The sequence below is a fragment of the Protomyctophum bolini genome, assembly GCF_963924005.1.
Source record: "Protomyctophum bolini genome assembly, chromosome: 5".
Lineage (NCBI taxonomy): Eukaryota > Metazoa > Chordata > Actinopteri > Myctophiformes > Myctophidae > Protomyctophum > Protomyctophum bolini.
Genome location: NC_137866.1, coordinates 10728340 through 10872518, shown reverse-complemented (window position 1 = coordinate 10872518; position 144179 = coordinate 10728340). Strand labels below are relative to the sequence as shown.

The following is a 144179-nucleotide window of genomic DNA, read 5'->3' as shown; positions in this document are numbered from 1 at the left end:
ATGCCGTACGATATGGGCTATAGCCCACGGTCCAAAATGATGAGAAACGAGGCTAACTGTTTTTTTTCAAAATTTCAAAAAACATGGGCTATAACCCACCGTTTTTTTCATTTTTAATTTTTTTTCAAATCCTCAAAAATGATGAAAAACGGCGTGCCATAGTATGCCGTACGATATGGGCTATAGCCCACGGTCCAAAATGATGAGAAACGAGGCTAACTTTTTTTTTTCAAAATTTCAAAAAACATGGGCTATAACCCACCGTTTTTTTCATTTTTCATTTCTTTCAAATCCTCAAAAATGATGAAAAACGGCGTGCCATAGTATGCCGTACGATATGGGCTATAGCCCACGGTCCAAAATGATGAGAAACGAGGCTAACTTTTTTTTTCAAAATTTCAAAAAACATGGGCTATAACCCACCGTTTTTTTCATTTTTCATTTTTTTCAAATCCTCAAAAATGATGAAAAACGGCGTGCCATAGTATGCCATACGATATGGGCTATAGCCCACGGTCCAAAATGATGAGAAACGAGGCTAACTTTTTTTTCCAAAATTTCAAAAAACATGGGCTATAACCCACCGTTTTTTTAATTTTTCATTTTTTTCAATCCTCAAAAATGATGAAAACGGCGTGCCATAGTATGCCGTACGATATGGGCTATAGCCCACGGTCCAATATGATGAGAAACGAGGCTAACTTTTTTTTCCAAAATTTCAAAAAACATGGGCTATAACCCACCGTTTTTTTCATTTTTCATTTTTTTCAAATCCTCAAAATGATGAAAAACGGCGTGCCATAGTATGCGGTACGATATGGGCTATAGCCCACGGTCCAAAATGATGAGAAACGAGGCTAACTTTTTTTTTCAAAATTTCAAAAACATGGGCTATAACCCACCGTTTTTTTCATTTTTCATTTTTTTTCAAATCCTCAAAAATGATGAAAAACGGCGTGCCATAGTATGCCGTACGATATGGGCTATAGCCCACGGTCCAAAATGATGAGAAACGAGGCTAACTTTTTTTTCCAAAATTTCAAAAAACATGGGCTATAACCCACCGTTTTTTTCATTTTTCATTTTTTTCAAATCCTCAAAAATGATGAAAAACGGCGTGCCATAGTATGCCGTACGATATGGGCTATAGCCCACGGTCCAAAATGATGAGAAACGAGGCTAACTTTTTTTTTCAAAATTTCAAAAAACATGGGCTATAACCCACCGTTTTTTTCATTTTTCATTTTTTTCAAATCCTCAAAAATGATGAAAAACGGCGTGCCATAGTATGCCGTACGATATGGGCTATAGCCCACGGTCCAAAATGTTGAGAAACGAGGCTAACTTTTTTTTTCAAATTTTCAAAAAACATGGGCTATAACCCACCGTTTTTTTCATTTTTCATTTTTTTCAAATCCTCAAAAATGATGAAAAACGGCGTGCCATAGTATGCCGTACGATATGGGCTATAGCCCACGGTCCAAAATGATGAGAAACGAGGCTAACTTTTTTTTTCAAAATTTCAAAAAACATGGGCTATAACCCACCGTTTTTTTCATTTTTCATTTTTTTCAAATCCTCAAAAATGATGAAAAACGGCGTGCCATCGTATGCCGTACGATATGGGCTATAGCCCACGGTCCAAAAGATGAGAAACGAGGCTAACTTTTTTTTCAAAATTTCAAAAAACATGGGCTATAACCCACCGTTTTTTTCATTTTTCTTTTTTTCAAATCCTCAAAAATGATGAAAAACGGCGTGCCATAGTATGCCGTACGATATGGGCTATAGCCCACGGTCCAAAATGATGAGAAACGAGGCTAACTTTTTTTTTTCAAAATTTCAAAAAACATGGGCTATAACCCACCGTTTTTTTCATTTTTCATTTCTTTCAAATCCTCAAAAATGATGAAAAACGGCGTGCCAAAATGATGAGAAATGATGAAAACGGCGTGCAAAATGATGAGAAATGATGAAAAACGGCGTGCCAAAATGATGAGAAACGAGGCTAACTTTTTTTTTCAAAATTTCAAAAAACATGGGCTATAACCCACCGTTTTTTTCATTTTTCTTTTTTTCAAATCCTCAAAAATGATGAAAAACGGCGTGCCATAGTATGCCGTACGATATGGGCTATAGCCCACGGTCCAAAATGATGAGAAACGAGGCTAACTTTTTTTTTCAAATTTCAAAAAACATGGGCTATAACCCACCGTTTTTTTCATTTTTCTTTTTTTTCAAATCCTCAAAAATGATGAAAAACGGCGTGCCATAGTATGCCGTACGATATGGGCTATAGCCCAAGGTCCAAAATGATGAGAAACGAGGCTAACTTTTTTTTTTCAAAATTTCAAAAAACATGGGCTATAACCCACCGTTTTTTTCATTTTTCATTTCTTTCAAATCCTCAAAAATGATGAAAAACGGCGTGCCAAATGATGAGAAATGATGAAAAACGGCGTGCCAAAATGATGAGAAATGATGAAAAACGGCGTGCCAAAATGATGAGAAACGAGGCTAACTTTTTTTTCAAAATTTCAAAAAACATGGGCTATAACCCACAGTTTTTTTCATTTTTCATTTTTTTCAAATCCTCAAAAATGATGAAAAACGGCGTGCCATAGTATGCCGTACGATATGGGCTATAGCCCACGGTCCAAAATGATGAGAAACAAGGCTAACTTTTTTTTTTCAAAATTTCAAAAAACATGGGCTATAACCCACCGTTTTTTTCATTTTTCATTTCTTTCAAATCCTCAAAAATGATGAAAAACGGCGTGCCATAGTATGCCGTACGATATGGGCTATAGCCCACGGTCCAAAATGATGAGAAACGAGGCTAACTTTTTTTTTCAAAATTTCAAAAAACATGGGCTATAACCCACCGTTTTTTTCATTTTTCATTTTTTTCAAATCCTCAAAAATGATGAAAAACGGCGTGCCATAGTATGCCATACGATATGGGCTATAGCCCACGGTCCAAAATGATGAGAAACGAGGCTAACTTTTTTTTCCAAAATTTCAAAAAACATGGCTATAACCCACCGTTTTTTTCATTTTTCATTTTTTTCAAATCCTCAAAAATGATGAAAAACGGCGTGCCATAGTATGCCGTACGATATGGGCTATAGCCCACGGTCCAAAATGATGAGAAACGAGGCTAACTTTTTTTTAAAAATTTCAAAAAACATGGGCTATAACCCACCGTTTTTTTCATTTTTCATTTTTTTCAAATCCTCAAAAATGATGAAAAACGGCGTGCCATAGTATGCCGTACGATATGGGCTAGAGCCCACGGTCCAAAATGATGAGAAACGAGGCTAACTTTTTTTTTCAAAATTTCAAAAAACATGGGCTATAACCCACCGTTTTTTTCATTTTTCATTTTTTTCAAATCCTCAAAAATGATGAAAAACGGCGTGCCATAGTATGCCATACGATATGGGCTATAGCCCACGGTCCAAAATGATGAGAAACGAGGCTAACTTTTTTTTCAAAATTTCAAAAAACATGGGCTATAACCCACCGTTTTTTTCATTTTCATTTTTTTCAAATCCTCAAAAATGATGAAAAACGGCGTGCCATAGTATGCGGTACGATATGGGCTATAGCCCACGGTCCAAAATGATGAGAAACGAGGCTAACTTTTTTTTTCAAAATTTCAAAAAACATGGGCTATAACCCACCGTTTTTTTCATTTTTCATTTTTTTTCAAATCCTCAAAAATGATGAAAAACGGCGTGCCATAGTATGCCGTACGATATGGGGCTATAGCCCACGGTCCAAAATGATGAGAAACGAGGCTAACTTTTTTTTTCCAAAATTTCAAAAAACATGGGCTATAACCCACCGTTTTTTTCATTTTCATTTTTTTCAAATCCTCAAAAATGATGAAAAACGGCGTGCCATAGTATGCCGTACGATATGGGCTATAGCCCACGGTCCAAAATGATGAGAAACGAGGCTAACTTTTTTTTTCAAATTTCAAAAAACATGGGCTATAACCCACCGTTTTTTTTATTTTTCATTTTTTTCAAATCCTCAAAAATGACTGAAAAACGGCGTGCCATAGTATGCCGTACGATATGGGCTATAGCCCACGGTCCAAAATGATGAGAAACGAGGCTAACTTTTTTTTCAAAATTTCAAAAAACATGGGCTATAACCCACCGTTTTTTTCATTTTTCATTTTTTTTCAAATCCTCAAAAATGATGAAAAACGGCGTGCCATAGTATGCCGTACGATATGGGCTATAGCCCACGGTCCAAAATGTTGAGAAACGAGGCTAACTTTTTTTTTCAAAATTTCAAAAAACATGGGCTATAACCCACCGTTTTTTTTCATTTTTCATTTCTTTCAAATCCTCAAAAATGATGAAAAACGGCGTGCCATAGTATGCCGTACGATATGGGCTATAGCCCACGGTCCAAAATGATGAGAAACGAGGCTAACTTTTTTTTTCAAATTTCAAAAAACATGGGCTATAACCCACCGTTTTTTTCATTTTTCATTTTTTTCAAATCCTCAAAATGATGAAAAACGGCGTGCCATAGTATGCCGTACGATATGGGCTATAGCCCACGGTCCAAAATGATGAGAAACGAGGCTAACTTTTTTTTCCAATATTTCAAAAAACATGGGCTATAACCCACCGTTTTTTTAATTTTTCATTTTTTTCAAATCCTCAAAAATGATGAAAAACGGCGTGCCATAGTATGCCGTACGATATGGGCTATAGCCCACGGTCCAAAATGATGAGAAACGAGGCTAACTTTTTTTTCAAAATTTCAAAAAACATGGGCTATAACCCACCGTTTTTTCATTTTTCATTTTTTTCAAATCCTCAAAAATGATGAAAAACGGCGTGCCATAGTATGCCGTACGATATGGGCTATAGCCCACGGTCCAAAATGATGAGAAACGAGGCTAACTTTTTTTTTTCAAAATTTCAAAAAACATGGGCTATAACCCACCGTTTTTTTCATTTTTCATTTCTTTCAAATCCTCAAAAATGATGAAAAACGGCGTGCCATAGTATGCCGTACGATATGGGCTATAGCCCACGGTCCAAAATGATGAGAAACGAGGCTAACTTTTTTTTTCAAAATTTCAAAAAACATGGGCTATAACCCACCGTTTTTTTCATTTTTCATTTTTTTCAAATCCTCAAAAATGATGAAAAACGGCGTGCCATAGTATGCCGTACGATATGGGCTATAGCCCACGGTCCAATATGATGAGAAACGAGGCTAACTTTTTTTTCCAAAATTTCAAAAAACATGGGCTATAACCCACCGTTTTTTTCATTTTTCATTTTTTTCAAATCCTCAAAAATGATGAAAAACGGCGTGCCATAGTATGCCGTACGATATGGGCTATAGCCCACGGTCCAAAATGATGAGAAACGAGGCTAACTTTTTTTTTCAAAATTTCAAAAAACATGGGCTATAACCCACAGTTTTTTTCATTTTTCATTTTTTTTCAAATCCTCAAAAATGATGAAAAACGGCGTGCCATAGCATGCCGTACGATATGGGCTATAGCCCACGGTCCAAAATGATGAGAAACAAGGCTAACTTTTTTTTTTCAAAATTTCAAAAAACATGGGCTATAACCCACCGTTTTTTTCATTTTTCATTTCTTTCAAATCCTCAAAAATGATGAAAAACGGCGTGCCATAGTATGCCGTACGATATGGGCTATAGCCCACGGTCCAAAATGATGAGAAACGAGGCTAACTTTTTTTTTCAAAATTTCAAAAAACATGGGCTATAACCCACCGTTTTTTTCATTTTTCATTTTTTTCAAATCCTCAAAAATGATGAAAAACGGCGTGCCATAGTATGCCATACGATATGGGCTATAGCCCACGGTCCAAAATGATGAGAAACGAGGCTAACTTTTTTTTCCAAAATTTCAAAAAACATGGGCTATAACCCACCGTTTTTTTTATTTTTCATTTTTTTCAAATCCTCAAAAATGATGAAAAACGGCGTGCCATAGTATGCCGTACGATATGGGCTATAGCCCACGGTCCAATATGATGAGAAACGAGGCTAACTTTTTTTTCCAAAATTTCAAAAAACATGGGCTATAACCCACCGTTTTTTTCATTTTTCATTTCTTTCAAATCCTCATAAATGATGAAAAACGGCGTGCCATAGTATGCCGTACGATATGGGCTATAGCCCACGGTCCAAAATGATGAGAAACGAGGCTAACTTTTTTTTTCAAAATTTCAAAAAACATGGGCTATAACCCACCGTTTTTTTCATTTTTCATTTTTTTCAAATCCTCAAAAATGATGAAAAACGGCGTGCCATAGTATGCCATACGATATGGGCTATAGCCCACGGTCCAAAATGATGAGAAACGAGGCTAACTTTTTTTTCCAAAATTTCAAAAAACATGGGCTATAACCCACCGTTTTTTTCATTTTTTTTCAAATCCTCAAAAATGATGAAAAACGGCGTGCCATAGTATGCCGTACGATATGGGCTATAGCCCACGGTCCAAAATGATGAGAAACGAGGCTAACTTTTTATTTCAAAATTTCAAAAAACATGGGCTATAACCCACCTTTTTTTTCATTTTTCATTTTTTTCAAATCCTCAAAAATGATGAAAAACGGCGTGCCATAGTATGCCGTACGATATGGGCTATAGCCCACGGTCCAAAATGATGAGAAACGAGGCTAACTTTTTTTTTCAAAATTTCAAAAAACATGGGCTATAACCCACCGTTTTTTTCATTTTTCATTTTTTTCAAATCCTCAAAAATGATGAAAAACGGCGTGCCATAGTATGCCGTACGATATGGGCTATAGCCCACGGTCCAAAATGATGAGAAACGAGGCTAACTTTTTTTTCCAAAATTTCAAAAAACATGGGCTATAACCCACCGTTTTTTTCATTTTTCATTTTTTTCAAATCCTCAAAAATGATGAAAAACGGCGTGCCATAGTATGCCGTACGATATGGGCTATAGCCCACGGTCCAAAATGATGAGAAACGAGGCTAACTTTTTTTTTCAAAATTTCAAAAAACATGGGCTATAACCCACCGTTTTTTTCATTTTTCATTTTTTTCAAATCCTCAAAAATGATGAAAAACGGCGTGCCATAGTATGCCGTACGATATGGGCTATAGCCCACGGTCCAAAATGATGAGAACGAGGCTAACTTTTTTTTCCAAAATTTCAAAAAACATGGGCTATAACCCACCGTTTTTTTTCATTTTTCATTTTTTTCAAATCCTCAAAAATGATGAAAAACGGCGTGCCATAGTATGCCGTACGATATGGGCTATAGCCCACGGTCCAAAATGATGAGAAACGAGGCTAACTTTTTTTTTCAAAATTTCAAAAAACATGGGCTATAACCCACCGTTTTTTTCATTTTTCATTTTTTTCAAATCCTCAAAAATGATGAAAAACGGCGTGCCATAGTATGCCGTACGATATGGGCTATAGCCCACGGTCCAAAATGATGAGAAACGAGGCTAACTTTTTTTTCCAAAATTTCAAAAAACATGGGCTATAACCCACCGTTTTTTTCATTTTTCATTTTTTTCAAATCCTCAAAAATGATGAAAAACGGCGTGCCATAGTATGCCGTACGATATGGGCTATAGCCCACGGTCCAAAATGATGAGAAACGAGGCTAACTTTTTTTTTCAAAATTTCAAAAAACATGGGCTATAACCCACCTTTTTTTTCATTTTTCATTTTTTTCAAATCCTCAAAAATGATGAAAAACGGCGTGCCATAGTATGCCGTACGATATGGGCTATAGCCCACGGTCCAAAATGATGAGAAACGAGGCTAACTTTTTTTTTCAAAATTTTAAAAAACATGGGCTATAACCCACCTTTTTTTTCATTTTTCATTTTTTTCAAATCCTCAAAAATGATGAAAAACGGCGTGCCATAGTATGCCGTACGATATGGGCTATAGCCCACGGTCCAAAATGATGAGAAACGAGGCTAACTTTTTTTTTCAAAATTTCAAAAAACATGGGCTATAACCCACCGTTTTTTTCATTTTTCATTTTTTTCAAATCCTCAAAAATGATGAAAAACGGCGTGCCATAGTATGCCGTACGATATGGGCTATAGCCCACGGTCCAAAATGATGAGAAACGAGGCTAACTTTTTTTTCCAAAATTTCAAAAAACATGGGCTATAACCCACCGTTTTTTTCATTTTTCATTTTTTTCAAATCCTCAAAAATGATGAAAAACGGCGTGCCATAGTATGCCGTACGATATGGGCTATAGCCCACGGTCCAAAATGATGAGAAACGAGGCTAACTTTTTTTTTCAAAATTTCAAAAAACATGGGCTATAACCCACCGTTTTTTTCATTTTTCATTTTTTTCAAATCCTCAAAAATGATGAAAAACGGCGTGCCATAGTATGCCATACGATATGGGCTATAGCCCACGGTCCAAAATGATGAGAAACGAGGCTAACTTTTTTTTCCAAAATTTCAAAAAACATGGGCTATAACCCACCGTTTTTTTTATTTTTCATTTTTTTCAAATCCTCAAAAATGATGAAAAACGGCGTGCCATAGTATGCCGTACGATATGGGCTATAGCCCACGGTCCAATATGATGAGAAACGAGGCTAACTTTTTTTTCCAAAATTTCAAAAAACATGGGCTATAACCCACCGTTTTTTTCATTTTTCATTTCTTTCAAATCCTCATAAATGATGAAAAACGGCGTGCCATAGTATGCCGTACGATATGGGCTATAGCCCACGGTCCAAAATGATGAGAAACGAGGCTAACTTTTTTTTTCAAAATTTCAAAAAACATGGGCTATAACCCACCGTTTTTTTCATTTTTCATTTTTTTCAAATCCTCAAAAATGATGAAAAACGGCGTGCCATAGTATGCCATACGATATGGGCTATAGCCCACGGTCCAAAATGATGAGAAACGAGGCTAACTTTTTTTTCCAAAATTTCAAAAAACATGGGCTATAACCCACCGTTTTTTTCATTTTTTTCAAATCCTCAAAAATGATGAAAAACGGCGTGCCATAGTATGCCGTACGATATGGGCTATAGCCCACGGTCCAAAATGATGAGAAACGAGGCTAACTTTTTTTTTCAAAATTTCAAAAAACATGGGCTATAACCCACCGTTTTTTTCATTTTTCATTTTTTTTCAAATCCTCAAAAATGATGAAAAACGGCGTGCCATAGTATGCCGTACGATATGGGCTATAGCCCACGGTCCAAAATGATGAGAAACGAGGCTAACTTTTTATTTCAAAATTTCAAAAAACATGGGCTATAACCCACCTTTTTTTTCATTTTTCATTTTTTTCAAATCCTCAAAAATGATGAAAAACGGCGTGCCATAGTATGCCGTACGATATGGGCTATAGCCCACGGTCCAAAATGATGAGAAACGAGGCTAACTTTTTTTTTCAAAATTTCAAAAAACATGGGCTATAACCCACCGTTTTTTTCATTTTTCATTTTTTTCAAATCCTCAAAAATGATGAAAAACGGCGTGCCATAGTATGCCGTACGATATGGGCTATAGCCCACGGTCCAAAATGATGAGAAACGAGGCTAACTTTTTTTTCCAAAATTTCAAAAAACATGGGCTATAACCCACCGTTTTTTTCATTTTTCATTTTTTTCAAATCCTCAAAAATGATGAAAAACGGCGTGCCATAGTATGCCGTACGATATGGGCTATAGCCCACGGTCCAAAATGATGAGAAACGAGGCTAACTTTTTTTTTCAAAATTTCAAAAAACATGGGCTATAACCCACCGTTTTTTTCATTTTTCATTTTTTTCAAATCCTCAAAAATGATGAAAAACGGCGTGCCATAGTATGCCGTACGATATGGGCTATAGCCCACGGTCCAAAATGATGAGAACGAGGCTAACTTTTTTTTCCAAAATTTCAAAAAACATGGGCTATAACCCACCGTTTTTTTTCATTTTTCATTTTTTTCAAATCCTCAAAAATGATGAAAAACGGCGTGCCATAGTATGCCGTACGATATGGGCTATAGCCCACGGTCCAAAATGATGAGAAACGAGGCTAACTTTTTTTTTCAAAATTTCAAAAAACATGGGCTATAACCCACCGTTTTTTTCATTTTTCATTTTTTTCAAATCCTCAAAAATGATGAAAAACGGCGTGCCATAGTATGCCGTACGATATGGGCTATAGCCCACGGTCCAAAATGATGAGAAACGAGGCTAACTTTTTTTTCCAAAATTTCAAAAAACATGGGCTATAACCCACCGTTTTTTTCATTTTTCATTTTTTTCAAATCCTCAAAAATGATGAAAAACGGCGTGCCATAGTATGCCGTACGATATGGGCTATAGCCCACGGTCCAAAATGATGAGAAACGAGGCTAACTTTTTTTTTCAAAATTTCAAAAAACATGGGCTATAACCCACCTTTTTTTTCATTTTTCATTTTTTTCAAATCCTCAAAAATGATGAAAAACGGCGTGCCATAGTATGCCGTACGATATGGGCTATAGCCCACGGTCCAAAATGATGAGAAACGAGGCTAACTTTTTTTTTCAAAATTTTAAAAAACATGGGCTATAACCCACCTTTTTTTTCATTTTTCATTTTTTTCAAATCCTCAAAAATGATGAAAAACGGCGTGCCATAGTATGCCGTACGATATGGGCTATAGCCCACGGTCCAAAATGATGAGAAACGAGGCTAACTTTTTTTTTCAAAATTTCAAAAAACATGGGCTATAACCCACCGTTTTTTTCATTTTTCATTTTTTTCAAATCCTCAAAAATGATGAAAAACGGCGTGCCATAGTATGCCGTACGATATGGGCTATAGCCCACGGTCCAAAATGATGAGAAACGAGGCTAACTTTTTTTTCCAAAATTTCAAAAAACATGGGCTATAACCCACCGTTTTTTTCATTTTTAATTTTTTTCAAATCCTCAAAAATGATGAAAAACGGCGTGCCATAGTATGCCGTACGATATGGGCTATAGCCCACGGTCCAAAATGATGAGAAACGAGGCTAACTTTTTTTTTCAAAATTTCAAAAAACATGGGCTATAACCCACCGTTTTTTTCATTTTTCATTTTTTTCAAATCCTCAAAAATGATGAAAAACGGCGTGCCATAGTATGCCGTACAATATGGGCTATAGCCCACGGTCCAAAATGATGAGAACGAGGCTAACTTTTTTTTCCAAAATTTCAAAAAACATGGGCTATAACCCACCGTTTTTTTCATTTTTCATTTTTTTCAAATCCTCAAAAATGATGAAAAACGGCGTGCCATAGTATGCCGTACGATATGGGCTATAGCCCACGGTCCAAAATGATGAGAAACGAGGCTAACTTTTTTTTTCAAAATTTCAAAAAACATGGGCTATAACCCACCGTTTTTTTCATTTTTCATTTTTTTCAAATCCTCAAAAATGATGAAAAACGGCGTGCCATAGTATGCCGTACGATATGGGCTATAGCCCACGGTCCAAAATGATGAGAAACGAGGCTAACTTTTTTTTCCAAAATTTCAAAAAACATGGGCTATAACCCACCGTTTTTTTCATTTTTCATTTTTTTCAAATCCTCAAAAATGATGAAAAACTGCGTGCCATAGTATGCCGTACGATATGGGCTATAGCCCACGGTCCAAAATGATGAGAAACGAGGCTAACTTTTTTTTTCAAAATTTCAAAAAACATGGGCTATAACCCACCTTTTTTTTCATTTTTCATTTTTTTCAAATCCTCAAAAATGATGAAAAACGGCGTGCCATAGTATGCCGTACGATATGGGCTATAGCCCACGGTCCAAAATGATGAGAAACGAGGCTAACTTTTTTTTTCAAAATTTCAAAAAACATGGGCTATAACCCACCTTTTTTTTCATTTTTCATTTTTTTCAAATCCTCAAAAATGATGAAAAACGGCGTGCCATAGTATGCCGTACGATATGGGCTATAGCCCACAGTCCAAAATGATGAGAAACGAGGCTAACTTTTTTTTTTTAAATTTCAAAAAACATGGGCTATAACCCACCGTTTTTTTCATTTTTCATTTTTTTCAAATCCTCAAAAATGATGAAAAACGGCGTGCCATAGTATGCCGTACGATATGGGCTATAGCCCACGGTCCAAAATGATGAGAAACGAGGCTAACTTTTTTTTCCAAAATTTCAAAAAACATGGGCTATAACCCACCGTTTTTTTTTCATTTTTCAGTTTTTTCAAATCCTCAAAAATGATGAAAAACGGCGTGCCATAGTATGCCGTACGATATGGGCTATAGCCCACGGTCCAAAATGATGAGAAACGAGGCTAACTTTTTTTTTCAAAATTTCAAAAAACATGGGCTATAACCCACCGTTTTTTTCATTTTTCATTTTTTTCAAATCCTCAAAAATGATGAAAAACGGCGTGCCATAGTATGCCGTACGATATGGGCTATAGCCCACGGTCCAAAATGATGAGAAACGAGGCTAACTTTTTTTTTCAAATTTTCAAAAAACATGGGCTATAACCCATGGTTTTTATCAAATTGCGGAATTGCGGAAATTGAAAATTGCGGAAATTGCAAATTGCGGAAATTGCAAATTGTGGAATTTTTAAAAATCCTCAAAAATGATGTGGAACGGCGTGTTATAGCATGCCGTGTCGTGTTTTAAATCCTCAACAATGATGAAGACTATAGCGATGACCTCTGAGACCATGGACCAATGAACCATGTAAATACAACAAATTGAGCAGGGCACTGCAGGGAGTTGCACCCCGTTCCGGTAAACCAGAAGTACGACACCAGTGCCTTAGTTTTTGTGTTGTCATTTACAGGTCCTTTCGTTGAAATGTAAATTTTACATTTCAACAGTAAAGTAATATATAAAGAAGAGAAACACAAAAGTACAAAAATAACATTTTCGAATTACCTGTATTTGCTTTGATTTTTTAAACTTTCTCTAACCATTATTTGACACTTTTGGTTGTTGAAAAACAGCTTCTAACCATTATTTGACACTTTTGGTTGTTTCAAAATTTCAAAAAACATGGGCTATAACCCATCGTTTTTTTCATTTTTTTCAAATCCTCAAAAATGATGAAAAACGGCGTGCTATAGTATGCCGTACGATATGGGCTATAGCACTGGCTGGGAACAGAAAGCATTCATTAAACAGCATTTGGATGCAAAGTCTGTGCCTGTGGGTGTCCACAGTACAGTGACCAAACACAATGCCATTTATGATTTATATGTTCTGTGCTGATAACACACTACATCACAAACCTTTTTTCTGAGTGATTCACTTTGACAAAACCATCCATAATAGTATACAAACACCACCAGTTGTTCAAACTTCTATGGTGGGTTTTGGTAGCAACCCATAACAAAACTAAACAACCACCTCATTAATATGAACTTATTTAACAATTCTGAACGGTATTACTAAATTAGTTGGTAGACCGAGAACATGAAAGGCAATATATACAAACTTGTAAATCTAGGCCTACAACTGTCACTCTCAGTCAGAAAGGTTTTTCCGTCCAAACAGGTTCAGCTCCTGAAATAGACACAAAAGACAAATTTCATCTTCTTCCTTAATTCTTATCTTGTATTTCTTGTGCTCTCTAGACTCTGACTCAGACAATGTGAGAAATTTAATTAAAAAGTACGGTAGTCAGTCTTTAAAATAAAGAAATAAATCTGGTATTTTCAAAGCAATCTGGTTATTCAGGCATAAAAGAGTCAGAATGAAACAAGAGTGCACTGAGGTTCTTTTAACACCCAGCAAACCAATAGTAAGATTATTTATGTACAGTAAGATTGTCATTAGTTATACCATGCAGCTTCTTCCATTAATCATAAAAGTCAATAAAATGTCATTCAATATAGAAGAAAATTTAAATAATGTTGAATCAGGAAACTGAGATATAATCTGTGTAATTCATGCGTTCAATGTATACATTCTCCATTGAAGTCTTTTTTTATAGAGCACAAACACTAATAAATCATCTAAAATGGAAATTTAATTGTTTGCATAACTAAGAAATACTACTTTATTTTTATCTAAATTTTTATCCCACAATTTTGTAACCCAATATCTCACCCAGTGTTAATTATCTAATGTAATCCTCGGCTCTACACTCCCTCTGCCAACCTGGGGAGAGCAACGGACTGACCTCATTCAATGCATGAGGAGTCCAAGCCGTTTCTTTTCACCTGACAGGAGGGAGTTTCCTCGGTTCCTTTCCCATTCAATACTATTACTATAATTATTTTGGTTATAGTAATTTCATAAAATCTGTATGACCTGCATTGTTGGTTAGGAGTAGTCCCATGGGTATCATACTGGGTACTCTAACAGTATTTAGAGTACCCATACAGCAGGTAGGTACAATGGGTATTGCATAACCGGGTGATTGCATTTCCAACTTGCACTGTTCCTGACTTGCGTGCTTCCAGAGAAGGCCACCAATCGAATTACCTTAAATACAACTTTGGAACTTTTGAGGGAGCCCCCTTTCCTGAACTGGTCGAAACTGTCTGTTCTATCTAATCCGTGCCTAACCGCATATATACCTCAACCTAAGTGCAATCAATTCCTGCAGCTCCATGTCCCAGTAAAGCCAGGCTTATATTTAGTTGTATGACGGTGTTGCACATTGAAACATACATACAGGTATAGCTGATATGCAAGCTCCCAACGTGTCGCTGATGGGACTGGCTTGTATATTAGCTGTTTTCAGTGCGCAATATTCATCACAAAGAACAACAACAGTTTATTCATGAGGGACTTTCATCAAATTGTTTTCTCAAAGCTAACCATGAATATCATTACACTCATCCTCTTCATACCCAGTATGACCCTTTGTGTATGATTTGGAAGGAAATTAATACAGAGAACAGAAAACATTTCCACACAAAAAAGGCCACAGCAGTGAGTTGCTGGCTCAGCTGTACAGTACAGTACCACACAGGATTGCGGGTTCAAAACTTAAAATCCGGACTACTATGTGTAGTCTCTTTCTAACCCCTCTCTCTGAAGTAATACAACTTAAATTTAAATGATCAAGAACAGAAAACCTCACAGCATAAGCACAATACATCACTGTAAAGTAGTGTTCATTTAACAAATTTAAATGAGCAAAAGTAACCAAATGGGTCCCATGGTCAATTTGATTAGATTTGGACACTCTGAGTTAAAGGAACACTAGGGGACTTTACTGTGCAGTGACTAGGAACAGCGGGATTCTGCCTAAATTCTTCTGATAAGGTTGAGTTGTAGCGAAACACCCCTGAGCTACAGAGGAGAAATACCATTAATGCCTGCATTGCCAGAAAGTATCAAACACCATGCTGCTGCAAAGTAGGAAAGCACAGCTCCCTGCAGCCAGGCTAGATGGGTACGCCACTTGGGGTTCTTCTGGGCCATATTGTCGCTGTCTGGTGGAAGCCTTGTATGTCCAAAACTGTTACTTAAATGAGAAATAAGAACTGTTTTGTTCCAATGGTTCCAAAGTAATTTGTCGGAAGCTCTTGTGAATACCTTTTATTGGTTCAATATTTATAATTAAAAAAAAACGCAGACGGACTAGAACACTTTCGCTCTTCTTGCCATTAAGCAAGATTGCAGAAATTTGCAGTCGCAATTTGACATTGACAGCCCATACATCCAAACATTGGTTACAAACATTTGCATACAGTGGGTTTTTATGAACAAACACTTTGCAGATAGAAAGAGGATAATTCAAGCTTCCAGGCTGCTGCCAACCATGCATCTCTGGAGATGTCCTCCGAAGTGGAATTGAGCATATCTTGTGCTGCCTTGTTGTATGTAGCCTAGGGGTAGCAGGACTTGAGTCTGCTTGGAGGCGCTGGAGCTGTTGTGGTGTTGTGCAGGATGTGTCAGTCGTGCTTTTGTGACGAGGGTGACAGCCATTAACTTAATGGTAAGACGGCTGCGGTCTACATACTGTAAGGTCAGTTGCAGATATAAACTGCGAGCTTGTAGATCGGCTGTTATTGCTTCTTTTGTTACATGGAGATACAAGGTTTCTCGCAAATTGCAACAATATGAGCCCTACCCGTGCCAGTCTATACGAAAACCTCCTCATGTGACACAATGTGAATTCTTATCTCCGGAGTGGGCCTATATACGGTATATGAAATATGATGTGACAGAATGATTAATGCGAGTCCAAACACACTAAGCTACTACTCAAACCTCATGGCGCTCATATTGAGATAATGAGAGGGCCTATCCACCAGCTGAACACAGCCAGAAGATGCTCCAAGCGGTCTTCACCATTATGGTTTTCCTCATTACGGTACCAGCGTGAACAGTTGATGGGTGTCCTCCTTGCACAGGGCCCTGGGGTGGGTTGTCATCACCAGACGAAACACCATCAGTTCCCAAAGCTCTGTTGAGGTGTCATTAACCACGTGAACCCCCTAGCGTCCCTCTTCTGGGGGCGAACATTCAACAAATAGTCGATCTACAAGCTCACAGTGAGCTATTTTCTGTAAAGATATTTGGTGAAGAGGGAAATACTTGCGGATGTAGGACAGAACCCTGTGGGATCCCAGTCAACTAAATACATATGGTTTAAGTGGGTTAATAGCAGTCCATTGCTCTTTTCTAACCTGACCCACCCTTTCCATCCCTTCCTACACATGCCTCTCAAATGCAACCAGACTTACAGTAACACAATTCAGATTGCACAGTAATATAAACCATCCCCTCACTTTACAGTGTGTGTATACTCTGCAATCTAATCAGTGAAGAGGGGAGCAGGTTGAAGGGTTGCGTGTGTAGGGGGAGGTGCGGCTAAGGAACATCACGCCTGTGAACTCTGCCATCTTTAATTCATTAGGACCAAAATATCCAGCCTTCCCTCTACAATACAGTAGATTTCACTTTGTCAGATATAGAGCGTCGCAGTCCCTCCCCCTTTCAGAACAACGAGTGGCCCAGGAAATGAATCCCAATGCATTTTTTCCATAGGCATTTCAAAACGTATTTATTTAAAGACCTTTTAAGCGTCGTACGAAGCCAACTCTTGTCGTGACAAATCATGACGAGGCCACTCGTCGTTCTGAAAGGGGGAGGGACTGCGACGCTCTATAGAGATCTGTAATAAGACCTTACACTACACGCTTACAATCAGAGCCCATCAGAGATAACATAAAGTTGGATAATGCAACAACCTAAATCTGCCCCAAACACAGCAAAACAGAGTGTAGCCTGAACACTTTCTGAACTAGACAAACATTTGAGACTCATTACAACGTGTGAAGAAGACAGAGGAGCACCACAATAAAGGCTTGAATTGGGTAGTCCAGAAACCAATAACGTTGTGTAATCACACTTCATCCTTATCAATACCTCACTGTGCAGCCACTGCTGGGCATGATGGAGTGTTTCTCCCACAGCCGGTGTGGATAAAACACCAGCTAATAGCTAATACAAAAACACTTTCTCTCTCTGGGCGATTTTTCTTCTTGCACCAACTTAATATTATAAACTCACTAGGCTGGTGTGTGAACTGTGAAGCATAAATCCCAGGCAAAGCAGCCTCCGTTACGGAGAAAATAATGTTAAATAATGTTAAAACTATACAATCCTATTAATTCATTAACAGTAAGACGCCTGAGGGCGAGAAGCGACCGAGGTCCAGTGCACACATCCGCCTGGGTGACAGCAGACTGCTGGGCGAGTGCTGGTGCTTTGGCTTGGGGGTAAGATCTTAATTTTCGGGCCTGTTAAGAAAAGTTTTCGCCGGCTGCCGGGCGCGCCAGGCCCATCTAGAGTTTAAATTGTTAAATTGACAGGTATCAGTCAAAGGGGAAGGATGGATGGGGAAGGATCAACATATGCTGAGCAACAACCACTCACATTATGGAATGTAAGAACAGCTCAGCTCCTTATGGAGATCTAAGGGTTTGAGGTCAGATGTAGAGTTGCTGGTAAATATTGATGACATCAGGGATCTCCATCCCTGATGATGTCACGTGATATATGGGCTTAATATTGCCTGCCAATATCAATGACATCAGAGATCTCCATCCCTGATGTCACGTGATGTCACGTGCTCATCCCTGATGAGTGCTGATGTCACGTGATGTGATGTCACATGCTCCATCCCTGATGATATCACGTGATGTCACATGCCCGACCAACACACTGACGGGAAATGCACGATTCCATAGTTAACTGTGACCTTCGGTCGCAATTAATAGCACATCCTCACAGGTTGGAGGTGGTCTCTCTACTCTTCCATTGAGACAGTCACATTTTGACTCTGGTAGGACTCTGGTTGACCCTGTCAAAGTTATTGGAATAAGCTATCGGATTGCACACTATAGGGGCTCTATCGTATGCCATGCCTTACCCGCCAGCACTAAGCACAATTAGTGAATTACGCATTCAGGAGCTTTCACTATCCGTAAACGGTATCTTGCGGCCACGCAACGCATTATACATTTTGCCGACTCCTACATTTGCGGGTGGGGGTGGGGGTGTGGCCGTAGGCGTGTTGATGTGCTTTCCTTGAAATTGCTATCTTTCCCACGCAGGTTTAGGACGGCGGAAAGTGCCTCCTCAAACCACCCGCAATGCGAATTCTGTTTGATAGAAGAAGGCGCTCCTGAGTTGGAGCTGCCTCGACGCACAATGTTGCAGAACATTCACAGCTCAGAGGTCTCGTTCTGTCTTAATTCTCCACACATCTCTGCGATTGTAATTTTACTATAATCACAATTCCTTGTGTCCATTGTGTTTATATAATTGTCTAGTCAAAGAAGTTATATTTGATTTGTGCGATTCCATTCGCTCGTTCAGTTTAATCACTTCATTGCGCAGCAAATATTTAATGGATTACAATCATATAAAATTCCAAATAATCAGTAACACGTAGATTATACTTAGATTATACAAATGTGGTTTTATTAAAAGGCAATTAAAGGCTAGATTGTAAGGAAGCAACGGGTGTCATGTCATTTCCAATATAATTTTGCCTTTATTCCGAACTTTGCTTTTCGCTTGATACAGTTTCATAGAGAGACAATACAATCATGATCAATATACCAAATGAAACGGGAACTTCATAGATTACATAGAACTTTATTTTTCTTTAAATGCTTCAGATTTGAGCGAGTTATGACTTAATGAACCCAAACCACACCTACAGTATGCATAATGTAACGGGTAGCGGAGGTGTTTTAGGGAGGCAAGGAAGTACAAGATAGCAATTTGTATGGGGGAACGCCTCTTACGAAATGCTAAATGCCCAAATTACGGATTTAGTGCCTCTGACGCAAGATAGGGCCCTAGATGCTCTGCCATTTTTATTGGAGTTCGGACATTGTCGCAATTACGTCTCTGTCGGGAGAAACAGAACTTACGGATTGGAGCTTTTTTACATGAAGCAGAGCTGCAGAGGTAAACTCTACTCAGTGTATGCTGCAAGCATTCTTCACGATGCAATTAACAGCAACATTTCACAGTGCTTCTGCGAATTCAACACTTCAATTCTCACTGTCAGTGGAACAACCTACCTGCGTCCTATTATTCTATGAGGTTATGTAACTGTCAGAGCATAACACACACAACACACTCTCTCTCTCTCTCTCTCTCTCTCTCTCTCTCTCTCTACAATGAGAAGTTCACCACATTACCTACACAAAAACCCCAATACAGTATGCATGCACACATGAACACACACACACACACACACACACACACACACACACACACACACACACACACACACAGCCATATTGATGATGATCGGATGGCATTTCAAAAGGGCACCAAACAATGACTGAAAGTTTCATTTTAACCACCTGACGTTCTCAAATAGCATACAGAGGAAAATACTCAATACACAGCGAACAATGAGGTTTACACACGCTTGGCATGCAAGCTCCAAATGAGTCCTAAGACCACTGCAATACCAATGTTCTTTACAGCCTCATGGTTAAATAAACAGGACGGGGATTTGACTGCATGTGTAAATGGCTATATAATTTAAACTAGCAGAACTGGAGCGTCTCAAGAACTGAGGTGGTTCCAGCACAGTTTAAGCACTTATGCCTTATTAGGCCTACTCACAACGCTCCACTACGCAATGCTTTGTGAGCTTGTAAATCGTCTATTTTTGCTATCTAACTATAAATGCACCATGTCCCTTTTTGTACATTTGTAATCCACGTAACTCATGAACCTTTCGCCCCGTCGACTTCAAATTAGACACGCGTTCCACACCACCGCAGGGAGTGCCCGGTGTCGAGTCGGTCAGACCCACGGTTGTCCAGAAACGCCACAAAAGGCCTCTGCCCGGGCTCTGGACAGGGCGCCTGCCCAGGCTCAATATATGGAGCTGGCCTGTTCTGACAAAACTCCATATTTGGGCATGCCTGACACAAAACTCCATACTGTATATAGGAATAAAGGGACACAGAGAGACAGATACAGAAATCTCCATATATGGGCATAAAAGGGACACAGACAGATGGGTGTAACGGGTACTCTGACATGGGTACAATGGGTATCGCATAGCCGGGTGAGGCATGAATCTCCAACTTCCATTGTTACCGACTTGGTGCTCTACAGCCGGGTCTAGTCTATAAAAGAATAATCAGGAAAATTCAGAAAATGTTCGCTTATAATGACATGACCAAATAGGGACGCCATGTTGAAAGAGGTTAATTTCCTATTATTTCAGAAGTTAAGAATGTATATTCAGATAATAGGTTTCAGTCTCCCCACCTACTGTAGAGACAGTGGTAGAATTGTGTACTAAATCTAATCCAACAACAAACTCCCACTTCCTGGCACAAAATATTTTCTTGACATGAAAATGTTTGAAAGCCGAAGTACAACAATGTGCAAACACAGCAGCAATATTTGTGAGTTGCTGTGATAGGAGAAGGATATCAAATGGAACACAACCACCCTAAAGACTAATCATTGTGTATATTCCTGCACTATACCTGCATCGAGTGACCTTGGTACATATAATTTGATCTATTGAAGATTCTGACCTTCAAATGTACATCATTTTTGTTTTGATTGTATTGCTGTATTGTTGTATTGTTCTTTCTGCTTTGGCAATGTAAACTTATGTTTTCTCATGCCAATAAAGCCCTTTGCCATCAGGGAAAGTCACTTTAAGACAGGACAGAATAATGATGCAAATGTTTATGACAAATGATAAATATCACTCCTTCTGTACACCTTGTAGACCTGCTATTTTCGGCATGCGACAGCGACGAGCGTCAAGTGTTGGAGTAGTATAATAAATAAATGAAGCATGCGTGCGATGATACTGGTGCACTCTGTGCAATGAATAGCGGGTCTATAGGGATGGAGGAGGATGTTGGTTGTGTTTTAGATGATGGAAGGATTCAGTCTGTCTGGAAGACTGAATGATGAACACATCTATAACGCGCACACACACGCACACACGCACACGCACACGCACACACACACACACACAAACACACACACACACACTGTCTGCCCGCGCAAGCAAGCACACACGCAAGCGTGCTCGTGCGCGCACACACACACACACATGCACACGCGCGCACACACACACACACACACACACACGCACACACACACACACACACACGTGTATGTAGGCCTACTTGTATTTATACTCTGTATCTATACACATGACAAATAAACCTGAACCTGAACCTGAACCTGAACTAAGCTACTGTATTCCCGCCTGGACACAGGACACAGCTCCGAGTTAGGAAGAAAGGCAGTGTCAGCGCTGTCAGGGTTAAACTTGAGTCCTGGATATGAGAAAAGACTGTTTATCCATTCACACACTTCAGGGGATTCAGCAGCTACTTCTCTACAAAGCACCATCAGAACACTAACACCCCAGTGTCTCCATGAACATCAAAGGCATTTTGCAGCATATACGCCAGTGAAAATGAATACATAAAAACATTAAAAGGGCTCTCTCTCTCAGAGCACAATCAATCTCTAAAGATAGCTGCTTATATATTTGTTTGTTCGGTGTTAGTGATCATGGGGAACATATAGGTTTATGAATAGCACCAGTATGTCTGCCTGTTTGAGCGAGTGAGTTACAGTATGAGAGGGATAAACTCTAAATTCAAACATGTACTCTATAACTAATAGATTGGCTGCTGACTTGTCTTCCTCAGATCATAATGACGCACTGCCCCCTCTTGGACAATCATGGCCAATAAAAGAAGGCATCATTGTTACAATGTGACTGCCACAGTTGCAGAGCCAAAAATGACCCAGTTGCATTTTTATGCTGTCGGGCAGAAACCTTGTATCTCCATATTTAAAATGTTCACGTTTTCTCGTAAATGAATATCCTAGGCCTACTACTTCATTGTCACACAAAAGTAGCGAAAATAGCCAACCTATACAAGATCACAATGCATCTTGACATGATGCGTTCTGAACTTGTAGATATATCTATTTTCACAACTTTTGAATTTTTTTTAAGGTGTGGTTAGATCTGTGCGGGTGTTTAATACATACTAAATAGTTATCCAATTAAAAGTATTAACAAGGGCTTGTGACTACATCATAACTACATGGAAATTCTTATAACACAGGTTGTTTTTTACATTCCCTGAAAAGTAACGGTTTTGGACATAATGGTTTCCTTCTGACAGCAACGATTTGCATTCACCCTCGTATTTATGCTGCTCTGCACAAAAGCAGACTGTCCGTCTTCTGTTAGAAGCCTGTTAATGTGACACCAAACCTCATCCTGAGATGACCACCCCCTCCCTATAGTTTCCCCACATACCCTGGTTCTGGACTGCCACATTGCGCTCCTTTTCTGCGTCTGAGATAACGAGACGCGTCTGGCTGACGTCTGGGTCGGCCCACAATCTCTCTGCTGGCAAGCCATGCTGGGTCTGACAAGCAATAGGATGAAAGGAAATTGGTCTCAGGGTGGGCTGGATGGCAACTTTGAAGCCGTCATAATAATGAAACAGAGGCAACATTGGTGTTGGGTCAGGCACCGGGGATGAGATGACGGAGTTGGAGAGGTATAGCCTGGTGAGGTGGAGGAGGGCTATTAGTTCCAGCTCCCTGCCTCCTCCCCCCTCTCTGCTGCAATGCCCATTAGAAAACCATTACCAACACAGAGCTTAAATAGCATCTCTTCAGGAGACACAAACATTGCTATGAAAACGAAGGGGACAAAATTAATTTAGCTAATTTCACAGCAGCCTCCCTTGAGGTTACATGGTGGAAAATGATGCGCTGCATCATACAGATTGATATGGTTAACAGAATGTAATGTTGAGAACTATGTTATTATGCTGCATCACATTCCTCTGGGCCATTTACAATGGAAATCAGTGAGTGGAACCGCTCGGAGACAACAGTCAACCCCACAGAGGTCCTGTGAGCTCACCACTGGTACTGCTGCAGCAGGGCGTGTGAACAGCAGCTGGGGCCTTTTTGTGCCATACAGATTGCCTGTAGTTCGGCCAATAGAAGCGGCCTAAAGCAGTCATAGGGTCTTTGTGAGGCCAAAGGCTAAAGAGGCTCGCCCCCACCAAGCTGTATCTTGTTCACCTTGTCCTCTTTGGCCGTCTGCCACCTCTGATAACAATACATTGATTACTAGTAAACATGAAGCAGAATTCTGTTTTTATCCACCACATATCTGGAATAAACTCCCAGAAAACTGCAGGTCTGCTACAACAACCAGTTTCTATTTTGTGCTGACCTCCTGTTGTTTAATGGTAGCGAAGTGGGAGGGCACCTGTCAGAGCAGAGCAATAACATATGTGCCCCAGTGTGCCCTGGCCTGCCACTCAGATATATGCCTCTGGATTTGATATTGGATTAGCAGCATTGGATTAGTCTGTGAAGCTTGGTGGCATTAGCTCCTGCATGCGGTCTACTTTTTTCCTCTCTGTTTGTTCCCTGGCTTCATACTTAAAGGACCACTTCACCACTTTTCAACCTATCTTCATATAATCTGTCCTCATTAATGTGTCTGTGTCTCATAGGAAGGCTGTGGGCAGTTCAGAAACCCGTCCACCAGTGACATCATCGATAGGGAATCCAAGCTAATAGAAACGGCAGGTTCTTTTAAGTTGTGTTCGCGAAATATTTCGCTCTATGGGAGGTTTTCCTTTCCAAAACCGAGGTGCATGCTTTCTATTCCTGAAAAGTTGCAATGTGAAAATGGAAGCCATCGTTCTCACGATAATAAAAAATTAAATATATATATATATGTGTAACCAGGCAAAATGAGATAAGCACCGGACACAAACTAAAATAATGTTTTTTTTTATTCTGGGCAATAACTGCTTCTGTGTTGGTCTGTTTGTGGCTCAATGAGCAAGACTACTGTTTTACAGTGCAGAGGAACAATTGGATATGGTTACTTTTATAGTGCAAAAATAACTGCAGTGTAAACACACCAACTGGAAATCCTCACTGACAAATGAACACACACAAAAGAAAAGGAAATACAATCACATATTGCATTTACAAAGTGCTATCAAACACATCTTCAGAAAAATAAACAAAAACACAACATATTCAAACATAACACATGTGGTTAATAAACCTACATTCAGTCCAGAATCTTAGCTCTCAGACTCCAAAGGATCAGTTCACAGCTTAATCACAGCTTCTCAATAATAATCTGTATATATCCAATGAAAACCAACATATTACAATGTAAAACTGAACAGTGTATCTCCATACATCAGCATCTGACTTTACTTCCTACTTCCTGCTTCTGCATTCTACCTTCCTGCATTGCACTAACCAGAGAACTAGCACCATCTATTGGCAGTATTTCAGTATGCTTCAGACCTGTCTACATGTATTATGAGGCTATATGTGAACAGTATTTCACCTGGCTACATATATATATATATATATATATATATATATATATATATATATATTTTTTTTTTTTTTTAAATCTTGTTAAAAAGAATAATCTGCCTAAAGATGATGGTGGATGGGTTTCTGAACTGCCATATCGCTGCTCCAGGCTTCATCCTCAAACGTAGGCACTACCTTTGGGTCGCATGCCTTTGCGACCAAACAACAGGGAGTGATCGCTGATGGGGACCCCACCACCAATGGTACCTCATCTGCGTCTGAGCTGTGAGGCCCCAGGAAGACCAATAACAGCCTAATTAAAGGTGGAGGAATACCCTTTTAGTCATTCCCTGGCAACAACGGATGTGGACCATGGTGTGATTCTCAGCATGGTGGAACTGCTTGTAGGCTGCTCTTGCCATCACTCATGTGTTGCACTTGCACCTGCTGGCCTGCAGTAGAAGAGGCTATTCTCTTCAGATGTTTAATCCAGTATGACCCAGGAGCCAGTGTCTGCTTGCTGGCCGCCTGTCTAAGCCAGGCCAGGAACATCTGTGGGATCCTCGATGTAGTGCATGGTGAAGCCTGGATGGTTCTGCTGCCTTCCACTGGTCCCTCCATCTCGCCTTCACCCAGGATGCCTTGGAGGTGTCAGCTGGTGTTCCTGGTCCTGTGTGGCAAAAGGGCGAGGGGACTTGAGGCGCGTACGCTGTGGTGACTCCGTGACGACCTGTGGAGGAGGTGGGATTCGCTCAACTGTGCCTTCCGAGCGAGGGCTAATGTGGCTGCCTCTCGCCTGACCTCTGCAGGGGCAATTCCAGCAAGGACTGGCAGTTGGTTGGTTGGAGTGGCTCGTAGGCATCCGGAGACAGTCCATAGGGTGCTGTTGAGGGCAGTGTCCGGCTTTTGGACATGGTGGCTACGGCTCCAGACTGGGGCACATTACTCAGCGGCAGGGAAAACCATGGCCTCGGTGGCCCTGGTTGACAGGGTTGATTTACTTGATCAACAATGTCCCACTTCTGTCTTTAAAAAGTGACCAAATTGCATGTCTTTGCATTCAGGTGGTCATCAAGGTCAGAGCTTCCCAACCACAATTTACAATTTAGACATTTAGCAGATCATGCTCTTAATCCAGAGCGATTTACAGTAAGCAAGAACAACACATAGTAATACATCAAATACATAAAAAATAGTCATCAAGAATCCTAAGTAAGCTAAGAACCTAATAATCATCTAACAGTGGAATATCTATATAATGAAACTACGCATATACACTATAGAGTGCCATGTCTACATAAAATGCTATCTAAATTACATAAATTGAGCCTTTGCATGCACCTGTAAGGTCGTCGAGGCTAGGGCAAGTGCTACGGCAAGTGCTACGGGCCAAGATGGAGTCTGAAGAGGTGGGTTTTCAGACTATGGCGGAAGTTTGGGAGTGAGTCTGCAGCTCTGAATGCAATGGGAAGTGCATTCCACCGGTGCCGGTCCACAGGACTTGTAACACCGGTCCGTGAGAAGGCAGCTGGGAATTCCAAATTTATGGATTGTACAAAAACTACAAATATGAGCAGGCAACGTTGAGTCTGTAACCTAGCTTCACCTGAATGTTACACACAGTGGAGAAAAGTTGAGTCGGTCACATGACGGTGACATCACTGACAAATCCTTCGTATCTTTATAACCAGCTTCGAGCATAATGGCGTAAGTCCATGCTACTTCAGTATTCCATATAGTATTTAATCTAACCTGAAATAGCATCTGATAGCATTTTAGGTAAGATATGGGCCATGTATTTGCTCAATATCTAGGCCTATTCATTTCATATCGACAAACTAGTTTCAGGACATACAGTAGGCTATAGTGTAAACAAAACGCCTGTGCATGTGTCATTACTTATGAATCCTCTATAGCTGGCAATATACTTGTAGTACATATAATGAAATAAACAATGCATTTAGCCATTATAATCTTCAAACATTTATGTTTTATACATTTTACTGAATACTCATTCTGAATTATGAAATATCAATATGAAATGTTATCTCTGTGGTTTGGCTTCCACAGTCTCCGTCTCCGAGCGTAGCTAAATGTGACTATACAATAATAAAATACATTCATTGAATTCAATGAGAGCCAGGTGGAAGCGTTTGCATAAACCAAACATTATATTGAAATGATTGCAAACTTTGTCAAATAATCGTTTATGGGAAATAAACAAAGACAAAGTGCACATTGAAGAGCACAGACCACTATTTTTGCCTGTCATCGCAATTCGCAAGACTATAGCTTCGTCTCACACACGCCTTAATCTTATCAAGAAGTAAGTATGGCTTGCTTGATCAAAGTAGGCTATAAATGTAATAAAGCTGCCAAGGTTATTAGAAGTGGGGGAGGCCAATTCACAACGGCCTGCACACCTCATATTGGATTATAGAGTGAAATATGATGAACCGAGAACCGAGGTAGTGGGTCTTTTACAATGGATCAGTGCCAGAGAACGTTTAATACATTTTGATTGAGTTCTTTAATGAATTAAATTGCATACCAGACCGATATGCTAGCCTGAGCCTCTGCTTTATGAATACTTATGGACGGATGTGTCCGTATACCTATAGTATAGCAAGCCCTGCAAACATCAGATACATCAGAACTGCTAGCCTTGCTTACATCACATACTGATAGCACTATATCGACAAAAAGACACCTGTATATGTACATTTTGGTTCATAATAAGGGTTTTATGTTACTTTACTTTCTAACCACCAATTTGCTATGCAATTTGGAGGGCCTGACTGACTTTAATTTTCTATTGCTGGCATGTGTGGACAGCCAGGTGACTGGAAAATAAGATTACTTTTCTTTAGCCTCTTTGAAAAGCAAAGGACAAGATAGAGAGCTGAGTCAACAACATAATCCACCACACATAGTATTGCTACTGTATATCTAATTTAACATGCAGCAACTAAAGGGGTTAGAGAGACAAACATAATTATTCAGGATTTAGTCTGTGCATTCACTCTCTTTCAGAATAACAGTTTGCCAGCATCAGATACATGAATCTGACACAGTCTGCCTTGTTAACATGGCAAGCTGTGCTTGGCGTGCGTGTACATACTGTAGGTGAATTTCAATTCTTGTGCACCTGTACTCATGCTCTTCTTGTCATTTTATTTTCAAAGGTTGTGACCTTTAGCCCATTGTTTATCTTCCCAACTTCTTCACACCAAGTCGCATGTCACATGTCTCCTCTTGAGCTGTCAGACCCGGCAGTAGGCTGCTATTCTGCAGGGAACCTTACAGCATTAGAGGGTTTAGAGAGCCCCTATCGACAGGTCGAGACAAGTCATCCCAGTCATTCACAAGCTGAACAACCCAGCGAATAGGCTGTCAGTCTCCATGAGCCCTCATTACAACAAAATCTAAGAGCAGCTCCCACCACACCACGCTATGATTGGTATGTCAGCATGGCTGGCCCCTGCTGTCGAATCCTCCTTCCCACTTCCACTGAAATCCTGAGTGTTCATTTAACCCTGAGTTTACAAATGGAATCAATTTGGTTCCATTTGCACACTCCCAGACTGAGTTATAATGAATTAACGAAATAACAAAACCTCCATACCTGTGACAAATGAGCGATATCCAGGTAGAAAAATAACCATGCTAGATGTACACAAATTCTCCAGCATCTTGAGACAGAGCAAGCTACACAGCTGTGATTAATTCGATCACATTGATGATTAGTCTAGCAGTATGGAGTATCATGATCTGCCATACACACAATAACGTTTTTTAGAAGGCTTCTAAGACCAGCAGCACAGTTATGTCTCAACCATCCCCGCCTCCACATCTTTGTTCTGTGGGCTCAAGCAGGCTCAACAGCACTTCTCAGCAATCTCCTCAGTCCTCACCTATATACGCTTCATCTCCTCAGTCCTCACCTACGCTTCATCTCCTCAGTCCTCACGCTTCATCTCCTCAGTCCTCACCTACGCTTCATTTCCTCAGTCCTCACCTACGCTTCATCTCCTCAGTCCTCACCTACGCTTCATCTCCTCAGTCCTCACCTACGCTTCATCTCCTCAGTCCTCACCTACGCTTCATCTCCTCAGTCCTCACCTACGCTTCATCTCCTCAGTCCTCACCTACGCTTCATCTCCTCAGTCCTCACCTATGCTTCATCTCCTCAGTCCTCACCTACGCTTCATCTCCTCAGTCCTCAGTCCTCACCTACGCTTCATCTCCTCAGTCCTCACCTATACGCTTCATCTCCTCAGTCCTCACCTATACGCTTCATCTCCTCAGTCCACACCTACGCTTCATCTCCACTCACCTCCAAACTCTATGTCTACAAGAGCCAAGGCTACGTGCCACTCGGTGCCAGAGCTTAACCATGCATTATTAGCCTGCCAACACTTAGCTTTAGTCAAAGTATAGCCTGCCAACACTTAGCTTTCCAGTGTTTGAAGAGCTATAGCCTGCTTATCTTTTCACAGTTGTAGCACGCTTGTTTTTTTTTCTTTTTGATTTTATCATTGACCCAGCTTCTCCTCTCCTCTCCAGAACCCCTAACCTTCCCTTGTTAATAAACTTATGCAAAGTTTATGTCATGAAAGTCTAGATAGTCTAGATTTACTACAGCTCTTTTAGTTTGTAATATGAATTCAAATGAGCATGAATTGATAAAAACGTTTTTCTGCAGAGGCTCTCTACATACCTGTAAACCAATTATTTTGCAATTACATCCCTGTATAATGGGGTTTATGCCAGACTCAATATATTTGTTTTATCACTGATTCCTCAACAGATGTTGAATGAATATCAGTTTAAATTTGTATGCGGTGAAACATAAGGGAAATTAATTATATTTGAACGTGTGTGTGTGTGTGTGTGTGTGTGTGTGTGTGTGTGTGTGTGTGTGTGTGTGTGTGTGCACGCGCGATTGCAATTGGCTGTGAAAGGATTATCATTGTAGTCACGGGTTTCACCTTACAACCTCATCTTCTTTCGCTGAATAATTCATCATATAACACCTTTCTTGGCATGCATTTTATCTAACACGCTGTCAAACATAGCTCCAATCCCTTCCCCTCGAGTCATAAAAGTAGGGTAAACTATTACCAATCCGTCTTTGACTCTTTGTTATTTCCTTCGTTTCCCTCAAAATACAGATCATTTTGTGGTAGCCTGCCTAAGCCTGCCCTGCCTACCAGTAACTACAAAGTCATTCGCACTGACTGGATGAGCACCTGCAGACTGTAGTCCACAACCTCTGAATCAGCTCTACGTCATCTGAAGGGGAGAGGTTGCTGTCCAGCGTGCTGAAACTTCACTAACTGAAGCATAAAGCTGCCAGGGGTCGCGTCGCGTCGGGGTCAGGGCTTAAATAAGGAATTTTAAAACGTGCATGGTGTGTCGACGATCATTCAGCAGGTTCACATTTTAACATTATTGTAAGAAAAGCTTTGTTGGCGGGGCTACTCAAGAATCACCAAAGATGGTTAACTTGATAACAGCCTTAGAAGCTGCTAAAATCTATCACACCAATTATGTGAGGAATTCTCGCGCCATTGGTGTGATGTGGGCCGTTTTCACAATCGTCTTTGCCATCATCAGCGTGGTGGTGTTCATTCAGCCGTTCTGGATAGGGGACAGCGTGAACACCCCGCAGGCAGGCTACTTCGGCCTCTTTCACTACTGCATCGGCAATGCCCTGACGTCGGAACTAACCTGTAAGGGCAGTGTTCTGGACTTCAACAGCATTCCTTCGGGAGCTTTCCGGACGGCCATGTTCATGGTGGGCTGCTCCATGCTGCTGATCGTGGGCTCCATGTGCTGCTTCAGTTTGTTTTTCTTCTGCAGCGCAGGGCAGGTCTACAAGATATGTTCTTGGATGCAACTAGCTGCGGGTAAGAGTAAGAGAGAACATATATGTAGCTAATTCCGAATGAGTATAGAATGATAGTATATAGATGTAGCATATACGTGGAAACAAATAAGCTAAGATCAAGATTTATTTTGTCTTCCTTTTCTCTTTCTTTCTCTTTCAAATTACATTTATTCAAGTAGCATACATACAGTACAATGCTGAGGTTTATATATATATATATATATATATATATATATATATATATATATAGGCCCACTCAAGTAAATTTCGAATAGGTATAGTTGTACTTGTAACAGACTATTTCTATAGGTTATTGAGTAAAATACATATTTATTGCAGTACAAAATATGTGTGAGTATCCACCACTGAGGTTAACAAGTAGAAATGGAACCAAATGGGACCCAGACCCTTGTATGGGTTGCTTTGTACAAATTGCAAAACAATTAATATATTTAAATCTTAAAAGATGTGAATTTTCAGAGGGGGTGCACACACACACACACACACACACACACACACACACACACACACACACACACACACACACACACACACACACACACACACACACCATTTGAATGGGCACTACAGTGACCCACACACCTCTTTAGTTTCAGGAGTGTCCAGAGGGTGTGTGGTTCTTGGTGTCAACAACACTGTAGAAGCCAAGAGATCCTGTTTCAATTCTGAACACCTCCAATGACAGATTGGTTACATGATGTAACATGATTCACTAGGTGATGTGGTGCTTGATAGACAGACAGACAGACAGACAGACAGACAGACGGGTGAGCACCTGAGAACACTGCAGGCACAATTTAAAAAAAATGTTATATTTATTTTATAAATGGGAGGTCAAATATATATTTTTTCTTATGACATTATAAGGCCTAATATTTCTGCAATTGCTAGGACAAAGCCTGAGGATAGCTATTAGTCATTTGGGACATAAACAAGAAGTTGAAAGGTAATTTGGGTCTGATAATGATGTACCCTATAGTGTTCAAATCATGTCGTCTACCTTATACATTACTATAGTGGTGTGGCCTATTTGGAATGATGCAAGTTGTAAATGAATTCCCCACCCAGTTATTATGTCTGTGTCCCTTTTATATGAAGTTCTTTGTCAGGCATGCCCAAATATGGAGTCTATGCAGATGTCAGAACATCACCATGTCAGAACAGGTCAGCTCCATATATGGAGATCTAGGGGTGATCAGGTGTGACCAATTGGCTAATTTGGGCCCTGTCCAGTAGCCTGGGCTACTTGTGTAATAAAACAAGCCTGTAGTTAGATGTATGGTGCATGCAACTACTGTATATAAATCAGTGTTTAACTTCCCCTATACAGCCGTGTTGATGGTGGTTGGCTGCATGATCTACCCAGACGGCTGGGATGCCGAACCGGTGAGGAGAATGTGTGGCACGCAAACCGACAAGTACACTCTGGGGAACTGTACGGTGCGCTGGGCCTACATCCTGGGCATCATCAGCATCTTGGATTCACTCCTCCTGTCTTTTCTTGCCTTCACCCTGGGCAACCGGCAGGACAAGCTGCTACCAGATGACTTCGAAGTAGCGGGAGCAGTAGGTAAGAGCATGTAACTTAAAACCCTTGGACTACTAAACCCGGAATAAACGGAATTAATCGAAAAATATAAACATGCCACATACGGAATAAACGGAATGTATTGACTGTCAGTTATTGGGGCTTCAACGGAGAAAAAAATTAGCATTTTTTCGCTAATATCGCTAATGTTGGATGTAATCTACCAAAAAACGGAAACGAAAACGAAATCCGCGTGATCGTGCGCCATCGCACACGCGCGCCGTCTCTATGTGCGTCGCTGTGAAAAATGTGATATTTTGCGATGTTTTGGGGTTGATTTGAGGTTAATATGACTTAGTTATAAAAAATATGGCATGCTAGGCTAGGCATCGGGTCAAACTACTGCCGGATGTTGATGATCATTTGAACCGGAAGTGACTCCCCTAGATTCCTCTATTTTTGTCAAAATCAGCATAATGGTGCATTCTCGCCATCTGGTGGCAATTCCGGAGAAGACACTAGGGTCGTCAGTCTCATCAAAACGATCTATTCAAACCATCAGATCTTTCTATTAATGTTAAAATGATGAATTAAAAATAAGCCAATTTGTTACCCAAACAAAGAAATTGGGGGTGGCTGTCCAAGGGTTGGGTAAATTGTCTTTATAAGCGTGATAGGATTCCCAGTGGTCAACGGTTCTACTTGTTGGCATGGCAAGGCACTGAAGAATGCTTGCTCACTTACTCATTGTAGTTTAAAACAGGTGTTGTATTCGTTTTACTGAGATTAAGGTTAGAAATAAGTTTAGGACTAGCCATAGTTTTACGGAGGTTAAGTTTAGGAAATAAGGTTATTGCATAGCTTTACTGACGTTACGTTTTGGAATAAAGTTAGGTTTTGGCAAAGCTTTGCTAAGGTTACGTTTTGGGATAAAGTTAGGTTTAGGCCAGCTCTGGTGCATAGTGTGAAGGTCCTTAACGCTATGGACCAAAGCAAGGTTTATGCATAGTTTTACTAAGGTTATGGGGAAAGCATTCTTGTATTTGTTTAGAAGACTCACTTGATGCCTTGAGCATGATAATTACATTTGTAGGAGCTTACGGGGGCTGTCAAATGTGGCATTAAGGAGGTCTGGGTGGTCTGAGACTAAGAATTTGGGGGCTTAAAAGTGAGCACTTTTAATACATTGAGAGCTAATGTGAGCAAAGAACTAATGCCCTTTGAATTTAACCATCAATTAATGCAGTTTTTCTCCCATTACAGAAGAACCGAAGTAATATGGGATTCAAGCTCAGAAATCTGGCCATTAATATCAACACAAGCATCCTTTATGTTTATGGTGTTTTCCACAGAGCTGAAATGCAAGCAGTATTTTTACATGATTCTCTGAATATGCAATTGTATGCATTATTGGCATTGAATAAACACAAGTTTTATACGATACATTTGACATGTACGTCCTATTGCACAGCACTGAACTATGCATTGCTCTGTGACAACTGGAGGACAAAAATAAATAAGATGGACTAATACGTACATTCCATATAGTATGATCGTCTGTTTTATTGTATAGTGTGTGTGGTACATTCCATAGTACTGTATGAACATAGATTGGTTTTATTGTATGGTGTGATACAGTCCTGTAAATTAACACATCTCTAGTCTAAATGTTCTTAACCTTTGACATTAATGCAAATAGCATACATGAACACCCTGGCCTATACACATAATTGGACATGATAAATTTAGGACACCATTATTTAACATCAGAGGTCACTATTGCTATGGAAAGAATATGGTTAAAGTATTGAACAGTTGGCCAAACATACAAATGAGCTTGCACACTTCCTCCAAATGCTTTATTAAAACATCACTACCCAGCTAAATAACCTTAGCTAAGACATTTGTAAGATTTGTTAAAAACTGTACACAGCGGTAATATACATAACAAGGCAAACTCTTTGGTACAGGTATATACAGACAGTTTTATTTTCACTTTTTTCCCTTTAAAGTGGGCTTAACATGACAACTTGTTGAAACCTTCCCAAACATATTCCTGAAACGCAGCGAGTGTATGAGAATACCAGCCTCCCATGACAATTTCTTACAACCGATTGATAGTACTAAATATCAGGTGACTTCCACTATGTCTACAATGACTGAACACGTCAGAGAGCTCTGGATGTCGCGATAGTACAACACTACATCATGTGATTCTGGCTGTGAAAATGTGCATTCTGCTACACCCAGTCCAAATCTGCTCAACTTCCTAATACTACCCTAATACAAAAATTATGCCTGGGGAGATGTAACGTAACCTAAAACAATTTCTAAACAAAGAGAACACAGCACTAATCGAGTCTATAAGAGGAAGAAAGTGGATTGCAAGACTTTTTAATGGAGACAAAACTCAGCAATAGATGCTACATATCCTTGATTTGTTTGGGGTTTAGTGCAGGAGTGAAACCAAACAAGGACGAGTCGCTAGCATTACAAAAGATGGGGGTGAGGGGGGGGGGTGCATGAACAGGTGAGTGAAGGGAGCACAGCAGTTTGAGCCAGTATAACGAAATACAACCCCACTGGACTCTTTAACGACATCAGCACAAAAAAGGGACAGAAAGAGAGAGAGTAGCCAACAAATACAAAGCGAACATACATAGAAGTAATTACCTCAATGATAAGAACATTGTAAGAAAAGAAAAAAAAGCAATGAAACAAAAACAAAGAAAAAGAGAAATAAATATTCATCAGATATGCCCAAACTGGAAAGTGACCTGTTGCAGTCTCTGGAGAAAAAGAAAGAGAGGGAGAGAGAGAGAAAGGGAGGGAGGGAAGGAAGAAAAGGAAGTGCAGTGGTCAGAAGGTAGCACTAGAAGGTGAGCCAGGGGTGACGTAGGCACTCTGCTGCCGTGGCTCTCTTCTCAGGGATGAGGTCCAGCATGGGAAGCAGGAAATCCGCAAAGCAATCCGCTTCTTCGCGTGGCCACTCGTACTTGTCGACCAGCACCTCCAGCAGCCCCCAGGGCTTCAGCTTGGTGATGTGTTTGAGATCCCCTGCACGGACAACAGCAGTCAGTCCCATTGCTCAGCATCACTACAGCAGGTTCATGCCAAAAACAAGGGCAACGTGGTACGTTTGCATGAAAGCAATACTCCAAGTTAAGGAAACGGTTTGATCATTTAACTATTTGCTTGATGGTCAGAAGTTTGTTCTCACAACCTGGGTTTACTGGGGATATTTTATAATTTGGATAATTACACAGAGACGTGACAATCTGTCTCGAGATAAGACAAATTAAACGGAAGGTTATACAATAATGTGTTTTTTTCGACTACATACTAGTATGGATATTTTCTATTCTGGAAGCAGCTTTGTGATTCACTGCCACCACTAGGTAGGTTGACTCCTGACCTTTTCTGGGAAGGGGGGGTGGTTAGGAAATTATAGTGCTTCAAAAAATAAACCAAATGAATGAAGAGCAATCAATGTTGTTTTATCAGTTAATGGCGATTATGACCTTACTTTGATTAAGATAATCAGGCTAAGATGTTTACACGACAATAGCTACAAGATTGCTAGATCAGTTGTGCCCTGTGTGTTGTACACATTGATAATCAACAAACATTCAGCGACAAGGGCATTCTGTCAAGTCATTTAATTACTTCCATGTAATCATATTATGTAAACCATACTCTGTTAGATTTATACCACAGCCACAGAAACTACTCGTTTTATTGTAAAGCAGGCGTACAGACACGGGCGCCTTAATGCACGGGCTTACCAAGGCTAAGCCCTGGGCATCCGAGGATCATAAGACCCGAGCTTAACATAGATTTATATATAATTTATATTATAAATTAAATTGTATTATATTGCCCCTGCTGTGGAGGACGAGGGGCGACGACATCTGGAGAAGCGCCGGTGAAAGACATGTCAGATCCCTACAGTTCTGACCAATAGCTTAGAGTAGACCACTGGTTCCCAAACACTGGGTCGGGACCCATTTGTGAGTCACAGACACGTTTTTATGGGTCACGATTACATTTGAAAACATTTAAAAAAATACACCCTTAAATGGTTAGGGCTCTTGATTAGACTGCATGTAACCATAATAACAGTAATAAACACTAAAAGTGGTGACAGATCGTTTGCAGTTTCTGATGTTAAGTGGCCATGGTATAAAGATGATAATGCACTCACACAAGTCTTTTTGATTTTGGAAAATAACATACTTGGCAGGAGTTCTTTACCTCCACCTCTTTCATTATTATCAATGTAAATCATTATGCATTATCGCTTACATGTTATTCCAGAAATGTGCACATACTTATCAAGCCGTCGACATTGCATGGGTTCGAGCGATAAGATATTTATAATTAATATAGATTATATCTCAGCAGCAACTAATGACGTATGAAACTTCAAAAACCCCTTTTACCTTTCTTGGTGAAAAAGTCCTTGGAATATTTGCCCGTCATAATGAGCTTGCGAGGGACACTCCCCAGAAGCTCAATGATCAACGCTATGTGGTCTACGCGGTCAGAACCCGCCCGGCATACGGCAAACAAAAGGCAAGAGAGACAAACGAAACAAACAAGATTCATCAGACAGCGCATCAACCACGGACCCGCTCTGGGTGTGTAGGACGACGGCCAAGGAGGAGAGGGTTTCCAGCTGACAGCACTCACATGGGGAAACTTTAGCGTGGAAGAATCAGGCCACCAGACAATGCAGTGGATGCAGTGGTCTTCCCTGTGCAACTCAAAGTAAACTAGGTGGGGATGCATAATTTAAGTTCTGCCGTGGGCGCCATCGTTATCAAAAACACTAGTTTTCATATCCTGCAGAGAGCAACAACAATAGTATTGCAACACATTTCAGGTCCCAGCCCCGGAGCTTAAGATGTCCTGAGCTAAATGGTTGCTGCTTGCTTCCACCACAATAATCCTCTGGGAGGGAGATAACACAGGAAAAATTATTCACAAAATAAATGGACTGGAATATGGTCCCAGCTCCTCCAAATTCCAATCTTGTGAGGCAGAAAGCAAGAGGTGGTTGAATCATACGTTTGCAACACAACAGCATGTGTTGTGTTCCAACTACGCCCGGTGAAAAGATGCCACAGTACTATACAGTACAATTATCCATTTGATTGTACAGATGTAACCAAAAGGGCCATTACAAGTCTATTTGGTTATATTGTACACCGAGTTTAATTAACACTCAGGATTTTACAATGTACCTTCTACAATTATTGATATATTAAATGTATCATTTAGTAGATTGTGACAGTTTGTTAAAATTTGTTTTTATATGTAGGACATAAATAAACAGAAAGCAAAGTCAGCATTACAAGCTGTATGTACATTTAAAACTAATAGGGGCTCCTGTTGCAAATAATTATTAGGGAGATGCACTGAGACTCACTGTAGTAGAATTTAAAAAAATGGTTGGTTCTTTTGTTTTTGTGCCTGAACACACACCAACAACAAGTTTGGCAGGTGTGAAGAGTGCTGTCAGGGGGTCATCACCCATCCCTACCCGGCCTTCTCTCCAACTGTTCCCAGGGCAGGCCCCACACAAACACACAGGGTGGCGTACCTCTCTTATCGAAGTATTCCTGTGAGAATTTCCCACTCAGAGAATAGTGGCGCGGGATTTTACCCAGCAACTCAATAACGAGAGCAAGATGATCTGGAGATTAGGCACATCAGGAGTAGAATGAGAACAGAACAGGGAGGGAGGGGGTGACGTGGGTATAGAAACGGCATGGAGAAGAAAGAAATAGAGAAAGCAAGAGAGCAAGGAGGAGAAGTGGAAGAAAAGAGAACACAGCAGAGCCATGTAGAACATCATATTAACAAATGGAGACTGACAGCCTAGTATGACATGCATTGTATGTTAAGACCAGTGTTTTCACTCACTTGGGTTATGCATTTGAAATTTACACGACAATATCATAAGCCAATAAGATGCAAAAAGTTTGAAGTAAAGGTAATGAGCAGGGTTAAGCCACCATGAGAGCCATACAAATAAATATGGTCAGGGATGCACAGTTCACAATATAAAGCTGGCGAGTCTGGCAAAAGTAAAAGAATCCCCAATCTATTTTCTACATAGAGAATGTCTGTCTGTCTGTCACAATATCAACTATAATGTTGTAAGAATCCAATGTAGACTTATGACAAGCTACGTTGTTGCAAATTATGCAATATGTTCCAGGAGAAGCCAAGCGAGTGTCTGTATGCAATCAAACTAGAAACACTTCCAGGGCCCCAAAAGTAACACCAGTGGCACAGAAAGGTTGCAGGGCGCAGCTGGGAGGCCAGGTGTTGCAGATGAGCCCTCTGGAGATGCAACCTTTGAAACCCCTCAGATGGCAGCACGATCCCCACCCACCCACACCTCAGGTATTCAAGTTAATCAAGGGATTGCATCAATGTAAGGATTTTCTGAAACATCTGTGGAATAAATTAATGCTAAATTCATTTACGGCATCAGCACCGTAAAGAAAAAGTGGCCGTCAATGTTGAGCTCTACTGTGATTAGGTTTTGCATCTAATAAAACACATACCTATAATATTTAAATGTTAGATTTTGGAATATCTTGTGTATTTGGGCATAGAGGGCTGTATTTTGCGTGTCTTAAGTACCAGGTCTTATTCCCTAACTTGAGTAAACTAAAGACCTGGAGGCGTGGTCAATGCTCTTTGGCCATTCAGAATAGCCAAATGGCATTGACCACGCCTCCAGGTCTTTAGTTTACTCAAGTTAGGGAATAAGACCTGGTACTTAAGACACGCAAAATACAGCCCTCAGAGTCAATTAGCGTTAACACATTTGTTTCTTGAAATCACCAGTTGAAATCAGTAACTGGGATATAACAGATAATTTCAGAGCTACATACCTTAACTCCTGCCGAGTTAAGGTACAGGCCAGTAACCTAATTAAGTTGCAGTACTGTACTGCTACGGTAGAACCACCAGCAGAATATTAAACAAAAAGAAGAAAAAGAAGGTGACGAGTTCAAGTAGAATACATAAAGAAGTTTCTCCTTCTACATAGGTGGAAAGTGCAAGGAGTGCCAATTAGCTGAAGGCTACATCTCAGCAGATAGCTGACGTGCGTGCCCCGTCCTAATCAAGTCTAGACACAGATCTTTTCTCAGCAGTAGACTGAGTAGAGGCAGTTGAAGGCAGTCACGATCAAGACATTTTAGTTGACAAATAATAGCCTATTAATTACAATTAATGGTTTAATTGTGTTTGGCATTTAACATTGTTAAACAAAACAAAAGCTGCACAGGGCAGATATGACATAGAACCATATCCTTAATCATTTATTTATTCATTTAACAAAATAAATGAACTAAATCCATTTAAAAAGATCTTTCTGTGCTATTTCAAAAATAGTGAAAATAGCAAAACTATAAGTTCACAACGTGCCGCTCCACACATTAGTGATCTCAAAATAATTGCAATCATGCGATTATGTAGTAATTGTGATAGGCACAGGCCTAGTAGCTTAGGGGAGGAGCAGGAGTGTGAAGGGGATGAGAAGAGGTGAAGAGAAAGTGAAGGAGGGAGATGGGGTCGTCAGTAGGGCATCTTCAGCAGTGACAGAAATGTGGCACCGTGTGTTAGAGGGGAAATAGACACAGGAATAGAGGTGGTACTTCACCATTACATGATTAGGCTTTTGTTTTGAATAAAGTAACTAATTAAAAAAATCTGAAATCAATGTAATGGAGTACCTCAAATGTTTGTTATTGTGAAAAGGAATAAAATTGAGGAAGCAATATTACTGTACTGTCAAACACAGTGCAGTGATGTGCTGTCAAGTACATTAACTACCATGCCTATTGCAAAACTTTTTTTTTTTAAGATTTTGAAATCATACCAAAAACAGCAATGAGTCAATTAGAAATGGAAAACCGATTAAGATTTCCATGGAGCCTTCAACAGTAGGCATTATCGTTAAAAGTGACTGTAAATATATCTCTTCACTGTAATCTTTCCAACACAATTAATAGAAAAGAGCTAACGCTGTTCAAATTGTGACAATTCTAAATGGAGAGAGACAGGACAGGAAAAGCAGAAACGGTACCTTCATCTCTGGAATAATCTTCTCCTGAATGCGGTTCAAATAAGTAGTCCCCCGTGGCCAGCTCAAAAGCCTGAGAAGACAGCAGGGATAAACAGGGACATAATTACCGGATACAGACACTGCGGCATCTACTGGAACATTATCTACTGCAGTCAGTCACATAAACAACAGGTCTACTGTCACCAGTATCCCTCTCTCCTCTTGTCACTCACATCCCGACACATTTCAGAATATATACATTATTAGCCATGGGAACATTTCTAACAAGCAGATAGAATGCCAAGCTCACCATGCAAGCAGTGCTCCATATATCTGCAGGTGTGCTGTATCCAGAGCCGATGAGCACCTCTAAGGAGCGGTACTGTCGTGTCTGGATGTCCTCTGTAAAGTGCTTGTGCTGTGAGAACAGAAAAATAGTAAGACATTCACAAACCGTTATCCTCAACAATACCTGTCCTGGACGGTTAACTCAACCGTCTGGGCATCTAGGCTGCTGACGGCGTGCCGTGGTTTCGACTCCCGATCCCGACGGCCTTTGCCCCCCCCCCCCCCCCCCCCCCCAGCTCTCTCCCCACATTACTTTCAACCTATCAATAAAGGCAGAAAAAGCAACAAAAAAAGAAAATCCTCAATAATACCTGCTGAACAAAATATGATCAATGTGTGTGGAAAAACGTGGGAAGATATTAGGCTGAAATGGCTTGTACTGCTGATGGGGACTACACAAACTTCAACTCCAATACACAATACCATAGTTGGTAACTGTGCAACTCAAGAGCCAGATCATTAATACACCTAATCAGATGCAGGGTTAGAAGTTCATCTCTATCCATCTATTGAGGCAGGTAGAAGACAGTGAACGTGTCGCTGGCGGAAGGGCCTCTAATCAGGCCATTATCCCTCAGGTCATTAGCAGCCAACTCACCACCCAGCAGGCGTTCCCAAGGTCTGCAATCTTGACCTTGATCTTGTCTGCATTGAGCGGCTCAAGGGGGTTGATGAGCAAGGCTCCTGCTCCGAGCTTGGCTGTGCAACCATGCAAGGTGAGAGAGAAAGAGAGGGAGAGGAATGACTACAGACTGAAACGTATGCAAAAAGGAGGACTCCATTAGAAAGTCAATATTTCATAGTTCACTTGGTCATTAACCCATTTTGGGCGGGAACCCCTTTTGGTGTTTTAAACATGTTATAATTTAGCTATTGAAAAATAGCAGATCTACAAGCTCATAGCATGATTTAGAAAACTTTATTTTTCACGCCAGGCCTGAATGGGTTAAAAACCCTGGAAGACCTTTAAGTCTCAATAACTAGCATATAAATTCAATCGTTAGCAGGTCTAACAGTAGAAGGTCACGTACAGTACAGGTACAGTACAGGTCTAACAGTAGAAGGTCACGTACCATTGCCGAGGCCTTCCTGGGTATCATATCGACTGTTGGGCCTCTCCTCTGCCTCCTTCTCCTCCAGAGACGGACTCTGCTCAGGCTCTCCCTCTTTCAGCCCACCTGGAAACCCACTGTCAGTCACCACACTGACTACACCTTCCCCGCCTTCAGTCTCAGTGTCCTCAAGCTCGGGAGAGTCCACACCGTTGCAAACGGGATGAGGGGACTCGTCACATTGACCCTCCTGCATGGAGCATTCTTCCGTGGGTTCTGCGTTGCCATTGTGTTGGTCTTCCTCCCTCCACTGGGCCTGCCTCTCCTCCCCCTCGTCCACATGGGAGAGGCCATTGCAGTTCACCTCCGACAGCCCCTCTGGTCCCAGCCGCGTGGTATTTGTATTCACACTGCACTCTGTGGGTGTAGCACAGGGTGGCACTGAGGATTACTTCATTCAGATCAAGTCAGTTACCAATTTATGCACACATAGCACTTTACAAACGACAAAAGATATGTACAGTATGTGCAGTATCTATCCATCTATCTATTAACGCCATTAGATAAACGTTTTAGCTCAAGAAAAGATTGTTGATTTGTTTTGAATTCAAGAAAATATTATCTTTTTTCTTCTCAATCAAATTTTTATCCCACGATTTTGTAAGACATTTTTCAACCAGTGTCAATTATCTAATGTAATCCGGGGTTCTACACTCCCTCCGCCAACCTGGGGAGAGCAGCGGACTGACCTCATGCTTTCTTCAATGCATGAGCCTTCAAGCCGTTTCTTTTCACCTGACAGGGGGGAGTTTCCCCGGTTGGACGCGTGGAAGGAACACGTTATTCCAACCAGTTCCTTTCCCCTCCATCAGGCGCCCCGGCTGACCAGGGGAAGGCAGTTTAGAGACCAGGACTACTGCATGTTTTTGTGAGGGTACGTATAGACCCTTGGGTACACGGGGAGAACATGCAAACTCCAAAAAGAAAGGCCCTTTTGCCAACCCCACCTAGGGTATGGGCACTGATGACACAGAGGAGAGAACACTCCCCCAGTGCCCACAGCATCCCCAGTGGAAATCATATTAGCTTTTTTGGTAATGATTTTTTTAAATGTTTTGAAACAAAATGTTGGAAACAAATTAAACAACAAAATGTGTCCGTGACCCACAAATGGGTCCCGACCCAGTGTTTGTGCCCCTGTCGTCATCGAGTAAGAGCGCAAACCACATCAATATATCTGTATTCCTTCTCGCAGCTGACAAATACAACTTTGTTAACTTGCCTGCCAATTCGTCGTGTCCAATGTCTTGTAGGGACACCGGTCTGAGGGGAGCACAAGCCCGTGCTTTGGGAGACTGTGGGTCCTCTTCATCTTCTTCTTCCTCTCGCATCTCCGGGGCCTTCTCCATCTCCTCCAGGTCCATGATGCATTTATCCAGCAGCTCTGCTTGACGTTTCTGCTTCTTCTTTAGTTTTTTCTTCTTGTTCTTGGACATCTTGTGTGTCTGCATCCAAACGGGACAGCAAGGACAGAAACACTTAGAAACCGAGTCACTAGGAATGTACAGTAAACAATAAACATGCAATGCTGATGTATTGTTAATGACATAAAACAGGGAGTGGACTTACTTGTTTTGGCACAGGTGCTGTACTTACTGAAATGACAACATCAAGTTAGTACTATAAAGTTTGATCACATTGTGCGTATAAAATATGCACACAATTTAATAGTATGAAGATCCCATTAGGGATGGTAATTTAGATTGTAGATCGTTTTTCTAACCAATAGTCGACCGCCTTAACCTTTAACAAAATATTAATTAAAGACTAAAATCTACAATTTAGAATGGACTAGATATGCTGTGCTTAGTGTTACAGCAGTCAAAAGATGCCATTTTTTGATTGGAAGCTAGAATATATATATTCAGATCATAATTCTATTGCAAAAAATATTCTATAGAGCATGTGATATCATCATCATACCCAGAATTTATGCAGGAATGCCTACTGAGTGACCAAAAACTATTTTCTGGCCTTGACAGTCCCATGCATCCAAACAGAAAAGTCCTATTTTATTGCATTAAATTACTTTAAACAACATTAAATTGACTTTGTCACTCGATTTGCCATCCGATCTGCCATTCACTTTATGCATGCGCATAACCTCTATTCTGCAATAAATAATAGTTAAACTAGTTCATTATTAACATCCCATACTTGCTGATCCAGAGGGAGGGGGTGCCCCAGCCTTCTGCCATTCTGTAGCCTCTGCAGCTACTTTCCTGATGTAGGGGTCATCAACACTCATTAGGATGTTCTCTGGCTTAATGTCTGTGTGAATGATCTGACACTTGGTGTGTAGGTAATCTAAGCCTTGGAGAACCTGGAGAAAACGAAACACACACACGTTGCATTTTAGCCATTCATAATCATGACAGCAGCAAATATCAGAGGAAAACTATCGTGTCGAAACGTTGGGTTTCTGTATTTTAAATAAATCAATTTTGCATTGTGGCTATGAGCTGCAGCCTCCCCATTTTTATCAGGAGAAAAGAACAAAAAGTAGAAGCAAAGTCATAAAGCAGTAATAAACAGTATAAGCAAAGTAATAAAACAATAAAAGTAAAATCCAGAAAAAGGAAAAGAAATACGAGGAAGAGATACTACTTATTCTTGCAGGTGAGATTAAAAAAGCCCAAATATACAAGAAAAGCAATTATTATAATAAAGGTAATTTAATTATCATGATAAATGGGCAGTTGATGAGTCAGCAAGGTGTTCAGTTTGGAGAACCTAACAACCGAGAGAACTTAAGTGGGTTCCAGGTTACCTGTCGTATAATACTCTTAACACAAGGCAGAGGCAGGCCTTGGTAGTTGGACTTGATGATCCACTTCAGCAGGTGATGTCCCAGCACTTCAAACACCATGCACACATCTGACATATGGCAGTCAAGGCGGTGTTAAATGCAGGTGAAGTCAGACTGTGAATGCATTAGCAGCTTGTCCTTCTCTGCGTTTTGTTGCGAATTAGGCCACACATATTTCTGTTGCACTAGGCCCCAAAGTTATTTCACCTTCACAAGAATAAGTGACATTACACAGAGAAAGTATGTTAGGAGGGAGGGAGGTGAGAGAACACAGAATGATCTTGGGAAGAATCACCCTACATCTTTCGCCTAGGGACAGCTGGATCAACAGTGGTCCTATTTCTCCAGCAGGTATTCCGAGCCAACAGTACATACTGTACGCACACTCTCGGGTTAATCGGTGGGCTGCCTGTTGTTTTACACCGTTACTTGTGGGCTGGCTTGCAGCTGAATTTGACACCAAGGAGAGTAACAAAAAAATAAAGTATGGAGTCCCATCTTCCATTTGGGCAAAAACAACAATGGGGTCACCGAAGACAAACCAGGAGGTAATTGGGGCTATAAAAGGATACGGGTCCCATTGACACCAGAGATCTTAAAGTCATCTAGCAGCTGGACCACCATCTCTCTCTTGGGATCATCAGGGTCCGAGTTTCTTACCTAAGCAAAAACAGGAGCAGCAACACAGACACAAAACAAATGCAGTTTAACAAAACAGTATAAATCAGACTGCAATACTGGTATGCTCATGTTCTAATGTTCCAGAGCAGAGTGTACAGGTTTCACTTCCACGTGGGACAGTAACCAGGCTCATAGGTACAATAACAGTGTACAATAATGCTGCTTGAACACATAGCTGGATTACTGTATGTGGAGGGAATGTACCAACTGCACTGTCTTCTAGTAGTGCATGTGTATATATGGCACTAAATGAGAGGTCAAACTCTTGTTGCATGACATCACTAGGTCTTAGGTAATATGAAATTCAATCAAAGTGTCAATGCGCTTCTGTGGCATCATCAATCAAGACAAAATACTCAATTCCTACCATCACTGGGATGATTACCGGTAACCCATTTAGATCTGACGTCGAAGTAAAATAATAAGTCTTCTGAAAGAATATATATTAAAAGGCCTCATTTTCACGATATTAAAAAAAATAGCAGACCTACAAGCTCGTAGCACGCCAGTCGGTGGCACGCTATGAGCTTGTAGATCTGCTATTTTTCAATAGCTAAAGTATAACATTACATAATGCTTAGTTAAAACACTAAAAGATCTCAGTAATCAGTACATGAGCTACTCACAGATCTAAGGAGTTTAATCTCATCCACCGCCGTCTCTGTGTAGTGCTCTGCACTCTTTACCACCTTCATAGCAACAAACCGCTTCACCCTGCAAACGCATAGCATGTTCAATTTCACACAGGAAGTACTGAACATAACAGACAATAACTGTGTCAGTTGGCAGCAATTTGTTTGTATCCTTCAAACTTCAGGAGTAAAATAATTTGACAGGGTAGTTGACTGCGCTTACTGAATGTCCCAGGCCAGCCAAACTGTGGAGAAGTGCCCCCAGCCTAGTTTCCGTATCACATGATATTTTCCATTGAAAAGGTCTCCTATTTTCACATGATGATAACCACCTAGACACACAGAGAGGACAATCATTGAATGTAATGTGCAACAGGCACAGCCAGGGTAGAGAAGATAGATAGACAGGGCACTCACCCTTGCAGTAGTCGTTAGGATCCTCTTGCTCCTCATCGTCAGAGCCAAGGATCTCTTCCTCGGGTTCCTGGGGCCAGTCCTCAGGCTGGGGCTGTGGTTGCGGCTGAGCTCTCGGATGGCCTGCCTGTCTGCAGGGCAAACGCATCCATGCCAATATTTAGAGCACTCACCAGGACTCAAGGCCAAAGAACACCTTCTCCTGACTATTTGTAAGTAGCTCTGACTCTGTATTAGTTGTTAAAAGTTGATCTATGCATCTATGCATGATCTATGCATTTGTAATGTCGACATTTAGCCAGAATACCCACACGTGTTGCAATATGTTGTGAGCTTGCTATGCCAAATCGCCCCAGAATAGGGACGCTATGGTTCATGGGGTTAAATGAGCACACCACAATAGTTAACTGCATCAATGAGGGTGGAGGCAATTTTCTACTGCTACTCCAGAACTGACAAATAGTGATTTCTGATTGTGGCCTAACATATTGTAGCCATTTTGGCCAACATACATAATTGCGTACTGACCCATACTGCACAGGATCTCAGACAAAGATCACTGTTTTAACACTAAAACAAAAGAGGTGTGGTGCCTCTATGGATCAATTTAATTTTAATTGTGGATAGACATACTGCTTCAATAGATATACATGGCAATGGCATGCATTAGGAGTCACGACTTTCCCTAAAAATATGGCAACTGTTATGGCACACTGCTGCAATGTACAGCAGCAGCCAATGAGGCATCTACTTTTATCCATATATATATATATATATATATATATATATATATATATATATATGTGTGTCGATAATACTGCTCACGTGCCCTTACGGTCCTGCCATTTCTATAAGGCCCTTTTTCCTAAGACGATTCAACAGACATGGCATTTCCAGTGATATCTCGTTCACTATTGACCTTTTTCTCCTAAGTCTTAAAGATGACTGGGAGCCTTATAGCCGTCAGTGCACATACCACTGTATGACAAGTGGTGCATATCTTCAGAGTGCTTATTGCACTGGCATCTTTTCATTGTAAAATCATATGCAAGTCAAAATATGGTGCAATGTACTGCATGTAAATGTCATGTCAGTGAATCTTTGTTATACTGCATTATTGTGAAGACTGCCATATCGTCCATGTAGAGACAAGCCTATACTGCTAGTCTGCTACAGGCAACCACGTTGTGTTGCCAAGAACAATGTTGGAGTGAGATTCACCAGGATGTTTTTTTACAAGCATAGCACATTGTACTAGGGATGTGATTGTTGTAAACATTGTCAACTTTTGACCCAATTTGACTGAAGTTTACTCTAAAAATGTAAATCAAAAATGTTTTTCCTTTTTAATTGGATCTTCTAAAAACGAAAATGTGTTCAAATTCAAAACTATTAAGTAGTTTTGTTCATAGAACAAAACACCATACAGTAACGGAAAACTGACACTTCATTCTCACTTCAGCTGCAAGTGAAGTGTTTTTCAGAAATCAAGACCATGGCACATTGCCAGTGAATTTAAAGCTTTCAGTATACATGTAGGAAAGGGGCTATGACATGCAAATCTATTGTTAAGAAAAACATCAGGGTTCACGTATCTGCAATGGTAATATTGTTTTCATTGCAATGCCATGCTTCAGTGGGCTGATGTAGGCTTCATTGTTTTAAATATAGCACTGGGTATATTATGTAATGCTCTGCAGGATGCCTGCAATAGCATGAACAGTAGAATGTAAGGTAAACCATAACATTGACCGCTGATGATTTAGTTAGATATCAGTAGGGGTAGCAGTAGCATACATATTTTCTTAGCTCTGAGAACAATGGCCACAGTGCAATCATTAGTGAACCATTTTCATCATGCAGCGGTTTGCATCAAGACATTATACTTTGAGTTGAATATGTGCATCTTCAAAAAATATCAATAGACTACGAGGCATTATACTTTTTCATTTGATATGTATAATTTGAAGAGAACTCATCCCTCAAACTATTCTTTTGCGTTGACAAATCAATGACAAGACTAAAATGTGTTACTACAGACACGGCCGTTGACCTCACAACTTGTGTACTGGGCAGACACACAGCACGTGTATGTCAGACTGCCAATGTGTCCAGTCCTTTTTTGGACACCTGCAGTGACGTGCAGCCAGCCATTCAGTCTAAAAACTAAGTAGGACCCACAGCTGGGGGCAACGACAACTCACTTTTTGCTGGATTTCTTTGCTTTCGCCCTTTTCTTCCTCGCCTGGAGTGCCAACACTGCAAAAGAAAAACAGAGTTTAGTTCATTGATTAGCTCGTTGACCATGCACAATGCAAATTGATTTAAAGCACTTATTACGCTACACAATATCTAGATACACGATAATCTACTCATCTGAACGGTTTGTTGTTTGCGACGGTCTGAAGAGGCTAGATGTGTGCTAGCTTGCCCACTGAGCTAGCTACCCCAGGGTAACCTTTCTCAGAAAAGGTTTAACATTTCGTACGTGGCAGAATTGCAGCTGTCTAGACAGTTAACCTACGAAGCAACTACACCGTTGTCAGTCACTTAGTTTCTGTGTACACATGATGAATGTACAGCTGCACATTAAGCTAAGTGAGAGGCTGGCTAATCCGGTTTCTTTCTATTGACACCAATGTAGCTTCAGCCTCAACAGTGCGTGACAGACAGACAGACGTTGTCGGTTCGATTCCGCCACCGCCAGAAAGCGAGCCCGTGTCCACGACTCTTTTATATTCAAAACAATAAGCGTAGCATTGATTGTGTTGTCTGACGCGCCGGGGAAAGGAACGATACATAGGCGTTTAGATGTGTGTGTAAAGATTACCTTTTCTCTCCATGGTGGCAGAGGGTTCGGAGCTAGCCGTTAGCTTGAAGACTAGCGATGTTGGTCGAACGTTTCCAACGCGCATGCGCATTCATTCCCTTTCGTCAAGGGGGAGCGCCCGCCCCCTACCTTGCTTTTCAATACCTGCCTGACCTTTTAGTTGGTCTGTCAGACATGTTCAAAATCTTCAAATCATTCTTCTCATCATTCTTTATTTTGTAAAGAGCTGTCAACATTTTTCATATCTATGTATGCTGTGTTTGTTTTGTTTTGCTTTATGGATATCATTATATATAATACCTTGCTTGTTTTTATATATAATGCTTTTTGGTTTTTATAACAAAAAACAAACAAAAATTCATATCCAACACCACTGATATCAACGTTATGTGATATTTTCTACTGAAGCCAGTGCTTAAAGGGTCGGTTTTACTTACCACTGGGCTAGGGTGGGCTGCAGCATGGGGAGGGGGGGACGGGGGGACATAAATTGCTCTAGCCCAGGGACCCAGGGGCCTCGACTCCTATAAATCCGGCACTATGTACCTAAATCTGACACAATCTGTGTTTTGATCAGTTAAATGTACATGTATGCAAGCATAATAATGCAGATGGACTACTTATTTACCGGTAATCAAATACCATTATCCCTGCAGGCATTATTACCCCAGGTGAAGAAGTTCAATTATCTCGGGGTCTTGTTCACGAGTGAGGGGAGGACGGAGAAGGAGATCAGCTGCAGAATCAGAGCGGCAGGGGCGTTATTGCAGTCCCTGTACGTACCGCACTGTGAGAGTTGAGCCAGAAGGCTTAACTCTCACCGAGCAATCTTCATTCCTACTCTCACCTATGGTCATGTAGTGTGGGTCATGACCTAAAGAATAAGGTTGCGAATATAAGCGGCAGAAATTAGTTTTCTTCGACGGGTGGCTGGCATCTCTGTTAGAGATAGGGTGAGAAGTTCAGTCACACGAGAGATACTCAGAGTAGACTCGCTGCTTCTTCGCCTGGAAAGGAGCCAGCTTAGGTGGTTCGGGCATCTGGTTAGGATGCCTCTCGGGCATCTCCCTAGGGAGGTCCTCGAGGCACGTCCCACTGGGAGGAGACCCCGGGGCAGACCAAGGCGCAGTTGGAGGAAATACATCGACTCACCAGCCTTGGAACGTCTCGGGATCCCCCAGGAGGAAGTCACTAATGTTGCTCTGGAGAGGGAAGTCTGGAATATTCTGGTGGAGCTGTTGCCCCTGCGACCTGACTACGGATAAGCGGTTGAAGATGGATGGATGGATAGTCCAACTGCATTGTTGGACTGAAAGACATGTGATCACATAGTAACAACATGGGTACAAATCTGCAGAAGTTTTGTCTTTAATAATAAATACAAAATTGTGCTCGTTACCCGATATACTCATATGTTGTCTGAATTATTAACCAGTCATTTGGACCCATATCTGAGTCATAGCTTTTCTTAGAAGCTCCAGAACCAAGCCATAGCTCACTATACATACAATGTCTTTCTGGTGACAATTTGATTCAAATATAAAGCCTTACATAACAAAATGTTGGAGTCATAACTGTTACAGCACATTACTTAATTCTGTCAGAAATAAATAACCATTTGGACCCATTATTGCAGCCCTGACTGTCATAATCGTGAAGTATGAGCGTCATGTGAACCATGGCTACCATTATAGTTAAGTGGAGGCAGGTTTCCTACAAGCCCCAGAACCAAGCCTGTGATAGCTACTTAGTTGTTTTTGTGAAGGTCACCTATGTCAGTGGTTATAAAACATTGTAAGGACCCCCATAACAACTCTGTACACTGTTAGATCTGTAAGGGTGTTAGGAACCCAGGGGTCCCTGAATGCAACCCTGTCTTATAAACTGTGTGTGTGTGTGTGTGTGTGTGTGTGTGTGTGTGCTCACGCGTGCATGTGTTAATGAAAAAGTAAAACATGGTCATTGGCCTTGAAGTGGCCTTTAGTTCCTCCATTAAGCACCAGCTGCAATTGCTTTTCAAAACAATTACCCTATACAATTGTTCTAATCTTAACCTCATTTTGTACATGTGATAATGTGAGCGTATAATTACCCAGCTAATGGGCTGAATAATGAGACTGAAACATAACAGCTAAGAGCATCTGGCAAAATACATAAAATAAACCAGACAATAAGGCTTAAAAATAACAGTCTTTATTTTTATTTTTTTAATAAACAAAGGTATAATGATAATAGTTAATCTGCTGGACTGAAAATAGTTAAAGGGGGGTCATCTGATTGCTGAGGTAAACAACAGTATCTCCTCTGGGTTTAAATACCACCTCAACAGTATAAATACATCTAAATCCCTCATTCTTTTAGACATCTAAGCAATAGTTCTATTAGCGTGACATTTCAAATTCCTGTAAACCAACAAACCCTTGCATACATACAAACACTCACAAATGCATGCGCACTCTCTCTCTCTCTCTCTCTCTTTCACACACACACACACACACACACAAAAGGATGTACATGCCGATAGTGATTGCTTAATGACAACCACCAAATGTAAGATTTAAAAAAAAAAACATATGGAACAGATATTTACAAAATTGTGACTAGATCGTGTAGCCACAGAAACATATTTGTGGGCGCAGTTTAGTGCCTGGTTGAGGGGCTCTGTATTCATATGGCCAATCAGGCTCAGACTTTTGTTTAATCTTATTTAAATGTAGCCAAATTATGTATGTTCAAAACATCAGTCGCAGGGCGTTGATTTCAGTTAAAATGTCAAGCTCCTTGAAAGGGCGCTTTTCATAGAGCAAAATGAAAATGTTTGGAATATTGGTGGCAAGCAGTGAAAGATCAATGATCTATACAGAGAATGAGTATATTTTCAAGCTGTAAAACACAGACATACAGTATATACCACCTCTCTCACAGTTATAAATGCCCTCCAAAGTAGTTAATACCATTTTTAAAGAGAGTTCCTATGATATATGAAATGGTGACAAGCACACAGCAAAATCCTTTAACTGCAGAAATGGACCATTACAGGTCAATCTTACGCCCTCAGTTAAAATTCTGGATTTTGATGGACATCATTCAATGGTCATTTTACAAACATGTGATACAGTGCTATGATTGACAGCTTGGCATAGTGAGTGGCTAGCAAACTAATATATTCCACTTATCAAATGATGGATACTAAAGCTATTCATAAGTTAATCCTAAATGTATGACACGCAATAGCACAGCTATTTAGTTCTGGACGTTTCAGCATCTCATGTTCTAAGTGTCACAGTGATGAGTCATCAAATTCTAATAAAACTTCCAAAGAATATAAAACAATTTCAGCTAAATAGATTAGAATAGATGTGTGACATTTTCCAGCAATAGACCATTAATATTAGTGGTTCACAGACAATAGTAGTGAGTAATTGGTCAAGCTTTATGAATGTCTATTCCTATCCACACTTTGGTATGTTTCCCTTACAAACAAACGTGGAGTTCTCTGATGATACAAATGATTGACTAAGAATTGTAGGCACTCTGACAAAAACAATTGTCTGAAAGGTATGTAACACTAATGGTGATCTTGGACATGGATTAAAAATGCTGGATGTATATGGCAGGTCTCATGATTCCATTTCATCTCCATCAAACACGGATGGCTCAAAACTAATCACCTCCTCGTAGGTTAGTCCTGGTGAATGGAAGAGAAAAGTCATCAAATCCAAAAACACTGATATGAATTAGGGCTGCAAACTGTCGATTATTTTTCTATGAATACCTTTTTCAATTTCGAATATTAAAGAAGTGTGTTTTGGGTTATTTATAAACAAATCAACAACATTTAAAAAGAAGTCTGGCTAACCACATATGCCTGATTTTATTTTTCATTCAACAAGAATGTTGTGTAAACTAAAAAAATATATTTTTGGCAAATAGATTTTATTTAAATTTTATTTTTCAATTTTCCATCTTGTCCTATAACAATTTTATATTATTCTAGGGATGAAACAACTAAGAAAACAAAAAATGCAACACATTTAGGTAATAAAATAACTTGATGTATCATGTAAATTGTAAATGTTTATGATGTGCTACCAAAATGTGAACGCACATCTTTGTTGCATACATTATATAAAGAAACGCTTCTTTTTAAATATTGTCAATAGACATATTAGCAATTTCAAAGATTGTCTGGCTTCGAATAACTTACCGGTATGAGCATTAAAAAGATTTTGTATGTTATTACCTTATGTTACCATCATTTTATAGTTTAAATTAATCACAGATTAATCAAATAAAAATGTATTGTATATGTTACAGTAAAATCGAGAAACCAGTCAAATCAAGGAAAACGGATCGGCGGGCACCCGTTTTTCGATTTTACTGCAACATATACATCAACAGATCAATCAGTTATAAAATATGTGTTAGTTGCAGCCATACACTGTACAGGTCGCGATAACCTACGTTTCCATTCTTCGATCTCCAGCTCGCGGCTCTCGAAGCTCTGATCGTAGGGATCAGCCACAGGCTCATCATCTGGGTCATGGTATTGGGCAAAATATGGGTGGGCAAGAGCCTCAGCTGCTGTAATCCGCTTGTCTGTATCCAGAACCAGCATTTTCTCCAGCAGATCCACAGCTATGCAAAAACATAATTGAGTTCATGAACATAATTGAGTTCATGATCATCATGATTTGCCAAACTCCAGCAAAACTTCAACATGGCTGGTAGGTTAGTCTACTCTACAGGCCACACTTCGGCAGGTAGCAAGCCACCATTCAAGGTTCCCGCTCTAGTTTTAAAAAGCTCATCAGCAGGCCAAGAGGAAGGTCTAAACAAACAAAAAAAATCACCTGTGTGAAGTGAGGGGCGCTCTTATCATCGTACATCATCATGACGTAAGATGTCGATTTGCTCAGACACATGACTTTCCTTGTCAATGGCATTTAATGTTTGTGTTGGCACAAAAGGCCAATTTGCTCAGACAAATTCGTAAAATGTGACACGAGTTAGGACAAAAAGCTGTTTATAGGAGGGGCTAGCGCCCCTCAAAAAAAGTATGTCCTTCCCCTGTCAAAATCAGTATTTCTTTTTCATGGTCCATCTTAGCCGGGTGTAGCAGCCAACTAGTACACTGGCCTCTTACTCCTCATCTGTCACACATACCAGAGTAGTCACCATCTTACACCATGGCCTTGGAAGGGCTCAAGTATGATGCATGACATTTTAACTCAAGTTTAGATTGACTAAATAATTGAAATACTTTATCAGCCTGCTCTCCTGCACACAGAAATCAAATGTAACACAATCAAAATGAGATAACCAAGTATGGACAAATATCGATTTACTGTATGGACAATCTATATTTTGAGAGTGAAAACACACAAAAACTAAATTAACTAAGTAAAACAGAAACTTCCCAAAATGTCAATATATTTAATAACCCTCTCAATAACACTGTTCAGAAAGCCCCAGTTCTGCTGCCATTACCTTGTGGATTGGCACCAATGAACACATCAGCAAAATTCCTCTTTGGCATCTGTGGTAAAGAGTTGATGTAGTTCCTGGCCTGGGAAGATATGCAATTCAAAGGTCAACACCCACTAAACACTACATTCACACCCAACTGTCTTTTGTAATCCATTCATTATTATAAGTCACTAATTATTTCATAATTTTCTATTTAGAACTATACTCTATGCTATTTTGACATGTAGTAATATACTGTATTAGTCTCAGGTCTATGCTATGTCTTGAAAGTCTTTTCACTATATATGAATTCTTGTACCATGTATGTTAGTACCGTCACTGACACTCCAACATGTCAATTTATCTCTGAACTAACACAAAGGTAACTTGTGTTGTATCCCTACATTAATTGTCTTTTCACTCTATTCTGAAAAAAGAAGAAACAAAAAAGTGAACCACATGAAGAGTGCTGTTGGGAGAGGTAAGGACAGATTGTGTGATTGTGCAGACAGAGAACAAGTAATAGAAGAAGGAAGAACCTCATGGACGAGTTTGAATGCAGCACGTCATTAGTAACCAACGTTAACAGGAACTTCAGTGTCAACGTTGATTTTCGGATCTCTATTCACTGACCACATTGTTGTTGGGTAATTGTTGATTCAAACACAAAATCTGCTACAGATCATTTGAGCAAGCACTACAATGCATTTACTACTGTGCTGCTGCTTTAGGTAACGAGTTAGGAGCTACTGGTAGCAATCATGGTTTCAATCACATGCTGCAAGCAGGTCAAATGCCACCCAAAATTACTTTAGTGCAATTCAAGTAAAAGTAGGGTTCTTAAGTTTGTCACTAATGGCGGTTTAAGTTAAACACAACTATGTTCCAGTTATATCATTAAATGTTATAGAATACTCCCACTGGCTTTATCACCGTTAATATTCTTTATGTCTATACAGTTTGAGCTGTATACAATGCGTTACAATCGATTACATACATTAGCCCCATATCTATAAATCGATATATATTTTACCGTTTCTCCCCAAAAATCTCTCTCAATTTAGTCAGCTGCTTCTTTACAGCAGTAAGTTCCACTAGGAGGGAGTAACGTACAAAGAGGTTCAAGCTTTTCCCCCATTGTTGTTTGACAATCAAGGAATTGCTAGTGCAGCGACAAGGACGCTGCTGTCGACCTGCCATTGTATTCGTTGGAGCACCCAGCCGTAGGTTGGGACTGAACCCGGATCTTTACATCTACGGCACCCAGACACCCCAAATAAGAATTATTTTCAGCTACAAATACTAGTATTTGTTGTACAATTGTTCGACAAAGTATACATTAGCCTTACGCTGAAGTGCTACATAAGCCCAGATATAACGTGTAAGACTGGTCTGGTCCACTCCAATCTAAAGAAATCAACTATTTGGATCCTGCTCACCTCATGGCTGGGCATCCTGCTTATTAGAGATGCAGGAGGTGTTCCTGTCAGGCGCATTATCTGTTGAAGCTGGTTTATATCTATAAGGCTTGGGTCAAGGGGAGTATAGCGATACAGCAGAGTTGGTTAACAAGCGTGAGGCTTTGATCCTTTAGTTGCCCTATAAAGCTTTGTGTGAAAAGAAACTCCAGTGTGGAAGCATTGTATGAAAAGGCATGAAGAGAGACAGGTTAGGACTTGGCAGATTTAGAGAAGATGAAAACAAAATTACATGCTTTATAAAAGAAGTGTACTGTCCATCAGTAAACAAGAAACCCAAGTTAAATCAACTATGGCACATTTATCAAAAGTGTCATCCAATTCACTCGGGTAACAAAGTGGAAACCAGGTGTTGAGGATTTTGCACAAATTTACAGAGTCGAAGGGTGCAACGCATGCTGAAAATGTGTTAGCAGATAATTACAAATTGATGCACAACACACAGCATGGCATGTAGGCAAATTAGGAAGAACAAGACCTTGCACAGTTTTGTGAACTCACAGACTCTGAAGATATTTTCATCAAGAGCTCTGGCCCTGGCGTTCCAACGAGGAGCATGATTAGCTTCAACTGATCAATGTCTACCAGCACGGTAAAGGAAGATGAGATGCTGGACAAGGGAGACCATGGACCTGATCCATTACTAGTCTGTATCTTCCTTGTGAAACCAACATTACTTTCTTGTTGTGACATTTATATCAACATACACTATTATAGTCCACTCACAAGATGCGACATAGAACAAAGGGTCTTTATATTTACATCAATACATCATATCCGAGTGGTTGAAATTATCAGTGGAGGCAGCCTCTATTCTCCGTTAAATTAGGGGGGAGGAGAAAAGATGGTGGACAGTCTTGTTGTACATATGTAAATGCTTAATTAACTGTTAGTCTGACTCTGGACACACTGGCAGATGTAGAAAGACTAAACAATGAAGCCAAACGGTCTAAAGATTATGTACTTTAAGACTAAATGTAATGTAGGCAGAGAAGGGAGCCGGGCCAAGGATGCATACTACTGACAGAGTTCAAACAAACCAGAGGAAAACTCTACAGCAAAGGGTGCTGCACCAGAGGCAAATACAGCAACATGTTCTTGTTGTTTCATGTTGATAGGAACATAAGGACATCTCAGTTTGCTTCAAGCTAGCCTGCCGCAGCCAGTGTGATTTCTGGTCTAGAGGGGCGTGTGCTGTCGAAAACAGCCGGTGGATCCGATTGGTTCACCAAAAATAAAAGCCTGGGTACCAAGGCTAGCTTCAAGTTGAATGAGTGAAGCAGAAAGTCAGTGGAAAGCATTGTAGGCAGAAGCGGGAATAAAGAATCCCAGATAGAACAGAACATGTTGGCAGACTGAGGCAGGGGAGCAGACAGTGAGTTATGTGTAGGCATTAAGGGCATTTTTTTTGACAGGTGACCATGGCTGCCAGTGGACTCGTAACCTTTCCTTGGGGCACTCTCACTCGCCATGTGAGACAACAAAAAAAAGCCAAACAATGTACGTGGTCACCATGGAGACAGCTGCAAGAGGCACAGCTGTCAGTGTCAAACCATTATGCTATGCCTTAGTAAAAGCTTGAATAGCAGTTATAAACAGGATATCTACAGGTTTAGCCAAGTCAGATTTTAAGACTTTTTGTACCACTCAGAATTATTAATAGACCGATTTATACATTTTTTAAAAAGCCTACGACGACGCCAACAACTCAGATTTAGGGTCAATTTTGAACCAATATTTAATTATTATATACGAGTTCCCTAGCGATCCTTTACTGTTATTGGTAGAAGATGTTGGCAAATTTAACAAATAGTTTGTAAATTTACAAAATAAATTGACCTGTAATTAAACAACACTTCATTACTAGGCTTTCCAAATATTTTTCAAGCAGACAGATGGCAATGTGTGCACTGGCACTTTTTTTTTTTATCTCACGATTTTGTAACCTTCACCCAGTGTCAATTATCTAATGTAATCCTGGCCTCTAACCTCCCTCCACCAACCTGGGGAGAGCAAAGGACTGACCTCATGCTTCCTTCTATGCATGAGCATCCAAGCCACTTCTTTTCATTTCACCCGACAGGGGGGAGTTTCCCCGGGTTAGACGTAGCGCGTGGAAGGAACAAGTTATTGCAACCAGCTCCTTTCCTCTCTATCAGGCACCCCGGCTGGCCAGAGGGAGGCAGTTTATCGACCAGGATTACTGCATGTTTTTTGTGAGGGACACTACCCTAGGGGACACGGGAAGAACATGCAAACTCCACACAGAAAGACCCTTTCGCCAACCCCACCTAGAGTATGGGCACTGAAGCTTAGCACAGCTCAAATGGCATGCTGTGTTTATACATAATTGCAGTATTTAGCGTTATTATTTAGCATTATTTATCAGTTAAGAATCACAGGGTGATTGGAGTATCCACCATCATTCAATTGGATTAGATCCAGTTGGTTGTCAGGAATAGGAGAAAAAAAAAAGAAAGTACCAAAAGTAACGTAGCTTCACCTTCTGTGTACAAAAAGTTCACTTCTCTATTTTAGTTAGGACAGCAGTGGCAGTCGATTAAATATGTTATGCTATTGCTTAATAACAATGGCTTGAAATTATAATATCAATGTTAATCAACTCTCATTAATCCAGTCGGTTTATCACCTGAATAGATTGTATTGCCAATTCTTGCTGGAGGCTGGAGCTTAATGAATTGAAGCCTTTTTCTCTTCTTTTTAAAGCCTTATTTGAACATGAATAAATCATTCTTTAATAATGTCATACTCCCACAGACACTCTGTATGAGGTCAAGGAACCCCCCACACTGTGAGAAATCTTTTCCACCCTAATTTTTTAAAGTCCAATGACAGCACACTGGTGGGGCTGCGCAGACAAGCACAAATGCAATAGCCGCTTTCTGCAACGTCTGCTAACAAATCCATTTGCTCACCTCTCACTGAAAATTAATAATGTCTAGGCAGCTCTAACAAGCTCTTTTGAGAGAACATTAAATAAACCACATCAAATCATTTACTGCAACAATTAGGTACTTGCCAATAAAAGCTCTTAAATAAAAGCATCGTAAATCAGCGCTTCAACAGCTGTGTCAAAGTGTGCTTAGCCCTTGTTATTTAGTAGGTGCATTGTGCACCAGAGCAAGAGCTCAGGGTGTGGCCTCCTCAAATGAACAGAGGCTCCTGCTTAAACATTCATACGCAGAAACCACAAAGGGGTGAATCCCAGTGAAAAGGATACGGTCTGTTCCAGGAAATAGAGTCCTTCCAGTGAGAAGTTCTGCCATTATACACCCCACAGACCAAATGTCCACTGAAATAGAAGGAAGGAAACACAAGACAAACATAACATTTTATGACTATAATAAACAGCATTTTATCACCACAACACATAATGGAAAGTTACTGATCAACACCACAGATAACAGCAGCTACAGAAGCAACGTTACATGCAAACTGGGCCTCTCTTCATAGTGTTGGCTTAATTTTCCTTGTCCTTTCCATGGAAAGAATGTGAGGCTGGCTGAATGTTGCCAGCAGCACTGAGAGGTTGGTATGTTTGTAGCACCTATGGTGCCAAGCACTACAAGTGAGCATTCAATTTCTGACTAAACAGTTTTACTGTGCTTCAAATTGGTTCTAAATAACAGAGTAGCTCCAAAGCCAATGATTTGGTCAAGTCTCTGTTTAGCACCATTCTTGTTAAGCCACCAATGAATAGCAGTTTAGTAACATTTGGGCTGCAACTGTCAATTATTCTCATAGTTCTATCAGATACTTTTTATGATTGATCGAATAATCAAGAACATTTTTTATATCAACTAACCAATTAACCACTTACAGTGCATATCTATAAATGACATGCCCAAAATAGAGATTAATCATTAATTTTATTAAATTAAAGATTTATTTATTTTACATAATCAATTAAATTGATTAGTTCAATTAACTGTTGCACCCCTAAAGCAGTTGTAAATATCTTTCTACCCGTCATGTTGTAATGCATCCAGTTCAACATGATCTCTGGAGCCCTGTACCAGCGAGTGGCTACATAGCCAGTCATCTCATCATCTGTATGCCGTGCCAAACCAAAGTCCAGGATCTGAGAAGATGACAGAAGAAAATAATGTAGGTTATTATTATATTATACACAGATCAAGACCAATAATTGTCTAAAAGCTCTAGCACCCTCTAGAGACTGTGCTGCTCCGTACACAAGCCAACTGGCATTACCAAGGAATGCAGGAGAGGGAGAACGGGAGAGAGAGCCTATTTCACACAAACAATAAACCAAATCAGTTCTCACCTTCAGTTCACAGTCCTCATTCACAGCCAGGTTGCTAGGTTTCAGGTCCTAGAAGGAGAGAATGTGGCAGTTAATTATGATGTAATGTGATGACATGTTAATATAGGCATGATCATATCATTTAAAGGTTGTATGACTGCAAAACATTATGAATGAGCATCGTACAAATATGATGGCACCTAGTATGGCCACCTCTTTTGCTACTCCCCATCACCAACCTTACAGCTTTTTGTTTATTTTACTGGTTCCTTTTGAATCAGTTTCACCACAAATATGCAGAAACTTGAAGTTGAGTGACGACAGACACAAGTAGCTGGCCATACCGGTAATGTAATATGTGACCCACATATCGACATGGTAATGACAACTATTTTGAGTTATTACACACCAACCATCCCGGAGGAGAACACGACCATCACAGACGCCGATGTGTGCAAGTCAATAAAGCACCTCAACCCTCGCAAAGTGGGTCAGGCCAGACGGCGGGTGATTAGAGCATGCACAGAAGAGTAGCATGTTCACGCACATATGGAACCTCTCCCTTTCCCTGTGTGTACTGTAGTCCCCTCATGGTTCAATTCATCGACTATTGTTCCAGTGCCAAAAGAAGACCAAGGAGCTAGAGGAGGGAGACTGGACCCAAACACCATCTACAAGCCTGCTGTGTAGAGAATGTGAGCAGCTTCAAAGGCAATGCCTCCAAAGTACAGCATGGGGTCCAAGATCCTACAGAACCTCCAACAGTGGCACCATCGAGAGCATCGTCACTGGATATGTAACTCCATGGGAATTGCACTGCACTCAACTGCAAAGTGCTGCAGACCATTTCACAAAGAAGGACAAGCATGAAAACGTTGCAACACCGACACTGCTCAAATACAACAGCAACACGAGTAACATGCTAAATAAATTACAAGCAACCATGCTGTCCAAGCAGTACATTATGCACAGATGGGGATGCAAAAAATGTATGTGATGCCGCTGCGGTTGCTCCTCAGACACAACTATGTTACATCTGCATCAGCATGGACGGCTTGACAAAAACAATCTGCTAAAGCACAGCCAAAAAGACCGCATTTGAGCTGTGCAGATTGTGACATAAAAATATTATTATTATAGCAGTTGAATTAAATGCCTACCATTCTAAACGTTCATTTTGCGAACAAGCATTTTTCGTAAATTGCGTTTGGTTTGTTTGCACAACCAAGTGTCACTGTTGCGCAGCCTAACATACACACACATATTAACTATATATACTGTATGATGATTTGGGGTGTTACAGTACAGTAGGCTACAGTAGAGGGCCCACCTGGGGACCCCCACACGGTAACTCTGTCATTTCTCAACCATTTCGGCTCGCCGGAACCGGGCCGCCCCCCTGGGAGCGTTCTTGTGGGTCTGCAACTTCCGGGGACCCCCTGGGGACCCCCACACAAAGTGGCACCACTCACTTCACACAGGTGTGATTTTTCTATATAGTATAACTGGACGTAAGCATACCAATTGAAATTGAATTTTTCAAATCATAGTGTTCTACTATTTACACAGTAGAACAGAAGAGCATGTTTTTACTTCCCTCTTTCCCACACAGTGTTTGTATAAGGCCTGGTGGAAGAGCCCATAAAGCAATACAAGATGACACAACGTTTTCAAAATGGGTCAGAGACAAACTGAATGTTTTCCATTTCAGAGATGAATCATACAGTAGCAGACAAAAAAAAACAAGGCACTTACTCTGTGAATGATGTCTGCTGAGTGGATATACTGAACGAAAGACGGGGGGAAAAGCATTAAAACCACCTTAACATCATCAATTAGGAGTTGCATTGATTTGGCACCACATTAGAGTTTGTAATCAATTTGTAGCAGTGCAATTTATTTTTACATTTATCCAACCTTTAGTCCAATCTTGATACAACCGACTAAGCATAACAAGCCTTTGGTGTCAATGCCTTTCATTAGAACATGCTTCACCTTTAACCCCCGAAGTATCTGGTAGATCAGAAACTGAACATGGTCATCTGTGAGTTTCTGACACTTGACTATGTTGTTGAGGTCAGCACCCATTAGATGAGTCACAAGATACCTGCCAATCACAAAGTAGAACAGTTAGAAACACACCAGGGAGAGCCGGTAGTGACTAATAGTGTGTCAGCAACATAGTTTAAGCAACCCTTGGTCAATTCCTGCAGGAGGCAGGAATGCATGCAGGTCTTGCATCTCTTATCCAATTCCATATTCTGTCTAATATAAAGCAAAGAACAAAATAATGTTTAAAAACATTTGAATTCACAGCTAGAAGACAGGCCGACATTATTAACCCATTTTGGGCGGGAACCCCGAGTGGTGCGCTACGAGCTTGTAGGTCTGCTATTTTGGAAAAATCATGAAAATATTTATTTCAGAAAACTGCAGGATTTAGAAGATTAAAAAAAACAAATTGAGGTCAGGCCTGAATTAAAAAATGTCCATTTCATAAATGGCTAAATTGAAATAGTTTAGACATAAATGTTATATATATTTATTGTATATAATATAGATGAGTCCTTTGTACCACCCAGGGCACAAATTTTGCATGTGGCTCTGTGAACTCCGAGTTCAAACCGGTTTAACGGCTGCTTCGCCTGATTCACACGCCTCTCCAGAGGATAGAACCTCTTCACAAATGGAATGTCATTAATGCAGCCCACATAAATAAGTGGCCCAGCATCAGTAATTAAAAACTAATGCCACCATCACAGTTTAAAAAACCCAAACAGTGGCAAGCGCTTCTGATGCCAGTCATGAACAGGAGGCTTTAGTGCAGTTTTTTTGCAAACCAAACCACACACAGGCATGTGTCCGCTTCACCAGCCTGCTGCACAACAGTTACATGAATGCTCTTCTATTCTCACACTGCAGCGAGCGAGTGCTTAAAATAGTTCTCGGTTGAGCTTGAACTTGTCCTCATTACCCCTCTTCTCCCTGACATAAGAAGTCGGCAGCATTGGGAGCACATGCACTCTGCAGAGTTCACCAGGCAGTGAGGCATGAGGGGGGGAAAAATACTGTATATAAATAGGGAAGCCTCATACAATTTGATCTATGGAACTCTCCCCTAAAGAAACAGGAGTAGAGCACAGAATAGGCTTGCAGAGGAGCAGTTAGTCAGTGTGTATATTTTTAGAGATGAAGGGAAGCACAGTTACAGCACCTGCATATCCGGGATTTTTCCTGGATAGCACCACATGAGGAACCTTTGCACTGTTACAGTAGACGTGTGTAGTGTACCATCTGTGCACACATACAGTAGATATGCATGGACAGAAAATATCAGACTATAATAATGTTAACGTTCATTATGCCGTGTGCAGCAATGGGAAAATCTCCATTACACTGCAGGCATTTATCTTTCCACATCGCCTTCTTTCTCTCACACACCAACCACACAATCAACCGCATGCTTGGCTGCAGAGACTCGGCCTATATGGGTTAGTGACCTTGCATGGCCCGCTGTCCTCGGCTGCATGATGTTAAGTAGGACAGTGAAGTAACTTTAGAGGGCAGTACACTGTTCAGATGGTAAACAAGAAAAGAAAACGTGGGCCGGGCCGCTGGTGGTCCGGGCACCCTAGGCTGCAATGCCAGCCTGACAGCGTGTTGCGGGTTCGAATCCCGACAACGTTTGCCATGTGTCACTCCCCATTTAATGTCAGTCTACTGTCCTATCAATAAAAAAGGCATAAAAGCCCAAAAATAAATCTTTAAAAAAAAAGGCCAACATCCTCCTTATAAAGTAGAATGTGCCATACGCTAAAGATCAAAAACCTACTCAGCCATGGTATCACTTCCTACCACAGCTATTGTGAAAGCTACACAGTAGGCATGTAGATGAGCAGCAGCACAACACACATTGCTTTTGTGCAGGAGGTGTGAAATTGTGAACCCCCCCCCCACTGCAGCAGGCCCAGGCGTGAGCGCCTGACGCGCTCACTCTGGCATCCACACACTCTGCGGAGCAAGCGGCGTAGACCAGTCAGACCTCTGAGTCACAAGACAGTTGCTTCCTTTTTCCAATGGCTTTCAATGTCAACAAACAATATCTACCAGGTTGCCAGCTCGTTTGCATGGTTGCTTTATTATTATGTTATATTTAACAAAGCCAGGAATATGGACCAAGGAACAAGGAAGGAAAGCCAGTGGTGAAGCTGTGAGAGACTGGATAATTTAACAGATTCTAAGAAACATTCCATTGCATTTAGTTGACTGGCTGACCTCCAGGTGTTTCCCAAGCACAGCCTGCCTGCCCTGCTCTGTGTCCTGGACAGAAAGTACGATATGGAATGATGTTGGACTGCAAGGTGGAACCCGCACTCTGACTCCACAGAGACATGTTGATACTAAAGGGTCATAATATTCAAAGCATGTTCAACTTACACATCATTGAACTCCTCCAGAGAGGTTGCAGGGGTGAAAACATCTAGAAGACCAATCACCTGCAATAGCAATGAGACAACAGTAGAGTCAACAATGCAAAGAACAGATGCACTGGGCCACGTACCAGCAGGAGAAACCATTTTAAATAAACTCTGGGGGGGGGGGCGTTATATATACACGTTATATATCAGGGTGACAACAACTAGTTTCCATCGTTGATCTGTTTTCAAGGCTAATAGGTTTTTAGAGCCTTGCGATATATTTCAGTTAATGACACAAGAGTGGCAAAAAAGTGAGAGACTCACATTCTCGTGTTTCATGTGCTTCAGAAGTCGCAGCTCTCGATATGTTCTCTTGGCATGGATGATGGACTGAAACGGCCGGGAGAGTTTCTTCACAGCTATCTTCAGGCCAGTTTTCTCATCATATGAGGAGCTGTTTGAAACAAGAGGGGTTTTAGAAACAATAAAGTAGGTATCATCAGACAAAACTATCCCAGGAATACTGTAGAACTGAAGCTGAAAGTCTGAAGGACGAAGGAGAGGAGGAGATGCTCCGACAGGATTAGATTGCAGGCCATCTGGTGTCCGACTTCTCTGGAGACACAATATTATTTTTAAAACAGAATAAGCCAAACAAACAAAAAAAGCCCATCCAAGACATCTACTCAGCAGCACTGCACACCTTTATGAATAAACCATGGTTATCATTTTAAGAGAGATGAGAAAATCCCATTTCAAATAGCTCAGTGTGGGCTGAGGTGGCTATTCAAACGACATCAAGTGCTGCAAGATGGAAAAGGGTGGACATCAGCTGAAAATATCATTTCTCAGCACATTCATTCAGGCCAACCTTGCCTGCCTGGATTCCATCAGAGACTTGAGGGAGAACCGTCTCTCTTGCACTTCCTCCTGCTCATGAATCTCAGCCAGCCTAACCACAGCCATGGGCAGTCAGCCACTACAGATACCTACTGCTCTGCAACCCACATAATTCAGTCAGTTCCTCTGTAAGTCTTATAGGAACCGTTTCTCCTCAAGGGCAGGGGCTTCACCGAGTGTGTTGCGTTGCGTTTGGACGGCATCAAAACATGAACCAGGGCGAATGGGTGAGCCCGTCCAGACGACGTCCAAACGCAACTATCGGTAGTGGAGCGCCCTGATTAAATCGGATGGTGACACAATGGCTACAGTGGAGCCCTGGCGTAATGCTGGGCAGATGCAAAAGATACAAAGCCGCAAAACTACACAGCGTATTTGTAGCTTTATATCTAAAGTTGAAATCAGCTCAACTTTTTTGTAGCCCTTGTCGCTTTTGTAGCAGCTACAAACGGCGGATATATCTTTGCATCTTCACGTCGCTGGCTTCCATTGAAAATGAATGGTAGACTGTATCTTTGCATCTGCCCATGTGAACGCAGCATAAGGAGACAAAATATTGTCTGCAATGCATGGAGTGCACACGTTAAATAATTGACATTTGAGATAAAGAATACAATAAGTTAATTAGTGTCATTTGTAGAAGTGAATATAAATATTAACACAATTTCGGCCTTGGATGTGTAAAGGCGTCATTAGGTATTTTTTATGGATATAAAAATAAAAATAAATATTGGGTTTTTTGGCCTCTCCTGCTATGTACTCCTTGATTCGTGCATGCTCACTTCCGTTCACTTCCTTAAGTTCCTCGTGTGTGGCTCCAAAAGAATGGCTCGTATCTCCTAATCTAGGGATACGAGCCGTCTTCATTTCTGACTTCAGCATGGCTCTCGTTTGGAATATATAAACGTGTGACCAGCGTGAGGTAAGAATGGAAGATTATGCCTCCCGGTTTTGGGTGGGAATGGAAGGTGGGGTTTTGCAGAGTAAAATATACCATATCTGCTGGCACCCTAGCGCGCATTCTAAGTGTTGAGAATGAAATGGCTGAATGAGGAAGAACTTGATAGGCCTGCACAGAGAGAGCACTGACCTTAACCCTGGGAACCCTACCAAACACCTTTGGAATGAATTGGAATGGCAAATGCGAGCCAGCCCTAATCGCCCAACATGAAGTATCTGACCTCGCTAATGGTCTTGTAGCTGAATGGAAGTAAAATAGTAGACAGATGCCAGGTTTATTTGTGGACCTAGCATCCTATAGTACTGTGTATACTAGTGTGTGTGTGTGTGTGTGTGTGTGTGTGTGTGTGTGTGTGTTTTCTTGCTTATTGTAAGCACTCTGGATTAAGAGAGTCTAGTAAAATGCCTAACTTGTAAATTGCATAAATAGTGAAAAGCTATCCCAGAATAATGGAGAATGTAGCAAAGGGACCAACAACTCCACAATTCCATTCAGCTACAAGATCATTAATGAGGTCAGTCAGACACTGGCAAAGGGTGTCGACTGACTCTTGGTCTTGTGTGTGTGTGTGTGTGTGTGTGTGTGTGTGTGTGTGTGTGTGTGTGTGTGTGTGTACATAGGGCTAGGGTTACATGTTGTGTGTGTGAAATTTAAATGGAACACAACATGCACCATTACTTGATTATAAAATAAATGGTCCACCATGAATGGATGGCATAAACACAACAGCATTTAAGTCAATGTCCTGCTTAACAACACACACACATATATATGGCCAATGTACTGCTGCACCGGCAGTAATCTGACCAGCAACAGATTATCATATTGCCTAGCAACAGCACAGCTGTCTACTTTCCAGTGCAAAACAAACATCTGTCAGTCTGTCAACTAAGTCAATAACAATGATGTGTTCTACACAAGAGCATTACAAATGCAACATGAATATATTTGTGCATTGTAAATTAATGTAATATATGGTCAAACTCCTTAACCAAATGATCATATTATCTTGATCTTTGCCCTTATGAAAGCCTGTAGGAACATTAAATTACAATTATGCATTTAGGATAATTCATATGTAATTGCACATCTGCAACAATGCTTAGAGAAAATATTCAATGTTGAGATTTTATTTGGGGGGGGGGGGGGGGGGGATTTTTGATTATCATTATTATTATTCAAAGTCTTCACTGAAACCTACCACAAATCAGTCAGCAGCATCCTCCAAAACAAATGACAAGGTTTGTGCGTGGTTGTGTGCACAATCACATGCAAGGCTAAAAAAACTAACTGGGATGATCATCAACTGCTATACATTTTGTGTGTGTGTGTGTGTGTGTGTGTGTGTGTGTGTGTGTGTGTGTGTGTGTGTGTGTGTGTGTGTGTGTGTGTGTATTTTTTATAGAACATCGTTAAAGTAACCTTTTGTGAGGACAACACCAGTCATGATTGACAGTATGTCAAATAAAGAAGCGCCCACACATTACCAGAATTGGGTAACACTTCCCTGTAGCTAGCTGATAGTATCAATTCACCACAATTTCCCGCACGGTTGTTATTCAGACTTCTGGTTGAGGTTATTACAAGGGAAGGAACAGTACAGCGTCATGTGTGCATGTTCACACACAATGATTCACAATCACATCGTGGTTCCACCTTGCTAGCTAACGTTAGCTAGTATAGGTGGTAACGTTATAGAACGGGAAGGCTAACTTTTTTAGCATCTGCAGGATAGGCCTCGTCTAAATGAATGGAGCGACTATAGTCAGGCGAGCTTAAGGTCTAAAAAGCATAGATAAAAAACAAACAAGCATTTACCACACAGATCCGTAGGCCCCAGAACCGACGGGAGAAAGGTTCTGGTACCGTTCAGGAACCTCCCAGACAGTTTTGTTGACCTCCTGTCGATAGAACTTCGGTCTCTCTTTCTGCGACATTCCTGCAGAACAAGTCACGAAGTTGACTTCTGCTTTCCTTTTTTGCTAAAGGTGGGTTGCTTACTTGCTTTGCTACAAGTTGGAGCCGTGCAACAACAACCTAAGTACGCTTCGTTCGTGTGTATCGAGGCCAGCTAGATAATAATTTCTTGCCGTTACGGAATCTCTTGTTTATGCTTATATCCCTTGTCCAAGAGGTTGCTTGCAGCACAGTTTGCATGCAGGCTTAAAGAAAGTTAAAACGCTCTTCTTCACTCTGTCTGTCTCTGTGTCCTGGTCCTACTTCACTTGCTTGCAGCTCCCGAGATTTCGCCCCTCTTGCAACATTTTGCTATAAAGTGTCGCGAGATAGTGGCACGCGATGACCGTTATACTCACTTTGGTTCGTTGCGCACCGAAAAGAGCAGATCTACAAGCTCATAGCGCGTCACACTGCGAAGCGCTTGTGAGTTTGTAGCTCGGCTATTTTGGGTGCGCGACACCGGCTCGCAACAAAGCGTAAATCACCCTCCAGCAACTTTCAGAGTCAGAGGAACAGGGGGGAGCAAATATTTCCGAATTCAGATCATAATGAAGACAACAAATTGTAGACAAATTATTTTATTTCGTAAAAAGCAAAAATATAATAAGACTACTATCAAAGCTTTTGTACATACATGTATGTATTACAGAAAAAATAGGATAGAATGGCTGAACATCTAAACATAAGACATTACTTTACGAATACATATTGTACAGACTATTATATGTAAAATCACACTTATACAGTGTGTTATAATAATCATAGTCTCCTGAACACTATTGCAAAGTAAACATTTTTACAGGTTCTGCATGACATGGGCCTAAAAACAACTGTGAAACTCATCCTATACATGAAAAGTATCCCAAAATGTACAAAACTGTATACAAATACCACACAAACTGCCTTTTCTGGCCTAATAGAAAAGCCCCATATCTCAAAGCCTATGCCACACTGACTGACATCACTGACCGAAGAACTGCAGTTCTCTGCAACTATACAGTACTTTTGTTTTGACCTTTAATCTGTATTTTAGATATTATATCTGTATTTTTTGGCGTTTTTGCCTTTATTGATAGGGTACAGTAATCAGACAGGAAAGGGGAGAGAGATGGGGGGGAAGACATGCGGCAAAGGCTGACGGGCTCTGGACTCGAACACGCCCGCAACACGCCCATCACCTGCTGTACTGTCTTTTGCGACTGAATTTCCCTCACGGGATCATTAATGGTCTTATCCCATCTTTCACAGACTTACATTTGTAACTAATAAATAAAATAAAATATAATTAAGTCACAACATCTAATATAAAATATTCCAGTCAAAATACTTATCAAATCAACATTTTCAGTTCGTGTTTTTGACCCTATGGAGACACTAAATATCCAAAGATGTATGGTTCTATTCAAAACATTCTCCTCTGTGAGCAGGTAGAGATGTGTCCACGCCCTGAACTAATCGTCATCAAAGCAATCGTCATCTCCAATTAGGGTTGCTGATGATGATGACGACTTCAGTGGAACCGAATCAAATCCATCTGAGGTCCTCTGAGGGAAATTATAGATGATAATTATTAAAATGACCACATTATCTGAGAGGTTTAGTTCAGATTAATTTGGTGTTATTTACTATACTTTCACAGAGAACATAGAGTTGTTAGAGTGTGTGTGTGTGTGTGTGTGTGTGTGTGTGTGTGTGTGTGTGTGTGTGTGTGTGTGTGTGTGTGTGTGTGTGTGTGTGTGTGCGTGCGTGCGTGCGACCGTGCGACCGTGCGTGCGTGTGTGCGTGCGTGACAGTGTGAGTGTATGATATATATAAACAGGATTCTTAATGTAGAAGAAATTAAATTACAAGCAACTAAGAACCACCAAAGGAAACACAAAATAAGGCAGATGTATTTGTAGAGATATGGACCCCCTTTTTAAATCATATTGAAGAGCGCATTTGACTCTGTTTAGGACGGAACCCACCTTAACGTGCACACATACATTATACAACCCATGCACCACTTGGAAATTATTATTTATTAGCTATTTTATTTTAATTATTTAGTTCTATTTTATTTTTTTTCCTTGTTTATTCATTGTTGTTTTTATGTAAGTAACGGTCTTGTATGTAAGTCTGCTGTGTTGTCCTTGTGTCTATGTAAAGAAAACCCTCAAAATAAATAATATAAAAAATAAAATAAAAGAACCACCAAAGGGGTTTAAACCAACCTGTCTTGAAAAGGACTTGATTTTGGTAAAAAAAGATTTCTTAGTGAGGTATATGAGGTCATCCTCTACATCCTCTCCCTCCATGATGGCACAACTGTCTGCAGCAGGCAGCTCACATTCCTTATCCCCAGTAGTCATCATCAACTTGGAATATTTATACTGCAGCCTGAGGAGAGAATAACATGTCCATTCAAATGTCTATAAATGTTAATGTAATAAGCCTGGCTGATTTAACATTTTCCCTGTAGTATCTGTCTATATTTTCTTCTTCTTCTTTATAGTGACACAATTATAACCCTTGTTCTAGAAAGTGCAATATAAAAAAGTGTGATAAAAGTATTTTAATAATTGCTAAAAAGAATGCACAAATAAACCAAAGCATACACTATGTATTTCAGGATTTAGAAATATAGATTATATTTTGCATTACTGTATATAAATGCTCAAGCAGATCTTGATGTCAAATTTTGTGATCTTGAGTTTCATGGTTACATCAGGCATTTTGAACGAACAGACAAAATACTTGTTAGCCTAAATCAAATAGGCATAGGCTGTACTTTTTCTATCCAAGGTTCAATTTTCACACAGTTGATTTGTATAGTTCAGTATACCTTTTGCCAATCTTAGTTCTGGTTGTATAAATTCGTTTTTTGTTACACTAATTAATAAATAACCTTGATACGAAAAAGGCAAAACTGGATAAAATTGCATACAGTCTGAATATTAAATGAAGTTATTTCTCAGTTTATTATTTCTAAACTCTACTTGATAAATATAGTAATTACAACACACAAAGGAATAAAAAAATGATAGTTGAATCTTACTTGCGTGTCTTCTTCCAGAAGTAACAACTAATACCAATGAGCAGCACAGCAGCCACTGTTCCCGTGGAAAGCCCAAACTTAAGCCAGAAATCCAGGGTCACACAGCCATTGACTTTTTGTGCCGGCAAAGACACTCCACCGTAGCACAGCAAGGGCTGCTGCCACACATATGTGGTTCTCTGAAACACACACATACACACACACACACACACACACACACACACACACACACACACACACACACACACACACACACTGAGTAGCTGATTTGCTTCTGATAGTAAGGTCAGGTGTTTCATAATGTCTTAGTTATTTCTAGTACAGGCCACAGCTACATTACCTGTATTCCCTGGATGCATGCACTGACAATCTCTCTGTAGTGGCTCTTAGTGCAGAGCGGACATGCATGCTGGCTCGTCCATAGGAAGTGGAAGGAACACCCATCACATGTCCCTTCTGAACAATTGCTGTGACAAAAAAAAGCAACACCAATGAAAGAAAAAGTGAATGCAAGGAACAATAGCTGTATTTTCACAAGTCATCCACAAGGGGCCACTTTTTCCATAGTGGACTGTTCAGCAGCATGTGACAAGCAAGTGCCAAGTATTGTGTGTGGCAGCCGCAAGACCGATTATATATAACTCTATGGGCAAGACCAGTTCTGTCTGTGTAACTCTTCAGAGGTCAAACGTTCAAGTGAGTCATAGTGTAAAGTACCTTGGCAGAGTGATTTGGTTTTTGGCTGTCACCGTGGGATCACATCTCAGTCTGATAGTGGTTGACCTTCCTTGTTTACAAGCCTGGGTTGTCTCACTAGACCTGCAAATGTAATGTATCATGTCAAGTTATTAATTAAAGCAGCAATATGTGACATTTTTGGGGAAAAAAGCAATTTTGTCCAATCTGTATGGTAGAGCATGTTAATAAAATATACAATTGGGGTGGTTGTATTTTGTCTCCCTGCTCTTCGATTGAGACATTTAGATTTAGATGTTGTCACCTCGTGACACATCACGCCACCATTTATGGCCGGCCCGTCTCCATATATGAAGATCACGAGTCACGACACTGACCTCATCAAACCCTGGATAGCCATACATGGAGAAGACTGCATCACCTAGATCTGCATATATGGTGCCGGCCAGCAACTCTATATCTGACCTCAAACCCTTACATCTCCATATATGGAACTGACCTGACATTCCATATGTTGACCCTACCCCACCCGTCCTTCCTCTTCGATGTCTCCCTTTTGACTGATACCTGTCCATTCAACAGGCCCAAAAATGAAGGCCCAGCCCTACCTGTGGCGTCATCAAACACTGTACACTCAAGACACTTCCCCAGCTGCACCCTTAGATCTCCATATATGGAGCTGACCGGTTCTGACATTCCATATGTTGATCCTTCCCCACCCGTCCATCCTCTTCGATGTCTTCCTTTTGAATGATACCTGTCCATTCAACAGGCCCGGAAATGAAGGCCCGGCCCTACCTGGGCCCTCATTAAACCCTGTACACTCAAGACACTGCCCCCGCTGCCACCCTTAGCTCTCCATACTGTATATGGAGCTGACCTGTTCTGACATTCCATATGTTGATTTGACCTCATCAAACCCTGTACACAAGACACGCTCCATATATGGCCAGTACAGAATTCATTCCATATGTTGATCTGACCCCCCCATGCCAAAGCGCCAGCGCTCACCCAGCAGTCTGCCGTCACCCAGGCGGATGCATGCAAGCCCTCAGGGTGTCTTACTGGTTATTAGTTATTAGTTATATAAAGCATGTTAACGTCTATGTGCAATTATAGTAGATAATTACATTTTATACTTTTGCATACTAGCAATAACAAAGCATCATCTAAGTATAGCGGAATAAAACAGAAAACACCACAGCAAATGAAGGAGAAGAACAATGTATGCAAATAAATACAAAATACCGTAGTATAATGACCTGTAATAGAATATCACATCTGGCAGACTGGACTGTGTGGGGAATATCTGTTTAGGAGAGGACATGTGGCCCAGGGCTGTATCAGTGGTAACACCTATACACAAAAAACAAGAGAAATTCTGTGTATTTACTCTATGTATTAATAAAATATAGCATTAAAATGTACATTCAATAATTTATTTGTTGTTCAACCTAGAACCAAACTACGCATATCCTGCACAGTAAAAATCCTCTGTGTAATTTATCCATGGTATGTAATCAAATGTTACATTTGTAGACTCTCTGAGTTAAATTAACACTCCAATTTACACTACTAAATATCAGAAATTAGCCAATCTAAACTCATGATGTGTTATGAGCTTAAGGGCGCGTTCGGAAATACGGCACAGGAGCACACTCGCCTTATAAGTTTGCATTGCACAGTGTGCTCAGTGCGCTGTTTCAGAACGTGCCCTAAAGATCAGCTTTTTTTGCTGAATGATCGCTTCAGAATAAGGACGCTATAGGGTTCATGTGGTTAACGATGCTCATCCCATACCAATGAGCGTGTCACCGATAACAAAGGGTTGTGAAGACACCACACTCTGGCCTCTGATGCCAGAGGGCACCACCGTGGATTGGCAGGCATAACCTTTCAGCTCCTTTGGGGTCTCTGTTACGTTGTCTACACAGGTTGCCAGCTCTCTGCCCTATAAGAGAAACACAGGGCAGTAACATCACAGGTTAGGTATCATGATTCATGACATGTTAAACTAAACGCTACAAAAAGCTGTGTCAAGCTCATAATTTTAACTAACTTATCTATATAAACTCTCTCCTTGTGTGCCTACCGGCATGCACACTTAAGCCTCTCCAACTGATTCAGAATGCCGCAGCTCGCTTGGTCTTCAACCAGCCAAAATTCTCACATGTCTCCCCCCTTCTCCGCTCCCTCCATTAGCTCCCTCCATTGCTGCCAGAAAAGTACAAAACTCTGATGCTGGCCTTCAAAGCATAGTCTGATCGATCCCTACAAACCCTCCCGCTCACTCAGATCAGCCAACGCAGGGAAGCTGGAAGTACACTCACTAAAAACACCGGGACAACGCCCCACACGTCCCAAACTCTTCTCCCTTCTGGCTCCAGAACTATGGAATGCACTTCCCATTGCAATCAGAACTGCAGACTCACTCCAATCTTCCGCCGTAGTCTGAAAACCCACCTCTTCAGATTCCATTTTAGCCTGTAGGACTTACTGTAGCACTTGCCCTAGCCTTGGTGACTTTACAGGCGTATGCAAATTAAGGCACAATTTATGTAATTTAGATAGCATTTTATGTAGACATAGCACTCTATAGTGTATGCATTGTTTCATTATATAGATATTCCACTGTTAGCTTACGTATGAGTCTTGATGACTATTTTTATGTATTTTAATTACCATGTTTTTGTTCTTGCTTACTGTAAATCGCTCTCGATTAAGAGCGTCTGCTAAATGCCTAAATTGTAATTGAAATTGTAATTGTATGGCATTTACATGCACTATGAGTTCACTATTACAATCTGGTTATACAATTTGGTGTCCATTCAGGTTTGTATCCAATGCAACCATTTAATTTAACAATAAGTCATTGTTTTTTCTGGCATTTACATGCACTCGTAGTACTTGTGGCAATATTCAAATATTATTATACTGTGTAAATTGTAATCTATCTCCTCACCTCTTTACCACACAGACCCACAGTAAAGTGATGGTAGTATCGGAGGCCTTTGTTGGTAAAGCGCGGGCTGCTCTGGAAACTAGTGCCATTGGCCAGAGAGGTCAAATCATAGTGCAGGGGCTCCCTACCACCGCTGCTCTGCACATCCACTGTACAGTCACTGAGACAAGCTGAGTGAGCCTGGAGGATGGACAGCAAGCAAACAGGACATTAATTGGACGTATTTATAATATATGGGACAATTAATTACATGACAATATAATTGATAGAAGAGCTAAATATATAGTGACAAAAAAGATTTGTCCGAGAATAGCCATAGATATATACTGTATAGTATATACAGTACACACTCAACTTCCCCATATGTATCTGTATATACTATATACAGATACATACGTATGGGGAAGTTGAGTGCCAACTACTGTACATACAGTAGACTGATAAATGTGTGTAAAGGGATGTATTTGTTTTGCCGTACCTTGTTTCTGTCAGTGTTCGGTCCACACGGAATACAGGCAGACTCTCCTACAGGCTGCTCAGGCCTGATGATGGTGTTAGCTGGACATTTCTTACACAGACCAGTGCCATTGACCATGTAGTGACCAGATGGACAGGGTACACAGGCAGAACCAGTCTTGGAAGCGCAGTGGCGACATTGGGAGGCCACCCCACCGATCACATTGGTGATATGGATAGAGTAGATCTTGGCCACATCATCACTGTATTTACTCTACAAAATAAAAGACATTCCTATAGGTAGCATTCAGTAGCAGTGCTACTCGACACATGCAGAAACATATTTAAAATAAAGCAGGGCAGGAGATAAACGCAATAATGGAATTCTGAAGTAAAAACTAAAGCCTTTACACCTGAGGCAGAATAAAGAAATCACACCCGTGTTAAGTGAGTGGTGCAACTCCGTGTGGGGGTTCCCGGGGGGGGGGGGGGGGGGGGGATCCAGACCCAAAGAAACGCACCCAGGGGACCGGGCCGGTTTCCGGCGTGCCGCCCCGCGTCCAAAACAGTTGAGAAATGACAGTTATCGTGTGGCGGTCCCTGTACTGTACTGTACATTTACTGTACTGTACATTTACTGTACTGTACTATACTGTACTGTACTGTACTGTACTGTACTGTACTGTACTGTACTGTACTGTACTGTACTGTACTGTACTGTACTGTACTGTACTGTACTGTACTGTACTGGCACACCCGAAAGCATCATATATTTTCTGTTTGGTGTCAGGTGGTGAAAAACAACCATGCTGTTTTCGTGCTCATACCCAGACAGCCACCCACACACATAGCTCCGTAAGGGAGTGGTTGCACCACTCAAAAATAGTATGTTGCTATATATATATACACACATAGCTAAAATCTAAAATGACACAGATGGTTTCCAGGATTCAGTGGGTTAAGCATAGATGTAGTAGTGAGCAACGTGCAGTCCATTCTTACCGTGCTGGAATTCTCTGAGCGTTGGAATGTCCAGGTGAAGCTGACGGTGCTGTTGTCCTTTATCAGGTAGGAGTAGGACTGTTTGCTGCTGCTGCCAGTCCAGTGCTCCACAGCACTATAACCCTGGAGAGAGGTGCATTCAGGTACTATATTTACACTCATTTCAAATGGAACTTTTATTTTGCAAGTAATTTCTGCTGCGTTAGATACTTCAGCTAAAGCCTGATTTATTTCATTTGTTTATTGATTAAATCTGATTCATTAATTTCATAAATAACCCAGGCGTAAGAGAGATAGGAGCTACATTAAAATGCAATACAGTTCATGAAGTGAACTTGAACCTGGGGTTGTCATGATGTGGTTTGTGCATCAGTGAATCACAAGGGCAGCGCAAACTGACTGGCTGGTTGTACGACGATGGAGTGTAGCCTACTGTAGTCATGACAAAATGCATGATATGTTGTTGCCTTTTTCCCTTACCGCCAAGAAAAACAGACTGCAACGACCACTACACATGGTCTCAAAGACGAAGGTGATCCGAGAGAGTTCAGGCCTCTCACTGTCTTTGGCCATGGATTGAGGCAGTCTGCGGAGATACATTGCATACAGTATTTTTAAATACAATCCAGGACGGTTTTAATGAATAAAACATTATTTTAATAAATCTGTATGAGAGAGTATGTTAATGCAGCATTGTATGTTATTGTAGCACATTGTAGGTGGTTGGAGGTGGTCTCCCAACTATTTCATTGAGAGATTTATACCACTAGTTTCGAGTAGAATACCTATTGGTTGACTAATGTGAATTTATGTCAATAAAGATTGTTGAAGTAGACTGCACACTAGTTAGGTTCTAACTAGTTAGCTAGGACATCATTGCAAGTCCCTCCACCAGGAGAGGGAGAGAACTGGATAGTATATCATCATCATCATCAGTATCTGCAATAGCAGCCTTAAAAATGCAATATTACTATTTAAAAGAATTATGTTGGAATGTTAAGCTGAAAAGACCTTTTGTGATGATGATGATGAAACAGTGTTTTCTGTGATTCCAAAAGGATCAACAAGTTGGACATTTCTTTAATTTAAATATTACATTATTTAATTTTTTTAGTTTTAGTTTATTTCGATCAATTCAACAGTGTAACATAAATCATTACCTAAAATATTCACATTCTCTTATAGTTGATCGAAAAGGCATAGGCTGAAGCTCAAAGCTTATTGATGCCTATCCTTTGTACATATTTTCTTTAACATAAACTCACATAATGAATAATCCCCCTATATAATTAATATGCCCGCCCCATATTATGTTCGGATATGGGCCAAAATGTCCATATGCTGTATTCCTAGTCTTGGAATAAATATTGCTTGTTCAAATTCACCGTTTGTTTTTATGTTTATCAAAATGGACAAAATGTTAACATGTTTTACACAGATAAGATCTGTAAATATCCATTATCGACCATAACAGCAATGTTGATATCGGTTATCGGATTGGTCAGACATTTCCTATTGGCGCATCCCTAGAAGGTTTGTACAAAATCAAAACTTCAAAAGCATAATTATACAGTGTATAATACATATGATCTGAACTGCTCAGCCCACCTGTATCCAGGGACATTGAGTGTGAGCAACAGGTAGTCAGTGTCTTCATCTCCAGGGGTGGTGTATATGTACTCCCCAGCCACTTCCCACGCTGTTACAACAATAGATTACATAGAATTACATAGATTACATAGAATTGCCATTATGGAGATTGTATTATGTGATGGTTTTATAGGGACATTTCACTCATTGATCAAAACATTATTTTATCCCAATCTTTAGTGTAATTTATTCTCAGTCTTTGGCACTGTTGTGAAAATGCCTACAAATAGAATAGTTTTCACTGAATTTGTAAAGCAATTTAGTTATTGAAACCCTATTTTATAATTATTGCACAAAACCATAATTAACAATACATTACTCAAATGACAAATGCAAACAAATTAACTTAATTGTTTTTACAAATGAGATGAGAGCTCGCACCTGTGGTCCGCTCAGAGTCGCCGTATTCTCGATTGAAGACAGAGCTCTTCATGTTGCTGGGCATCTGGTTCCACCATTTGTATTCATACCCCACCACTGGCTCTGTGCCAACAGGGCACTTGGCGCAAGCTGTCAATATACGTATGATGTGTTATTGTATTAGACTGCACTGTTCAAGCACATTAAAATGCTAACATTAGATTAGAACATTGCAAAATGCAAATGTATATTTCATGAGCCACGGTAAAGCTCAGGCAGAAACTTATTTTATTATTTTTGAGGCATTTATTCAGCCATGCTCATCCACACACCTGTGCAACTGTGCAGAAAAGTGCAAAAGTGAAAATACCAGCTGACAAACATTTCAATAGGCCTACTACTTTTTATGCATGTACTCTTAAGTGGTCTAAAAGTCTGCAGATTCCTGCAGTCTCATGAAGTTTCTACTATGCTCCAGCTGCCAATTACGGTGAAGGACTTACAAGAGGATGAATAACCTTTATACAGATAATTGTCACAACTATATTGATATAAAATACTATATAAAACAATAATGCATTTCCTTTCACATAGAATGTCCATGATACTTAAGACTGATTTTAAAAGAAAAACACATGCTACATGCTTCTCACAGTAACATCAAGGATAAATAAAGTCAGCGACTTATTTCCATTGTGGTCCTTGGTTTTGGACAAACATTAAGACATTAATGTGAAATGCAAAAGAAAATCATATACTGTATGTGGGCATTTTATTGTGATCACAATGTCTAGGCTAAATATTTCAGTTTTCTTTGCCCATAATTATGCCTCCCTAGGTAGAATGAATGTCACCTTGAATATAATTATCTGATAAGCCCACATCATTATAGCTTTTATCAACAAGTGCAAACTCATAACCGTCAAAGAGATATTGGCTCCAAAGTGTTTTTCATTTGTTTGAATGTTATACCGGATAGAAGATAAAGTACAGTTGTAAAGATGAAATGCATGGCTGTGTAGGTACCTGTTCCATTGGAGTATAAACCATTAGAGCATGGTTCACAGGTGGTGGTGGTGGTGGTGTTTCTGACGAAGAAGCCAGGGTTACACGGAGGGCAATTCTTCATCTCCCCTGAAGCAGGTAGCTTCACGGCTCCTTTAACACTCTCACTACAAATCTTAGGTTCAATCCATTTGTACATGAGCTGGGTCTGAAGCAGAGGTAGCAAAAGTACACACTTTCTATATAAGTAATATAAGTAAAAGTATAAAATAAATACTCAATAAAATGACTCTGGTAAAAGTAAAATAACTGATACGACTTCCTTACTCTCAAGTGCAAGTGAAAAAGTACAGACTCTACAGATACATGAATAATAAAGTATTGTACTTCGTTTTACCTCTAGTCTACTCTGAGGCTCACACAGTGACTTAATGAATAGATGAAATAAGCTGCTGATGGCATATGCGTGTTTGAACAAAACCCCTCCAGACCATTTATATTTAAGGAAACCTAATAGTTGCACCAGATGGCTGTGCCTGCCTGTAATCAACTGAGCCGTGTAAAAAAACGGGGGGGAGAAGACAGTTCATATTGTAGGAGTCCACTGTGGTTTTACCTCTCCTGAACTTCCCTGACCTCACTACATGACATGTCCTTTGGCTCTATAGTCTGTACCTGTCCCTTGGAGTCACATGGAGTGTGGGTGTAGAAGTAGTCACTGTTAATACATGCCGGTCTTGGTTTGCAGCTCCCTGAACCAACCTCTGGAACAATAATAGTCCAAGCCCAGAGGGAAAAAGAGCCAGCAGGTAGGAGGAAAAACACACAGCTCACGTTAAGATCGACTGATACCGTCAAACCGAGACGACTTGTACAAACTTAACTAGTACACATTTGCATACTACATTGCAATTGACTTAAGAGTACATGCAAAGGTCTGATTCACTAACTGATTGTACACAGTAAAACTCCTCAGCATTAATTTATATATCCATTCGTAACTCAGCAAGTTGAGTTAAATTAACATTAACAGGACTTTACTGTGTACAGTTAAGTCACTTCACACACACTGGTATAAGGGAATGTGATTGCTCTTTGTGGACAAAGCATTAGAAAGGGAAACATACCTGCATATTGTTCTTTTGCACACTGCTGGCATACAGTGGCGCCCTTGTTGGAGTAGGAGTCAGTAGGGCATGGGGTACAGCGGGCAGAGCCTGGCTTTGCACTGTAGGTGCCAGGTTTACAGTGAAAACACTCTGATGTGTAAGCCACCCCTGTATAAATAAATAGTATAATAAATCATATTATTTTATATTAATAATAATAATAATAATAAACAAACTTTCATAAACAGATTTTACAAGGTATTTTACATCAAGTCAAGCAGAAAGCAGTACTAAAACAGAACAACCAGAATCACCGTTTTTACTGCCGATCAATGCAGTAAAACAATGCAGTAAAACAATACAATGAAAGGAAAGGCTAAAAGAGGTAGGCTACATACTGCATTTAAATGAGAAGCTGAGTTTGTTAACATCACTTCCACGTATGATGTATAAAACAACAATCAGTCAATTTGTAAGACTACGATTTATGTGATTGTGTTCAGTTGACTTGCCACTTGTAGATTACTAGAATTTCTCTCATCCCAGAGTTACGTTGCAGCGCACTATGGGAAGAAGGAAATTGCGGGAGTTGACTCCACGTGTAGTAACGGATGGGTTATTAGTTATTATTATGTGTCCTTATTAGTGTAGTGTAGTCAACACGTTATGGCTCGTACACACTGCCCGGTATTTGCTCCGATTATGCTGTCGGGGAGCATTTTTGGCGCTGGCCGACAAAACCCCTGATCTGACGTTAAGCGGTGCCCAAAAGTATAATCTATAACAACAGTATAGATCACAAAGGCTTTGCAGGTAGACCTCATGACATGGCCCTAAAAATATATATAATTTTCTCTGCCGCTTGAGATGACCTGAGATGACTTGATTGATTGACATCAAAAAGGGCCTGTCAGCTCAAACACACAATGCAATACTTGTTGTTGCGTACAAAATAAAAACCCTACCATTTCCATTTTCCCCCCTCTATTTCCCATTACATGTGCGTCCACTGTCCGCAAGTACAGTCACTGAGTCTGTTACCCATTAAATCAGCGAGTCTGCTGCCACGTTTTCTCGGTGCTCTGCTGTTTTTTTTGCCCCCTCAATGTCGTAACTGTTCTATTAGTTGGCTCTGGGACTGAAATCGTGGCTAATGGCTGGGAAGCTAATGACTGGGAAGCCTGCGTGACAGGCGAAATAGCCAATGCGAACTGTCTAATCGTAATACTTATGTTGATGTAACTAAGAGATTCGCTGAGTGAGCTATATTTTATATACAGAGATTTAGAAGGAATAAGCTAAATTGTGAGCCAACAATTCCGCCTTCCGTGAGGATGTTTCTCTGCGGACTCGGAGAGGGAGATCAGATCACACTGTGGAGTGGGCGTGGCTTCCAGGCGTGCGTGTGTGTGTGTGTGTGTGTGTGTATGTGCAATCAAAAGTACTCGGCAGTATGGTTGGCAGGCGAAATAGCCAATGCGAACTGTCTAATTGTAATACTTAGGCACAAACCAACTATTGCCGAAGAACAATGTTGATGTAACTAAGAGATTCGCTGAGTGAGCTATATTTTATATACAAAGATTTAGAAGGAATAAGCAAAGTCGTGAGCCGACAATTCCTCCTTCCGGATGTTTCTCTGCGGACTCGGAGAGGGAGATCAGATCCCAGCAGCCAGAGGGGGAGGAGCTGAGAGCTAGTGTGGAGGTCCACCAGGCCAATTAGAAGACGGGGTAGAGTGGTGCCAGGTTCGCGAATTGTAAGCGAGTTGTAGTGTGTGTAAGTAGCGTGTTGAATGGCATTGCTTGTTGTCATAGACCTGGCGAATTTAGCTCACATCTTGTGCTCACATTGCATAAATTATCTTTTGAGAACATGTTTTCATTTGTAATAATAGATAGGTATTCAATTTTAAATATATTTATTTAACCATTAAAACATCATTAACTCTCTCTACCTGAGATGGCAATGTTTTTCACCAGTACAGGTTTGACAGCACTTCCTGCCAGGTCATATCCAGTGGTTCTCCAATAGAGAACGTTGCTGCCTTTGTTCAGCTTTACCTGTGCAGAGTGAAAATGAAACAAATGAGAGAGGAAAGAGACAACCCAGAGAGGACTACAAACAAAGGTTAATGCACATCTAAGCTCTCCGAGCGAAAACAAAGCCTTGTTCTGGTATTGCTATGTCGTCACTGTCGGACGGAAACCTTCTTTTGTCCAAAGTCGTTACTTTTTTTGTTACTACTTTTCTTATAAATATTATACGAAACCCACAGACAGACTTAACCACATTTTACCTGGCATTCCTAATTTGGTCATGTCCTTCTTCAAAGATTTTCAAAAATATTGAAAATAGCAGGTCTTAAAGTTCACAACGCAACACGATGCACTTTTAAAATAGGGCATTTATTTGAAATTTGTGCTGAAGCTACAGCCAGACATACATTGTAGTGACTCCAGTCACTCTCTGAGGTCTTCATCCACCGGTTTTCAGAATCTGTAGACTGGCACTGGTCATTCTGAACCTGAACCAGAGGAGATTACCCATTAGTTATCCTTTAGTGTTTGACAAGAGCAGACATTCAGTCATTGTGAAGCACTTACAAAGAACTCAAAGTACACGTTGTTGTCGGGATACAAATAGTCAAAGGACACAGTTCCAGATTTCTTCAGGTTCACAGCATAAGACAGCGTGGCACTACACTCGTCTATGTTTGAGGCAATGTAGTCGACTTTTGGTACCCAGGTTGAGCTGTGTAAAAAAAAAGACACACACACACACACGCCAAAGATAATGAAAAAGAATCAGTATCAGACATCAGGAACAGATAGATGCTCCTTAAATAGAAACAATGTTTAGGTTAGGTTACCGTACGTACATTAGGTTAGGTTTGTGTGTTTTTTAAATATGTGTCAAATGTCAGTAAAACCCTTTTAAATGTTTGAGAAAACAACCAAGTGGGAAGTATACAAACCTTGAGCAGTTTAAGTCGCTCTCTCCATAGTTTATGTTAATTCCATGAGTTACAAAACCAGTTGGCAGGCTGCCCCACTCATCGACCGCCACACCTGTGCCCAAAGAGTAGGTCCCTGCAGAACACTTGTGACATTGCTGAGAGCTCATGTCAAGGAACTCTCCTTCATGACAGGAGAAAGCTACATGAAGAAATAAAAGGAATTAGGTAATTATAATGAAATGTCTATCCAGTATCCAATGATTTACACGGTGATACAATGACACAGAGTATTCACTAAAGGCTTGTAGAAGATAAAACAACATGTGTAAGAAAGGGATGCTTACTGCATTGAGTGCCTTTGACAGGATCCGGGAGGCCTGTGCATGTGTGAGGCTTGTTTGGAATAGCCACTCTCCATCTGGACCCAAGGACATCACATTCTGTGTACTCAAAGTGGAAGTCGGACTGCAAGAAAAAAATAAAATCACAGGTGTGGTTTCACATGCTGCTTGGATCTCTCTTATCTTGAATGACCTGGTCTTGTTACTCAGGTGGTGGAATGACCACTCTAGTCATAACAACACCAGTCCCTATATCCATATCTTGATTTGCAAACTGATGTGGGTTGCAAGAGCTAATCGAACTAATCAATTTAATGAATTATATTTACAGAAAAAGAATGAATAAAAATCAATTTCAGGGACAATTTGGAATTTCTTTTACAAAAACCGTCAACAGCAAAACGTTGGGGACCGTGCCTTGACTACTTTCCTACTTTAATGTTACTAGTTGCATGTAATGGTGATCTAGGGGGGTAACTGAAGCTTAGGCTATTCTTCATTTGCACAGTAAATTGTGAGCCCAACTAAACACAACAAAACTTTATCAGAAACCTCTGTAGGGTAAAATGTTAATACAGACTAAAATATCATTCTCAATAGTGACTTATGACATAACTAAGAACACTAAATGTATAAATTATATTTGTCACAAAATGGGGCCAACCTCTTTTCCAAACAAAAGCTAATAGCCAATATTTACCCAGAAGGCTGTCTCACCTGTTGTCTTAATCTCTGTCATCAAGGATGTGAGACAATTCTGTAAGAAAACTAGAGTACTAGACTACCCCTAGGGTTTATTTACTTAGTCAAGGGGAAACGAATGATGATTAAACCCAAACCTTCCGCCAACGTTTAATTTCATTGATGTTTCAGGGCATGAGGACAATATGAGTTTGCTGTAGGCCTACATATTCGATGGGTTGCTAACAGTTGCTAATGATGTGGGGTGTTTTCAAATAACATTAGAGCAGAGCTTATCTTGCAGTTTGTAACACCCCACAAATGACTCGTGAATGCTGAGTAGCCTTATAGGCCTGCAGTCTTAATATTTGGGAACTGGTCTAAAGCAATTAGCCTGCAGTCCAAGAAGACCACTTTAGCAAAGTAAACGTAGCCCACACACTGATCCATGTGAGATTAATAGTTAACAAACACACCCATAAACGAGCCTGTGTTTTTTATTAGTGCTGCTACATTAGCTGTGGTCAGGTCAGGGTATCAGATGAACAACGGTCTGGGTCAAGGGATTCAATGTAAAAATGTATCAAATTGGTCTAATCGCCTCCTTTCTACAAACATGAGGAAACCAAGGCAACAGGACATTGTGACCAGGGTGTCTGAGGGTCAAATGACTAGAAGCAGCAGAAAGCACATGTTGTCCAGGGGTAGTACTAGTCATCATTATAAGACTCTATGCAGGTGGTCCTAAATTATACCATGGTTTACTCCCTTTGAGCTAAATAGGTAGGTATAATATGTGTTGTTAACTGTTCCAACACATTTGGTTTCTACATAGATAAGGCACATGCACTTTCAGTGATACAACTCCTGCACTGTACTGATAAAAAAAAAGTTACTCCTTTATCAAATGTTAAGGTTGTTATGCAAATATTTAGAAACTGTGTATAGGGAAAGATGTAGAGCAGCAGCGTAGACATGCTGAATATGCTTCATTGCTTCATGTAGGGACTTTGGCAAAACGCAAACATGGTTGTGATGACAAATTGGTTTAGTGCTTCAAATACAGACACGGTTGACATATGGCTGTTTCCCACAGAAACCACTCTGTGCATGAGGGGGGAGCGACCTGCCTACTGAACTGAACTTGATAAGACTATAGGCCTATATTTTAGCTGTGCCATGGTGTCTGATTCAATTTCATGAAGATGGGTATTACTGTGTATATTAATATTTATTCTTCTTTCATTATAAACCATAAATTCATATTGCTTTTACTGACCATCAAGTTTAAACTAAAGAGACAAGTGAAAGTAGAGCCTTCATGTGACTATTAATGGCAAACACAGAGCGGGTAAAACATGATATTTGGATTATTTTGATAATAAAAATGTCAGCCTGTTAGGCTAATAATGAGTATAGGCCTGTTAAGTTTCTGTTTGAGATGTTTAAGGAAGAAGAAAAAATAACACTTATTACACTTCCCTGATAAGCCTGATTTGAGAATTGATTATGCTACCCCCTTTACCTGACTATACATTTTGCTTAGAACACTACAAGACAAAACCACAGCTAGCATGATGTTATGAATGATAACAAATACACAGCATCATTATAAATAAGTAATGGCATGAAAGAGTTGCAATTAGTGCCTTAACAGATTTATGTCAGGAGCTGTAGTCATAGTTTTGTTGTCAATATGTTCAAATATTGCTTGTTGCTTTTTAACAGTAGGCCAAATACATTCTTAAATGTTTCACTTTCTCTCACATATAGCCTGTACCCTCTTTACAGATAAATGTAAGATAAATGTATTTATCTTACAAGGAATTGTAAATGTGATTGACTCAATAAAGTAAAAAAGAAAATACAAAATTCATGTCATAGGATTGACATGAAGCTTTTCTGATGAATTGAATATGAAGGACCCCAATGGAAACAACAAGCCATAGCGGCTTTCTTGGGTTTAAATCCTATAGCAGATCTTGCATTTAACTGTATGCTTACTTTCTTATACTTTTTTCTGCGAACTGTTAATAAAGTATTAAATTAAACAATAAGAAATGTTAATGTTATTCTCCTCACCTCTTTACACATAGGTAAATCCGCATGCGTTTGAACAAAAAAGAGCCATAGAAAGTGACACAGGTAGACTTGGCTCCGTAGCATCGTTCCAGGACTGCTGCACAACGGCGATATGCACCAACAGAGCCATAGACCGCTGCAGGTGTGACATATATCACTAACTAAACACAGTAGGCGGCCTCTCTTTGAACTGAATACAGAGAGGTGATTGGCTAATTGTCTCATTATACAGAGAATGGGCCTTATTGTCGGATGATGTATTTTTGTATGTATTTTTTAAAGTTTTTATTCATGGATGTTCAATTATTGTTTGGACTATTATACATGTGTCAATTAAAGTAACTAGCAAACAAGAGACAATACAGCTATCTTTCATTACATAGAACAGTCATGTAATTCTTCAAACTGTTAATAAATACTCCAATCAATCAATGAATCAATCCTAAAGGTGTTCATAAAAAGCTAAATGTCCTTTAATCAATTGTATCACCATTTTTGAGTTAGTGTTGACACTGTTGAGTTAGCTATTATGCTAATGTGAAACAAAACTTTATGTTCATGCTAACAAGATATTTTTTAAATTCATATTTTATTCATACATCACATCATGTATTTAATTGATTTGTTATTTTGTAATAGTTTGTAGACATAAAATAAGTAGGCCTACTAAGAAATTATTATTATTAGCCTATATTATAGGCTAATAATAGCCTATATTATTATATGCTACACAAGACCTATGAAACATGAGCTTCAGCAATTGTGAAAGGGTTTCATCAAGACTGGTTGCTAAGCAACCAAGATGTAAACATTCAAGTCTGGCTGCAAAAAAAGAACGCCATTGCATAGCAAATGATTATTTTCATCTCTGAAACTTCGTGGTCACATTGAGAATGTCAAAGAGAGACCCATTTCCATTCCCCAGATTTGAAAACGATCACTCTTTTGCTGGATGTATGCGACAAGAGGTAGGTTTTGCTTTTAGGCTATATAATATAGACCTATGTGAGTCACAGAGTTAGAGAAAAGTGTTTGGGTTGACTTGATTAACTTTTAATTTGTAGCCTAAATTACTTATAGTGAGTATACTATATACTGGATATATGCAATTTGCATACATCCATTCATGTCACATTTTGTATACTTACATTGAAACGATGCTGCACTCATCGCATCAAACATTGCTAGGTCTACATCTGCTATATATATATATATATATATATATATATATATTTTTTTTTTAAAGGGCAGCAATTTCTTAATCTCATCCGCGACCGCTACACATATACATCTTATCCAATTTAACAGAGAGAGCCATTTGATAAACCGACCCACATTGCCCAAAATGAGGAACCATGGAGTCGTCTGTATGACAAAGGAACTTTGGCCAGCATCCGCCGGGGTGTTATATATTATGATGACCAAGAGGTAAGTCTATATCTATAAACTGTAACATGTCAATGCAAAATGCATCACAATACACCTAAAACCTTAAGTGTCCTTTTCCTCTTCAGCCTCCAAAAGACAGCCTCGACTTCCATCTGAAATCCATTTACGACCACCACAAAGAATTCCTCCAATCGAAGAGCCAGACTTTATATCAGAGGGAGACAGTTTCCCAGGACCATGGGTAGGTGTTCACAAACAAGCAGGAATAATAAATTGGAGCATTGAACAGTGAATTGCGAGCCACCCTCTTGTTTTCAGGACACATTAACACCCTTGCCAGTGGCCACTCACTCCCATTACTCAACTGAATCACAAGTTGAAGTAGCTTATGTCATGTACTTAACAGGGGGGAACTGAAGAACGAAAAGGGGATAGTCCCACACCATTATCTGGAGAAAGATATCAAGATGTGGGTCAGCTTGCCAAAATGCTCCATTTACAGCATTCAGGGATCAATAGGTAAGGTTTACTTGTATTGTTATGATCAGTGGAACAGCTTTAGTCAAATCTATTACCCATCAAACCATGATAACTTTGAGTACCGTCAGACCATTGTCCAAACATGTCACCCACACACACACACACACACACACACACACACACACACACACACACACACACACACACACACACACACACACATTACACTTTTTCTTTTTACATTTGCAGAATTTGGTTCTAGCCTTGGACATTTTGAACAGTGTGCTCCTAAATAGTGATACAATGACCTCTCTCTTCACAGAGTCTCACCACAATGCCTCTACAAACAGGGGGTATTCAAGGAAGCATGATGGTGGCTTCTACTGCACTTAAAGAGTGAATTCACATTACATGTATATTATGTTCTCCAACTGAGAACCCCAGAAATAAAGTAATTATTTAACTGGATATTTGTATTGTTTTAATTTGTACATTCTACAGGGATGACCATTTTGAATGCCGGTGTTAGTGGGGTAAATGGCAAGATGCTTCCTCCATACTCAACACTATAACTACAGACAGATAATGCAGCTAATGTGTCTCATGACGGGCCCTGGTGTCGGCACCGGGAAGGCGTGTTAGTGCATTTTGAATTTGATTGAAAAGTTTTAATATAAATAGCATCTAAATGTAAGGTTGTAAACATGCTAATCGGTGTTACGAGGATGAGGGGGTACCTGGAAAAAAATCTTCCCCCCCAAGAAGTACCTGGGCGAAAAAAGTTTGGGAACCCCTGATTTAGAAGGAATTTGTAGAATCAGCCTCAGGTCTTAAACTAAGGGTTAAGAACTGTAGAACTTAGTACAGCTATATATGTCGATATACCGGTATGCAAGGCATCTTGTATGTGTATTTTCTGGACAATTATAGTACGGTATGTTAGATATAGGATGGCTATTCTGATGCATTGAAGGATTGAACAATCATTATTTGAAAGCCATTCTGAAATTAGAACAATTTATTTGAAAGCTGAAATTAGAACCATTTATTATTTATTTAATCAAACGTTTGTTTTGTTTAAAGACATCTTACTAAATAACAATAAAACTGTAAAATGTAAAGTGGTAAAATACAACCGTATGAAAGAACATAATAAAGTAAAATAACTTGGCCAGTGTTTTCAGGCCTTTGGATTGGCTCCGAATCTCCCTCTGCGCCTGATGAAGGCCCGTTCATCAAACTCATTGGAGACCAGTATATCTGGACCATTGGTGACCATCAGAACCACCATTTCTTTAGCATACTGCAAGTTCTGCAGGAGCTGAAAACAAACAATGATGTGGAATATTTCAGAAAGGACAAAAAAAAAAAAATTGTGACCATCTCTCTCTCTCTCTCTCTACAAATACTCACTTTTGGTGTTATGAAGAAGTACTGGGATGTGCTCTGCTTGCATGCTGTTCGGACAACAATATCAAAGACACGTCTTTCGTTTATAGGATCCATTCCCTGTTTGTTTAGGGGAGCAAAGAGAGGCACTAGGTCAACCACATAAAGAACACTATTTCTTTACTGGCTATGAACCATGAACCATTTACTGGCTATGAACCATTAGATGCATGAAATGTGCATCTAACCCCTCATAATCAACTATCCAGCGTATATCACCAAAAAGCAGCATGGGCGCAAATAGTAGCAGGGGGTCTGACCCCTTTTTGTGCGCCGGTTCAAATAAACACTGGTGTCCCAAATAAAAGCTGGGGCTATATTTGCAGAGGGGGTTATAATTTGCAGTTTCTTCAGCCTAATTTGGGTCCGCCCGGGCTATTATTTGCAGTTTATTCAGCCTAATTGGAACTGTAACCAAATAACAGCCTAGTGCAGGCCAGTGCAAAAATAAATAAAAGCCTGCTACTTTTTGCATATTAAACGCCCAGCCTACTATTTGGTGATATAAGGTAAATAGTCTGTGTCCTTGGTTGATTAGGTTTTGTAGTTTCCCCAACATGCTGTATATTGCTGCAGTTGGTAGTGATTAATTCAAAAGGGTAGGACTGCTGCCGGTACAGATTATGAGATCAACATGGAACAACAGAAGCGAAGCTGCATCACATATTTCCAGGTAACAATCGTCCATATTCAGTATAGCTATATTAACAGGACCAGTGTGTGTTCTTGTTATGGAACAGCCTTCTACTAGGCATGTTTAAATACTAGAGGTGCTTATAGAAGAAAGGTTAGGGACCTTCTATGGAACAGGGTAGCAGATTTATAATGTTTCAATCTTTCTAATCAATGATGGTTGATACATTCAGGATGGTCCACATTCATTTGTATTTTGGGATGTTCCAGGTAGGATGGTGAAAAAAGGCAGTTAAGGCAGTTTATCATGTCTTCGGGCAGGCCGAAGACATGATAAACCTTTGTTTTGGAAAGGTCAAAGTCACAATCACAGGCAAGGGCAAAATTATTCACCGATATCTGAGGTGGGAATGTCATATCTTGACATTTGCAGCGATATGCACTCTGAGCAGAATCTTTCTAGTTGTATTAATTATTAATGTTGTAGATAATTCCACTATCAGACACTCAACATCTAATGGGGGGGAGGGGGCATGACATGAACCTTTTTTGAGAACCACTAATTTACATGAGTCCATTTAGACCCGGATATATATGTTATACCTTTCAATCCGGGAAAGTATCCATGTAATTTATACAGTATATCGTCACTATCAGGCAGAAACCTTGTATTAGAGACCTGTGCAGGACTGTTTTCTTAATCCCGCTCCTGCCTGCTTCTGACCATTCCAGCCCGCTCCTCACAATATCATTGCTGCAAGTCATTTCTGTCCACTGCTCCCTCCCGCAACAAAATATTAAATTCCATTAGTTCCGCGAAACATAGTACTGCGGGTTCCAGAGTCCTGCCGTATATACAGTATATTTCCAATGAGATCCCAAAAACGTACCCAAACGGAATGTGATTGAGCAGGCGTGCACGAGAAATTACGTTCTCCTCTGCAAGTAGACAAATTCATATCGGGATTAAGTATATAAGCTCTATATCTGGTTAATTGCGGGATGATGGGGGATTTAGCGGGGTATTTAAATACTGCCCGTGCCCGCAACATTTGTGTGGTGTCCGATACCTACTACGCCTTGTATCTCCAAGTTTTTTTTTTTCCGTAAATTAAAGCCCTACTTCATCGTACAAGAGTGTCGCACAAAAGTAGTGAAAATAGCAGATGCACAAGGCGCACAAAGCCTCGATTTCAAGAAGGAACGGTTTCGGACATACAAGGTTTCCACCTGACGACAATAGCAGCATTTAACCATTCAGGATGGGAACCCCTTTTGGGGGTTTTACCATTCAATCCAGGAACCCCTTTTGGGGTATTGTTGCTAGCTATGTACAGTATAACATAATTCATTTTGTAATTGTTTGAATAAATATTTTAGGTTTTTTTCAGAAAACTTCAAAGGATTCAGAAGACATTTTTGGAATCGGCCTCAGGTCTAAATGGGTTCAAAAGTAAATAATAAGGATAAGGGTGTTTTTAGTACCTGGTTGATCTCATCCACCACTCTGAAGGGGCAGCGGTTGAGCTCCTGCAGAGCCATGAGGTAGAGCATGGTGGACACACTGCGCTCCCCTCCACTCTGGTGGTGTGGTGTGAGCTCATGAAGCTGAGTGCTGCTGTGGAACTTCACCCGGATTCGGATCCCGTACTTGTCGTATTCTTCCTAAAGTTTGGCACACGCCAATCATTCCACAAAAAAAAAGAAGAGAGTTAATTTCAGGCACGTTCTCTCTTGTGAATTTGACGTTTGGATGTACGGTATTTTGGATGTGATGTCAAGCAGTGGGTTAGCTGAGCTAATGCACCATTTCTTATAATTACTTTTAAAATATTGTTCGATTTAATGTCAATTATTTTCTCCCCGATTTAGAAGTTTCACATTTTGTGGACTTCATTGCATCCGATCCCCCCAAATTATTTTTGTGTTCGGTTAATTCATCAATTGCATTTTGTAGTATGGGGCAAATGCTGGTGTTCATCATTGTCTCTGAGTCCTGTGCACGGTCTCCATACCTCATTCTCATAATGCAGGTCAACCTCACCGACACACTGCATGGAGCGGAAGAAGTCACTGAACTTCTCATTGATTATTTCTACCAGCTGCTTGAGGGGATTAAGCCAGCGCTCCTTAGCCTGCAAGAAACCCAGACAAATGTACACATAGACGGGAATATTACAAACTGAAGATATGTGCAACATTTCATAATATCATTATCAAATGATAGTATCCCTGCAGTAGTAGCCAGAGCAATATAACAATTATTAGTTATTATTTGACTTTTTTGAGGACATTTGGCAATTATACATCCGATGTGTCACAATTTTAAACATTTTCAACCTCGCATCCTTACTTTGGGCATGTCATTATAGGTGAAAATTGTTTTTCAAAAATAACAGATAAACAAGCTCACAACGCATCGCATCATGTGAGCCAATAGATCTCCTATTTTTTTTATCTTTTTCTTTTTACTTTTAACAAAACATTGGTAATGGTCTAGGACTTTTCCAAATCGGGATCAGAGTTCAGACCCAAAAAGGTATTTTGTTAACGGGCACTAGCCCCTCCTATGCACAGCTTTGTGTGTTTGTACCACAGAATGTGATGATTTCATTGGCTTAGCACGGAATGCGATGATGTATGATGATGTAATATGATAGGAGTGCCCATCACTTCACACAAGTGTGATTTTCTTTTTACCGAATGGCTTCCCAAATTGGAAGGGCTCAAAAAGATGAGTCGGCACTAATGGGCTCTGGCCTGTTTAATGGGAAACTTATGAACCAATAAGAATAGCAGCTTGTGCCATTTCTTTTTTTATATTACTGGAGGTTGCGCCTGCTACTTTTAACGTACCTCTGATATGTTCTGTCTGTAGACATCCAGTTGATTGGTCTTCTCGGTCACCTCTTTCTCAAGGTTTTTGATTTCCTGCTCGCTCCTGTTGTATTCTTCAACAACCTAGGAAACAGTGTGGGATTGGGAATGTAAAAACCTTTGTTTATTCCAGATTTTTCCCTGTCCCTGGTCACATCTTTGACGGGGCACCTGAAACATTCAGGTTACTAATGTGAACTCCAATTTGAGTGAAGATTGACTTACATTCTCATTGAGGCCAGTGAAGCACTCTGCCCTGGACCTCTCCTCGTTCAGCATGACATCAATCTCGTCCACATTATTGGGGAGATGGCTAAGAGACTGCACACAGAGAAAACATGCCCGAGTGACATTTTAGAAATATAGCCGATTATACGTAGTAAATAATTTTTATTTATACTGTGTAAAACAGACGCTGTAAGCCAGATGTTGTGGCTCACGTATACAATTTGTAACATTTCAAAGGCCATTGTTTCTCTTATACAAAATAAACAAGGCTTTAATCTGAAAGTGCTTACTTTATGTAATAATGGGGGAAGATTTGAAGGAAATGCATTATTACTATGAATTGCTCAGCAAGGGAATGAAGTCTTGTTTTCCCTTCACATCCATCAAACAAATACTTATTCCTCATTCTCTCAGTACTATAAATCAATACTTATTTAATAATAAAATAAAACTTGAATACTGACAGTGGCCAAGTTGTTTATGACGTCCTCTCCACCGGTCAAGTTACATATTTCTCTGAATTTCCCCATCTGGGATCTTAAGGACTCTGTCAGCACTTTCTTCCTCTGGTCCAGATGACTGCATGCTTGCTACAAAGGTAGATAAATAGTTAGAGCACAAACCATAACATGCAACAAAGTGTATGTGTAGAAAGATGTATGTTATTTACAGTGTTGGGCAAGTTACTTTAAATAGATAGTGCCACAAAACTGGCGCATGTCAGGTTGGCACAGCCCGACACAGCACATTAAAGCAGTGTGCTTTAATGTTTGTTCGTATGTGTTACATCCAGTGTAAGAACGGCTTTGAAAATGTTTAACACTTGTAACACTTCTATATTCTTAAACGAGTTGCAATTATGCACAATAAGTTAAACAATTCTGTTAGTTTATCCTCAACAGATTGTGACACACATTGTTTTAGAAAAGGTTGACGGTTTAAACATCCCATCACTATTGTCTGCTGTTTGACAAAGTGTTTATTGCACTTAAGGATATTATGGGACTTATTATAATGAATACATTTTGTTTAATCAATCTGTAATATACTTCTACAATCCTCAATAATAACGCAGCAAGAATAATTGTGTGTGTGTGTGTGTGTGTGTGTGTGTGTGTGTGTGTGTGTGTGTGTGTGCTTACATCAAGACCACGGAGTTCAGCCGCACTGCTTCTAAGGTCCTCCTCTAGTTTGGTCTTCTCTGCACTCAGTCCCACAGTTTCCAGAGCTAAGTACACCTTATCCATGCTCAGTGCTGCTTTCAGCTACACAGATGGAAAAGACAGACAGAATATTGTATGCTGGCCTATTATCAACCTATTAAACAAGAACCTTTTTGGTGGATATATAAATTAACATTATCTATAATCAATTGAAGCAATAAAATTCTCACTGAGTATTACAGTGCTACTCACAAGGCTTTATCGTCAGTGCCTACATGTACAGGCATGAATTTTGCATCAAGGTTTTCATCAGTGCCATCATATGTTTTACACTCTATGATAAACTGCAGCCATGACACACAAAAATGAACAAGGAGGAAGTTATACATCCAAATATGGTTTGAATGAGAAGATATTTCCTTCACGGTCATAATTGCATGCTGGAGTGTTGCACACAACAAGAAGGGCCGAGCATATAACATGATGAAAACTAAACAAACTAAAAAGGAGTATGCAAGATGGTAGGATGAAAAAGAATGAAGAAAAAAAAATGAAAATCGTAAAATCTGTTCAAGACAAACACAGAAAGCGAACGAAAATACATTGCATGGATGCAACTGGGACATATCCTCAGTGATGTATCCCAAGGTCATCAGGGTTTCGGGTCTCGCGAACATCATACCCCTCACTCGGGTGACCCAGCCGGGGTGATCAAGTACCGACTTACGTCCCAGTAGCTACCCTCGATCAGACCCACTAGGGAAAGACAGGGCCGCACAATCCGTTGGAACCACTCTGGAACTACTATGCCGGGACTGAGAGGTACAATTCTGGCATGTGGAGGGACTAGGCTCTGTGGGTTGTCTCCTGTCCGGGCCCCTGCTACAGTACGTCTCGCCAGGTCCACTCCTGCTCTCACCAGGAGTACAGCGAGGACCTGTGCGTTGCACCAGACTCCCAGCAATAATATAATAACACAGGATAAGAGTCTTAACACCGACAATTATTTTTCAAAGTCTACAACATGGGGGTTCTATAGCATCAGCCATTATGATTCCATACCTTCATCTGGGCAACAAGCTCGGAGGCTATATCCACTTTCTGGGCATGGACTGCTGCAATTTTGCTGTTGATCTCTGCCTCAGCATTCTTCAGGTCTATGGAACCGTGCTCCATCTGCTTCAGACTATAAGCAAGAAAAGAGGGACTTTTTGTTTCCCGTTCCTTCTACTGAGACTTTATCTGTCTGTCCTCCTTATGTATTGTGTGTGTGTGTGTGTGTGTGTGTGTGTGTGTGTGTGTGTGTGTGTGTGTGTGTGTGTGTGTGTGTGTGTGTGTGCACGCGCACCGGCCCTGTCCTCCTGGGTGTGTGGGCGCGCACATGTGTGTGTACTGGGGTATTAGGCCTGTTAAAATGAATGAATATTCCTTTAAAAATCACTACCGTGTGTGTGTGTGTGTACCTGTCTTCCTTGGTACTGATCTTTTGCTCCAGTTGTCTCTTTTTCCCCTTCATCTCAGAGAGGCGCTTCTTCTCTGCTCGTAACTCGTTATCGCGATGGTCCAGTTGGGAGGCTCGCTGCTGCAGTGTTTTCAACTGCTCATCAATCTCCTTTAGACTCACCTCACACGCCTGGCCACCGTAGACAGAACAAGAATCTCATTGTCATTTCAACTATTTTTAATATAATCTAAAAAGATAAGTGAATCACCTTCAAGCACAAAATAGGGATATATATATATATATATATCAACAAATCGCCAATTATCACTTGAACCCCAGCATCCCTAATCTGGCCCCGTTTCCCAAAGGACAACTCTTACACCTAAGAGGTGCACATGCTCAGTTGCCCTCTAGGCCGCACATGAAGCCTGTGAACATAGACAGCCTGTGGCACGCAATGGTAGGCCTCAGGCCTGGTATGGTAGGCCTCAGGTCTACCATTCTGAAATTTAATTGAATAATATTTGGACTGCTGGACAGCTGACAGTAGGCTCTCTTCACTATTATATATTATACTATTATATATTTAAATGAGATGAAGAAAGGCACCACACATTTCTCTGCGTCTGCGAATGGTTTTAATACTGCCACATGTCGACAGGTGTGTGTAGGCTAAAGAGGCTTTAGGGAAACAGGTTTGTGTATTCATGCAGGACTTGGAGGCCTTACGTGCGCAATGAGGACAGGTATGGCTGTGCTCTAGTCTAGGTTGTGTATTTCTATGTTGTTGTGTTTGACAGTGTTTCCCAAAAAAAAACATAGTGTTTGATTGACTGCCATGCAGCCAATTAGGCTGCACACAGGCTTCATGTGCGGCCTAGAGGGCAACTGAGCATGTGCAACACCATACCTCTTGACTTACACCATGGTGTAAGAGGTGTCCTTTTGTCTTGCATGATTTGTCTTGCATGATTTCATGAAATCCTGCACAGCACCATAGAGCAGGGTTTCTCAAAGTATTGTATGTCACACATACAATTACTTTATCAAAGTTTAAATGTATTTATTTATTCAATCAATTCAAACGAATATTCTCTCAAGTTTTCTTCGCAACATATCTCATTCTCAGAGGGGGAAATGTATACATTTATGCAAGATGACATGAATAGGTGCAAAAGGTAATTTGAGTTGGGAGAAATACCATTAATGGATAATCATAGGGATGCCCTGAGCCCCAAGGTTTGAGCACCGTTATGGACTCCCAAAAAGCAGTTCACTCAGTCACCAAGTGCCCCCTACTGGCGTCATTGCAGTTGTCCAAGTGAGGAGACAACCCAGCACTTGTGGGGTCACAAGAGAGCCCATCCGAAGCCAGAATTTTTAGACCACTGATTATTTTCAAATCCATTCGCAAAGCTTTGATTTGATTAAAGTGTATAGTTGGCACGCAAGCATAAAAATACAAGCTTGTAGATCTTCTATTTTTCAATAGCTAAAGTATAACATAATGCTTAGAACACGAAAAGGGGTTCCCGTCCAAGATGGGTCAACCACCTACTGTACTGTCCTATTCAAAAAGGTTCAAAAAATTGCTGATATAAGCTACTGGTTTCTGCTACTTTTGAAAATGTTCAGTTTGAAAGTGGGTAAAAAATAATTGCTGATAGCAACGTAATCAAAACAGTAAAATAAAGGCTGATATATTGGCTCAACTGATATATGGGTATGGCTCGACCTGGGTTCATATTTCCCTCACCTTGAGCTGCTTCTCCACATTGCTTTTTTCCTCAGCATCCACTGTGATGTTGAGGTACTGGGATGGGTTGATGGCCGAGTTACTGGTGCTGATTTTGTTGGAATAGAAGGATCTCTTCACTTGGTACCTCTCATCACTTGTGTACAGTATTCTTAGGTTGGGCTCCTCAATCACCTGTGATCAATCACAGATGTAAACAGAGGGATCAGGATTTTTTTTCCAGACAGACTAACTCGCTGTAATACATATGACATGTGCGATAAAAGGATGCTCTTAAACATTTAGCAGTTAGTGTCTAAATTTCATTCATTCTCTTTTGTCCCAATGCAATCAAGAGTTATTTATATACAGTATTTGACACTTCTGCTCAAAGCATTCAGAAATAATGCAGGTAAACTAGTAAGTAAAATATATAACGGTAGTATATAAAAACTAAAGATAATCAAATAATACATTAATGCAAGAAAGTGGGAAGAGGAACGGACCCGTTTGATCATGCTTTTGGTTTTGTTGTCTCCCACTGGGACATCATGCACCCTGTACTGTTGACACAGGTAACTCATCACCTCGTCAGGGGCGTCAAACATCTCACGCAGGTAAGAGAAGAAACCGAAGCGCCTGTAGAGGAATATCATATATTTTTCTTTATTGCTGCCTCCAGAGGGGGTGGGGGGGATTTTGATCCAATACTGCATTAGTTCATTATAATATGCATCATTAGTAGAAGAAAACCATTGAAAAGCAAACCAAAGCAAAAGAACATAAATTATACATACTCCCTAAACATTGGCATGTAGAGATTAAGAATACCCAGTAGATCGAATCAGTCCATGGGAATCAGTCCATGAAAACACAATTAAAAATGTTTTTGTTTTCCAAGAAAAATATTTTTGACTCTACCTCCTGCCTGAGTCCCCCGGGGGCTCAACTAGGCCGTCTCCTAAATGTATTCTCTGCAATTAGCAGATTATTGCCAGATCGATGTTCACCCCAAAAAAGGATGCTAGGGTGAAAGTGTGGCAGTGTTCATTTTTCACATTTGCTGAATAGAACAGGACAAAGTGGCACTCACTTCAGGGACTCGAGAGGTTGAGACGGAGGGCGGCTGGAAGCTGACTCTGCTGGCGCAGAGATGGTGTTCACCCTTAAGTTCAGCCTATCACGGACCTGGTGATCAGGACACAGACAAGGTTATTTGGCGAGATTGTGTCAAAACAAGTTTTCCCACAGATGCAGAGTTGAGGTCATGTACTAGTATGTAGGTGAAATTCTAAATAGAAAATAAGAGAGCTCCTTGTTATTCCTTTGATCTGCAATAGCTCTGTTTGTAATAATGAACAAGTCTCAAACAAAGGTAGAGCATAGAGTCATAACTATGTGAAGCCATTATTCTATGGAACTCTTTAACCAAGTGATAGTCGTCGTCGTCGTCCCCCCGTCAATATGAACCCTTCGCTGACTGTACACATACACTGTCTTTTCTTACCGTTTTTATTATTGCTACTAATAAGTTATAACACTTTTGCATTATTATGCATGCTTTGATTGATTTGATTTTTTTTTTAATTGTGTTGAATAACAAAATAAAATCCATCCATCCATCCATCTAGCATTCTGACCTCTGTATTAAACTTCTCCATGTCATCCTTTCTCTGGAAAACAAAGGCCCGCAGGTCATTGAAGGCGATGTGATTCTCAACATACTTGGCAAAGCGGCTGTCCTTCACATTTATCTGAGAGAGAGGGGGGGAAGCATTCAACACAATCTGAGAAAAATCCATCACAACACTTGAATGTGTGAAAGATGTTTCAGCAACATCAAAAACAAAAACTCAACCTCAATGTGTCGGGATGTGTTAAAAAGAAACTAATAAAGAAATGTGGAAAAAACCTTAGAAAAACAACAGTAACTACAGTAAAACTGTTATTTACGTCGTGGGATGACAGCAAATTACTAATGACACTAGGGATATAGTTGACAGTCAATTGTATACATAAAACTGAAATTGAGTGGCATGGCATGTAGGATGAGATGTACATGGCAATATCTGAAAGGTGGAAAATCATGTCAACTGTTTTTTTTACCCCTCAAACCTGGGTTTGTGGAATGGCAAAAGTAATCTCAGAAGCGTGTGTGCCAACCACGTGAGATGATACAAGTCTCAACTTACCACAAGCATGATGGGCTCATGGACATTTCCAATGAACATCTCTCTGTTCTGCCTGAGCCACTGGATGCCGCTGTGTGTGTCCTTGTGGCGTCGCCTGAGCGTCTCCTCTTTGACGTTCATCATGTTGTTCATGTCATTCAGTCTTTTTGACAGACCTGGGGTAAACATACGGTCCATTGTCAACTTGACATCAATGACAACATAGGTAGCATAAGTAGAGAATACACTAGAGCAGTTTGGATAATTAAAGCCTCTTTTATTAACAATTAAAGCCGGGAAAGCATCCGTGTCATTTTAGATTTGAGCTATATGTTTTTCATAAAATGCTTAGTAGTACGGCAGCCTAGGTGGAAAATTTGGTATATAGTCTTTTTTTTGGCCTAAAATATTGTCTATATACATACTGTACATTCATGAATCTACTTGCTGACCGGCTGAAAGTATTGGGCAATTTTTTTATAGGGGTTTCTTGTGACCCTACCATTAACATTGACATTTTTGCCAGCCATAGGATGTTAATGGTAGGGTCACAAGAAACCCCTATAAAAACAATTGCCTAATACTAACAGCCAGTCAGCAAGTGGATTCATGAATGTATGTTGTATATAGACAATATTTTAGGCCAATACAAAAGACTGCCGGACTATAGGATTTAGAACAGTGGTTCTCAAAGATAGGAGTTATACAACCTCACAGTGCGTATACTGTGACACATGCTACTGCATCTTCCTCAAGAGTCATAGTTACCTTTAATGACGTGGAGGAAGATGCAGTAGCATCTAAATGTCAGTCATTACCGTTTGTACTTAATAGGCTTTAATTGTCTGAGCTGCTCCAGCTTGTCTTCGTTTGGCTGAGGCGCAGCAGTAGACTCCTCCCTTTCATATGCTAAAATCCAGATGAAGTTGGTAATAGGTTATCTTAACCCATTGACCCTTGGTGCAACGTATACGTTGTTCTACCCTTGATGCCGGCGCGCTCTGTGTCTCATCAGCTATTGCTATACATGTAGCAACATAACTATTTAAAAAGAAATCATCAGAATTTGAAGGTTTTCAGAAACCTTAGGTCAGGCCCTATAGGCGTTCCCAGATTCGGCCTCAGGCATCAATGGGTTAACTTCTCCCTATATGAGTGTATGTTTTTCCCCACGTATGTGCAATGCTACTGTCCTGCTATACTGATCTGTATTTTGAGTACATATGTTTATGTCTGCCGAATTGTCCTTTTTTTTCTGCGTGTTTATAATTTTGGTTAATTTGCTGACACAAACTGCAGAAAGGCAAATAAACATCTATGTTAAAAAGAACAAAATGGTGTATGTGTTTTTGGTAATATATCAGTTGGTGAGTGAAGGTTGAGTGATGCGCGTGTGTGTGAGACTCTCGCACTTCTGAGTTCTGCTTGGGTGTTGGCCCTCCTCCTGCCGAGTCCATCCTTCTCTCCATCGATGTTGGCCCTCTCCTCCTGGATGGTCCTCAGCTCTGCGTTGACAGCATCGATCTGAGGAACCAAATCTGGCTGGTTGGCGACGTTCGCCAGCTCCGCCCTCAGCTCGTCAATCAACCGTCTAGTGTTGAGGAGTCGCTTCTGGCGGTCTTCCTCCTCTGTCTGCTTGAGCCTCAGGGACTGCTTGATGTCATCAATCTAAAAAGGACACAGTGTGAGAAATACATTGTGATGGGCTTTTAACCGATGTAGGCACGACGTCGAAATTTGGGGGGGAAAAAGTAAAAATTATATGTAATAGGCCACCGACCACCATCTGAAAATATGCAAAGATTTGAGTTAAAAACGTTCGCTCTGAAAGAATATATATTCAAAGATTTGTGCCACATTTTCACGATTTTTCAAAAATAGCAGATCTACAAGCTGGTAGTGCGGCACTCGGTGCTGCACTATGAGCTTGTAGATTTGCTATTTTTCAATAGCTAAAGTATAAAGATGGATCCCGTCCAGAATGGGTTAAAGGTCGGTTACGGTTAAAAAGCAGGCCATTTACCCTTCACATTTTCACTGCTGTGCGTGAAATACAGAAACCTGATTTACGATGCATTGTACTGTACATGTGTATTGTAAATATTTATCAAGAGTCTCACCTCTTTGTGCTTTCGGTCCAGATGGTCCTGCTTCTGTTTGCACTTCCGAGAAGCTTCTTTGATGTCGGCAGACTGAAATAAATGTCAGGTTTATGATGTATGCATGTATGTCTGTTATGTCACCATGATCAGCATTTTAACACCAAATTCAACTCGGCATATTATAAGTAATGTACAATGACAGCTATTGGGCCCAAACCACACAAATGATTTGCCATGCAACACCTTGCAACTAGTCGCAACTCCTTGCAACAAGACAGTTTTAAGGACATGTCACGACAATGCAACTCCTTGCAACTGCCATTGAGGATATTGGTTGCATGCAACTAAACTACTCACAACCGTTTGGTTGCAAGGGCGAATCATTGGTGTGGTTTGGGCCTTAGACTGTATTTTTAGCTGATGCAATGATCAAAACGATCAAAAAGCAATGATCAAAAATGGCATTTTGGGAATGCCATTATAAGCAAAAATGTTAAGCTCACTTATTTTTGCCATGCAACACTGGTCACACCATCATACGGCGAGGTAAAAAATCAGCGGCTAAAGTGGTAAATATTTTTGAATCTCTGCATGTCATAGATGCAAATTCTTCCTAGAGTACCAACTGCAGTAATAATAACATGTTGTGTTGCACACAGAACAGAAAAACATATTGGCTTTCAATATGCTCTCAAGGAGAATATGAATGCACACTGATGCAGAACTGCACAGAAATAGTTTAAATAGCTGCTCAATAGCCATACACATAGAAGGCATATTTCTGGTTATGGCCAGGTTTTTCACGGTGTTGCATACAGTAAATCACATGATTCTGTAAATGCACTGGGATGAGAAATTGGGAGAAGGTCATTTAGGCCCATACATGAATAGAACTAACGTAGCGAGTCAAATAGACAGTCCTGTTGATGAGACTTACTTTCTGCTGTGCAAAAGTAGGATATTTAAATAAAGTTAGCTGTTGTACATCATTACCCTCTAGGGCAGGGTTCCCCAATTAGTGGCCCGCGGGCCGAGCGCCCCTTGTGGCCCGCGGAAGAGGGCCACAAGGGGGGGCGGGGGTCCAAACTATAAATGGCATTAAATAGGGGTCAGTAGCCTCTGCATGTCAAACTGGGGGTCCTTTTCAAATGGGGTCTTGCCCTGATCATTAATTTCAGGGCAAGACCTCGACCTCGCGCGTGCCTCGAGGTCCCTCAGCCTGGTACCGTAGTCAAAATATGGCCCTTGAGGAACATTAATTGGGGAACCCTGCTCTAGGGTAAATGTGTCCTCTACATTGCATTTGATTTCCATCCTAACTACTTAGGAGAAGTCCAGAGTATATCGCCCATGGATCAACTCCAGTTTTAATGCCAGTACATTTGTCAAGGGCAATGGCAGGAGTATGTTGTAACTAGCAGAAGAAACTAACAGAAGGGACACGGTGAGCGCATACAAAGTCTAAACAATTGTGAAGTTGTTTTGTGGATTTTCTTGTGGCTCTGATGTTTTTGAGGTAGAACATTTCTAGCACTGATAGTACTGTTATACCTGTTGCTACGTAGCTAGTTTATCCAACATTTTTTAATTAAGCAATCAAGCACTGTAAAAGCACAATGAATCAATCTCATGTAACTGGATGAACTAATGTTTAAAATCAAATAGATTTCAAACAGAAAATAGAAATCATGCCATCTGTGAGGAGTGGAGGCTGCCATCAACTAAAATACCTGCAGTAAGAAGAGTGGTTTGCACAGCTGCACAAACAAGATGAAAGGAGGCTCCCCTGCAACATTGCCAGAACATTGACATGCTACGTGACCCTCATATCTAGAGTTCAGGCCGACCGATATGTCAGCGTCCTAATGTCAGGGGCTTTGTCAGAGTAGTACCTGTCTGTCTGTGTCCCTATTGTACCCATATATGGGAATATCATATTTGTTTGAGTGACGTGGTCCTGCCTCTGGGGTGTTTATGGTTAGTAAGAGTGACATGGCAGTGGTCCGCCGGCCGTTCCCCCCTTAAGCCAATTTTAAAATCGGATGGACAATAAATTGGTGCATGCATTTTAATGATGGTCATCCACCATTCAGCACCCACAATGAAAAGGCGGCATTCACAGAGTTGATGTATCAGATCTCTGATTTATGATTTTAGATCTCCAGTGGCGCAGCCTAGATCAAACACTCACTAATGATTATCGGTGATGAATATCTAAAAATATTAATTATGCAGGATCCTACTATCACGACCAATGACCATTCAATCCTTGTTATTCAAATATTGTTACTTAGACGATTATTGTCATTCTGCAGGGTAGGGTTAAATCTAGTACTGGAACCGAATAAGGCAGACAAATACCCCTCCCTCCTGACCTTGGCCTGTAACTGGGCCTCAACTGGCCTCAGCTGCTTTTCAATGGTCTGGATTTTCTTCAGAATGGGTGCCTGGGCCTGCTTCAGGCTGGAAAACTGACTCTTTGCCTCGTCACGATCTTTCTTCACATCTTCAAGCTCTGTACGAATCTTATTATATTCCTGAAAATTGCAGAAAAAGGAGTCACGGTTTAGCGTGACACATAACATACATACATACACTGAAACGTCACTAGAAACTTCATGAGTGCAGAGGATTCTGAGGAATGCATGGTCCTAAAACATTTTCATGTTTTCCCAAGCTGATAAATATTTGGCCGTGCCTTTTGAAAAGATGTGGCACAAAAACGGCACACTGATGTTGATAAATAATACACCCCGTAGGAGTGGAGCGGGGGGAAATGCAGCTACTATATCTTTGGCTACATCAGGTTGCAAGACATGACAAAAATATAGTCAAGTGTAATTTGTTGTCCACCTTGCAGCGTACGTTGCTGGTGTAGCATGTTCATTTAATTAACATGGCAGAAGCTATGTGGCAGTTGTTGCTGCTTCCATGATGCTTCCAGTATAGTTTCAGGGATACACACTAGCTATGACTATACAGTGCACTTTCATTTTTCATAGTTTCTCTATCGGAAGAAACACACAAACAGAATTTATGTGATTTCTGGACCACTCACCAACCAGACTTTCTTCCTTTCAAGCGTCTGGATCAAGGCCAGATGCTTCTTCTTCTCGTAGTAACGGTTCATGTCGACTTTGTTCCTCTCGTTCCTCTGCTTGGCCCTCTCCAGGAAACTGGCCTTCTCCTTAAGACCGTTCTAATGCACAACAACAAACCACCCACAACATAAAAAAACCTGTATTCACAGGAAAACTCTAACAATTACTTATGTTTTCTTCCGTTTGTAAAATAGGATAGCTGGGGCAGGCAATTTCGTCATGGAAAGAAAATACCGTACTGTTTTCATTAAATATTCATCCCATTATTTTCACCCACTGTCAATTGTCCAATCCTGGGCACTTTACAAGAAATTCTCTAGGGAGAGAATACCAGCCTTCACGGACATGTCATTTGGTTTAAGGCACTTTATATTATTTTATATTCGCACAGTATGCTGCAGAGCAGACAGCACAACGTACGCGTTTCGGCGTATAGCCTTCGTCAGCGTTATACTATGCTGTCAACAGCAGAAGTCGTTCTGAATATATGAACAGCAAATGATGTTCAGTGTGGGTAATGCGATGTAATTACATTACTGATAGGGGGGAATTGTTTACAGATGGTCTTGGGAAGTTGGGTTGGGCACAAAAGTAGGCTAATTAAAAGTTTCTTGTGCAAGTAAATGCTGTAGTACAATCATAAGTACACCATTGATGTGTGATGTAAATTTGTTGGTGATATTCTGCCTATAAATGGAAGTTATTGAATATTTTCACGTTCAGTGTTTCACTTTGTAGACGGTTCCTTAACTGCTCACCGTCTGCTGCCCATGGAGATATAAGCTATGAAACGGTGAACGCGGAGGTTGGCTTTTTGGGCTGCAAAGTTGTAGTTTGTTCTTTATATAATCAGGTTAAGAACGAGATGTTTTGTGTGATTTAGGAATGTGTCGTTCCTGAGCTATTGAGCCAGCGTTGGTCATTGCATCTGTCTGTATGTATTTTTGTTGCCAAGGCAATTCCCCGTCCGAGCGGACTTAAACCCTGTTGTTGTTGCGTGCTAACGGTAGGCGGTTAAGAAAACGTCTCCATTTGGCCACCCGAGTCGCCGACAGATAAGCATTCCGTTCCTCCCCCTGGCCAGGGGGAGGCAGTATAGAGACCAGAATTACTGCATGTTTATTGTGAGGGTAGCTACCCTAGGGGGCATGGGGAGAACATGCAAACTCTTGCCAAACCCACCTAAGTTATGGGCACTGATGACGTGGAGGAGAGAACACGGCACGCCCCCAGCGCCCAGAGCGTCGGGGGCTGGGAATCAAACCCAGGACCTTCTAGCTGTGAGGCGACAGCACTACCGACTGCGCCACCGTTCCCCCTGAAAATACTGTTTTGATAAACAACTGCCAGTACTAGGGGATTCCCATCGTGTAGCTTTCATCATCCATGAATGTGTTAATTTATCCTACCCATGCTTTTTTGTCTCTAGAATTCTGTCCAGAAAAGGACAAAAAATAAACATATGTCATTGCCCTCTAATCATGACAGGTAAACAGGTGTGTTGCCAGTGTAAGCCACACTGACCTCAATGTCTCGTTCTTTGGTGCGAAAGTTCTTGAGCTCACAGTGATACTGGTACATCTCCGGTGCTCCCACTGACTTTTCTGTGGCCTCAAGTAACTCGATCTTGGTCATTTTAGCAAACTCACCCACTTTCTCCTATAGAGACAAATCAAGCCCAAGAAAAATTACAGGTCTCAAGAAAAAATACATTTTACAGGCAACGAGGTAAGATATAAGAGTGTATTGTTGATTTGCAGCTACTACTGTGATTTATTGTTGAGAACCAGATAAAATAGTCAATGATAATTAAACGATGCAAAAGAGTGTCTGTCTTGAGAGTGTCTGTCTCCACAGAATCATCAGGAATTATAACAATGCGCATTACATGTGAATGCTGTATTTCTCGAATACAAAAAGCATGGCCAATATATTGGTTTGACCAGTTATTGAGCATTATTTGACCTTTTTAAATTACATGGTATCAGCGGTTATGCAGCCAATGTGATCAGATTTTTTTCCAATTTCAACCTGCTGTCCATATTTTCTAGACATTGTAGGCAAAATAAATGAATTTAATATTAAATTATCTTTAAATAGAAGAAATGTAGTTTGTGTGGATTTTATATTTGCCTGTACTTGTTTGTTTGCTTGTTCCCAAAGTGAAATGTTAGTTTCATATACTTATTATTCTTCTTTCAAAGAAGTATAATGCATTTATATATGTTTTTGCCCATAGAATCTTTAATCAAATCAAATCAAACATTTTTCAATCTGATTTCAAGATTTATTTTTTTCCCTATTGTTTTTTCTTTTTTTATCTGTGGTCTACTGTAGGACTCTCCAGGATTGGACCGAAATATCTAGCATCAGTCTGGCTCGTCATTATCATCAATCATACAGCCATGGTCTACGGTGGTACACACCTGAGGTAGGAACTGACAGAGGTTGCTGACTTGAATGCGCAGAGCCCTGACTTCTTCCTCCACTGCCTTCTGGCTAGAATGCTTTCCATTCAGTGTCCACACTGACATGTTGTTCTCTACAGTGATTTCTCTGCTAATCACCAGGTTAGCGCCATTCTTGTACCTGAGAATACAAAGACATTTGAGCTTTGCTGTGTAAGGAATCCAATGCAGATAAATTAAATTAAAAACTGGATTATATTGTTTAATTCACATGCCTTATCGTCCCAATTTCAGCGACAATAGCAGATTTACACGACTCATAACACATTGCGAGCTTGAAGATTTGGCAATTGTGGCAAAGACATTTAGTGTCAAGGGAGAAAAGGAGCAGACCATATATATATATAGAGCCCTGGAGGACAATGTATATTGAATTGCTTATGTCGCACACAAATCTTAAAGGGATAGTTCAGATTTCTTTTAACTTGAGCTGTATGAAATACTTGCCATTAATATAGTGGTTGCAACTGTATTAATTGATTGCCCGAGTCCCGTGGTGGGAGTTCTGCTCTGGTTTTGGTCAATATTAAGTAGTTCCGGTCATTTTGTGGGGGGCACTGGGGCCACGCAGTAAAAATATTAGCGCAACTTTCGTTCAACTTTGATCCCTCTATCACATGGAACTATTTTTGGGAGTAGTGATATGGACACAAAGAACATAGTTCTGTGTGATAGAGGGGTCAAAAATGAAACGCTTGCTGGACCAAACACTTGTATTATTTTGTGGCACAAGCATTGTAAACTATAGTTGTGGTACTCAAACATGACTCACAATTCAATCTTGACTGAACCTTTGTTGCATCCCCGCTTGACATAGAGCCCAACCTATAGGAAGAGAATGACAGGAACAATTAAAGATCAGAATTAGAAACCATCATCAACATCATCAACCACCGACGTAGCGTTAGTCTGACATGCAGGAACCGTTCAAACATGCGCTGCTCCCGTGCTTTACGGATCCATTTAGTAAAATGTTCACACTCAGAATTAAATTAACAGAGGATATTACGGTGTACATGTCCCCATAAATACATGTAGTTCAGTGGCAACAGTGTAAATGCACAAGATTATGATGCTCACCTTGTCCCCTCTGCCCATGACACTAGTCTTACCAGCCAGACCCAGACATATAGCACAAACAATACTTGACTTGCCAGTCCCATTGGCCCCAACAAGCATATTAAGATTAGGGCCTGGTGTCATCACAGCAAAGTCGTAAGTCCTGCCAAAGTAGAATATGATAGAAAGTTTTGAAAACAATGAATAAAGCATATTTTCTCATTTGTCTGGAACTTGATCTGGTGTATGCGGTTTGAGAAAATAATAGCCTACTTATTGTCCAGCAGCCACCATATTATTCACATTTGTTTTGATTTCACTTTCACATCATAATAGGCATACATGTAAACAATTGCAAATATTTAGTTATTATCATTCCCACCTAGCCCCTGTTTTGTCTTCAATTAGCTAGATAGTTGATGGGCACTTCTTCGCTCTCTTAACGTGTTAACACAACAGGAACAACGTCCATGTTGCTCACTAGACAATAGGAACATTGATTACTAGTTGACTACTAGTCACCTGGCTAGCTAACTGCAGGTTGCTGCAGCTGTGGTGGTGGACTGGTGGTGACTGGGCTCGTCTCTGTCAAGAGACAAGTTAACCATGACATATAATATGTTAACGTCACTTGGAACGTGTTGCTACGGTGTGTGAGGAGTAAACAGCATTAACAGTTCATGTTAATTCGTGACTTATTTGACAGGCTGACAACCGCCTGTCAAGTCAACTTACAGGAAGTTGCGGAGTGTGATGCGAACTATGGATCCTTCAACGAACTGGTCGGTTGACGTTCCTCCTGGGCGCACATCGTCTTGTTCACTGGCCGCTGTTGGGTGTGGAACATTAATGTTGTTGGAAGTATTGGCAAAGTCTTCTGTTTTTCGTTTTTTTTTGGTAGGACCGGACATGTTTAACGTCTTTCATGTGTTTCAAAGACAAACTTCTCTTTTCTTCCTTGGCGCCAGTGAAGTGAGTGTAGTACAGTCCCGCGTCTTCGCCAGCGACAACACGGTCGTTTGCCATGCGCAGTGAATGTCGATCGCTGGTTGGACAACGTGGCGTCACATGTGCAGAGCCATAGAGTAAGACAGAGTTAAGACATTGAGGGTGCAGAAAACAGCCTGGTCACGTGGTTCATGTACTCGCGCGAGCCCATAGACTCCAATGCATACCGTAAACTTCCGGTTGTAGAGCCTGGCCATGGCCTGGCCCCTTTATACTCTATGGCCTGGCCCTGGCCCCATGAAGTGAACGGAGTTGTCGTAACTCTGTCTTACTCTATGGCTCTGCACATGTGTACACACAATGTTGCGTAACTGCCTGGATCCCACAGCCTGGAGGGACATTTTCAGTTTCTTGCTGTCTTTGTCTTTGATAATATTGTCCTTGATATTAATATAGAGATGAATGACTACTTAAACATGTTCAGGCAGAAACACAACAAATAATAAAATAATTATAATATACTCTCCATTGGAGAGTATATTATAATTATTTTATTAGTTGGAGAGTCTCCAACTATGTAGCTAAAAAATACCTGCACAATTTATCTGACAACTGATTGGCCAGTCAGTCTGGCTATGGGATTCATACTCCAGTCCAGTTGGTCAACCCCACTTTCCCACACTAGGTGGCGACAATACATCTAAAACTCTAAAGAACACAGAAGATTGCATGCAGCGACCTGTACACATAGACTGTAAGCCTGTACAACAGAGAAAGACCTATGACCATTGACCTCAGAGATGATAGACCTACCATCTTTTTACATTTGAAAAACTTGCTATTTGTCCCGAAAAAAGAGACTACGAAACCCTTTTTGTATCAAAAATCTTTATTGATTGAAAATGTAACAGTTTGTAGAATGGGTACAGTTGAACAATCTGCTAAAGAGGATGAAACCAGAAAAAGACTTGTTTACCCAGTGTCAATTATCATGCTTCCTTCTATGCATGAGTCCAAGCTGCTTCTCTTCACCTAACAGGGGAGAGTTTCCCCGGCCGGACATAGCACGTGGAAGGAACACGTTATTCCGACCAGTTAAAATGTACAATTTAGGCATTTAGCAGACGCTCTTAATCCAGTTCCTTTCCCCTCCATCAGGCTGGCCAGGGGGTGTAGTTTAGAGACCAGGATTACTGCATGTTTTTGTGAGGGTACCTACTACCTACCCTAGGGGACACACTGGAGAACATGCAAACTCCACACAGAAAGGCCCTTTCGCCAACCCTTCCTCGGGTATGGGCACTGATGACACAGAGGAGAGAACACTCCCACACCCAGGACCTTCTAGCTGTGAGGTGACAGCACTACGCTGTTTCCACACCTAAGCGCAAAACGGCCGACAGCCGCGGACAGAAGAAGCTGTGCGCAGCTTCTTCTGGCTTTTTAGACAGCTGGTGGATGGAAATTAAGCTCCACCTCCGCAGACGACTGACGCAGAGGAGAGCGTTTCCGGGAATCTGGCCATCACGCAAGTCGTCCACAGAAGTGGAGCTTCTTTTCCATCCACCAGCTGTCTAAAAACCCGGTACAGCCGAGAACGTGCACGGCTCTTTAGTAAGTCTGGCAGCACCTCTACCGACTGTGCCACCATGCCCCTTTAACCCCTTGTCTGAGCCGAATCTGGGTTGAACCATGGGTTGAACGTGGTTTGTGGAACTCCCTCTGGTGTTGTGATCATGGACTTTGTTGACATTAAGAAAGTATTTTAAGGAACATGTTGGTGAAGGTTTGATTGATTGAAAATTGTATTAACAGATTGGAAATATTATATCCATTGTCCATTCGGAAGGTGAATAGCATGTATATCTTAGAAGTTTATTCAGAAGAACATAGCAACAAGCAAACAGCATCTCTCAGTCTAGCAGGCCTGGCCTGCATCTATTAGTATTCTCTCCCTTAGCACATCTCTCTCTCGTGGTCACCTCCCCACCAGACCTCCTGAGCTTCTCAATTCAAAGGGCTTTATTGGCATGAGAAAACATACGTTTACATTTTACATTGCTTCTCACTAGGTTATAATCCAGAAGCAGGTCCACAGATAAACATGACCATCACAAAGAGTACAATACAACACAGACGCTTTGTCTTTCGCTGCCCCGCTGAGACAGGAACTCCCTAGCCATAGCTAAGCCAGGCCCAGCAGGGTCACCTAACAAACAATAGGTGTGACATGGTCTTTTACATACAGCTTGATCAAAGGCTGATTAGATCAAGACAGGCCTGGACGGGAGTCTCCCATCCAGGTCAGATGAGGTGTATTGTTATTTGTTATACACCACACCAACACCATTTTTTCAGTAGCTGCCAACCAACTTTGTAAAGAACGTCACAGTATCATACAGCAGATCAGTTAGGATTAGGAACAGTTCAAGCATAATTTATTAGAGTGCAAAAAAGGGACAGGTGAGGGGTGTGTGCGTGCATGTGTGCGTGCGAGAAATAAAAGGGCAGCAGCACAACATGAACTGGTAGAAAAGGCAAATGGGGACGAACAAAATATCAAATACTTGTATTAGACACAGCCAGGACAATCTTGAACATTGTGGGCTAAGACCTTTATTCAAAACCGCTCTCAAAGGGCACCTACGGACGGCTGCAATTCAAAACAGCAGGCCGCAGAAAATCTGAATCCCCAACCCAACCCTTTTTCCCCCCTTTTTACCTCATTTATGATGATTCTGTTATTGGCTATATAGAAGTGTATAAGTCTCTAAATGTTAGGAATTGAAAACTGTGGATGCTCTTCTAAACAAGTGTAATGCTTTATGGTGTCATCCACTCCGTTTTTGTATCTAGTTGTGCTTGAAATGAACTGTTAATAATAATCAATAATACACCAAGGACAGTCTCACTTAGGGTGGATAGTTTGCAGTTTCATCTCACTCCAGCAGGTGGCAGCTAATGCTGGTTAACAATGCTAACCTAACCGCCACCATGAAAGTTGAAACCTCACAAAAGCAGAAAAGTGGATTTTTTTAGGTGACGCACCGACGCCCGAAGGAGTTTCGGTGATGAGTATCGGTGATTTGCTTCACCCATTTGGATTTTTTTTACAGAGTTATCGCCAGTTTACTCAACACCAGTGTCCACCACTCTGCGCCAACCTAATCACATGCCTTAAACTGGAGAAAGTCCAAGTCCAAGCTAATACTAGCCTCGGCTCGGTCCCAGGCTTACTTATCTGCGAAAGGAAAATGAGCCAATACCCAACAGCGTTTCAGGCATGTCCATCTGTAAACTACAATGTGGTCCTACAACAATGTGGAGCATACAATGTAAAAGACAGCACGCAATGGCTTTGAGCTTCTGAAAAATATGGTTCAAGTGGTCCGGGAGCTATTAATGGAAGCACAATTTCGAAATTATGGTGAGATCAGAATCGCCTCTATACTCATTGCCCATCGTGAAGTTCAAGACTAGCCCGAGTTCACTTAGAGCTAGTATATCTGATCAACTCATCACTTCTCTTCCCACAATGTCCATTGTGGAGGCCCTGATGTTAATGGAGATGCATCATCGCCACGGAGGCTAGCATGTCGGTTTCTATCATTTCTGGATCAGAGCAAGGCCCAACTCCGATCAGATCAAATAAGATCACTGTGTAGATTTTTTTTTTCAAACAACAAACAAGCAGGCAGACGAAACATACAACCATACACGAACAAACACTCACTTAAATTAATTCATACAACCTAGCATGATCCAACACACGCCACGCCACATTCATTCCAAATAAGAGCATGAAAACATCCGGGTCCTTTTAAACACTTGAACACATCCGGTTTTTGTTTAACGCAGGGAATCATGGGAAATTGGGGTCGGGGATAACGTTTGTTGCCCTCATGTGGCCATAAGTTGAAATGACGCTCTCTGGGATGACCAGACAGAACCCTTTGCTGGACACACTGTCCCAGACAGACGAGACAGTACAATAAGAATAAAGGACAGACGACTGAGACGAGACAGCACAATAAGAATAAAGGGAGTGGTAATCTTTGTTTTGTCCATGTAAATAGTATCGCAAATCACAGCTTATCCTCCACTGAATTGACCCCTCAGGAAACTATTGCTTTTTTTTTTTTACCATAATGTGAACATAGAGTGAATCTGCAGACTGTACACATATTAGAATAATAATAAATAGCATATAACCAAATGAAACAATAACTAGTAAAACAAAATGTAATACCGGTAGGCCTGTCATTTATAATAATATAAATAAATTACCGACTGTGCCACCATGCCCCTTTAACCCCTTGTTTGAGCCGAATCTGGGTTGAACGTGGTTTGTGGAACTCCCTCTGGTGTTGTGATCATGGACTTTGTTGACATTAAGAAAGTATTTTAAGGAACATGTTGGTGAAGGTTTGATTGATTGAAAATTGTATTAACAGATTGGAAATATTATATATGTCCATTCGGAAGGTGAATAACATGTATATCTTAGAAGTTTATTCAGAAGAACATAGCAACAAGCAAACAGCATCTCTCAGGCATGAGAAAACATACGTTTACATTTACATTGCTTCTCACTAGGTTATACTCCAGAAGCAGGTCCACAGATAAACATGACCATCACAAAGAGTACAATACAACACAGACGCTTTGTCTTTCGCTGCCCCGCTGAGACAGGAACTCCCTAGACATAGCTAAGCCAGGCCCAGCAGGGTCACCTAACAAACAATAGGTGTGACATGGTCTTTACATACAGCTTGATCAAAGGCTGATTAGATCAAGACAGGCCTTCCAGGCACATACAATCATGAAATGATAGCGATCAATATTTGAAAGTCCAATACTGCCATTTATATCAGGGTCCTCCATTTTCAATTCATCAAAAAGTAAAGACACATATACACGTGTAATATAGCTCCTTTGAATTGAAAGAACCAATATGTCTACATTTTAATCAGTGTCCTAAAAGAATAAGGGGAGGAAATGTGAAAGGTCCAATGTGTGCCTTGTGTACAGGTACGTAAAAGTAACTTATTTTGGCTTGGTTTCCTTCAGGAAAACCTGGACGGGAGTCTCCCATCCAGGTCAGATGAGGTGTATTGTTATACACCACACCAACACCATTTTTTCAGTAGCTGCCAACCAACTTTGTAAAGAACTTCACAGTATCATACAGCAGATCAGTTAGGATTAGGAACAGTTCAAGCATCATTTATTATAGCCCTGAAACATGACTGCCATGATGATTATCATACGAGAGTCATGTTTCAGGGCTACATTTATTAGAGTGCAAAAAAGGGACAGGTGAGGGGTGTGTGTGTGGGTGCGAGAAATAAAAGGGCAGCAGCAAAACATGAACTGGTAGAAAAGGCAAATGGGGACGAACAAAATATAAAATACTTGTATTAGACACAGCCAGGACAATCTTGAACATTGTGGGCTTTATTCAAAACCGCTCTCAAAGGGCACCTACGGACGGCTGCAATTCAAAACAGCAGGAAACAGAAAATCTGAATCCCCAACCCAACCCTTTTTCCCCCCTTTTTACCTCATTTATGATGATTCTGTTATTGGCTATATAGAAGTGTATAAGTCTCTAAATGTTAGGAATTGTGAAAACTGTGGACGCTCTTCTAAACAAGTGTAATGCTTTATGGTGTCATCCACTCCGTTTTTGTTGTGCTTGAAATGAACTGTTAATAATAATCAATAATACACCAAGGACAGTCTCACTTAGGGTGGATAGTTTGCAGTTTCATCTCACTCCAGCAGGTGGCAGCTAATGCTGGTTAACAATGCTAACCTAACCGCCACCATGAAAGTAGAAAGTAACCTCACAAAAGCAGAAAAGTGGATTTTTTTGGGTGGTGACGCACCGACGCCCGAAGGATCGAGTTTCGGTGATGATGAGTATCGGTGATTTGCTTCACCCATTTGGATTTTTTTACAGAGTTATCGCCAGTTTACTCAACAACAGTGTCCACCACTCTGCGCCAACCTAATCACATGCCTTAAACTGGAGAAAGTCCAAGTCCAAGCTAATACTAGCCTCGGCTCGGCCAAGGCTTACTTATCTGCGAAAGGAAAATGAGCTAATACCCAACAGCGTTTCAGGCATGTCCATCTGTAAACTACAATGTGGTCCTACAACAATGTGGAGCATACAATGTAAAAGACAGCACGCAATGGCTTTGAGCTTCTGAAAAATATGGTTCAAGTGGTCCGGGAGCTATTAATGGAAGCACAACTTCGAAATTATGGTGAGATCAGAATCGCCTCTATACTCATTGCCCATCGTGAAGTTCAAGACTAGCCCGAGTTCACTTAGAGCTAGTATATCTGATCAACTCATCACTTCTCTTCCCACAATGTCCATTGTGGAGGCCCTGATGTTAATGGAGATGCATCATCGCCACGGAGGCTAGCATGTCGGTTTCTATCATTTCTGGATCAGAGCAAGGCCCAACTCCGATCAGATCAAATAAGATCACTGTGTAGATTTTTTTTAAACAACAAACAAGCAGGCAGACGAAACATACAACCATACACGAACAAACACTCACTTAAATTAATTCATACAACCTAGCATCCAACACACGCCACGCCACATTCATTCCAAATAAGAGCATGAAATTTGAAAACAACCGGGTCCTTTTAAACACTTGAACACATCCGGTTTTTGTTTAACGCAGGGAATCATGGGAAATTGGGGTCGGGGATAACGTTTGTTGCCCTCATGTGGCCATAAGGTGAAATGACGCTCTCTGGGATGACCAGACAGAACCCTTTGCTGGACACACTGTCCCAGACAGACGAGACAGTAATATAAGAATAAAGGACAGACGACTGAGACGAGACAGCACAATAAGAATAAAGGGAGTGGTAATCTTTGTTTTGTCCATGTAAATAGTATCGCAAATCACAGCTTATCCTCCACTGAATTGACCCCTCAGGAAACTATTGCTTTTTTTTACCATAATGTGAACATAGAGTGAATCTGCAGACTGTACACATATTAGAATAATAATAAATAGCATATAACAAAATGAAACAATAACTAGTAAAACAAAATGTAATACCGGTAGGCCTGTAATTTATAATAATAATAAATATAATTTATAAATTATTAATAATAAATTATCCAAAGCCCGTCTGAACTTTTTTTTACTACAGTAAACCTGATAAAGCTGATTCTGTTTTGTTGTTGGATTACCAGACACTGTTAAATGGCTTTAAAGTCAAAGAGTAGACAACAACTCTGGTTGAGAGAGATAGAGCCACACTAGCTGATGTCGATGGCAATTAGCTAATCTTGTATCCTCTGCCTTGGGGAGGCTCTGAGTTAATCTTGAATGGCGTAATGGGATGTCAGTGTATGTTTACTACGTACTGCTAGGTGTCTCATTAAGTCTAGGCTCCCACATCAACAGCACTGTTGGATTTGCATGCACGAAACAACCAGACAACTGTATTATGTGAGGAGGTGCTATGGACAAATAACTAAAAGCAGGAGATCATTGTATCTGGATTGAAACTGTTGCCTGGGGTTTGGCGGCCACCCCGCCATGGAGGGGTCAGACGCGAAGAAAGTGAGTTCTCGCAGGCTGTTCTAAATTCTAATACATTTATTCATGGGTGACTGAGCGGTCACAGTCTGATCTGATGGTATCTCATCTGTCAGAGTTGGAAGTGATTTCTGCATGTAGATAATAATGGAGCAGTGAATTACACAAACTTTAAGGACATGTAAAATGGGTACCACCTTCTTATAGTGCAGTGTGAACCATTATAATCTGGTAGATTAGGACGATCAAGATGACTAAATCTAATTCCCAGCAGCTGACAGTTTGGTAGTCAGTACATTCCGAGACCTTATTTGGCTGGTGGACAATCCAGTTATACAGTTTAGTTTTTTCAAAATTTACGCCTGAAAACACCTTAAAACTGGACAGTGTGAGATTTTAATTTCCCCATGATACTCTTAGATAATCTTCAAGATGACATCTGATGTGGGGTCTGAGGAATGTGGGGTGCTTTGACATTATTCAACCTGACGAGCATGGGCTGGCATAATATGATAATATAATAAAAATATGAATGTGTGTGTGTGTGTGTGTGTGTGTGTGTGTGTGTGTGTGTGTGTGTGTGTGTGTATTCAGCTATTATTTCTAATACATTTTTGATGGTAAATAAATTGATTAAAACTAGGACCATTTCTAGTTTAATATAACGATATTGATATTATATCGATATACTACCCAATCCTACACAGAAGGCTCACTAATTGTAATTGACAGTTCAGCATGATATATCATGTCATATATGGAGCTGGAATATTACCAACTTGTACTGCATTATGAGGACTGGTCAGTTCTCAGCTGTAAGAGAAAGTAAACTGGACCTGTGACAGGTCAGAGAGTGCGGCGCAAGGCTCATTGTCGAGAGTTTGTATATACAAACTATCTTTAGTTGTTTTTCTTTAGTTTTGATGGGATACAGTATGCACTTTTTCCCCAAATTCTTCATCCACAAATGAGTAACATTTTAATGGTTTAGTGTTTCACGTCAGTACTGTATAAAAACTCTCCAACACGCTGGTGAGCTGTAACAATCACAATCAGTAGCTGGGAAGAATTGTTTCCATTCATAGTTCATACCCTGAAGCTCACAGGCAATTTGGTATTGACTTTGGTCAGAGAGCAGTCAGCATCTTCCATCTGTTCACTGCTTCATAGGATCCTATTCATTTCTTGTAAAGGAGAGTTTGGTTATCTGGTTTCACGTGGGTGTGGCGGTATATGTATCTATCAAGACTATCTATTATAATAGGCCAATCTTCACCTGAAAATGCAAAGAACTTATTATGACCATAATTGTAAATATTCTAAATGACACACTAGATTTATGATGAATATTGTCTTATCACTATCAGTAAATATTTGCCTGTGGCGATTCTTTGTATTTAAGCTTTGTTTCAGTCTCCAGGTCAACCATGTTTTGTATTATGTTAGCAGTAGTAGAGTACTAAAACTTTTAGTAAAGTTTACAGTTGTTTCTTCTTTCCACTTTTAAACAGAATGGAATTTTTTGGGGGCAAGGATTTGTACACCAACGAAAAGGTATCATGATGTGTGATTAATATTTAAAGACCTATGATCGAAAATGATATATAAACTGGAAAATAAGTGCTTCTTACAAATTATTCTGCAAATGTACCTTCTTATATGGTATAGTATTATAAGTTAATAAAATAACACATTTATTATTATATGCAGTGTTGTACTTCACACTGTTATGTCCACGCCCCACCATTGCCATGGTGATGTCCTTGAGTAGTGGCCTTGATGACCTTTGATCCTCAACAGACAACTATTCCACAATCTCCAAATTCTATAAGCATTTGAAAATTGCGAGAGGCAACAGTCTGGCCACACGAGACTATTAAAAACAACAGCAACTGTCTGTGATCCACTCAAATAGCACTGACGAAGGTCCTTGGACTGAAACGTTTGCTACATTTTGGACATTTGCACCCCTCACTTTGCACACAGCACTTTATAAGCATGTTAAAATTAAATGTCTTAGTCTCTGTCTCTGTCTAAAGGAGTCTTTATTAATAGTTTATGAGAGCGAGTCTTTTTCTGCCAGTTGTACTTCACAATGGATATTATTATGGATTGGATTATTAAAGCTAGTTTAATTTACACTTACGTTTTTTAATTAGATGAATGAACAGTGCTGAGGCTGATAATGTGGTGCACACCAACATCTTGTTCATTTAAAAGGATTCCTGGCTAATAAGCCTTATATGATTAAATACATTATAAATTGCACTCTATAACTAAAGTCGCGAGTTGACGATGTAATTTGTCCATGTATGGTCCAGCCCTATGGAATGTAATAAAAAAACAAAAAACTTGGTACTTCCAAATGTTAATTTGAGCAATATTTTAAATTGAGTTTTTATTATTTAGCACATGCATTCTATACATTCCACAGGGATGGACCACACATTAAATAGCTAGTTGCCTCTTTTGGGTCTCAGAAATAGACAGTACTATAGGATTCCAAAGGGAATGTTGACTGCAGTGATAGTTCTTTTATGTCCTCCAGAGAACTGTGTTGGTCTTGCACCTCTGTCCTGCCAGTCCTCAGCGGACGGAGCTGCTGAGGAAGCCATTCAGCACAGGAAATTGAATAGCTCCACCATGGAGACCCCCAGTCACCATGAGCTGCACAGAGAGCTCCTACTCAACCACAAACGGTACTGGAACCCTCTTGATTTGAATGGCTCTCTTGTTCCATCACATGATGACAATACAGTTGACCTGCAATACAATGCAGAGTGGGTGACTGAACTTTTCTGACTGAACTTTTCTATTTCTATGTGTGTGTGTGTGTGTGTGTGTGTGTGTGTGTGTGTGTGTGTGTGTGTGTGTGTGTGTGTGTGTGTGTGTGTGTGTGTGTGTGTGTGTGTGTGTGTGTGCGTGCGTGCGCGCATGCGTGTGTTGTGTATATCATTGATTGATTGGCTCTACAGAGGCCTTCTCCTGGAGCAGAAACCCGAACTGAAGCGAGTACTGGAGCAACGGAGGTTGGATCTGCACAGGGAGGCAGAGATGGCCCAACGGCGGCCGTCAGATCTGGAGAGAGAGCTCCGCAAAAGGCAGCAGAAGTTGCAAGAGGTTAGGATACTGCACACTATAGTGGGGACAAAATGCATTTAACATTTAAACAGTTGAGACAGTAGAGACACACATTGTAAAGTCATTATAACAAAACATTTTAAGGATATAGGGGTGCACAAGTAGCTAGCTAGCTGGCTGAGGACAGACAGATTTCAATAATAGATTTTTATATCCAATCATCAAACAATAATATTGTTGATGATAATACCAATGAGTGATATGCTGACTAAATTGTTGTTGTCAGTATGAACAGGAGGAAATCAGGCGACGAGAGGATCAGAAGAAGATCCCAGAGTTTGTTCGTGTGAGGGACAACCTGCGATGCACACACACATCTGAGCAGTGACAGCTCCCTTCAACCCTTGCAGCCTCTCACTACAGCCATCCTTTGTTAATGTTTATTTTGTGTCATACAGAGACAAATTGCAAAGCAAACAACCAAGTTATCTCTGACTGGACTTTCAAAGGACTGTTTAAATGTCAAATGTAAAGTAATAAATCATATCTGAAATGTAGGACAGAAAACCCATATTTTCACGATTTATTTTTTTGTTTTCTATTTTTCTTTCGTTCCCAAACATTTCCACTATAAAGGAGGTGAAAGTGAAATCATTTTTTATGACTAGCTGAATGATTGATTTATTAACAGTTTGCAGAATTACAGTACATTTCAAGTACAACTCAATACAAAAACTGTTAACAGTGAGTGGACGACACCATAAAGCATTACACTTGTTTATAATAGGTGGGTATTTTCTATCCATGCTGCAAACCAAGAAGAAGAAATAAGAAAACAGTGTTCTTATTTCTTCTTCTTCTTGGTTTGCAGCATGGATCTTTAATTGTTTGTTTCTTGGAAGGGCCATATCCATATGATCATTGCAAGCCAATTCTTAATTTATTACTGATCTCTTTTCTTATTTTTGTGCTTGTCTGTCTTTTGGTTTTGTTGTGTTGTTGAAATGAACATTTGTAAGGAAAAGCGTTCTCTTGTGGGAAATGTCAAAATAATTATAAATAAAACAATGCAATAAACATTTGTTGGGAGACTGAATTGTGTGCGTTTTCAATGTTTGTTTGTATTTGTAGGCATAGCCTATCTGACACTTGCTTTTAGCATGTGTTGTTGTGACAATAAAGCTGTTTAGAGGTGTTTGTGCACCGGTTTGTGGCGCTCGGAACCCTCAAATGTGCGAATCGATTTGCAAGCAGCTCCACCTCTACACACAAGTCACACATACACAAACCCCCAAAGGGCACGAGGCTTCTTTCACATGGATATGGGACTTTGTTTAATTAGCTGACCTTTTCATTCCATCATGGGGCGAGAGAAGAAAGCAGGCCATCTGGAGGGAGGCTTTTCCTTTCCTTGGTGGAAGACTGGAAGACGTTAGAAATGGATTGGGATGGTTGACTTAAATTAATTCATTTAATTAAATATATATATATTTAATAAACAGGGGTAAAAAAAATCACAAACTGGGAGATGTTGTATTGTATTTACGCGTGTCGTGCACATAGACTGGTCGTGCACTGCCGTAGCGGCGGTAGCACCTAATTATAGTTGGTAGGCTTTCACCAGCCAGCTGTCTCTCCAGTTCCAAAAGTTTCCCCCCCCCCAGGCAATTCCTTTATGTCGCTTTCAGCACCCCCCGGTGAGTCGCGTGCTGTGTCAATGGAGCAGAGCGTGTCTGGAAAGCAAGCAGCGTACTACTACTAGACCACACCATGCTGAACTAGTAGGGGGAGGGGGGATTCAGGGAAATATACCATATTCCACGGATCGTCTTAATGTTACCAGAAATAAGTTTTCGAAACTCGTGAGGCTTTTGCGTCAAAAATAGCAATTAACTGTGAACAAGATAATAGATTAAACTATTATACGCAAAACAAAGAAACGACTTTATCCCCCACCTGAAGAGAATGGTGTGTTCTGGGACAGATGTCCCAAGCGAAACGCCCACTCTGTTTCCAAGCCGGCAAGCCGCTCACTCTCATCACTTCTCGGACAGTCAGTCAGTCAGAGTCAGTCAGTCACTCACAAGTTCACAACTCTTGATACCTTTAAAAGTGATGCTGAGCGTGTGAAAAAAGGAGAGTACGGGACACAATTTTAAAGGTGAGTTCAGACTGATAAACATGCAGCATGACATTTAGAAATCAATCTTGGTAGCCAAATCTGTAGACTTTACTTGAGTGGCTATAAACTGGCTGAAATTTATTAATGATATTTTGTTTTGTGGCAGTCATCAAATCAAAAGGAGAAAATGCTAATGGTTTTAACTGTGGTTGCATTATTATTACTTCTACTACTACTACTGTGTACTGGGATTATTATGATTATTATCATCATCATCGTTGTTGTTGTTGTATAGCTCATTCTTTGTTCTGATGTCATCCCTGTATTTGAGAGATTTTAGTCATTTATTGATTCACATCCTGCTGATTATTGTTAGGCTTGTTAGCAGCACTAAACAGTTGCTCATTCATACAGGATATAGCCTGGCTGTGGTGGATGAGTATGTCTGGCCATTCCAATCAGCTTTTGTCTCCACAGTCACACTTGTAGATGAACAAGATTTAGCATTAAATGAAAGAAAATAAAGGTTTGCGCATATGGTAAAGAGGCTTCATTATTTGTGATTGTGAATGAAAGGCAACCCATTGGTTAATGGCTGTCGCTGCCAACAGAATAAACACAAATGTGTTGCGAGACAATCTGTTGACAGTTAGGCCTACTCTCATGGTGCAAATGTTAACACTTCGGTGTTACTTTGCTTCAGGATATCTTGTGACATTTTTCAGTGTGAGAATGGAGAATGACAAAACCACATCCTGCATGGAGAGATGACCATCGGTGACCATTCAATGACATTATAACTCAAAGGGAGTCAGTGTCATGAACTCCAACCCTAAAGCTTTTGGAGAACAATGGAGCATCTCTTCTTGCCCTATATATTTACGTTGTCCTTGAGTTGTGACATAGCTGCTATGTCTGGCCAGCATATGGCCTGGCTGACTGGGAACGCACGAGTTCTATGGGGCTTATTACCTTTGTATTGTCTCTCTTGGAAATATAAGCCTGCTGCACTACAATAATAGTGGTGATCTGAATGGAAGTTGACACAGTAAAAAGGCTGCCAGAATCTGAGCCTTTTTTCCCTCTTCTTGGCTTTAGTTAGGATGTCAGTGTATACGCACGCACCTTATCACTGTGGCTTTGGGAGTTGTATGTTTATTATGACCCATGTCAAGAGTTTGCTGCGGTGTATGAGGCTTCATAGTTCATACTTGTATGAGGCGCTATGATCAGACTCCAACGACATGCTACAAAGCATGTTGCTGGAGTTCAGATCACACAATGCTTAACCTTTTTTTTGTTTCAGTACTCCCCCACATTGATTCACTTTTCCTCCAGCAGCCCACATTGTGTGCAGCATGGATCAATTTTGCTGAATGGATTTTGGCTGTTCATCAGACTCTGAAATAAGGCATACTGTAAAGTCGTTTGGTTTCTTCCATAGTATCAGCATTCACTCGAGAATCTTAATTACAGGCTTCACATGGGCCTCGGTCTGGTTTCAGGCATCCCTCACTGTTTCCTAGGCTAGGCTGGTCTCCATTGGCAATTCCAAGGCCCGACCACAGTGGTAATGAGCACAGTGGTGGCAGCATTCCAGGAGATCACAACTCCAAGGGCTCATGGGAAAGGGTGGTGGGGATGTCTGGGAGACAGTCAATCCACATCATAATCTCCCTGCCATAAACACCCACTTCCGTAAATGTTATATGCTACATTTTTGAGCAGCAAGGATGGGTGGAATGGCCAGCTACCATTGCTGACAAGTTCCTAGATGGGCATCATTAGCATGTTTTTTCAACAGCAATTAAGTCATGTCTGTTGGTTGGGTGCAATGGGTGGGGATTTCAGTGTTAGAACATAGTTCTTTGAAATTGAAAAGAACATAGTTCTTCAGGAAATTGACTGCTATTCCTGTCATAAATCATCCTAGTAAAGCGCTGATAAAGGCGCTCATCGCAGCATGATTTCAGCACTCCTACGAACACAGTTCCTGTAAAGACAAGTGATGAAACATTTTTGGGAATGGGTTTGTAACTTCTATTGAGATCCACAACCCACCCACTCATTCAGTCGGCCCCAGACCTCCGACCACAGACATTGTGAAAGTCTTCAGAAAGTTATGGAGTGTAAGTGGGTAAATCCCACATTACCCTGCCTGTCTCTGATTACCGGCCTGAATTCCTGTTGACGTCCTTAGTTTTATATCGCTGCAGAGCCATGTGTCTCTCAGCACAGAAGCCTCCCTGTGTAGGCCCCTACCTTGCATACTCACTCAGCAACTGTTCCGTCCTATCCCCTCTCGTTGAAGCCTTGTCTCAATATTGGTGCAACACAGACCAATAACATTCTTAGGCTGAAGCCAGAGGTGTCAGCAGATATTTCACCCACAGCAGATTACCCCGGCCGGTTGGGTGCATATGGGACCTTTTGTTGCACTGTTTTCACTGAGAAGCAGTGCACAGTCAGGCCGCCTGTTACTCATTGTGTTACCGTGCACTCAAAGCTGCATCAGTTCACATGAGTTACTGCACTGAAAGGGCTGAGTCTGTGGGATTGACACAATAACATCCTGTCAAAGGACGTTCTCATCCACACAGGTCCTGTATCGTTCTGGTCCCTAACAGGAAAGGCCTGATACACATCTCCAAACACTATTAAGAGATAGCAGGACCTAGGCTTATGAAGGCCTTGCTAACACACGTTCACTGTGTGTGTGTGTGTGTGTGTGTGTGTGTGTGTGTGTGTGTGTGTGTGTGTGTGTGTGACTGTGTGTGCGAGCGTGCGCCTGTGTGTGTGTGACTGTGTGTGCGAGTGTGCGCTTGTGTGTGTGCGCCTGTGCCTGTGTGTGTATGCACGCACATGTACATGTTTGCTTGAGTCCCTTGACCCAGAAATATTGTTGAAGTTTTGTTTGATAAATATTTTCTATTAAAGTAGGCTTTTCATGATATGGGTAAACAGGGGTGTTGTTTAGTTTATGCATTGTGGTTCCATGGTTGTACAGTATAACAGAAAGAAGGGAAGTTAATCATATCCTCTAATCAGGTTAACAACCATGAAGGAGTCTCTTGTGATCCACTGTCACACTGAAATATCTACTGAGAGCGGCATTGAGTGATGCCGGACATGTGAGACCAAAGACAAATTAATCAACCAAAGCACACAGAAACATATCATTCTCTTGAAAACTTGAAAAGTTATCTCTTAGGCTATCCTTAAGCAGTGTCCTCAACCCATCCAGAAACCTAATGGCTTGATTTGACATGAAATCACAAAACATGCTCCCCACATTGTTGTTGTTGTTGCCATTGTTTTCTTCTCTTGCCATTGTCTCTCTTTTTCCCGTTGCACTCTTGTTTATTCTCTGTCAGATGTTCTGGCACAGAATAGATCATAAACTTGAATTGTGCCCTCTTGTTTACGAGTAGTGCTTTGAGGCGCAGTGGCCAATGTGGCACATGAATCAGCACCGGGCCTTATGTGTTCTGATGTTGTGCAGACAAGCCCATCGTTGAAACATTGAGACATTCTTCCACTTCAAAGTCCCTGGAGGGCTCTCTGGACACTGGTTGAATAGGAGCTGTGGGAGGGGCGAACGGGGGGAACAGGTGCAGTCCACGAGTGTGGTAATTCCTGCTGCCATCTGCTTTCTTTTTCTGGGTCTGGGCTCTTTTAAACATCCTCTGACACGCCTCATGAGCGAGTCAGAGCGACACGCTCCCCTGGGCATCCGCGCCGTGCCCCGTCACCATGGCACCCCGATTCGGATTAACCTCTGCACATGTGCCGAGTCAAGCATGGGGGTCTGCTGCCTTTGTGATTGAGGAGCAGGGAGGGACCATGGGAGGGAGGCAGGGGGTTGCATGGATAAGTGTGTGAATGGACTCTTGCCGATTAATTCACTTTTGTTGAAGAGAAGTAGAACCAAGTATAAAAGGGTTTAAAAAAAAGTTTTTTTTTGTTGATCACTCATCTGTCATCTGATCAAACTCTGCTTACAGGTATTGCTAGAACTGAATTCTCCGAAGAGAGAGTGAAGATGACGACAGTGGAGAGCAAAGATGAGATCAGTGACACTGACAGTGGGATCATCTTGCACTCTGGTAAGAACTTCACTCCAAAACACCAAACACACCATTATTTAAGCAATAGGGTACCTCAATACTAAAAGATAGGTGCAAATCTTTTACATGAAAGTTTCTTTCTTGTTACAAAACAGTCTGATAGTCTTTGGTTGACAAAAATATTGAATTTCAGTTAATGTATTTATTTGTTTTTCGTCTTGAAAATGGACAATACCAATTTGTAATTAAATGATTTAAGTTGTTGCAAAATGTTGGCGGATGTCACACCAACATTAGCATAAGTATCTGCTGTTAATGACCATGGTGATGATAGACTGATGATGGAATCTTTTGGTGACTTACAGGCCCAGATAGCCCCACATCCCCAGTGAAGGACCTGACCACCCATACAAGGGCCTTGAAGATGAAGCACCAAGTTCTGGAGGACCGCCTGGAGCTCTGTCTGCTAGAGCTCCGGAAGCTTTGCATTAGAGAGGCGGTGGGTGTATTTTACAGTTGATTCAAATATTTAGTAACAAAGATTGATTGATTGAACAATGATTGATGATTGAATGATTTCATGTGGGTCTCCATGTATGGCCTACCTGTGTGCAAGGTGCAAGTTGGCATCTCGACAGAGAGCATTTATAGTTACTCATGTAATGTGAACTATATATTCTCTGTATGTGGTTAATACATTTAAGAAACTGTTGTGTGATATTAGTTGCATCTATCATTGGGCATAGGCTACATTGTGCTGATAAAGCAGTAACCATGACGTCACAAGTATATCAGTATGATTACACAGATGAAGAGTACTATAGCCAAACAGATGAAGAGTACTAGCCAAACAGATAAAGGTCAATACTAACAGGTCAAGCTTAAGCTACAGTATATATATATCATAACATGTGTAGTAGCTGGGGGGAAAGAAAATTCACAATGCCCTGGGATCTGACTTTGGCCTTTGTCTTCACAGGAGCTGACTGGAAAGATGTCCTCTGACTATCCTCTGATGCCTGATGAGAAGCCCCCTCGGGTTCGCAGGAGGATAGGAGCAGCCTTCAAGTTGGATGAAGGCCTGATCCATCAGAATGGAGAGGTACAGTCCCATATCACCATCTACTTTATCACACGTATGCATCATAGTGGGTAAACAAGCAGAATTGGCTATATCTGACCTAGGATCATGATAGTATCATCCTTTTATGGCTCCTTCTCATTGTCTCTTTTTCATGTCTAACTGTCTAAAGTTTAACTGAACTAAATAAAGAAAAGGGTGGACAATGGACATAGATTTCCCATTCTCCCCTTTGGACAAATTTTAAACTTATTCTGAACTAATCCCAGAATTTTATTCTTAAACCAGAATTCAGTGTTACAGGGACTGGAGGCTGACCTGGCCCTTCAGCTCCAGATCTTTGAAGCAGCCCGGAAACTCTCGCTGGAAGAGAAACTCAGTAAACCGCAGAAGAAGAGCAGACTGCAGCAGTGTAAGAGAGAAGAGAGGAAAGTGAAAGAACTGCAAGTGGTTGTGTTGCAGCACAGGAACAGGAATGAACGCTCCTTGGAAACCACTATCCCAACCAAACACAAAGGTGAGTGACACTGCTGCCCCCTTCAGGCCAAACGATGCACCGCAGGAGTCTCATGAATGGAAAAGTTGTAGTTTGATCATGAAGGGTTCACTTTAACCACTTAAACTTAAAGCTTATACTTGATTGATCGAGGTCCTCCAGGGGTCTATACTTACGCCCCTCCTTTTTCCCCCTCTATACCAAATGTCTTCACTGAAAAAACTAGTAGTACAAGCTCACAACAGCTTGTAGATCTGCTATTTTTGGGTACAGGTTCCGACATACTAACAGTCCGACAGTCATTAGTCCGACACCCTAACTTAACCCTAACTGCAAGCACGACGCAATGCATGTCAGGAGCAACGGGTGATTTTTTGCTTAATGTCCACCTAGTATGACATTTCCAGACTAGGGACGGGATTCTAGGATTCTACACTAAATTAAAACAGTTCTGTCTCTGTTCCTAGATCTATCCATGTCTGATGACAGCTCCTTATCTGATGCAGTCGGCATGGATGATGGTAAGTTGGGTTTTTGCATGTCAAAAATCATGGTCACTCATTTGAAACAGTCTAGCCTCATTTCCCATTTATCTCATCCTCCCGATCCACCGTAGACATGGACTCCTCTGGCCCCCTCTCTCCTCCGGCCCTGAGCTCCCCCTATGCAGACCCTCTTCAATCGTCATCATCAACCAGCTCCCTCCAGTCTTCCCAGCAGTCTTCGAGCCATGCCAGTGTGGAGTACAAGCTCTCTCCCATCAAGAACTCTCCATGGAAAGAGTCCAGTCTGGATCAGCCTTACTGGAAGCCCTCAAAGCCTCAATCTGCTTGCAGCAGCAGGTCCAAGTAAGTAAGAATGCCCAAAGCATGAGGACACTCCCAAAAGTCCTCAATGTATAGTAGTCTTCCAAAGTATTCAAGCAGCCCATTCTACATCAGGTTATGGTGTCTAGGGGCACAACAGCTAATCAAACTAATCAGTTTAGTAGATTATAAAAAAATATTACAACAATATCCCACCTGTAAGCTCACAATACATCACAAGAAAATAGGGCTCCAGTGGTTAACCAGACGGACTATTCAAATCAGTTGATTCTGCATCGATTCGTTGTTACTGTATATAAAAATCACACCTATGTGAAGTGAGGTGCGCTCTTATCATACTTCATCATACATAATCTCATTCTGGCCAAACACAATTTGCATCCTCACTTTTCTGCCTTTTATCTTCAATATGTACTTTGCTCAGCCAATGAAATCATCGCTATGGGGTGATCAGCCAATCACAAGCCAATGTTTGTGTTTACACAAACCCGGAAAGCTGGGCTAGCGCCCCTGTAAAATATACTGTATACCATATAAATGCACTTCTTAATTACCGTACTTGATTAATCGAAAAAGTCTTCAATAGAATAATAACAAACTAATCGATAGTTGCATCCCTAATTGTGTCCGTCTTGCCTTTTGTTGTGTGCAGCAGTCCAGTGGGAACTCCAGTGTGTGCAGATGGTAGGGTTCTTCCCTGTCAGTTTATCCAGAACCTGGCACTGCGTCACAACCACTCCAGCAGTGCCCCCTCCACCCCAGAGCTGCATGTACGCCGACAATACTCCCAGTCTTTCAGGTGAGAAGATCCTAAAGAGTAAAGACAATACTATTGAAGATGTATTTATAGCACTTACCTAAACTGAATTTCAGGGGCATTTTGAGATGCAGGTGTATTTTTGCCCTTTCCCCCGATTTTTGAGGCAATTAAAGGTGCTGTGTTTGATCAATTACGGGTTCTCTCTAGCTCTTTAATAAACAGAAAATACATGTTCAGGTTGGTTGCCGTCATCATGGCAATCATCCGGAGAGGATACCCATTTATCAGCTTCGTTTTTACAGTGTTCCAGTTGTGTCTGCCCGTTTGTGTCATCCCATCCAATTTCAATTGTTTTTCCTGTATCCTGTATGAATTCTCTATCATGATAAAATTGGTATTCTGACCTAAAAATATATAGTCTGTTAAAGAGCTAGAGACAGGGAGAACCCTGTTACTGAACAAACACTCTATATCAATGACTACTATCAGATTACTATCAGAATATAGAATAGCTATTTATTTAACAAATATTTTCACAAAATATACTGCCACTTACTGCACCTTTTAATTAAAGTATATTTTCTAACGTGTCACATTCTTTCCATAGACTTTCCAAAAGCAATCCATCGCCTGACATGGAGCATTTCAACCCAGCGAACAACTGTGGGCGCACCAGGCCGCAACAGCGGCGCTGTGCTACTGATTTCATGGCGCGCTTTCCAGAGTATTCCCCCCAGCACCTCTACCAGTCCAGCTCTGAAGACAGCAGCTCGGACCACTCAGCATCCTCCTACACAAGCTCCCCCAGTAGAGATGGACCCACAGAGATCCCCAAGCTCTGCCCTCCTCCTTACGGATTCCATTTTGGGGCCCAAAAAGGCCCTTTCAACTCCCCCAGATCCCCTGCTGTGAACAGGAATGCCAACCAGCCCCAAGCTAGACCAAGCTACTGCAGGGCTGTGGCAGGGGATCTCCCCTTGTCCCCTCAGGAGATGAATAGGGAGAAGCGCTACCTGTCCCAGCCTCCCCCTGTTAGCCGCTCCCCACAGCATAGACAGTGGCAGGAGGGCACTGCCTCTTCCAAGAGTATGCTAAAACCTCCACCTCCCTACAACAGGCTAGTACGAACCCCCTCGCTAAGGGAGTACCCCAACCATGCCAGCCGTATGATGCCCAGGGAGATGGTTTCAGAGGAGCTCAAGTCCTGGCACCAGAGGAACCAGTTCCAGAAGTCATGTCCAGCCTCCCTGAACCGTCAGGGCTCCTACCGAGTGAAGAGCCCTGCTTCACCTCAGTTACCCCCCTACAAACAGGTCAGTACGCGCAAACTATTTCCACTTCTTTGCTTGGCCCTGTACCACCTTTACTATAATTTTGGAAAAATGAAAATAGAAGTGGACCGCCACCACCACACATCTTACAATCTTACAATACAATAAATGCTCAAAACCATCAATGCGAACAGCTGTCCGCCAGTAGTTCACAGTATCTGGAGAACTGGCCGAATGGGGCTGACCGACTCGGATCGCTTCAGTACTCAGCAAGGACTCGAGGGAGTGCTGTGCAGTCGTTTGGTTATGATAGGCATATATGGAGATCCAGTTGTCCAGAACCGTAGATCCAACATCTATGGTGATCTTATATAGGGTATAAAATGAACATGGAGTCAAGGACAGACCGATACCGATATCTCCATATATGGGCATAAAAGGGACATATAGGCAGAGATTTCCTACTGTACATGGGTACACAGAGAGACGGGTACAATGGCAAGTGCATAACCGGGTGGGCCATGCGACAGCCTACTTGCATCATTCCCAAGTAGGCTGGTGCCCAATTTAGTAATAATAAATTGGCTATATAATTGGCTAAATAACTGGCGTTAACCCATTTTGGGCGGGAACCCCTTTTTGTGTTAGCATCATGCTATGCTTTAGCTATTGAAAAATAGCAGATCTACAAGCTCATAGCGCGCCACAGAGCTTGTAGGTCTGCTATTTTAGAAAAATCGAAGAACGACTGACATAGAAACATAGCTTTTTCAGAAAACTGACGGGATGTAGAAGACATTTTTAGAATCTGATCTCAGGTCAAATTGGGTTTTAAACAAATATGGCATAATTAGACATTAGTCATGGAGGTGCTGCAAATTATCATAGAATATAATTAATTATGACAAATTCATATGTAAATCACTTGTGAATACTGATTTTCAATTACCTTGTTTTCCAGGGTTCTGTGATTCTCCAGAGAGCTGCAGATGGAACCCCAGTCCAGTGGTTTGTTGAAGAAGATGCTGAAATAGTTAGTCAGGTGTAGCCTGGGAAACTCAGCAGGACTGTGCATTAAGTAGGAAATGCATTAAAAAACTAAAAACGTTTTATATTTATTTAGTCAATGGACTCTCTGTGAGATTGTATGTCCAAAGAGGCTGGACACTGTCCTTGACAGAATGCAGAAAACATTGGACCTATTGGTATCGTGGCATCTTTCCGCAATTGTTTAATTTAAAACTTAAAAGTATAGGCAGTATGCCAGTTTTATTTATTTTAACATATTTTATGTTTTAAAATACATTGTATGTTTAAAAATAATTTCTCTTTTCTTTAAGGTTACTAGGGTGAATCGGGTAGGTTCCTTTTGACAGGAAAAATATGATTTGTTTCACTAATGTGTCACACAGACTAATATGTTACATTTGCTGTAATTCGCAAAAGTCTCTTTGTGTCTGGCACTCATTTTGCACAATAGATTCACCTAGCTTCCAAATTCTGTTAAAGTGTCCTAATATAAGTCTATGCTATATTTATCTATTTAATGTTTTTTACATTGTAGCATAGACAACTATCACTAAAAATAATATACATACTTTGGAAATGTTTTGGAGAAAAAGTATTGTTTGCTTTTTTATATAATGAATTAATAATAGTTGTAGGTTGATGACAATGTGAAGCTATAAGTCTCAAGCCTTGCTATTGTAATTTTTTATTGTATTAACCCTAATGCCTTTAATAGTGAAGTGGTTTGTTGGATTTTTTTCTCACTACAATATTTTGAGATACTAACCAAGTGATTGTATCAGTTTTGATATTGTTTGTATATTTATAATAAAATGAAATAAAACATTTTTTTTAAATGACATAATGATATTGTCTGTGATTTCTGGTGCAATTTGTGAGTATGTATGTTGTCCTTCTAAAATGAAACACCAAAACTGTTCATAAACATTTACGCATATTAAATTACGCATATCACGTCAAACTCACACATGTATTTCAGGTTGTCTGTACACATCTGTACTTAAGTTTAAATTAGGGTCACAAAATTGTTCATGGACAATTCACGGTTTCCAGGTTTCTTTCTCTGTTACATCTTGTTGTGTACCACTAACCAGAGTAAAATATATATAAAATATATATTCTGGTTTCCTCAGACGTAGCAGACTTCACACCTTATATTATTATTCAATACATATTATAGCCCAAGGACTACCATCTTGATTAATAATTAACATGGGTGGTGGTATGGGTTAAAATTAGGGTTTTTCTTGGCTATAGTGGTGGACAGGGACAGTCACATACTGTCATTTTCTGGCTCCAACCTGGATTTGTACTTATTCTTCAGATAACTCAGTGTGGAAAAAAGCACTCTTGCAAAAGGCAATATACATATATAAATAGAAGAAACGTCTTTTAATTGTTTTACTGTAAGCTCTGGGAATTATGCCTGACAATTCATCTAGAACTAGATGCGGATGTTTCATACATCCTCTTCTGTACCTTTAAAATTAAAGCACCAGCCTCCTGAAAGGATCTATAGGGCCATAATGATAACGTCTTTAATGCCACTAAACTCATATCATGAAAGTTACCCCAAAATAAAATAAAATGGAAAGAAAAAATTATTGTCACTTTCCTACAATACTACATGCCATGGTCAGCGAGCGAGGGACCACATATAAAGGACCACCAATTGAAAACTCCTGCTCCAAATGAATGACTCGTGTTTGACAAACACAGAAAGTATGACATAAATAAACATGACAAAATTGTAATCATTTGCCTTATCTTGTTTTGTGTAGCTTAGAATAAAAAGAGAACTAGTGTTATGACACAGAGGAGTACCAGGAGGGGCATGGTGATGGTGAGAGCCCAGTGACAGCGATGCAGCCAGTGATACACAGAGCAACGCCTCCACATACACCACCTGAGGAGGGAATAAATGTAATGCTCATCAGTGTTCATCCCAAAGCTGCTATTTACCCATAGGTTCCACTTTTAAACACTGAATGACTACTATACACTTGAATGTACTCACGAACAATGGATAAGACAGACACTACCAGTTTGTCTCTGAGGAATGAAGGAAGGAAGGAAGGTGGGTTGGAATAACTGACTGACTGCGGCTTTCGCCTATATTTTATAGTTTTTATAGAGGGACAGACAGTAGGCTGACAGGAAATGGGGGAGAGATGGAGGACATGCAGTAAGGGCCGTCGGGATCGGGAGTCGAACCCACGGCACACTGCCAGGCTCGGGCTGCCGGCGAAGGTGCCTGGACCGCTGAGCCACGGCCCAGGCCCAAATATACACTTCTATATAGTAAAAAACATGAAATCATCATAGAGGAAGTAAAAGGTCAAGGGATTCACATGTCTTAATGACTGTTGGGAGGGCGTTCCACATTTTGGTGTGAGGCCTAAGAGGTGCTGTGGTACCAAGAGGTGCATGCATAGTCGAAGAAACCTTGTACGAGGGCTCCTGTTTTCAAGGTGTTTTTGTTGACCAGTGAGGAGATCCTGTGTAGGAATCTTGTTCTTTGGTTGAAGTTTTTGATTACGTTGGTGGCCATTTTATCACCGGAAAGATTTGCCTCCAGGATGGAACCTAGGTAGGTAATTTCATCTTTTCGTGTGATAATATTTGTCACCCACTCTAACCTATCTAAGACAGATAGAGTGATTGATTGATTGATTGATTGATTGAAACTATGGACCATTTTTTTACTTTATCTGCAGCTAAAATAAAATAAGAATGTTGTTAATTAACTTACAAGCCTATAGACTGGTAAACATGCACGCTCCTCCTACTCCTGTCCATCTTTTTCTTTGAAAGTCCCACTTTCCCCTTGTGTCTCTGTCTCAGGGCATCCAGGGAGGACCTGCAAAGAATACACACAAAATCCAATACATTAACTCACAATATCAGGGTTCAGACTCAAAGTCCTGACCTATCAGGTTGTGTCAGTGGTGAGGTGAGGTGAAGCACCTATTGGCTGGAGGACAGTGACTCTCTTGTGCAGGGACAGGACATGGTTCCAGTGGAACAGCTGAAGTCTCTGACGGAGTATCACCTGGAACAGATCTTGGCAGAACCACAGAAAAAGAGGATATCATAATGTATAATTGCATGTACTTGCGTTACTTGTGTTAAACACACACAGAGAATATAACCCTTTGTACAAGCCATGTATGTATTACACATACCGGTACTCTATTACTCTGTTAACACATACTCTGTTACATGTTACAGAGTATGTGTAATTGTGTATGTCATAACTGATACAGAAGTCAGCAAGATGGGATATGAATAGAAAGAAATATAAAACACAATTATCTAGCATAGTGAAATCCTGTCTGAATACTTGGATCGGTATATGTCTAGTTATGAGATCATGTGCAGATACTTGAATATGAGTCAAGCCTCGTGCATATTACAACTAAAAGGAAACATGTCATTATAGTGGGTGAATACGATTTTGATTTTGTTTTCTCTTTTTATGTTGATGAAAATGAAATACGAAACTGAAGACACACTACTATGAATGCATGTTTCCAGCAATAGACTAGAAATAATTATATAATTGGCTATCAAGAGATTCTCAGATCTTTACACTGAGAAAGAACAAACAACAAACAAGTGTGTACCGTATATCAAGTCAATTATTATTATTATTATTATATGTGCATATAAAGACAGAAAGGCAGGCGTTACCTGTCGTCCATCGAGCAAACAGCATCCTTTGTCATCATGGAGGCGCTGGATTCTGCGCTCAGGGTTGTGGTGATGGCTTTCTTATCAGGACATGCTGCCTGATTTTTTAAGTCTCGTTTTCTCCTCTCCTGGAGAGAAAAAATTATAACATTTTGGATATTTGAACAATTGAGGAAGACAAAATGAACTACAATAGTACCTACCTGTTTAGTGATGATTGCCATGCTGACCCTACGGCGGCCATTTGGCTAAAAGAGAAGGAAGAGAAAAACACAAAGAAGATTAATTGTGGGAAGAAATGAGAAAGCAGCTCAAAGGTTAGGTGGTACCACAAGCCAAATATCTCAATACCTGCTGAGAGGTTTTCTTCTCATTTTTGTCTTTGAGTCCATCTGTATCTACAACAAGATATCTGTATCAGTGGGATGGCTCAGAATCAAATAAATGTCATAAAGAAATCTTACACCTTATCAGAAACCAAATCACCCATTCATTTGAATGGCATCTTAAACGTTTGACCGTTCCTACGTTACGTAAATGTAGTATAGGTACTGTTGTGTTGTACTGTATATCAAGTACTGTAGCAGCTACTGATACGTTCTGGTGTATAATATTACAACTCAGCCATAACCATATAAGGAGTCCCCAAAGCAGCTATACGTCCAAAACCCAAATATGTACGAGCTGCGTTCGCTTCCCGCGTTTGCGCGTCTTACTGGTAGTATTATCCTACTATTGTCCTACTGACTCTAGCCTACTAGTGTTACTAATACTGACTTTAGTCTTTTATATTACTATCGTGGCACTAATTACTATTATTACCTATGCTGTTACATTGTCTGAAAGAAGCCAAGCAAAAATAAGTTTTACTCTTATGTACATACAGTACCTGTGCACAAGATGTAACGATAAAGAACAACCTTGAACGCTGACATTTACTGCAATAGGGGCTCAATGGAAATGTAAAAACCTGGCAGTTCTTTGTACTCTGAACTTCTGTCTGAAGGTTTCCTGCGGACGCTCTTATGGATCAGCCGCCTGGCTTCCTTCAACTCAGCTACGTCTCGGCCATGTCGTCTTTTCAGAGTCTCCATGTGAGCCACCATCAATTCCACTGCTCGGCTCACACGTGCTTCCTAAAACACATAGATGACGATTACAGAACATCCATTCAGAGATGAAAGCGTAATGGACAAGTGAGCGTACTTATACCTGGTGGACAGCCCCCAGCACCTCAGACGTGTTGAAAATTCGTTCCACAGTCCCACCAAGAATATCCAGACATAACTCCAGCTTCTGGATGATCCTACTGCGCTTACTGTCCAGACACAAGGCCTTCAATGCCTGAAGACCACACATAAACACAAAGATCACATTTACTATGTGCAATGGAACAACATCAATTCTCAAGTCCTGTGCCCGTGATTTCACTGTCATTAGTCTATTAAAGCTACTGTGTGCCATAGGAAAACAATACAAACTCAAAATAATGGTTGCTTAATCAAATGCTTGAAATTGACAATGTAAAGTGCAGAATCTGACAGAGAGTAGAGTAAAGGGTAGGGAGTTGTGATCTGTGCTATCGTGGCAATATAACTTTATTGCCACGTCACAGCAGGTGATAGTATTTGTGCATGCTCCATCCTTATTATTCCTTATTTCCACAAGGAATAAGGGGGCAGGGGGTGCAAGGGATATAGAGAGATCAATAAAAAACAAATTATCTACATATTTACACATGGTACTGGATATGATCTATCCGGTGCATCAAATACCATATACATGCACTTATCCTTGCCTACCTCTAAGCTCTCCTTGCCTCTGATCAACTCCAGCTGGATGTTCTCTTCAGCCAGGTTGCGGGCATGTTCCTCTGCCTGTAGCCTTTGCTTTAGGGTGTATTGGTCACAACAGAAGGCCAGGCCAATCTGAGAGACGGCGGCCTGAGTGGACATCAATTAACAAACAGCAAGCAAGGTTACACAGACACATACTGTAGTAGATAGAATATATTATAATGTATGTTACCATTAATACAATATAAATTGCCTTACCTCTACCTCTTTCTCTGACATCTCTACACTGTCAAACAGATAAAAAATACCAAATCTAGTAAGACCACATTTAATTAAAAAAATAATAATCCAATAATCCAAATGCAGTGAAACATTGCATTCCATCACCTGTCAAGGCCTACACGCTCTACAATGGAAAGTTCACACCAGGGTGTCACTGGTTGCTCCTCCTGACTGATTTCTGCGAACGAGATCAGTTTAACGTGACAGTCTACTTGTTTTTGATCTCTAAATACTTTTTCAGCAGTGGTGGAAATGACATTTACATAAGTAGGCTACTGTACATATTTGTTCTTAATAGAGTTATTTCCAATTCCCAATACTTTTACTTCTACTCCACTACAGGCGAATATTATTTTACTCTACTACATTTGAAAACTAGAGTTACTACATTTTGATTATTACAAAACATACATCACTTCAGCCCTATATACATTTTAGTCCATTTGAAAATAGCCGATGTGCAAGCTCACAATGCGTCGCGATGCATTGCGAGCTTGTAGATCTATTTTCAAAAGATGAATGTACACAAATCAAATTTGAAATAGGACATTCTGCATAATGAGTACTTTCTATTTTTGGTACTTTAAGTACATTTTGATATATTTGATACCTTTGTACTTTTACTCAAGTACATTTTGAATTCCTTGTTAACAGAGTATTTCTACATTGCAGAATTGATACTTTTACTTAAGTAAAACATTTGAGTACTTTTTCCTCCAGTTTTTCCAGATACATCAAGCAGATAAATAGCTGTACCTTCTTCACTGTCCTCGCTGCATTGCATTATGAACTGATGGTCAGTGTAATGGGCCTCTTCAGAAACCTTATGGAATAGTGAAAACATGACTTTCCTCAGGAATTGATACTGTCGCAAAATCAAAGTTGTTGAGTGTTTAATAGTGGTCATGATCAAGACAAGTGGACTCACCTCAGCGCTCATTGCACAAGCTTGTAGCACTCCAGATAATCCAAATGACTTTTGACAATAAAGTTAAGGGACAAAAATGTAAGGCTTTCCTGAATCTACAATACAAATATTAAGACGCAGATACTGTACTATAGATGTTGGTAGGATCAAGAACTCTGTTCAATGTAATGGAGTTCGTTCTTGCTGTACACGTTTTCAGTAGAGTACTGAAAAGGATAATCCTATTAGGAGATCAGTAGCTCAGAGTTACAGCAATCCTTAAAGGAATTGGAGCCAAATTCAAAGACTGTCACACTCACATAGGGTTGTCTACTTTTCTCCAATGTTTGAAATTGATCACACACTTCTGTTTAGAGTACAGCTGATTCAATAGGAAAAAAATTGCTTTTTTGGCCAGGTCTCTTTCAAGTGATCTCTGTAAATGAAAAATTCTGCATCCCCCCCCATAAACATTTCAAAAAGTATTTATTTAAAGATATGTAAGCCTCGAACAAGGCCAACTCAGAACTTGATAAATATATTTTTTAGGCCAAACAAACTAGAAAGAATAAAATAAAAGGGTAGGGTACAACACCTTTTCTTCTTTGTAATTATTTCAGCCCAAAATATTTTGTCATGATTTGTCACAATCCGAGTTGGCTTTGTCCACAGCACTTTGAATACCTTTTTTTAGTCTGAGGAAAATTAATTTGGGGAATAATTTCCTGGGCCTGTCGTCTTCGTCATGAACGGGGGCAGGACAGCAACGCTCTACCAATGCACAGGATAAACAAGCGAAATTGACCAAATAAATTCAACCACATATTAACCACATTATAACACTAAACAATTGCAAGTGATACAATGGGTACTCCCGTTTAGATCAAATCAGTGACAGCTAAATTATTTTCTGTCAATATTCAATGATTGCAATATTATACCTTGAACAAAACAATCAACTGCAGCGCAATCATTTTTTAAACAAAGTTGTAAACCGTTAAGTAGGAAAGGGGAAAAAAAGTACAAACAAGAATACTGGAGGGTCTCCACATTTTTATTTATAGAAAAGAATTTGACCATCTAGTAGAGGCGCTGGGGTTTGCCCATGGTGCTCTTGATGTACAGGGCACGCACGTTCTGCCAGTTCTTCTTCAACAGAGACACCAGGAAGTTGACAGCCAGGTGAACGTTGTAGACCAACTCATCCTCTGCCATCTTCACATGGCCCACAGCAACAGCCAGACAAAGCACCTGCAACACAGCAAGCAATGGTTAGTGTCATCGCTCAGACAAACTGCACCTTCTAAATTCTGACCTAGTTTCCTGAAAAACGTATATTATAACAAATATTTATTTAAAAAAAAAAAACTACGTTAATATACAAACATAAGCACCACAAAAGGGGTTCCCAGATTGAAAGGTATAGTTGCGTATAGGGGTCCCTGCCTGGTCTAAATGGGTTCATTACAAAAGGCATATTATGTACTAGATTAAGAAATCAAAATCTTTTTGACCGCCATTGATAAACCTACCTTCTTCATCTGGAATTTGATGGTGGACTTGACCTCATCCACCTTGGTGTTTAGGTTCTCGTTGTGGGTGAGCAGGGAGGGGAACTTGCCAGCCTTGTTCAGACCAGGACCCAAGATACGAGGGATCTGCTTGATCAGAGACTCCGAAGCAAGGAAGGCGTCATACTTCTTGGCTAGAAGACACAAATCAAATAAAAGATTCACTTTATTTTCATTTAAGTCTGTTGGCAAAGTCAAAGTCTGAGGCATGTTGCACTACATGCCTCAATTTCTTGAATTTTAAGTCATTGCTGTGGCCCATATCAATTCTAGCTACTTGACCCAGGAAATATTTCCCAATGCATTTTCCCCCGACATTTCAAAACTTATTATTTTAAGACCTTATAAGCATAAAGCCAACTCTTGTTTATATAAGTGATATATATATCACTTACTATGATATATATATTTTGGACCAAACAAATAATTACAAAAGACAAGCTCTCGTAGCCTGTAGCTTTTGAGAAAAATCGGTTTGAGGGGAAAGGAAGTTGCCTACAAAACTTTGTCGACTACAAAACAATACTACAACATGACGAAACGATATCATCCTCTCCCGACAGGATCATATACCGAAATGAAATGGTGCCCAGGCTAATAAGCATGTGATATCTGAAATTCCATTTCTTGTAGGTAAAAACTCAAAATTAACATACCGAGCTTCTTGACCATCTTCTTGTTCTTGTTGAGCTTCTTGAGGGCCTCAATGTCCATGTGGGGCAGTTCAGCGACTTTGGCCTCGTCACAGTGCTGCTGGTCTCCCAGGACACACACAGAGAACTTGGGCCTGGGGAGGGACTTCAGCCTGCAGAGAAAACAAATTATTATTACCAACAGGCTCTGCATTCATCATTAGGTATAGCTTTTAAAATATAAAAGCCTTACCCACTTATGGATGCTGTTCCAGATGGCCTCAGCGGTAACTTATTGACAAATGGTCGGCTTGGACGACATGAACTTGACAGCCCAGTCGCCCTTAGCCTCCCCTCATGTTTTAAGACCCAGGGTAGGGGTCCGTCTGCTTTGCCTTCCCAAAGGCTCAGTCAGACTACCCAGAGAACTTCTCAATGCATGTTCCTGGCCTGTCTAGGGTAGGCTTTAGTCCTACATTTCAATCAATTACCCATGATATATTGTAGTATTAGACAGGGCTGGAAACGCACAGGGAGAAGGTTGGGTTAAACAGTAAAGGTCCAAACCTGACGGTGCCAGAGAAACGCTTGTCCTTCTGTGGATCATAGTTCTTCAAGCTGATCTGCAGCTCCACAGTCTCCACAAACCTAAAAGAAAATACCCAGAATTAGGAGAACCACCACAACATTACACCCACCCCCCCCCACTAACATTTGACACGTGTCATAAAACATACAACTTACTTCCTATGCTTTGTCCTTGCTCCCTGCTGGACCTCCCTCACACATTCGTACAACGTGTCTCTTGAGACCTTACTGAAAGGGGTACCCAAAACAAACAAAGTTAGCGGGGCATATCATAATATAAAAACATTTCATATTAATTTTGCGTCTTAAATGTGCCTGCGACGCCCTGCGTCCATCACGAGCGTCATGTGAACCAGTCATGTATCAGGGCTAGTGCCTCTACGTACACGCCGTTCTAAGACGGGGCATCGGAGTGACTTATGTCTACAAAATGTACCAATAATCAACTTAAGGATAAGGTTATTAGATATGTATTACTTTAATGTCCGAATACAGTCTTAAAATGTATTTTTATAGTGTGGATGACAACGGATAGGATTTCCAATATGCCAATGGTTGCGCTGCTCCCACCGGCGTCGAGTCGGTTGCATATATATGTTCAAGTCGAAGAATTAACATCGTACAGTGAAATTACAAAAGGAAAACGGAACCAGAGACTTTCACGAATATAGTAATAGATAATGTGCATAGCGTTAAACGCACATTTCTACATTAAAATACATTAATCAACGAAATTCTATCTAACCTCATTTTGGCTGGACGCTCCTTCCGTCTCCACGCTGAAAAGGAAGTACAACAGGAAATTGCGCAAAAATAAAGGCTGCAAACTGCTGACTGGCGTCTCTAAAAGTCAGCCATATTGGTAAGGACATTTATATTTCCTCATGCGGTATGGTATTATAAAGCGAAATTTATTTTTTAGTATAATAGAAAATATGTTACAACTTATTTAAATAAATACACACACAAATCTATATTTGTATTTTTTGAGACACACATCCGGGTAATTGACCACGTCGATTCCCTGCGTACTCACTCTCTATATAGGATACTTACTGTATGATATATTTACTTGTAGTATGTTATGTTATTGATCTTCTTCTGACTGACTGACCATACTTTACTTTAACTTTACTTTAATAGGGTAACGTGACGTCATGGCCTGACGTCACGTTGTCGACCGTTTCCGTGACAACACCATGGACAACACCCACATTAACAAGTTTTGGAAGGATGTATCCGGGTATATTGTTAATTGCGAATGCAATTAGCACTTACTATGAGACCTAGCAGATCATGTCTGTCTGTGTGTGTGTCCCCCCTTTGTGCCCATATATGGAGCTGAGTGATTTGTTTGTGATTGATGCAACACACTCCATATTTGGACGTATAGCTGCTTTGGGGACTCCTTATTGCGAATGCAGTGAGCACTTACTATGAGACCTAGCAGATCATGTCTGTCTGTGTGTGTGTGTGTCTGTCTGTCCCGCTATCCAAATATGGAGTGTGTTGCATCAGCAATCACTCAGCTCCATATATGGGCACAAAAGGGGCCAGGTCCACTCAGCTCACAAAAAGGGGCACAAAAGGGGCACCATATAAGGAGTCCCCAAAGCAGCTATACGTCCAAAACCCAAATATGTACGAGCTGCGTTCGCTTCCCGCGTTTGCGCGTCTTACTCGTATGGTTATGGCTAAGTTAAAAACTTAACTTAAAAATAACTTAACTTAAAAAAACCCAAATATGTACGAGCTTACTGGTAATATTGACTCTGACTTAGGTAATAATAGTAATAAGAAAAAGTATACATAATTAATTTGATCATTATTCTAGTTAAATTTCATATACATAAATTGAAATGTAGTCATTCCATACCTTCATTCATTGTATTTGAGATTGAGGCCAAGCAGTACATTAAAACAAATTTTAACTATTTAAAAATAAGAATGCTGCAATAACTGTTGCTTTGTGTTCACTCTTTAATGTTTTCTATTAGTAACCCCCACCGGCTCTGATGTTGTATTGTTGTATTAATAACTTTGTTGTTTGTGTTAAAAAAAAAAAGGAAAAACAACTATAGAACTCCATATACATACGTATAGTACATTAAATAAAGGTTG

The 144179-nt window shown here is 40.6% G+C and overlaps 9 protein-coding genes across 11 annotated transcripts; 4 read left to right on the top strand and 5 right to left on the bottom strand.

Annotated features, from left to right (window-relative positions):
* Window positions 1-30361: 30361 nt before the first annotated feature.
* On the top strand, window positions 30362-33447 carry lhfpl5b (LHFPL tetraspan subfamily member 5b; the record flags this gene model as incomplete). The annotated part of the gene is made up of 3 exons (XM_080764891.1): window positions 30362-30773; window positions 32106-32341; window positions 33397-33447. 3 exons carry the CDS (start codon window positions 30362-30364, stop codon window positions 33445-33447), a joined length of 699 nt encoding a protein of 232 aa, XP_080621017.1.
* A 394-nt stretch (window positions 33448-33841) lies between these two features.
* On the bottom strand, window positions 33842-49277 carry srpk1a (SRSF protein kinase 1a). 2 transcript variants are annotated; one of them, XM_080764637.1, is made up of 16 exons: window positions 49219-49277; window positions 48593-48647; window positions 46392-46519; window positions 46198-46306; window positions 45969-46056; window positions 45234-45321; window positions 44623-44729; window positions 44010-44175; window positions 43422-43447; window positions 43075-43297; window positions 41814-42209; window positions 41339-41439; window positions 40703-40810; window positions 40414-40483; window positions 37909-38001; window positions 33842-35360 (listed from the first exon to the last, which is right to left on the bottom strand). In XM_080764637.1, the coding sequence occupies exons 1-16, from the start codon at window positions 49229-49231 to the stop codon at window positions 35176-35178; spliced, it is 1956 nt and encodes a 651-aa protein (XP_080620763.1). In that variant the 5' UTR covers window positions 49232-49277; the 3' UTR covers window positions 33842-35175. The 2 variants fall into 2 exon arrangements, with proteins under 2 accessions (XP_080620763.1, XP_080620762.1); XM_080764636.1 differs by lacking the exon at window positions 37909-38001 and adding an exon at window positions 36746-36838.
* A 2118-nt stretch (window positions 49278-51395) lies between these two features.
* Window positions 51396-68984, bottom strand: mapk14a (mitogen-activated protein kinase 14a). Of its 2 annotated transcripts, none has more exons than XM_080763492.1 (12): window positions 68548-68984; window positions 65193-65322; window positions 64888-64946; window positions 62446-62557; window positions 62206-62235; window positions 60472-60519; window positions 60153-60267; window positions 59407-59478; window positions 56667-56746; window positions 54709-54787; window positions 53683-53856; window positions 51396-52906 (listed from the first exon to the last, which is right to left on the bottom strand). In XM_080763492.1, exons 1-12 carry the CDS (start codon window positions 68664-68666, stop codon window positions 52839-52841), a joined length of 1086 nt encoding a protein of 361 aa, XP_080619618.1. In that variant the 5' UTR covers window positions 68667-68984; the 3' UTR covers window positions 51396-52838. The 2 variants fall into 2 exon arrangements, with proteins under 2 accessions (XP_080619618.1, XP_080619617.1); XM_080763491.1 differs by lacking the exon at window positions 56667-56746 and adding an exon at window positions 56127-56206.
* A 276-nt stretch (window positions 68985-69260) lies between these two features.
* On the bottom strand, window positions 69261-87091 carry elapor1 (endosome-lysosome associated apoptosis and autophagy regulator 1). Its single transcript, XM_080764187.1, has 22 exons — window positions 87029-87091; window positions 84269-84389; window positions 83943-84123; window positions 83572-83719; window positions 83412-83492; window positions 82923-83028; window positions 80984-81133; window positions 80532-80620; window positions 79878-80064; window positions 78873-79001; window positions 78450-78540; window positions 77322-77427; window positions 76842-76964; window positions 75862-76113; window positions 75384-75563; window positions 74222-74372; window positions 73684-73777; window positions 72443-72544; window positions 72066-72192; window positions 71726-71904; window positions 70902-71067; window positions 69261-70232 (listed from the first exon to the last, which is right to left on the bottom strand). Exons 1-22 carry the CDS (start codon window positions 87038-87040, stop codon window positions 70140-70142), a joined length of 2868 nt encoding a protein of 955 aa, XP_080620313.1. The 5' UTR covers window positions 87041-87091; the 3' UTR covers window positions 69261-70139.
* A 49-nt stretch (window positions 87092-87140) lies between these two features.
* Window positions 87141-89290, top strand: cfap276 (cilia and flagella associated protein 276; the record flags this gene model as incomplete). Its single annotated transcript, XM_080764890.1, has 5 exons — window positions 87141-87170; window positions 88337-88456; window positions 88543-88658; window positions 88824-88936; window positions 89220-89290. 5 exons carry the CDS (start codon window positions 87141-87143, stop codon window positions 89288-89290), a joined length of 450 nt encoding a protein of 149 aa, XP_080621016.1.
* A 616-nt stretch (window positions 89291-89906) lies between these two features.
* smc5 (structural maintenance of chromosomes 5) lies at window positions 89907-110339 on the bottom strand. The gene is made up of 24 exons (XM_080763543.1): window positions 110063-110339; window positions 109349-109490; window positions 109041-109093; window positions 108227-108389; window positions 107325-107459; window positions 105758-105898; window positions 105075-105236; window positions 102718-102789; window positions 102010-102265; window positions 100619-100773; window positions 100067-100180; window positions 99520-99614; window positions 98933-99065; window positions 98448-98621; window positions 96711-96880; window positions 96310-96433; window positions 95227-95349; window positions 94549-94674; window positions 94082-94177; window positions 93836-93940; window positions 92995-93114; window positions 92465-92644; window positions 90311-90406; window positions 89907-90218 (listed from the first exon to the last, which is right to left on the bottom strand). Exons 1-24 carry the CDS (start codon window positions 110236-110238, stop codon window positions 90078-90080), a joined length of 3252 nt encoding a protein of 1083 aa, XP_080619669.1. The 5' UTR covers window positions 110239-110339; the 3' UTR covers window positions 89907-90077.
* Window positions 110340-117044: 6705 nt separating this feature from the next.
* LOC308316333 (protein FAM107B) lies at window positions 117045-121324 on the top strand (the record flags this gene model as incomplete). Its single annotated transcript, XM_080764889.1, has 4 exons — window positions 117045-117110; window positions 120439-120554; window positions 120831-120975; window positions 121223-121324. 4 exons carry the CDS (start codon window positions 117045-117047, stop codon window positions 121322-121324), a joined length of 429 nt encoding a protein of 142 aa, XP_080621015.1.
* Window positions 121325-122969: 1645 nt separating this feature from the next.
* On the top strand, window positions 122970-133323 carry inavaa (innate immunity activator a). The gene is made up of 10 exons (XM_080764600.1): window positions 122970-123097; window positions 127063-127164; window positions 127491-127624; window positions 128105-128227; window positions 128495-128723; window positions 129170-129223; window positions 129319-129550; window positions 130182-130328; window positions 130897-131602; window positions 132522-133323. The coding sequence occupies exons 2-10, from the start codon at window positions 127101-127103 to the stop codon at window positions 132606-132608; spliced, it is 1776 nt and encodes a 591-aa protein (XP_080620726.1). The 5' UTR covers window positions 122970-123097; window positions 127063-127100; the 3' UTR covers window positions 132609-133323.
* Window positions 133324-140303: 6980 nt separating this feature from the next.
* rpl10a (ribosomal protein L10a) lies at window positions 140304-142854 on the bottom strand. The gene is made up of 6 exons (XM_080763371.1): window positions 142804-142854; window positions 142215-142286; window positions 142038-142118; window positions 141495-141643; window positions 140800-140972; window positions 140304-140518 (listed from the first exon to the last, which is right to left on the bottom strand). Exons 1-6 carry the CDS (start codon window positions 142806-142808, stop codon window positions 140348-140350), a joined length of 651 nt encoding a protein of 216 aa, XP_080619497.1. The 5' UTR covers window positions 142809-142854; the 3' UTR covers window positions 140304-140347.
* Window positions 142855-144179: the final 1325 nt, after the last annotated feature.

Coding starts and splice junctions, on each gene's coding strand:
- rpl10a (XM_080763371.1), bottom strand. Junction 140,973..141,494: donor GAAGATGGTCAAGAAGCTCG/GTATGTTAATTT, acceptor TGTGTCTTCTAG/CCAAGAAGTATGACGCCTTC. Junction 140,519..140,799: donor TCAAATTCCAGATGAAGAAG/GTAGGTTTATCA, acceptor GCTGTGTTGCAG/GTGCTTTGTCTGGCTGTTGC.
- mapk14a (XM_080763492.1), bottom strand. CDS start 68,666: ATGTCGCAGAAAGAGAGACCGAAGTTCTATCGACAGGAGGTCAACAAA. Junction 65,323..68,547: donor GGGGCCTACGGATCTGTGTG/GTAAATGCTTGT, acceptor TGTTTCAAACAG/CTCCTCATATGATGAGAAAA. Junction 53,857..54,708: donor CATTGGTGCCAATCCACAAG/GTAATGGCAGCA, acceptor GTTTTTGCATAG/CTGTGGATCTGCTGGAGAAA.
- elapor1 (XM_080764187.1), bottom strand. Junction 83,493..83,571: donor ACGTGTACTTTGAGTTCTTT/GTAAGTGCTTCA, acceptor CCTCTGGTTCAG/GTTCAGAATGACCAGTGCCA. Junction 72,545..73,683: donor GATGTGATATTCTATTACAG/GTCATTATACTA, acceptor TTACATTTGCAG/GTCTAGTGAGACAACCCAGG.
- smc5 (XM_080763543.1), bottom strand. CDS start 110,238: ATGTCCGGTCCTACCAAAAAAAAACGAAAAACAGAAGACTTTGCCAAT. Junction 109,094..109,348: donor TCATGGGCAGAGGGGACAAG/GTGAGCATCATA, acceptor CTCTTCCTATAG/GTTGGGCTCTATGTCAAGCG. Junction 92,645..92,994: donor ACCTGCATTATGAGAATGAG/GTATGGAGACCG, acceptor GCCAAACTTTAG/GAAGAATACGACAAGTACGG.
- inavaa (XM_080764600.1), top strand. CDS start 127,101: ATGACGACAGTGGAGAGCAAAGATGAGATCAGTGACACTGACAGTGGG. Junction 128,228..128,494: donor TGATCCATCAGAATGGAGAG/GTACAGTCCCAT, acceptor TTCTTAAACCAG/AATTCAGTGTTACAGGGACT. Junction 130,329..130,896: donor CAATACTCCCAGTCTTTCAG/GTGAGAAGATCC, acceptor TTCTTTCCATAG/ACTTTCCAAAAGCAATCCAT.
- srpk1a (XM_080764637.1), bottom strand. Junction 43,448..44,009: donor CCCTCCCTCTGGATCAGCAA/GTATGGGATGTT, acceptor TTGTCATTTCAG/TAAGTACAGCACCTGTGCCA. Junction 40,811..41,338: donor TTGGGAACGCCTGCTGGGTG/GTGAGTTGGCTG, acceptor CTGTTCTCACAG/CACAAGCACTTTACAGAGGA.